This window comes from Taudactylus pleione, unplaced genomic scaffold, assembly GCF_031769625.1.
Source record: "Taudactylus pleione unplaced genomic scaffold, aTauple2 ptg000422l, whole genome shotgun sequence".
NCBI classification, from domain to species: Eukaryota; Metazoa; Chordata; class Amphibia; order Anura; family Myobatrachidae; genus Taudactylus; species Taudactylus pleione.
The window spans coordinates 1,481,761-1,598,540 of NW_028284824.1; the positions used below are offsets into that span (position 1 = coordinate 1,481,761).

General features: G+C 48.2%; 2 protein-coding genes across 3 annotated transcripts; both read right to left on the reverse strand.

Moving 5' to 3' along the window:
- Positions 1-11,088: 11,088 nt before the first annotated feature.
- GM2A (ganglioside GM2 activator) lies at positions 11,089-59,731 on the reverse strand. 2 transcript variants are annotated; one of them, XM_088447183.1, is made up of 5 exons: positions 59,327-59,731; positions 48,108-48,260; positions 30,621-30,803; positions 23,845-24,153; positions 23,399-23,548 (listed from the first exon to the last, which is right to left on the reverse strand). In XM_088447183.1, exons 1-5 carry the CDS (start codon positions 59,438-59,440, stop codon positions 23,414-23,416), a joined length of 894 nt encoding a protein of 297 aa, XP_088303309.1. In that variant the 5' UTR covers positions 59,441-59,731; the 3' UTR covers positions 23,399-23,413. The 2 variants fall into 2 exon arrangements, with proteins under 2 accessions (XP_088303310.1, XP_088303309.1); XM_088447184.1 differs by lacking the exons at positions 23,399-23,548; positions 23,845-24,153 and adding an exon at positions 11,089-11,719 and having other exon boundaries at positions 59,327-59,722.
- Positions 59,732-93,466: 33,735 nt separating this feature from the next.
- HNRNPA0 (heterogeneous nuclear ribonucleoprotein A0) lies at positions 93,467-95,458 on the reverse strand. Its single transcript, XM_088447166.1, has one exon. The coding sequence runs from the start codon at positions 95,211-95,213 to the stop codon at positions 94,311-94,313; it is 903 nt and encodes a 300-aa protein (XP_088303292.1). The 5' UTR covers positions 95,214-95,458; the 3' UTR covers positions 93,467-94,310.
- Positions 95,459-116,780: the final 21,322 nt, after the last annotated feature.

Here is a 116,780-nt window from a genome sequence, read left to right on the forward strand (position 1 = left end):
CCAGAGGATGTCTCTAAGGTCTCAACATCAAGGGAGGTCTCCAGAGCCTCAGCCCCATAGGGGATTTCTGAGTGTCCAGCCTCAGGATGGGGTTTTCTGCCAGTTCCTGGTCCTGTTCCATCCAGTTCCTGTTCCTGTTGGGCCAAAGCTGAGGATGTCCACGCTTCCAGTCCTGTCAACAAAGTCCACTTGGCTCACTCCGAAAAGCCTAGAAGGTGTCCTGAGGCCACCCATAAAGGGGGGGTACTGTCATGACCAGGGTTTCTCGGCATGGCAGTCGGCGGGTGATACCTTTGAGGACGCTATGGCGAGGGGCATCTGGCGGTTGCGCTGGTGCCTGGCGGGGAGCATTGGCTGTGTGTGGTTCTGTGTGGGCATACTGTCACTCTTGTCTGGTTAGGCCTGGTGGTGCTTCCGTTCCGTTCTGGCATGGGCGCTGCCTTCTTGCCTCCGGACATGTGACCTAGTTGCCCTATCCTGGTGTGTCACGTGCTCCTCTCTGACCAGTCACGGCTGAGCACTGGGGATTTAAGGGAGTTCAGAGCTCCCTTGCATTGCCAGTGCAACGTGTTTCTCAGCTGTGGCTGAGAGAGAGTACCTGTGCCTTACCTGTCTGCCTGGGAGCGCTACTAGCCTGTTACCTTGCCTACTCCAAACCTGCTGGACTCACCCTGCACCCTCCATTTACCTTTCACCTGCCTGAGTACCTGAACCTGCTGTTTCCCTGCACCTTGCCTCACACTCTAACTCCCAGCTGGACTTCATTATCTCTGCCTGCACTTCGTTACAGCTCACCAAACCTGCATACTGGACATTCCCTGCCTGTCACTATCTGGACATTCTCCCATTTGCTTCACCACAGTTATCAAGTGCACTTTAGTGCTAAACCTGGACTTTTTCTTTTGCCATTCCCATGTCTGCTAAATTACTTATTAAAAACTCCACCTTTTTATTTAAAACTGCTTCTGTGTCTGCTCCTGTCACCACCCCGGGTCCACAACAAACCCAGACCTTCACACAGACTATTGACATAATCCTACCAGAGACCTGGACACAGATTCAATACCCCGTATATGGCTACGCACATGTTCAGTTTTGCAGCAGATCTCAGACAGTAGGTGCAGAGAATGGGGTTGCTATGAGACCCAGGCCGCCTCTGAGTGTTGCTGCAGGGCATCTGCTGTCACTGCTCAGCTGTCTCTGCCTCCATCTCTCCTCACTAACTGATTTCTCAGTGAATCATAGTCTTCTTATATACCATGTTATATCATATATAAAAATAGTTTTAAAAAATATATATTTCTTTCATTAATATTGCTTACTATATACTAATCACACTTCATTTAATCCTGCATGTTAGCTAAGTAGACAGATGCAAATATTAGATTAGTTACCATCAAAATAGATAAACTGCTGAATTAATTGCACAGGGGGGGGGGCTTGGGATATTTTGCTATGGGGCCCCCGTAGGTTTTGCTACGTCCCTGATCCCAGTGATCATCATACAGTACATAGAGCATCTTAGTCACTTCCACAAGTATAGAGAGCAGCTTGGTTGCCACCATAAAGTACAGAGATAATTCTAGGGATTTCCACACATTAAATTGAGCATCTTAGTGACAATACAGCACAAACAGCATCCTAGTTACCACCATACATGAAATACTGTATCCCATCATCACCATACAGCACCCCAGTGACTGCCATAATGGACAGACAGCATTCCATTAAATGTCATACAGTACATTGAGCATCAAGGTGAATGCCATAATGTACATAGCACCCTAGACTTGTAGCTTTATCACTTATGGATGACAAGCTCATGGAACAGCCCTGAGGCCATAGCCTGTGTCCAACAGACTGTGTGGAGACCAGTAGGGGAGATCACCGTGCTGTCATAGTTGCCTACTTTTAATTTTTCCTCCCCAGGAGAAGCCCAGGGTGGAGAAGCAGATGGAGGGCAGAGCCTGACGATTTGCATCGTTAAGCCCCACCCCTTGCTGTAAATTGCCGCGAATACTGCATATCTCCGGATGACTAGGAAGTGGACAGGATTGCGGGAGAAGTGCCTACTCTACCAGGGGTGCGGGGGGTTACCCAAAAAATCGGGAGCCTCCCGCAACTTCCGGGAGAGTAGTCATGTATGATGTCTGTTGACTTGGACCCTTCTTGCCCAATTCCTGTTAAATGTTGGAGAAGACAAATTACATACATCTACCAGTGAAGTCTATGACCAATGCGCCCTGCTGTTTAGGTGTGTATAGTTATTCTAGTCTGCATCAGTAATTTAAGTAATTGTTTCCTATACTTTAGTAAAATTAGCCAGTATTTTGGTTTCATTATTACATAGAGGTATGTTTACTCATAACTTGCCAATAAAGTTACCATTCTCCAGACTAGAGTACGAGAATGTCAAATTATGTATCCCTGAGTTGGTTAATCACAATTGTATTTTAATTGCTGACAATATAAATAGTGTGTGTTTCTGTTAGTTTGATAAAGGGATCTTCGTATGTGCACAGTATGTTTGGATGATTATGTAAAATTTTACTCACCCCATTTATTAGAGGAGGAGTCAATGTTATGGAGGGGAGGTCTTGTTGGCTGGGACCCACTCTGTTAATGCCCAGAGGTGAATCCTCTAGCTGGTTGGTAACCGAGTAGACAGGACTTTCCTCTCTGAGGGAGTTTCCCAGCTGCTGGACTTGGACCAGTTGTTCTGCTCCTGTCAGCAAGGCCAGATTAACAATGAGGTGGATGGAGCTCCAGCTCCAGGTCTCCACATAAAAATAGGCCCATCATCATGGTAGCATGGTGATGACCAGCTGCATCAAATAGTCAGCCATAAATCTTAACTATTAAAATGGTATTTCTAGTTTTTCACAAAATTCTGCAATTTTTCTATTTTTATGTATTTAGGGAGAAAGTGGAGCTGAGAGTGCAGGGCACCCACACAGCACTGGTCACACCCACACAGCACTGGCCACACCCACACAGCACTGGTCACAGATTCTCCCCTTCTCAATATAGGCCATTGAACATTTTCAGCCCCACCCCCATGTAACCCTTAATGTGGCCCTGCCTGTCAGCCATGGTTAGGAAAAGCAAGATTGTTTCGGCAGCTTATTCTTCAAAGGGGGCTGGGTAAGTGGTGGAACTTCAGCCAGGGTGCCTGGAGGGAGCAGAGACATACAGGGGTCTATTTACTAAGCAGTGTTAGGAGACAGAGTGAAAAGTGATAAGAAAGTGATAAGGTGCCAGCCAATCAGCTCCCAACTGTCATCTCACAGGCTGTGTTTGAAAAATGACAGTTGGGAGCCGATTGGCTGGTACCTTATCACTTTTCACTCTGTCTCCTAACACTGCTTAGTAAATAGACCCCTTACACAGTAAGTGCAGACTGTGTTTTGCAGCCTATTTGAATGGCTGCATACAGGGGAGTTACACCAGCGGAGCAGCGTAAAAATATTATTTACAAAATAAAAACACAAAGCAGTACACTGAGAATTACTGGTGAAGCAATGGCCAATCCGCCCATGACCTCAGCAGTGTACAGGGGCCTACCCCAATTTAGTGACCCCCTTCAGTAGTGAGTGCTCATGGGGCTGCCCCCAGTGTAGTTTCCCTCTTTGCAGTGAGTGCCCAGGGTGCTAACCACAGTATAGGTACCCCCTCAGCAGTTAGTTTCCAGTGTGCTGGCCCCAGTGCAGATACCCCTTCAGCAGTGAGTGCCCAATGGGCTGGCCCCAGTGTAGGTACCTCCTTTAGCATTGAGTGTCCAGGGGGCTGGCTTCAGTGTAGGTACCCCCTGCAGAAGTGAGTGCCCATGGGGCTGCCCCCAGCTGAACTAACAGAAGAGTCACAACTTATGCACACGTGTTTGCAGACACTACAGGAGTTGGATTACCAAGAGTAGAGTGCACCCAGCTCCAGAGGTGCCTCAAAGTTTGACCAAGTCCTGTAAAGGGCAAAGAGAAGAACACATACACCACCAGCCTATACCCTACCATACTTCCAGTATGCCTCCTATATAGCCTGACGTACATCCAGGGGCCTGTAATGCAATGCTATAAAAGATGCTGCATCCCCCACAGACAACCAGGTGGGTAAACACCCCATAGCACCCCAGACAGCAGCCTACCAGGTGCATGCACACCCTGGAATGCCATATAGTCAATCACCCAGCGGCAGGAAATGCTTGATGATCAGTGAGATCGCTCTCCCCCATCCTATCAGGTGCAGGCAGAGGAGACTATTGCTGTGCTCAGCGACAGCAGCCTCCCTGTACCCACTGCAGTGGCAGCCCGGCACACAGCAGTATGTGCTGAGCACTGCTGCCACTGACAGGACTAAGGGAAGGGCGGTGGCAGTCCTGGGCCCCCCACAGGGTGCCTCCAGCAAGTCTGGGCCCGGGTAATCAATATCCGCTCCCCTACCTCTCGGCGCCCCTGCTGACCACCAGAGCTGTATTAAGAACAGAGCGGGGCAGTGGCAGAACTACAACTGTGAAAACGCTGGCCTCTGAAGTGATCGGAGGCTAAGGAAGCCTCCGATCACTTCAGAGGCCAGCGTTCCCAGTGATGCAGTGCGCGGGAGATGTCATGACATCACCTGCAATGTGAGGAGCCTGCGCGGCCACCCTGCTGGATCAAGTTAGATCCAGTCAGCATGGCAGCAGGAGCGACAGCCCGGACGATGTCCACGTGGAGTCCGGTAAGTACTGGGATCAGGTAAGTACTGGGGGGGGCTCCACTTTAAGGGGCACAAATACAGGGGCACTACTTTAAGGGGCACAACTACAAAGGGCACTGCATATGAGCTCAACTACAGGGGGCACCATATATGGGCACAACTACAGAAGTACTACTATAGACAGAGGGCCCATTGCATAAGGGGCACTACTACAGGGGGCATTGCATAAGGTTCACTGCTACAGGGGCATTGCATAAAGGGCACAGCTACAAGGGGCATTGCATAAGGGGCACTGCTACAGGGGGCCCTGCACAATGGGCACTGCTACAGGGGGCCCTGCACAATGGGCACTGCTACATGGGGCATTGTTTAAGGGGCACTACTACAGGGGGCATTGCATAATGGGCACTGCTACAGGGGGTAATGCATAAGGGGCACTGCTACAGGGGGTATTGCATAAGGTGCACTGCTACAAAGGGCCTTGCAAAGGGGCACTGCTAGAGGGGGCCCTGCATAATTGGCACTATTACAGGGGGCATTGCATAAGGGGCACTACTACATGGGGCATTGCATATGCAGCACTAGTACAGGGGGCATTGCATAAGGGGCACAACTACATGGGGACTACTACAGGGGGCACTAACTTCATACACACAGTTTACAGGTTATAAACTATGTTCCCAATAATCTGGTTCTACACGGACACAGAAACTGTGCAACCTGTCTTGAGCTGAAGTGACAGACTGGCAGGAGCGGAGAGGAGGGTTGGTGAAGTAGATCTGTCAGGGTGGGATGTAATCGGCATTACTGTGTGGCATAATGTGTAATGGGCATTACCGTGTGCACAATGTGCCATTAGGTGTATTACTTAGTTTGGCATAATGTGTTATAAAGGGCATTACTGTGTGGCATTATGTGTTATAAGGGGCATAATGTGTAAAGGGCATTACTGTGTGGCATAATGTGTTGTATGTGGCATTACTGTGTGGCATAATGTATTGTAAGGGGCATTACAGTGTGGCATAATGTGTTATAAGGGGCATTACTTAGTGTGTCATAATGTGTATGGGACATTACTGTATCATGAAACCACACACCTTAAATGTCGTTTTTGGGTGTGTTTGTTTTTTGGGTGGGGGGGTTGCCTGATACTATTTTGGCAGGGGGGATTCAAATTTATAGTTATGCCACTGGACGGGAGGGAACCGAGGTATATGTGAACAGAGGTTTCTGTGTGGCACAATGTGAACTGGGGGGCACTGTAGTGTGTTTAACACATTTGTGGTACTGGGAGTATTTTCACAGTATTTTCCCGGCGAGAAGACCTTATAAGTAGATATGCATGAATTAAGCTAGGACGCATTGCTTCCCAACATTCAATCTCTGCACATTTTAAATCCGGCCCCACCTGCAGCACAACATAGTTCTGCCAAGGTGGAAATTTCTCCTTTTCTATGTGCTCCCAACTCTGAATCAGGCACTTTGTGTGCTACAATATGCTTAACCCTGGCACGTTTTTAAGGTGTGTTTGACTAGGCTCTGAGTGCCTTCTCATTATCATTCTTCATTTCCTGCCAGTCCATTCTGTCCCCAGTTTTGAAGTGGGTGGGACAGAACAACATGTATCCAATCAGATTGTACATAGTGACAGGGTAGAGTTATAATGTGAGATTTAGACAAGAAGGAAGCCACACTCTGGGTTAAATAAGGGGACGAGCAGTAATGATGGTAGCCTGAGGTGTGCCTATAAGAAGTAATTATAAGGCACATGCCTGAGGCAGCAGGTTGTGAGCTACAACAAATGTTCTAGAATAAAAAAAAGAAAATATTCATTGCAGCCGCAAATGGACTCACAGGAGCCAGACAGTGACAGACAAATGGTAGTTGAAGAGGAGTACTTCAGTAGTGGAGATAAGGCAAGGTCATGAGGGGAGCTCTTGACTAGCAAACAATATAAGGGCATAAGTGGGCTCTGAGGTTCTGAGATTGTCATTTAAAGGGGTATGACTGAGGGGTCTCTGAGGCTGGCATTTAAAGGTGCATGACTGATGGGCACTGAAGCTGGCATTCAAAAGTGCATGACAGAAGGGGCACTGAGGCTGGAATTTAAAGAGGCATGAATGAGGAAGCTGTGAGGCTGGCACATAAAGGGGCGGTTTCGGTACGGGATGCCGGCGCTCAGGATCCCGGCGGTCAGAATCCAGACAAGATTAGGATCCCTCCCCCTCCCTCCCCATTGCCTAAACCTAACCTCCCACTTAGTGTCTAAACCTAACCTGCCCCTCCCCACACCATAAACCTATCCCTCCCCCTAACCTCGCTACTTACCTTCGGGATGACTGGCGGTCGGGATGCTGGCGCCAGGATTCTGACAGGCGTCGACATTCCTGTGCCAGTATTATAAGCGTCTGCATCCCGTGTCAGGATATTGACTGTATCCCAAAGGGATATATCTAAGGGGGCTCTGTGTGACATATTACAGGTTGGGGGTATTACTGTGTGCCATATTATCAATTGGGGGCATTAAGGTGTGACATTTCAATTGGGGGCATTAAGGTGTGACATTTCAATTGGGGGCATTAAGGTGTGACATTTCAATTAGGTGCATTAAGGTGTGGCATATTATCAATAAGGGTCACTACCGTGTGGCATATTATGCATCTCATCACAGTGAGCAAAATTTAAATCTAAAATCATTAAATATTTATTTCATTATATTTTGATTAGTTTTAGTGTTTCTTAGAAAATGTTTTACTCAGAAAAGAACAAAGAACCCTCACCTAATTGCTGAGAGATTGGTCAAAAGGACACAATTTTTTTTCTCACAAAGTTATTTTCCTAATACGGCACTGCAAGAAGCAATTTTGGACGCCCCGGATTTAGTGTAGTTGTGGAATTTTTATTTATCTAGTGCACACACAGCAATACACAGTCCTTTACATCTGACATTTAGCCCTTCACAACAGTCCCTGTCCCAGTGGAGATTGCAATACATATTCCCAACCACATGGGCCAGTACACATACATACACACTAGGGTTAATTATTTTCTCAGAAGTCAATTAACCTAGCAGTAGGTTTTTGGATTGTGGGAGCCGTTCATTGGTGGAGAGGACCATGCCTACAGGGACAAGAGGACCAGTCCAGGTAATGTAGGTAAGTATGTGTGAGTGTGTATGTATTAAAATGGACTGTCGGACACACGATGCATCGGGGCGAATGATCGTATGAACATCGTGTGTCAAAAGTAGAGATGAGCGGTTCAGATTCGGAGGAATCTGAATCGCACCGAACAGCTGGAATCCGAGTACACCCGAGCTCAAGCTCGGGTGTTCCCGCCTGACCAGATTTCACCTCAAGGCCCGGGACTCGGCGCCATTTCAAGCTTCACGCTGCGCAGAGCTGAGCTCTGCATGTTACTAAGTTAGGACTTCGGAGGGAGTCGGGACTGGTGGGGGCTAATCGAATGCACACACAGCACGCTGATGTATGCTGCACTTACTCTGTAGTATTAGCCTGGCCCTGTACCATCCAGAGGACTCATATATAAGCCCTCTGTGTATAGAAGCACTGTGACTAATTGGGCCTTAGCCCACTGTATACAAGCACCATGACTTCTCGGGCATAAGCCCTCTGTGTATACAAGCTCCGTGACTGCTTGGGCATTAGCCCTCTGTATACAAACAAGCACTGTGACTTCTTGGGCATACGCCCTCAGTGTATAAATTTAAATAAAGTAAAATAAAGTAAAAGCACTGTGACTTCTTGGGCATAAGCCCACTGTGTATAAAAGCACAGTGACTAATTGGGCCTTAGCCCACTGTATACAAGCACTGTGACTTCTTGGGCATAAGCCCTCTGTGTATAAAAGCACTGTGACTAATTGGGCCTTAGCCCACAGTATACAAGCACTGTGACTTCTTGGGCATAAGCCCTCTGTGTATAAAAGCATCATGACTAATTGGGCCTTAGCCCACTGTATACAAGCACTGTGACTTCTTGGGCATAAGCCCTCTGCGTATAAAAGCACTGCGACTAATTGGGCCTTAGCCCACTGTATACAAGCACTGTGACTTCTTGGGCACAAGCCCCAAAAAGCACCATGACTAATTGGGCCTTAGCCCACTGTATACAAGCAATGTGACTTCTTGGGCCGTAACCCTCTGTGTATACAAGCACCGTGACTCCTAGGGCCGTAGCCCTCTGTGTATACAAGCCTGTAACTCCTTGGATCTTAGCCCACTGTGTACACAAGCACTGTGACCCATAGTGCAGTAGCTCTGTGTGTATAAGCACCATGAATAATTGGGCAGTAGCCATCTGTGTATACAAGCACCGTAACTCCTTGGGCCTTAGCCCTCTGTGTATACACGCACCATGACTCCTTGGGCAGTAGCCCTCTGTGTATAAAAGCACCGAGACTTCTTGGGCCTTAGCCCTCTGTGTGTCCATAACACACAAGTACTGTGACTCAGCAGTGAGTGGCAGTGAGTGGCAATGTTTCATAGATGTGCTTTAAACTGCAGTGTCTGTTTGGCCAATAATGGTGAAAAAATATTGTGAGCTGTGAGGTGGTTTAAAATTGACTGCAAATGACTGGAAATTAATGTTATTGGGGTTACTAGTACTCTAGGAACAATAAAAAGCACAAATTATGTAATTTTAGCTTTTTTTGTCAATTTCTATGAAAAAAATTCCAAATCCAAATCCAACGGCAGGTTTGGCAAATCCAAATCCAAACGAATCATAACCAAATCCAAATCCAGCAAAAATGGTCCGGCGCACATGCCTAGTCAAAAGCACCAAATCGTGCGGCCGGGACTACCAGGGAGCTGCCGGGGAGTTCAAGGGAAATCGTAAAATGAATCTTATCTTATGCTGGTCGAACTAGTGTATGGACAGCAGAAGCCTAGTCACAATACTACTATACAGTTTTAATTTAGTTTAAGAACGGGATGATAAATTCAGGTTATCCTTCCATCTTGAATATGGATCACACTACTGAGTACGAGAAACAATACCCTCTCCAATGACCTAATAAGTTCATGGCAGTTCCTGATGAAGCACTGTCTTTTAAATGTTGTGACCCGGTGCTATGTGTATGTTGACAATGCTGAAGGTACCTCCAGTGGCGTAAGTTCATCCCAGGTGCCCGGAGGCAAGTTATCATTTAGTGCCCCCCTATCCCCCATATTTACAGCCCTAAGTGGGGTGAATATATTGTGGGTGATGGAGGAGGTGCCCCTTCAGTGCTGGCGCCCGGCGGCAGGCGCCTCCATTGTCTCCCATAGTTCTGCCCCTGGGTACCTCATTTTTTTCTCCAACAATAATTTACTGGATTTATTACACATAAATGGCAAGAGTTGTGTAAGAATGTTTTATTAAGCCATTTGTTCATTACTTAACATCATTAGTTATAAGTGAAGAATGAAGATGGGAACCGACATGAATAAATGTCCTCCCTTACAGGCAAGGCACACGTCAGGCTTCCCATTGAGATAAGCCGCAAATATTAGAGGGGGTCGTACGGTTTATAAAGTGGCGATAGCTGTGAAAACAACTTAAAACAAACAAACAAAAATTGATGAAGTGGAAACGATCCCCCAGTGCACATTCCAATAATGACCGTATTGCTTGGCCCCAGTCCTAGCAGAAACGTAATCCTAATGGTAATAATCTGCTTCATGTATTTTCTTAATATTCTGAAGTTATTTACAACTATTATTGCCAGCAAAGGGTTACATTCATAAAACATCACCCTATGGGTGGGATGTGCTAACCATAGCATTCCGCCACTTATCGGGTACATACCGGCGATAATATCGCTGCTATGTACCTATAAAATCGCAAAGGATAGCTCTCCCGGTAAGAGCTGTCCTTTGGGATAGAGGGACGTCCGGGGTTATGACCCAGAAGTCCCTCTGGCATCCTTCTGCGCATGTTCAGAATGACGCACGCACCGCAGGGGTAGCTGGGAGGGATCCATTTGGACTCCTCTCAGGGGCATCGTAAAAAGAAGCCCATAGGCAACTATTAGGTAAAGCCAACTAAAGATGGCGTTACCCACCGGGTCCAAACTCCGGAATATATCGCATACCGAGTTTGGAACATATGAGAAATGCAGTGAAACCCCCAAATACTGCATTTTCAGGGGTTTTACTGCATTTTTTACTTAGTACATCCCGCCATGCTCTATGGCTATTGACACACATGGTTACACATGAAATCGAGGGAGTGATTTATTTAAAAGTAACAAACATCACACTATGTACAGGATGTATGTCTGCCAGACACCTAGAGGTATATTTACTAAAGTGCAGGTTTTTAGAAGTGGAGTTGTTGCACATAGCAACCAATCAGATTTTAATTATTATCTTCTAGAAGGTGCTAGATAAATAATAAGTAGAATCTGTTTGGTTACTATGGGCATCACCTCCACTTCTAAAAACCTGCACTTTAGTAAATAATATACCCCTACAGCATACATGCCTACTCTCCCGGGAGTCGCAGGAGGCTCAAGATTTTTCGGATAACCCCCCTGCACCCCTGAAAGAGTAGGCATATCTCCCGCCCACTTCCAAGTGAAGTGGGCAGGATGGGGAGCTTTTAGGACCAATTTGCGTGTCTGTATGCAGGGGGCAGAGCTAAACATGAATGGTGTCATTTAGCCCCGCCCTCTCATCACGGGCTTTCCAGCAAAGGCCCCCTGAAGCCGAGATGACCGGGCTGCTCCCGGAAAAGATAAATCAAAAAAAATCGGCAAATATGCCCTACAGTATATGTCTGGAATTGGTGACAGGATATCAGATAGTTATTTCTGTAGTAAATGGTCCCCATTTTCTGTTATAAACTTCTTTTTACTTCCAAGACATATAAGATCCAGATAGAGAGAACGTGATTTTGGCACATCCAATCTCCTGACTTCCGTGGCTCAGGACAACAGTTACGCGGTAATCGCCTTTAGTAAACCAAGATGGTATAGACATGCTCGGAACTTCAAAGCTGGAAACAGGCAGATAGTAAGTTCCCTTAAAAAGAAAATACACAGAAAGAAAGCATTAGCTAATACGACAATTGCACAATTCCTGAGCATGTATTAAGGTCTCTTAACACAAAATGGTAAATAAAAGAATTGTGTAATGTAGCTTGTTATTATACAATGAGAGTACTCACTGTGGTCACAGCAAACACCTAGAAGATAAACAATGCATCTGTTGCCTAACTCTTGGGGGGGGGGGGGGGGATTTATTAAGAATCGCATTTGGCCGAGTTTGCAAAACACTCAAGTAAGAGTCAATAAACCATCGAGCCAACCTGCGAGTACTTTCCATAGGCAGATTTACATCCCACTGATTTACTAAGAATCGGGTTTCAAAACATGATAGAGCACGGAGCAGAGTAGAATTAATCAATAGACCCGCCTACGAACTGTGCTTTTGTGTGTGACTTTGTAAATGAAGGGTTAAAAATTAGAAATAAATTGGAGTGGGCCCCCCACCCCAAAATCATAATCGGCCCTGGACCTCTCAGCCCGTTCTGGTACTGGAAATTCAGGGGAAAACAGAGTGGGGTTCCCCCGTATTTCCAGTAACTAGCACCAGGCTCAACCAGCTGTGGGGTAAAGCCATAGCAGGGGGACACACATAAAGTAAACATGATTCTTTCTTAGTAAATCTGTGATCTTGGTCACAAAAAACAATTGCAAATCCCAGTGATGTCCATCGTGTTTATTTTCAGCCAAACTCAGTTCTTAGTAAATTTACCCCCTGGAGGTAGCAGAAGATGTGAGAGATTTGATGATAGAGATTATAAGTGCAGTCTAGGGCTCGGTTTCTGGGCCGCACACTGGCTATACCATTAGATAGGCAGTGTGCGGTACATAGCACCTGTGTCCCTGTGCTCTCCTACAATCCAGTAAGCAACGTGGGCACCTAGACAGATCAGTTTTGTATCGGGAAGGAAAGCGCTCTCAGACTCCGGGAGAAAAAGACATGGACTTAAAACTTTAACCCGTTTTACTGCTGAAAGTTTTCTCACCCTTGTGCTGAGGCTATTTGTAGACTTTAGCACTCGCCACATTCCAACATAAATATCGCTGATGTTTTTATGCACTACTCGCACAAATTGTACCTTGTTATTTTCAGAAGACTTTGTATTCTCATTCTGACATGTGAAATTTAATTTAACTCAAGTGGCCAAAAAAGTGATTTCTATTGTACCAAATGCAATCTTGTCATCTTATAAGCACCACAAAGAAATACTTGGTATACTATGGGGCATATTCAATTGGGCGTGAGGTTTAGCGAGGTAATTAACTTGCGCCCCTCGCGCCCAGTTTTGGAATACCGCGGGTATAAAAAATTTTTACAAAAAATTCTTCACTTACCTGGCCGGGGGTCTCCGCAGCTCCTGGTGGCCTCCCCTCTTACTGGAGAGGGGGCTGCTTGGAGTCCCGGGGGCTGCTGGGAGGCTCCAGGGGCTGGTGGAGGGGCAAGGGCTGCTGGAAGATGTAGTTCTCCCAGCAGCCCATTCCGGGGGGCCACACATACACACACACAATCACTCATACTCACTCATACACACTCACACACAGTGACATACTCACCTCTGCTGCTGGAGTCCGGGTTCCGACGCTGGATGAAGAAGACAGCACTTCGGAAGTTGAGTAATTACTGACTAATTAAGCTAATTGGAAACTTCCAATTGCTTAATTAGTCCTAAGGGGAGCTGCCGCCGGGGTCCCAGAGCATGTCCCACTGATTTTTCCTAAATTGTAACGATTTTAGGAAAAGAATCACACTTGCTCTGGAAGTGCGAGGAGAAAAACCTCCCGGCTCTCCAAAAAAAAACCAAAAAAACACGCACCTAATTGAATAGCAAAAATCCCGCACCTGCAAGAAAAACAGTGTGGGATTTTCGATATCCTCGCACACAATTGAATATGACCCTATGTTTCTTGTTTCACCAGTAATCTACCTTTCCAAAAGCAAGATTCTGGCCGTGATTCATAGGACGGATTTAGAACATGGAGAGCTGTTTTAAATCTGCGCATGGGTACGAGACGCACTACAAAACGTTCTGATGTTTACTGTCAGGGATTGCGTATCGGAATTGTATGGAGATCTATGCAATTTCGATAGGTGTACCTGGGTGGTGACTGGGGGAGAGTGGGGCGTGTTTTTGTCTGCAGGAGTGTTGGGGGCATGATTGATGGTGCGACTTTCAACTCACAGCAGCGGATTACACCCACAGCCTGTGGGCGTCTCAGCAGCAGATTAGAGCTGCAGCCGGTGGGCGTCTCTGTAGGAAGCCATCGGCTGCGGTATTAGCATAAATTCCCAGTAGCGGATGCAACATAAGTCACAGCCGCCGCTACTGCACCTCCATCCACCACTGAATTAGGCCCTATATGAGTAAGTTCTGACAAAAAATACTTTTGTTTTTGTTTCTTTTTATTTTTGCTATCTCAATTTAATAGCTTCCCATATGTAGGAAGACTATGGTAGCCCCACAAGGCCTACCATTTCAAAAGCTAGACAACCTTCTTCATTAACTGAGGGACTACTTTTTTATTTGACACAAGATGAGTTATGGGCTTTAGATACCCCCCCCCCCTTTCTTCTGTGCAAATTCGCAGGTATTTGGTTGAGACCCCCCTTTCACACTATAGCTTCTACCCGGGAAATTCCCGGGTAGCACCATTCAGATATAAGCAGGGTTTTTTAGTTTTTAATATTACCTGCCTCTCCTCTGCCCTTCCTAGCCAATTCCCTCTCCGGCTGGTGCTGATGATGTCATCATCATCATGCAGCAGGCAGCCGACCAATCAAAATGCAGCCATTATAAAAAATAATAAATTATTTATTTTATTACCGATCCGCCCTGGTGGTCCAGCGGGAGTGCGGGCGGCCCGCTGTGGCAGAGACCCGCCGGCAGTCTCCAGCTCCGGCGGGTGTCATCGGTGTCCGGCTGGGGTTCTCTGTGCCTGAGGACCCGGCCATTGTTCGCTGACTCGGATGTCAGCGCCACAGCCACAGGCGCGGGGGGTGGAGAGAATCAGCGATGAGCATCCTATAGGACACTCTGCACAGCCAACTCAATGTAATGAGCAGCAGCGCTGAGCATCCTATAGGACGCTCTGCTCTGCCAATGTACAAGCTGCTTGGTGCAGCCCGGGAGAGAAATTCCCGGGTAGCACCATTCGGACATAAGCAGGGTCATTTCCCGGGAAATTCCATGGTCGATTGAAGGGTCGGCCGAGTAGGTACCTTTCAGATATACGCGGCAACCCGGGAATTTGGCTGAGGCAGGCCAAATTCCCGGGATGTCTGAAAGGGGTATAAGGGGCACATGGGCCGTAACTAGGTATTTGAAGGCCCCATAGCAAAAGTTTGTAAGGGCCTCTATGCACCACCCAATGGTGAAAAATGGATATAACACAAGTAACTGTGACAAGGAAGATGGGCCCCCTCAGCTCTGGGGCCCAGAGCAGCTGCACCCCTTGCATCTATGGTAGTTACAGGGTGACTCCATGTGCTTGCAGGCCATTATGGGGGAGATCTATGGAAAATATGAGATATGTTAAAAACTTACCCTTGTTATCTCTATTTCTACGAAGTTCATAGGGTTCCACAGGATACCTTGGGGGTATAGGCGATGGCGGCAGACATCCGGGCACCACAGAGTTAAATTTTCAGCCTCCCAGGATGCACTGGGGTCCCTCTCCTATACCCCGTCCCCAAGCCTCAGGCCACTCAGTTTCGTAACAAGCCATAGGCTTGTTACGAGCAAAAAAGAGAGAGAAGACAGTCTCGAACACACAAGAATCACATTCTCACCAGAAGGAGACGGAGAAACCGGTGACCAGATCAAAGCCCATCTGCAGTACAGGTGCGACAGGGCGGGAGTCCTGTGGAACCCTATGGACTTCGTAGAAATAGAGATAACAAGGGTAAGTTCTTACCATATCTCATATTTTCTACTGCGGTCCATAGGGTATCCATAGGATACCTTGGGGATGTCCCAAAGCAGTATCCTTTAAGGGTGGGGACGCTCCTGTGCTGTAAGGAGAATCCGCCGCCCGAAGGAAGCATCCTGAGAGGCGAAGGTATCAAAAACATAATACCTTACAAAAATATGGACAGATGACCACGTGGCTGCCAATCACCGCTGAACCGCCACGTCGAACTGCCCACGAAGGACCCACAGACCTAGTGGAAGAGCTTTAATAGAGGATGGAACACGAAAACCTGTGAATCCATCCTGCCAAAGTTAGCGCAGTGGCAGGCCAACCCTTTTTATGGAAACCAGAAAGGACAAAACCGAGAGTGTGAGGGGTCATTCAGACCCGGTCGTTAGCGCCGATGCGCTCGGACCAGGTCGATGGCCCCTAACAGAGCATGCGCACGACGGCGCCGTCGTGCGCATGCGTGAGACCCGCTACGACCGACAGCGCCACAGCCAAATCCCAAGGAGCCACAGGTGGAACAAAGGGATGCTGAATATAATGTACATCCTGCACAAAGGTGCGGACATCAGGAAGAGTAGCAATCCTACGATGTAACCAACAGAGTAGAAACCTGCACCTTCAGGTAAGCAAGGCGAAGACTGGTATCTAAGCCCACCTGTAGGAAAGCCAACACTCTGGATATCCGGAATACCCGTGGAGCATAGCCTGTAGGGCGACACAACTGAAAGAAAGTATGCCATACCTGATGGTAAATTCTTGCAGATAAAATCTTCCGAGCTCTTAGCATGGACATAGGCCCTGTTAACTATAGAGCTGGAAAAACTCCTAGACCTTAAGAGGGCAGTCTCCACCGCCACACCGTCAAGGACAGACAACCCAGGTCTGGGTATCAGCCAGGATCCTGAGACAACAGGTCCGGTCGTAGAGGTAACAGCTTCGGAGTGTTAACTGAAACACTTCAAAGATCTGAGTAATAGTGCCGTCTGGTCCACGCACGAGCTATCAGCAGGAGCGCGCCTCCTTCTTGCTATTATTGGAGGAAGAAGGGATAACGGAGGGACGAGGTACACAACTTGGAAGGTCCACTGGACCAACATACGTCTACCATAAGAGTCTCATCTCTGAAAGGCTCCACCCGTTCACCAGGAGATTGAACACCTCCCGATGAAGAGGACATTTCCCCGAATGCACGTCCTGACGGCTGGGAAAGCCTGCTTTCCATCTGAGGATTCCTGAATGAACACTGCCGATGACGGCAGGGATATAGCCTTCCACCCAAGCCAGAATTCGGGACACCACTGTCAGTGTCGCCCGACTTCGGGAACCTCCTAGGTGGTGTACATAGGCCATCATGATGGCGTTGTCAGACTGTACCTGCACAGTATTTCCGTGGAGGTCCTGTCCTGTATGCTGGAGAACCTTGAATACTGCTCCGAGTTCTCAGATGTTTATGGGAACTACTGGAGTCCACCTGCCCAGGAACAAGTGTGGACCCGTCACTGCTTCCCAGCCATGGATACTGGAGTCCGTCATCAGAAGGACCCTGTCCGCAATCCCAAAGGGGGTGCCCCTTGTTTAGGTGAGCTTTCCGCAGCCACCAGGCCAGAGAGAGACAAACCTCCGGGGAAAGCACTATTGACTTTATCCTATGGGGCAACCCATCCCATCCGGAGAGGATCAATTTTTCTAGAGGTTCAGAGTAACAGTGGGTACTCTCCACCATGTCGAACAGCGACACCCTGGAACCAAGGAACCACATTGCCAAGTGAATAGACACTCGGCGACTCTGCAGGCAACTGCGTACCATGCACAGATCTTTTCCTCAATCACAAAGATCCTCAGATGTTGGGATATGGAGCATCCTCTGTGAAGAATCAGAGAGGACCATTTCCAGTGTATCAGTCAGCCCTAACGTAGCAACACCGATATTGTCCGTTGCAGATGGCACTGAAGTATCTCTGGAGACTCTGGTAACACCAGGAGGTTGCCCGGATTGGGTAACAAGCGGACCCCCTGCATCCGCAGGTGGGCTGCCATAACTGCCATGACCCTGGTAAAACTGGAAATGCATATCGACCACTGCAAACCTGAGGAAAAACACTGGTGGTCTAAGAAAATAGGGACATTCAGGTAGTCACCCTGAATATATCCGACACCACAAAATTCCCCGGCTCCATTGAATGATGGAATGCAGGGTCCCCCTCCTGAACCGAGGAACCCTTAAGAATTTGTTGAAGGATTCGAGGTTGAGGATGGCCAGGTAAGACCCATTGGGTTTCTGTACCAGAAAGAGGATGGAGTAATACCTCGTTCCCGTCTGGGGCAACGGAATAGGTACTATGGCCCTCATTCAGAGCCGCACGTTACCAACAGCACGCTCGTTGCGTTCCGATGTTGACTAACCGCGCATGCGTCGGTGTTACACTGCGCATGTGCGTACGGCAGATTGCAAGTTTTTTTTCTCTCGTTCCTAAAATAGCGTACAGGAAGTGACATGTCAAATGTGATTGACAGAACAGGGCGTTTTTGGGTGTTGACGGGGGTGGAGCTGGAAAAACGCAGGCGTGGCGAGGCGTTTTTGGGGTGTACATACATTAGCAGATGCGAACGTCAAATGTGTTCGGACCGTCTCATACGTCACTGGAACATCCTCTTTCCCTTCAAAATGCTCGCACAGTTTAGGGTCTGGATTACTCGACCACATTGGCGATGGCCTTCTCCTCCGTCCCGGGACTCCACGATGTTGTTGCGATTAATCGCGGGTGGTCACAAAAGCAATTAGTGTTGTATTGAAAACCGGCTTGGTATGTCTTTGGAAAGCAGTTTATTGGGATAGCACAAAACCGTACGCAGGTGGAAATCATACCTGCTAATGTCAGGATTACACAATCAATTGGCGTACATTTTTTTGGGTTTTTTTTGGCCTCAATTTGTTGTTTATGGCCTATTGTGACAATAATGTCATCATGTTTTAATTAGCTCCCCTTTTTTTTTTTACTGTGGAATTTGCATCGTTATGTGATTTTTTAAACGTTCCTTCAAGAGGCCTTTTTTTTTAAAAAATGAAATGGTTTTTTGTGTCAGTTTTTGCCTTTAGGGCCAGGATTAAATGTAACCCATTTGTACAATAATGTCACAATACAATGTCCGATTTTTATCATAAATTTATTGTTTAAACACAAACCAATTGGCATAATATTTTGTTTACTTTTTTTCTGGCAAAGATACTTTTTAACAAAAATAAATAATCAATAACTGCTAACATAAACGTACAAAATAAATTAAAAACATTTCACAAGAAAGGAGAGGGAAGTTTTGACCAGAAAGGAATATGAGCCAAGCACAGAAGGAGTGTGGGAAAAGTCGCCATTGCTGTCACCGTTTTTTCGCCCGTTTGGATGGGGGAGGGTGGGTGCCAGACCGGGTCCGGGATGCCATCGGGCTGGCCTGTCCAGAGGCAGATGTTGTGGCCTCTGGACTAGGCACAGGGTAGGCACATTTGGAGGATTGGCTGATGTTGTGCCAGAGTTGGAGGATCCTGATGTTCCGGCAGGAAGGGAGGTCGGCTCCACCATGTGCTGGCGAACGAGCTGCTCCAGGGCATCGGCGATGCGGATGTTGGCCCTGGTATTTTCCGCCAGGGCCTGACCAATGGTCACGTTGGCCGCAGCATTTTGCTCCAGGGCCTCAGCCACCCGTATCAGACTGGCGTCCATCCTCTGCAGAATCTCCGTATGGAAATCCGATTTTAAATTGAGTTCTGTGAGGAGGCCCACTGCCTGCGAGGGGGCACGCCCTGGACTGGCTTCTGCAGGGTCCTCAGCCGGATGTACTGGTTCCTCCCCTGCAGAGCCAGCAGAAATTCTGCGGCCAAGGCTTCCCTCTGGAGCAGACTCATCCGCCTGTGTCTCTGTTGGAAAAATGAGAAAAGAGTCACATTAGAATCTACATATTGGCACAATAGCATTTCAGAGTTGGTGACATCACAATACTTACCTGGGCCAACATGAGGAGCCGCAAAGTCTGGCATGTCCGTATCCATGTTGGACACGCCAAACACCTCCACAGGCTGCACACACCCCTGTGCCAGCTCTTCTAAATCCGTCAACTCCAATGACACAGGGGTGGGACCCCCACCTGTCCCCCTTGCATGCCTAGCCCTGTCCGCGAGTTTTTGCTTTAGGCGATATTTGAAGTCGCCCCATCTGTGGGGAAAAATGGAAGGCATTATCCTTTGGTTTAAAATGGGGTTTGTTTTTAGGGGGGGCAAGGGTTTACTTACCGCCGTTTGACATCCCGGGCTAGACGGACATAATCACCCACCCTATTGACAGCAACGTCTACCTCTTCCCACATTCTCCACTTCTGGCCTAGACTCATATTCCTGTCTGCCTGTGGCAGGATGTCCACACACTTCTGTATCAAAACCTCCATCTCCTTTCTTGTGAAATGTGGCTGCCTTTTTTTTTTGGCCGCTTTGGCCGAAATACTGGGCCCAGCAGCCTCTTCCATGTCATCCTCCTCACCTATTTGTGTAAATTTACAGAATTCACAAAATCACAACTTGCCTAATCTTATGTTTCAAATTAATCATTGATACAAAATGCATGAAAGACTTACCGCCTGACTCTTGGGCATTTTTTCCATGGTCTGTCGCCATGTCTGAGGTCCAAACAAGAAATACACCAGAATTAGAATGTGTTTTCGTGACGTATTTATACATGCGTCCTTATTTTGCGGCCGCCTCATTGATTGTGCGGCCCTATGATCCCTCCTTAATTTGTGCGGGAAACGAAACACTATTTATGGCTTGGTGTGTCTCAAGTCGAGGTGGCGTTTTTGGATTGTTGGAGGTTATCTTGGCTGGAGTTTATTGATTGCGTAGAAAGGAGTTGACGGTTGGAGATTCGTTTGTTGGTTAGATTTGCGTTTTTTTTTTCCGTTATCTTTGTTGGTTTATATTTTTGGGACCTCGTTTCTTGATTTGGTAAGTTTTGTGAAGTCTAACTTTTGTTCAATTGTTGTTTCATTGTGTTTCGTATTTTTTGAAATTTTTGGATCCATAATTTCTTCTATTTTAGATTTGGTTTATTTTCGACCCCAAAGACCTTTTGATTTTGAATCTTAGATATTTGCTCTTGGTAAGTCCATTTTTTATCTTGTATTTGCAAACTAATTAGCGCATTTTTAGTAGTTCCTCTTGTGACTTGTATTAGCGAACTAATTAGCGCATTTTTAGAAGTTCCTCTTGTGACTTGTATTAGCGAACTAATTAGCGCATTTTTAGTAGTTACTCTTGTGACTTGTATTAGCGAACTAATTAGCGCATTTTTAGTAGTTACTCTTGTGACTTGTATTAGCGAACTAATTAGCGCATTTTTAGTAGTTACTCTTGTGACTTGTATTAGCGAACTAATTAGCGCATTTTTAGTAGTTACTCTTGTGACTTGTATTAGCGAACTAATTAGCGCATTTTAAACAGCTTAATAATCATTCTAACTTTTTGGTGGTTTATCTTTCGCTTTTTGTGCCAACATTTCGACCCGTTTTGATGTACTGTGTTAAATGTCGCTTTGCTGTTTTGCTAAATGGGTGTTTGGCATATTTTAACTTTGGACTAGCACAAAATTTATAAACAAAAATGCACAGAGTGAAATGTGTCAAGTAATTTTGGTGTTTATTTTCAGTTTGGACGTATCATGACAATACCCCGGCATGTAAGCAACAATGGATGGTATCATCAAGCTAAGTTGTTTTAATATAGTTTTGGGGTGGGTCAAAAGCCTTACTTTGAAATCTTTGAATTTCAGGTTGATCTGGGGCGGATTGTTCTGGCCATGCTCCCGGAAGCCGACCAACCTCAATCTCATCCCAGGCGTAGGCATCGTAGGCATGCAAGGCCCCAGATATTTCGAACACGTGTCACCCTTTTTGGAATGCCCGATGATGAGGTTTTAAGACGCTACCGTCTACCTCCCAAAATCATCATAGACACACTCTCATTAATAGAAAGTGATCTTGAGCGGCAAATTGACATTCCAACAGCAATACCACCACTGACGCAATTTATGGCGGTGTTACATTTCTGTGCCTCAGGATCGTTTCAAACAACGGTGGGAATAGTGGCGGGCATCTCCCAATCCTCCTTTTCCAGGATCCTGAGGGCAGTGATGGAGGCACTTTTCAAGCACCTCCATCATTTTATTCAAATGCCTTTGGATATGGGTGCCCTTAGTGTGGCCAAGGCCAATTTTTACCAAATAGCTGGCTTCCCACACATCATAGGGGTTGTGGATGGTACTCACATACCACTTCAGCCTCCAGCACGGCTGGAGGCAATATTTAGAAACAGGAAACACTATCACTCCCTGAATGTAATGGTGGTATGTGATGCCTCCCTCTAGATCCTGTCCCTGAATGCTAAATTACCAGGAAGTGCACATGACTCCTTCGTCATCCGGCAATCAGGGATATGGCAGAAATTAACCAACCTACAAGCTGGTGATGCGTGGCTTCTGGGTAAGTGGAGACCTTTAGTACATAACAATGTTAAGCTTGATACACAGTGTTCCTGATGTTGTCTCTTATTTTTCACAGGAGACAGTGGATACCCTTGCATGTCCTGGCTGCTCACTCCTTATTTGGCTCCCACACCAGGCCCACAAAGTGAGTATAATTCCGCACTTACAGCCACCAGGCAAGTGGTGGAGCGCTGTATCGGCCTTTTAAAAGGCCGATTCAGATGCCTCCACCGCTCTGGTGGCGAGCTCATGTATTTGCCGGATATGGTGTCGAAAATTGTGGTCCTGTGTGGGATATTTTACAACATCGCCATAAGGAGTGGTGTCCCAATGCAGCCAGAGGATGCCTTACCTGAGGATGGCCCCCCCGAGGTTGGTCGGAGGTCAGTATGTGGGGGGGCCATACGCGATGATGTGGTGGCCAGATTTTTTAGGTAGGTTTGACCAAAACTACAGTGTTTATACCTAATGTGTTTGTGTTTGTTTGCGAACATCTAATTTATTTGTATTTTTTTCACCATCTTCTGTTTGTTCACATAATCTTTGGCACTCCAACGCTCACTACTTCCTGCTACCCTTACCAACCCTCGATCTGGTGATTTGGGGCATATATTCTGGAACCCATATCGCAACGCCATGTTTGTGGAATCATGTTGACATGGTCCTTCGTCAACCAGTTCTTGATTGTTTTTTTAATTTAAATATTTTATTTGTATGTGTTGTATTTGAGTTTATCACTGTGTTTTTTTTTGAGGGAGTGACCACTTTGATTTCTCATTTATGTTGTGAATAAATGTTTGGAGAGTGAAATGGTCTTCCTTTTTTTGGACGTTAACAGCAAGTGTAACCAGGTTAACACACCTTACATTTGACTAAGGGGTAATCCAGTACTGACACCAGTTGATGTAAACTGAAATATGTTTTCAGGTTCCCAACCCACACCAAAAGGAAGCCTGTCCAAACCTTTGGATTTGGAAGATTGGCCTAAGCAGCTTGCACACCAACTAGGAACCTGTAAAATGTAGAAATATCTAATTGACACTACACCCAAAAAGGGAAATGACATTGTTACTGTTCTGTGTTTCTTGTGGCTGTTTTACATACAAATACAAAACACAATCTAACTTTTAAAAAAGGGAAATCCTTGCAGGAACAGTCAACTTATGTCAGGGAAAACTATTTTTGTTTTGGAAAAAAAGAATGAGCCAGAACGTATATTCGAAATTAAAAATTTATTTAGAAAAAAAAAAAAAAAAACTACTGGCGAAGGATGCCAGACAGCCGGTCAAGGCCCACAAGAACGCCAATGACATGTTGGCGCATCTGGCCAACACATTCGTCCACCTCTTGCCGACGCCTCTGTTCCTCTGTGGGTGAGAAAAGTGTCTGGATTAATAAAACAATAGGGAATCCACATTAAAAAAACAAAAACACAACGAAATCACTCCTAAACCTAAAAAAAAAAAACCAAAACAAAAAGGGGGTGCTGCCAAAAATACAAGGCCTATGTACAAATTCCCACAGGTGTGATATGTGTATGTTGAAACCAGCAGGAAGAGGTAAAGGCAAACTGCTAAATCACCAAAAGTAAACCCAAAAATCACGATCACATGATTACATACAAACAGTTTGTGCTTAAAAAAAATGCGAAAGAAAAACATACCGGGAGCCAAAACGGGAGCTCCGGAAGTCCCTCCATGTTCTTCCTCGGAGGAGCCTTCATTCCCCAAAGAACGGGGAGGGGTAATGACGGACTCCGGGGAGGGGGTAATTGGAAGAGGGGTGGGTGGAGGAGAGGGGGAAGTGGGACGGAGGGGAAGGAGGCCCGACAGTTCCGGGAGAGGGTCTTGGAAGGCTGGGGAGGAGTGGGGTATAGGGGAAATATTTGGGGTGGAGTGTTGGCTGGGGGTTGGGGATAGTGGCCGGGAACGCCGTCTGGCCGGACGGTGACGGCGTAGTCTTGGCTGTCCACCTAAAATATGTCAAACAAATTGAGGTTAGTTTCTGGCCAAATCCGGGGCCCAAATAAAAAACAAAAAACCACCAACAAAAAACATGCAAATAGGAGTAGAATGAAAAAATCAGAAATAGAGGGAAAACATGCACACGCAGATATGAGGACAAATAATAAATAGGACAGACAGGAAAACATGCACACGCAGATATGAGGACAAATAATAAATAGGACAGACAGGAAAACATGCACACGCAGATATGAGGACAAATAATAAATAGGACAGACAGGAAAACATGCACACGCAGTTTGCCCCACAAACACAAACATGAAAACCACAATACATAACACTTACTTTCCAGTATCTGCATGCGAAAGCATGCCAGCAAGCGGGGCGTTCGCCGTTGCAGGTCTGACCACCTGCGCTCCAGCTGCCCGATGTTTTGCGGCGTGAACCGAAGGACCGCAGGCGGGACCGTGCCTCCGCATACGCGGAGCGCTTCTGCCGGTTGGTGATGGGTGGAGGCTGGCTGGTGATACGGCGATCCATCACCTCCGTAAGCACCAGCAGCTCGCGCCTGGTGAATGCGGAGGCTCTCATGATGGCAATGGTGTTTTTCATACAAAACATTTTTGATAAAGTGTGCAAAAAATTTCTGATTGGCTAATGTATTTTGGAAATTAACAGGAGCAATTTTATTGGTTAGTGTATGAGTCATGTGTTCAACAGGGCCAGAAATCTCTTGAGAGTTATGATAGGCTTGATGCAGTGACATGCGTTTGCAAATTTAAATAAAGAAATGAACCCCGGGAAATGTGCGGGGATCCACAGCAATAGAACAATTGTTTCATTGTGGTTCACATGTTTTTTGAACAATAAAAGCGAATGTTCCACCCGTACGTATTCTGCGGGTAAACACAAACACGGACAAGAGTAAAGTTTCTTGCATTGTGTTGAAAAAAAAAAAACAATTAAGCTAATTGATACATTGATTGGCATGATACGATTGATGGAGGTAGGCAGAATAAAGGAGCAGGTAATCGACATCTGACAAGGCCACTTCCGGTTTTTACTTGTGCGTGCGTTCCCTTCAAGCCATTTCGGGGATGTACGCTCGCTATTTCGCACGCTCGTTAGTTAGAGGAGGGGTCGCCTGAGTTTAGGGAGGAATTTTAGATGCGAACGAAAATACGAGCGAGCCATTGAATTTAAATAATTTTGTACGTACGCCTAACGTACGTGCGCCCGCTTGCAAGTGGGTCTGAATGAGGGCCTATAACTCCTGCCTGGAGCATAGAGTGTAACACCCTCAAAAATTACAGGGCCTTGTCTTGAATTGACAGAAGACCTGTAACGAAAAACCGTCTGGGAGGCGGTTACCGGGATGAGAGGACATACCTTCAAAAAAATACTTCTCTTACCCCAGTGGCCGTGTAGGTCAGACACCAGCACTGGGCGAACTGGAAAAGCCAGCCTCCAACTCTGGGGTCCCCGAGAGGAGGCCCGTCCCGCGGGGCTGAAGGCTTATAGTCCAACTTGGGAGTAGGACGTCTTGTACTCCAAGCCTGTTCTTATGGTTGAGCAGATTTCCTGGCTACTGACTGTCTTGGAAAGCTATATTTTAGACTTACCCTGGCCTCACAGGGCCGAAAAGACGAAGCCCCAGACCCAGATGGGACTGTAGCTGATGGCAGACACGCAGACGTAGCTGCTGCCTGCGGGGCCACAATTGTGTCCAGATGAGGGCCAAACAGGACCTATCCCGTAAAAGGCAAAGCATTCCAAATGGAATCTGCGTCCGCTTTCCAAGAGCGCAACCACAAGGAGCGGCGAGCCGCTACTGCTGCCTAGCCGCTACTGCTGCCGAGCCGCTACTGCTGCCGAGGAGATTCTGGAAAGGAGTAGACTATATGTAAGACTGTCTCATTATGAACGTGGCTAAGTCTCTGAGAATTTGCCACTATCCACCTGCTCTGCTGGAGAGTCAGTGTGCAGAGATCCAGTTACCTACCCAGCGTTCCATGGATCTGGCCCCCCAGCACACGGCCATAGCCGACCTGGAAGCCCCTCCAGCAAGGGAATAATTTGGATTTTAGATATATTTGCACCTCGCAATGTGTAACCTCCTTCAAGGAGGACCTGGAGGGCATGGGCAAAGTAGCACTCCTCACTAGGCGTGCAACATGAGAATCTACCCGTAAAGGTAACTCCCATTCGGAAAAATAATTATCCGCAAAGGGGTATGCAAAAGGTCAACCGTTTTTGAGGCTGGAACCGCTTACACGGATTTTCCACGCCTCCTCTAAATGATCCACCTGACCAGATAGAGGAATTACATTGACAACACCCTTATCCTTAAAGAAGGCATAATTGGATTTAGCCACGGGGGATATGTAATAACCAAAGCCGCACGGACTGCCCGTATAAGGCCAGGTATATAGACTTTAGACCCAGACTACGCCTCCTTTGCACTAAGGGGCTCATGTCTGAAAAAGTCAATAATGTCACCGTCATCAGACGTCATGTCCTTACCCGTCTGAGACCCAAAAGGCCGTTTAGAAGGCCGAAATGGTGACTCCCCCTGTAAAACGTCCATCAGGTGCTATACCATTTGGACAATACATTCACCCACACAGGCTCCTGCGAGACCTGGGGGGGCGAAAAACAGGATACACTGGGGTACCATCAACTGTCCAGGGACCCCTGCATGTGATGAGACCACCACTCGCTGCGATAACCCCAATGGGGAAACGCAGGGGGCGTTGCCCACAAGGGCTGTAAGCATCTTAGCCAGCCGAGGGCGGTCCCCTTTTTGTGCAGGCACAGTGACAGAAATGGGGTGTGATATATAATACAACATGCCCTCCATAAACCCTCAGCGTCTACATATCCCTAACTGCACATGATATCAGTACATTATAGCTGGAAGAGGATATCCTCGTTCACTTTCAGACACGAGGAGTGTGAACGGAGCGTATGTGACCTCCCACACAGAAAGACCACGTTTACTGTGAGGTAATAAACACCCTGCAACACCGCACCGCAAGGGCTGTAGCAGAAGAACAGGTATAGGAAAAAGGCTGACAGTCAGAAATGAAAGTACAGGCAAACAGCGCTAGCATTTAAGTCACATACAATGCACAGATAACATCCTGAATTACAAGCACTGCGATCAACTACACAGACCAGAGCCTAGTAGGAAACAGTGCTGCATACACTGACCTTAATTGAAGGAGAGGTATGCGGGGGACCCGGACCGCAATGGCACCTGTAATAGCTTCCAGCAGCGTTTGCCATCCCCAGCACATGTAGTGAGAAAATGGCCACCGAGGAGCAGAGAGGAGGCGGGCCCGGGGGAGGAGCGCTGACACAGCCCGCTCAGACCACTGTGGAATGGCACTATGCAGCGGGGGAGACGCCGGCTGTGAGACAGGGAAGGTGTTCTCCCCTGGCCTGCTATTAACCCCTGGGACGCCGCGCTGTACCGCACATGCTGCGGCCCACTGTCCCTGGTGGTCTAGTGCAAGGCGCAGGATCAGTACCTGGCCCCACGCGCAGCCGGTCCCCAGGGAGCCCCCTGCCTGGGGACCAAAAAGGACTGTGATACCGGCGGGTGCCCACCGCGAGGCCCCGCCGCTTACCTTGTCCCCCGTGCATCCGGCCACAGTCCCGGTAGCCGGGGTCACCGCTAGCTGTGACTCCAGCTAACAACCAGCATCCCCTAGATCGGTACCGGCGTTCTGGTACCGGCGGGGTGTAGGAGTGACAGCATGGACATCAATACTGACTGTCCTATGCTGGAGCACTCTAGTTGTGCAGCCACAGCTGCGAAGAAATCTTCAGGGGCCTTGTACGGTGCGACTGGTCCGGCCAGGCACCGACGAAAACTGAGTGGCCTGAGGCTCGGGGGCGGGGTATAGGAGAGGGACCCCAGTGCATCCTGGGAGGCTGAAACTTTAACTCTGTGGTACCTGGATGTCTGCCGCCATCGCCTATACCCCCAAGGTATCCTGTGGATGCCCTATGGACCCTGCAGTAGAAAATAATTTTCTTAGCGATATTGTCCGGTGATTACAGGTGATCACCAGACAATAGCTACTAGTGGGCCACATCATTTTCAAAGAGCGGACTCCCCAGGGATCCCCGGCCTGGGCTGACTAGCATCAGGGTTGATGCTTCGACTGGGGAATCCGGCATTAGCCCCCCTCTAGAAAAAGTCTGGTGCTGGTTTTGGATAATACAGGGGTACCCCACGCATTATTTACTCCTGTTTTTCCAGAACCAGGACCAACTCAGAGCCCAGTGCTGGTTGCGCTGAATAAGCCTACAAGCATCGTATGCGGATCCGAACGACATATTGTTCAGGCATAAACACGGAACGATATGCCACTGGATCATGTTCGAGATTGGCAGACCTTTCCTGTTGTAGGCAAGATCTGAAGATGCGATGTACGATCCACTCGCGATTTGGACATATTTTACACGATTTGTTGTTCCGATGCGTCGGAATCGGGCGAATTGTGCAAAATATTGTCTAGTGTGTACGCACCTTAAGGACAGTATTACCCGAATGATGGCTTTGCGGCGGGATTTCACTAAAGAAATCCCGGTGCTAAGCGCTCATTGGCTGAGAGAGGCGAGCCTACTGCCTTTCAGCAAATGAAACGGTACCACCATTCAATTCAAAGATGGCCGCCACGAGCCAATCACGGCTTGCTACATCGTTGCCCCGCCCCCTCCGCTGGCTTATATAAGCCAGCACGAGGCAGCGGCATGTAAGTCCATCGGCACGGAGGGAGCGTGGAAGAGCCCCCAAAGAAAGAAGGCACCTGGAAGTCCTGGGGCAGCGGCAGCCCCGTAAAAGAGCTTAAAGGCTGCCGCCCCCAGGTGCAGGTGCAGCTAAATAAATAACTTTTCAAAAATCGGTGTAGTGTGTTTATTTGAATATTTATTTTGCTGTGGAACTACAGGTACCAGCGGGTCTGTATTGCCCCGCATGCTGGTACTTGTGGTTCTCCAAGTACCAGCATGCGGGGGAGGCTTGCTGGGACCTGGCTATCAGCCTAGGCCTGGGGTGCCACTCAAACTCAAAAAAGCAATGAAATTCCGATCATTAAGGCTGACGCCTTAATAGACATGTTCCTTGCGCATACGGTATGGAGATGAGCACACAATTCTCTGAATTAGCAGCTCCACCATTTTGTGAGTATCAGCAATCTCATTCTGTGAGAGTGCTGAATCTGCAGTTAACCACAGGGTGTGCTTGCATACCATATCTGTATTGCGCAAGGAACACGTCCATTAAGGCGTCAGCCTTAATGATCGGAATTTCATTGCTTTTTTGAGTGGCACAAATTCAGTGGGTTTTGTGAAATGTCATATCATGTCTAAGAAGCCTTAATGGGACATGTGAAACCGTAAGGATTTTTGTCTATGGAATATATATATATATATATATATATATATATATTCCATAGACAAAAATCCTATATATATATATATATATATATATATATATATATATATATATTTATTTATTTTATTTTTTTAACACACACACACACACACATATATATATATATATACACACACACACACACACACACACATAATATTATATTATATAGATTTATAAACACACACGCATCGGGCTACCTGCATGACCCCTGTAGTTGTGCCCCTTCTGCAATGCCTCAGTAGTTGTGCCCCTTCTGCAATGCCCCCAGTAGTTGTGCCCCTTCTCCAATGCCCCAGTAGTTGTGCCCCTTTTGCAATGCCCCCAGTAGTTGTGCCTCTTTTTCAATGCCTACTGTAGTTTTGCCTCTTCTTCAAAGCCCCCTAAAGTAGTGCCCCCAGTACTAGCTCCCCCTCCCCGCCCACACCCCTGTGAAGAAACTTACCTGTCTTCGCTCCACGCTGTCAGGGCTCCCGAATCCCGCTGCTGCCGCTTCCTGCTGGATCTAACTGGATCCAGCAGGCTCCTCTCAACTGCATCACTGGGAACGCTAGCCCCTGAAGCAATCAGAGGATTCAGAGGCCAGCGTTCACAGTTGCTTTAAGTAAGTTGGTTGCAATCTACGGTGGGAGCTCTGGGAGCTACCAGTAGATCGCTATCAACCTTTTGGCAGGCCTGATCTGGGGGATGTGGCCGAGGGTCGGTGACAGTGTGTGGGGGCCCTGGGACGACCGCCCCTGTTGCCCTGCCTATAATCCGGCCCTTCCTAACCCCCCCCCCAGGTTACCTAAACCTAACCCTCCCCCTTGGCTAACAGCTAATGGCGCCCGCTATACTTACGATCGGGATGCCCGGCTGTCGGAATTCCGACATCTACATCTCCACTGATGTCGGGATTCCGGCAGCCCGATTGTAGGTATGATAACTACATCCCGTTGCAAGATGTCAGTCCGTCCATAATAGAAAGCAACCTTAAACCTATTAGATTCATCTGATGGAGCAACTCCTTTACATAAGAGTGGAACTTACTTCTTTAAAGGGACAGTGACAGGGTATTCCATAGCTATGCAGAGGTTCCGGACAGTCCTGTCCCGGCTGAATTAACTGATCTAGAATGTCACAAAAATTCTCATAGGTACAGCTTCCAATGTTATCCAAGCAGGGGATCTTCAGCCATTCGCCCATGAGCATTTTTTCTGCCGTAACTTTGATCTGGGAAAAACATGTAAAGAAAAAAAAAATTTTCACACAAAGAACATGAGCCAGCATTAAGATAACATTCACATAATTATCACTGGATATTTGTTGAAGCCGATGCCTGGCGCTGCCATAGGCAGAAAAAAAATAAACAAGGGCACCTTAAACGAAACGATCGGTTACAGTACGTGACAACAAAAAAAACTGATATGTGTTGAAATGTTTGCACACTTTAAGTCTTCACTTATTCCATCGAGTGTTTAAGCCCTGCCTATGATCAGGTTTACATTTCTGCAAGCTGAAATGCTCTTAAGTGGCTAAAGAGCAAACACGGAGGGGTTCAATTATGATGAAAACCATTTGAACCTAAGTGTGATAAAATGTTGTTAGGCACATATTATTGGAGCATTGAATATTGGAGTCATTTTTAGGTAAATTTGCATTAATTCTAATCTGCAAACTCTAGTCTGTTTAAAGGCATGGCTTTTTATTCATTTTTGTTTGTTTGCTGTGGAAATGTTATTGATAGTCTGTAGTAGTAGTAGTAGTGGGAGGGGGCACTGGGGGTGGGATGCAATCATTCAAGCACATGTCTGCACTACTGTTTAGGTGTAATTACATTTAAAGTATTATAAGAGTTATACAGAAGGAAAACAGTCAACCTGAAATCTCTACTACTGTGAAACTACCTGCACTTTGGCCTTCCTCTAATTTAAACACCTGCATCCTCCATATCCTGGACACTACTTACTAAACACCGTATGGCCCCTGCACTTCATCCTGGACACTCTCCCCAGCTGGACCTCGGTGACCTGCCTGTGAGTATCTGTCCACCCACCCTAGTGGTCAGCTCAGCGCACTTGTGCTATAGTGTGTTTTATTCCTGAGGAGGCCAATGTGTGTGTATTTTCTTTATGTGGGAGCCAATGTGTATGTTTTTTCATTGCCACATTGCCAGATAGTGTGCCTTGGCAATTTTTAAATCTTGTGTAGTGTGCCTCGAGTTCAAAATCACTGCTCTAACCCAATCCCCTAACTTAAGCCTAACTTTAACACCATAACGCCTAACTCTAATACCCTAACACTAACCCCTAACCCTAATGCTGAAACAACCCTAACCCTAATACTATAACCCCTAACTCTAGTACCCTAACACTAACCCCTAACTCTAATACCCTAACACTAACCCTAATACTATAACCCCTAACTCTAATACCCTAACACTAACCCCTAACACTAATGCCGAAACAACCCTAACCCTAATACTATAACCCCTAACTCTAATACGAACACTAATGCCAAAACAATCCTAACCCAAATAATCTAACCCTAAAGGGGCAGACTAGATGGGCCAAATGGCTTATCTGCCATCAAATATTATTTTTCTATTAATAATCAGTGCTGGTGCAGGGCGGCACTGAACTCTATGCCAGCCTGCCCTCTGAATATGTGATAACACAAAGTCACATTGGAGGGGGCATGGCTATTGGATGCACCAAAAGGAAGCTCTGGGCAGCTCTGCATCAGCGATAATAGGTTTAGGGTGCCTCTCCAGGAACCTTGCAAGCCAAATGCAGGGACCATAGTGCAGCAAAGGTGCGACCCCCAGGACCCTGCGCCCTGGGTGACAGCATCGCTTGCATACCCCTCTATACAGCCCTGGGAAAAGCACAATAACCTGTTGATCTGTCATAAAGAACAGGTAGAACAAGGACTTGAGAATGTGAAAATACCTGAGATAAGTGTGCATGCCAAAAGCAAACACTTAGCCAGGCCCATACATGACAGCCCTCTCAGAAAGTCCTGGAGACTCCTGAATTTCCCCACAGAAATGAGCCATCCGGGGCAGTGAACTGTGTCAGCAGCGGGGGACGACGGTGAGCTTCACACTGCCTGTAATATCGGCAGTGTGTAGCGGGGGCCAAAATGACGTGATTATGTGACCCCGCCCCACCTGCAAACACTCGTCGCCTGGCCGCCCCCGTTTGCTGGCCACGCCCCCCAGTTATGCCGATCTGGCTGCTCCCTCCCGGAAGGGGAAGCCAGATAGATGGCAAGTATGAGATTACTCTTTTCATTACATGACTAATATTTTATTGTAGCATAATGTACCTCTAAACCTATTTCATCTTTATGGGCCTGAGCGTTGTCCGCTATGCCAATGTTTTCACAGTTGAACAATTATTGACCATCTGTGCATGTGTCAAAGTACGTTACCATAGTCAGGGGGCGTTTGGGGTGGTAACAGGGAATGTCGGCTAAAAACAGGGGTGTGTCACATCCTGCATCTGCGAACCCGTACGCAAGAAATATGGCTACTCAGGACTGCTAACATCCAATGATCTGTGACAGATGCTGCCTCTTTGTACGCAGGTGCTTGGATTTCCAAAGACGCCATAGTGGCGTCTCAAACATCCCGGTGGCTGCGATAGTTGCATATTTTCACTGAGTGCGAGGTCGCAGCTGCAGTGGCAATAGTGTACTACTCTGAATCAGCCCCCCCCCCTTGATTTCACTTACTTTCGGTGATCGGTGCTCCGGTGATGTCCTCCGTGGCTACGGTCAGCTGGTCTCCCATCCTACACTGTGACCCGACCGGGCCAGAGTGCAGGATGGGAGACCAGCTGACCGGAGCCACGGAGGACATCACGGGAGCACCGATCACCGGCCCTGGACTCAGGTATGTTTTTTTTTTGTTTACTATTTATTTTTATTTTTTTGCAGTGATCAGCGTGTGATCTGTTTAGACCACACAGCTGATCACTGGGGCCGGCTCCGGGCTCTGCTCTGCCTGTTAGTAAAAATAATGTTAATAAATAGAGCCCACTCACTTGTTACTCCCCTTCAAATTCCCTCTGTATGCCTCACGCTCTCCAAAATTTACTTTACATGCCCATTAATAACCACCCAAACCCCTCCCTATGTATCTATTTCCCCTTGATTCAACGATGATGTGAATTTATATATTTAATATTAAATAACATTGTACAGTACTCACCCCCCCCACTGTCACTGGGTTCTGCATGGCTTCCTCACTGCTGCTGTCATGGCGTCTCTCCCATAGATCAAAGGAGCGGGGCTTAAGGTAAGTATTGTGTTTGTATTTTTAATTGTATTTTTTTTTAGAGGCACTACTATAGGGGGCACTACCACTGTGGTCACTACTAATTGGGGCATTACTAATTGGTGCATTACTACCAGGGGCACTACTATAGGGGGCATTACCACTGGGGGCATTACTACTGGGGGCACTACTATAGGGGGCATTACCACTGTGGGCACTACTAATTGGGGCATTACTAATGGGTGCATTACTACCAGGGGCACTACTATAGGGGGCATTACTATAGGGGGCATTACCACTGGGGGCACTACTAATTGGGGCATTACTAATGGGTGCATTACTACCAGGGGCACTACTATAGGGGGCATTACCACTGGGGGCATTACTACTGGGGGCACTACTATAGGGGGCACTACCACTGTGGGCACTACTAATTGTGGCATTACTAATGGGTGCATTACTACCAGGGGCACTACTATAGGGGGCATTACCACTGGGGGCATTACTACTGGGGGCACTACTATAGGGGGCATTACCACTGTGGGCACTACTAATTGGGGCATTACTAATGGGTGCATTACTACCAGGGGCACTACTATAGGGGGCATTACCACTGGGGGCATTACTACTGGGGGCATTACCGCTCGGGCCACTACTAATGGGGGCACAACTACTGGGGGAATTACTGTTGGGGCACAACAACAGGGGCATTACTACTGGGTTAATTACTAATGGGGGCACTACTAATGGGGGCATTACTACTGGGGGCACTACTAGTACTAATTGGAGCATTACTACTGGGGGCACTACTAATGGAGGCACTGCTACTGTGGGCACTGCATAAGGGGCACCACTACTGGGGGCACTACTACAGCAGGCATTGTCTAAGGGGCACCACTGCTGTGGGCATTGTATAAGGGGCACTACTGCTGTGGGCATTGTATAAGGGGCTCTACTACTGTGGGCATTGTATAAGGGTCACTACTACTGTAGGCATTATATAAAGGGCACTAATGTGGGCATTGTGTAAAAGAGGCACTACTGTGTGTCATAACATGAATAAGGGACTATTGTGTGGCGTAAATTGCACTGTTAGTAAGTACAAACAAAATTTAAACTGTTACACATTGTGCATAAGCAAGTTTTATGCCCAGATGCATTGTTTTTTATATTATTTATTGTTCTTTATATTAAAACACTTGAAGTACACAATAAAGTGTATGTTGCAGGCTTATTCTGGTTAGACTATTTTGTCATTGGTTCTGTAACCAATTATTTGGAAACCCCCCTTTCAAAATCCTGCGTATGCCACTGGAATTCCCCCCTAAATTTCAGTGTAAAAAATGTGCCCAGTATTTGTTTGCTACATGCAAAAGCAGTGAGTATTTTCCCTGCATGCAAGATAATAAATGCATTTGCACCCCTTGCATTGCAACATGGATGGTTCCAGTAGCAAATTGCTCCTTATCTGTTTTTTTAATTATTTTATTTGCTTTTATTTTTATGCACTATTGCACTGAGAGTAATTGTAATATAACTTTCTGTATTTAAGCAAGTTTGATCATCTTGCATCTGATGGGTGAGGCATTATGACCCCAACTTCATGGAGTTATTGTCGGCAACTATCGCATGATAGAACTAGTAGCTGCCTGAAGCCATTAAGACACCAAGGGCGAGATGTAATCGGGTCCGAGTTAGTAAAATGTGCGAGCATAGACCTATACTCGCACATTTTCAGAACTCACTCTATGTAACAGGGTATGAGAACGCGCAAACTCGCATGTTTCTCACACCCCCGCAACTCATCATGGCAAAACACGCGTCCAGATGTTTTGCCATTGAGCATACAAGTCGGGCAATGTAACAGAGTGTTTAACACACTATAACTGCTTGAAAACTTGGGAGAAAACAGACCTGCAGGTCTAGCCTGAGCAGGTCCGAGTTGCACAGAAAGATGAACAGATCCATAAGATCCATGCATGTTTCTGTGTGTTTAATAAAAGTAAACACTAAAAATAAAAAAAAATTACGTGCGTCCTTCCGCCCCCTTCCCCACATACATAACCAGCCCCTGGCTCTGTTGAGCCTGTCCTGGTTAATAAAATACAGGGGAATAAATGCATAGGGTTCCCCTGTATTTTATGAACCAGCATGGGCTCTGTTGAGTCTGTTCTGGTACTTAAAATACAGGAGAAAAAATGTGTAGCATTCCCGTTTAGCCATTCCTGGTTGTGGAAATACAGGGGACAAAATGAGAAGGGGTCCCAGCGGGCCCTTAATGCCCGCATGCTGGTACTTGTGGTTCTCCAAATACCAGCATGCTTGGGAGGCTTGCTAGTTATCCAGCAAAATACAGTAATATTGAATTTCTATTTTTTTACACATACCCATCACCCACCAGCCAGGAGTGCCAGGGATAGCCCCGGGCTTTCAGCCCAGGCCTGGGGTGCCCTGGAGAGGGGGAACCCCTTTATTGAAGGGGTCCCTACCACCCCAGGGATCTCCGGACTGGACTGACTAGCGGTTAAGTGTAATGCTTTGTGCTTTGGCCGGGGGACTTGGTGAAAGGGTTCTCCGGCTGTGACATTGCACCCCCTCTAGAAAGAGTCCGGTGCTGGCTATGGAAAATACAGGGGACCACTACTCATTTTGTCTTCTGTATTTCCACAACCAGGACCGGCTCAACAGAGCCTGGTGCTGGCTCATAAAACAACAGAGCCTGGAGCAGGTTATGCTTGTGGATGGTAAGGGGGTAACACACGTCATTTTTTTTTTTTACTGCCTTCAAGGATCTCACTGATCTGAGATGCATACATACCGACTTTTAATCTGCCCTTCTCAGGAGAAGCCTGGGGAGAGGCAGCAGTCGGGCAGTGATGGAGGCGGGACCTGACCATTTGCGTCATTAGGCCCGCCGCCTCATGGCGAAACTCCTGCGAATTGCGCATATTTTAATAGAAGGTGGGACCAAATGACGCGATACTAGAATAGCGTCATTAAGTCCCGCCCCCTAATGACAGACCGTGGATTTCAGGTAAGTTTCTCTCCATTCTGCCCACTTCACTAGAAAGTGGGCGGGATGCGGGAGAAGTGCCTACACTGCCAGGAGCAGTGGCGGAACTCCCGGAGACAATGGAGTCATCTGCCACTGGGCGCCAGCCCTGAAGGGGGCACCTGGCTCCATTGTCACCTGGCTGTTCTGGGCACTGCTGAGGAGCTCTTCACTCTTCCCACCCCTGCGCCAGCGGCAGCCGGTGGACGGAGCTCACTCCTGAGCTCTGGCTTCTGGGTCCAGCAGTGCACTATGGGAGCGACGTCAAGATGTCACTCCCATAGTTCCGAGGAGCAGGTGCTGGGGACGGACGGAAGCAGGCACTGGAGAGGGGTTTAATTTAAGTGTTGTGTGTGTGTGTGCGCACACGCTCGGGGGGGGCTTACTACTGGGGGCACTAGAGGGGGCATTACAGGGGCCTTACTACTGGGACATCCTATGGGGGCACTACAGCGGCCTTACTACTGGAGGTATCATATGGGGGCACAACAGGGGCCTTACTTCTGGGGGCACTATTGGGGGCACTACAACTGGGGGCACTACAGGGACCCTTACTACTGGGGGCACTTCAAGGGGCCTTACTACTGGGGCACTGCAGGGAGCATTACTACTGGGGGCACTGCAGGGAGCATTACTACTGGGGGCACTACAAGGGCATTACAACTGGGGGCACTACTTTTAGGGGCATTATTGCCAGGGACATTACTACTGGGGGTATTATTACTACTGGGGACACTGCATAGGGGGACCACTACTAGTGGCACTGTATAAGGTGCACTATACTGGGGGCACTGCATAGGAGGACCACTACTGAGGGCACTGTATATGGGGCACTGCATAGGGGGACCACTACTGGGGGCACTACATAGGCGGACCACTACTGGGGGAACTGCATTTGGGGACCACTACTGGAGGCACTGCATATGGGGACCACTACTGGGGGGCACTACATAGGCGGGCACTGCATAGGGGACCTCTACTGAGGGCACTGCATAGGGGGACCACACCTGGGGGCACTGCATAAAAGGAACTGCATAGGGGGATGGCGGCAGGTGGGGCTGGCACAGTTGCTGGGGGGGTGGTAAATTTTAATTTGGGGGGTGGGGGGGCACCAACATTTATCTTGCCTCCAGACACCTGGGATGAAGTTACGCCACTGGCCGGGAGTGCGGGGGGCCACCCGAAAAAACGGGAGCCTCCCGCGACTTTTGGGAGTGTAGGTATGAATGCAGTGATGGCTTCTGTAAAACTCAGACCTTTTAATATTAGTCGCATTAAAAGGTCTGAGTTTTCATAGGAAAAAACTCAACCAGACTAGCATAATGTAATAGCCTCGAACTCACAAGTTTGCAGGCTATTACATTTGGCGAGTTGTGAGACAAATCTTTAAATGTGCGATAAGGTCTAAGTTTGTCTCACACAAAAAAAACTCAGGCCCTATTATATCTCGCTCCAAATTTCAAAACTCTTTAGCAAAGTATTTCTGGAATGCAACAAAGTTTATACATTTAGGGCCGTACTCTATTAGAGGCGAAAAGCTGTAATCAGCGAAAAAGTTTTGCTTATTGCCGCTTTTCGCCTGTTCAGAACTTATCTCCAAATTCAATTCAAGGACGATTTCGCCTAAGCGGAAACTCAATGCAATGTAATAGGTGAAAAAGTTTCTCCAAAGAATAGCAGGTGAAAAGAATTGCAAAATCTTTATTTTGGGGTGCAAACATTGGGAAATTAACCAGAACCCTTGGGACAGTCCCCCAAAGGACAACCTGGCCAAAAATAAAAACCTAAGAACACCCCAAAAAAGTACTTTCATTTTTAGAGCGATAAAGTAAGGAGACGAGCATAAAAACTAGCGAAATAGACTTCTTGGGGGTCTGCAAGGATGGGTCAGGTGTTTTGGGGATTTCAGGTGCATGTAGCAGGTGCGGTTTGGACGTTTTTTAAAAGTTCACTTTAGAGACATAAAAATACGCTAGCACCCATTTTCAAGTACCCCAAATTTGACTGGAGTTCTTCTTTTCACCAAAAAATACCACTTTATGCCATTCTTCACCACTTATGCAAAGACGCTAATAAGAAGCAATTTAAACAACTTAAGTACCCCAAACAGTTTTATTAGGGCTATTAGTACATATCTACATTGATTCTCTATGTTACTGCATCTTTTTTTCGGTTACAGACCGATTTCCCCACTTCTGACAGTACTTTCCGCCTGTTCCGCATTCGCCGCTTTCCCTTTTTGCGTGTTTAGTAAGTACAAACAAAATTTAAACTGTTACACATTGTGCATAAGCAAGTTTTATGCCCAGATGCATTGTTTTTTATATTATTTATTGTTCTTTATATTAAAACACTTGAAGTACACAATAAAGTGTATGTTGCAGGCTTATTCTGGTTAGACTATTTTGTCATTGGTTCTGTAACCAATTATTTGGAAACCCCCCTTTCAAAATCCTGCGTATGCCACTGGAATTCCCCCCTAAATTTCAGTGTAAAAAATGTGCCCAGTATTTGTTTGCTACATGCAAAAGCAGTGAGTATTTTCCCTGCATGCAAGATAATAAATGCATTTGCATTTGTTTAGGAATTGAATAGGGCGAAAAAACGGAGTCACGCACAAAAAGTTTTCGCCTCTGAAACAGGCGAAGGAGGCGGAAAGCCGGACAGGCGAAACTTATCCGACTTTTCGCCTCTAATTGAATACGGCCCTTATTTGGGAACTTTTACAGGCTTCAAAAATGTTGTTAGCACAGAAATATGCTACAAGCTGTGCGCTGCTTTGCTTACATAGGACAGTTCTGCAGAGGGGAATTTTTACATTGGGTAGTTCAAAAGCCACAGCCGCAGAAAATGTATGCAGCTATATTTCTTGTTTATGGGAAAACTATTTTTAAGTATTGTAATTCAGCAGATAGAAGCCAGACAGCAACAGTCATAGTGGGAATATGTTATGTTTTAATTAGATCCCTGTATTTGTCTTTACCGGCAAAATAAAAAAAAAGGAAAAAATGTTCAGCGTAAAATATAAATTTGTATGGGATGTACCCTGCAGCATTCACTGATGCAAAAACCTGGCCTATGGGCCTAATTCAGACTTGTACGCAAACCCGATGGTATGTACTAAAATATTTCAGAGAGCACTTGTTTAATTACATGTCACTGACCCCCGATTGGGCTTTGTTTGGCATCCTCCCCAGCGAGCTTAGAATTTCAAAGGGTGGCAGATGACTACTATTAGCGGTCATGGCTGCTGCTCGTATATCTATTCTACAGGTGTGGATACATCCTGAGCCTCCCACCCTCTCTCTTCTTAAAACAAAATGATTTTATTTATTTCGTATGGCTTGGGTCTAGGTGGTGTGGGAGAAAGAAACTAAAACTGAAAGATTTTTTGAGATGTGGGAAAGTTTTATTGCAACTTTTTCCACAGACGTTCAAAGCTAAATTCAAAAACTCTCTATGCAATACTTCCTGGTATCTTCTACGAATGATTGAGGGTGACCCGCCAGTCCCAGTTCGGGTGTGACCGAAATAGTCATTTATTTGTTCAATTTATTTTCATTTTTATTCTGATGCAAACTTAGTGTTTGTGTGCTTTACCATTTAAATGGATCTATGTATTGTTGGATTTTCCCTTTATTTGATGGCACAAAAATATATTTGTTAATGCTTCTTGTACAGATATTTGGCCTTGCATAATTTATACGATGGGTCCGCTTGTTTGTGAATATATCTATGTATCTCTGTTTTATGTTCTGTACATTGCTTCAATACAAATATATAAAAAATAAAATAATAATAACATCAGTTCTAGCTATAATTATACACGAGAATGACTTCCTGTGTTTCTCAACACCATGCTCCCCAACCCCCAGGGCATGTATGTAACAGGAGTAAGACAGAACATGTTACATAAGCTGTGCAGAGGCTGACCGCCAGCGGGACAATAAGAAAAGAGTCAGTAAGACGATGAAACAAGGAGCAGGCTTGTCAACGCTGCAATTCTGATAACACAGCAGATTTTTCATGCCACTCAGTAAGTACATTATTAGTCAGGCAGGGATTGTAGCTTAGACAGGGGCTCGTGCTCTGTGCAGTTCTCTATTTTCCTCAGTATCATTGGAATGTTACGTTTATAGAGCACAGCAGTGACACTTGGTCGTGCTCTGTGTACAGGGGCGTATCTGATGCAGTGCACACAGGCAGGGCCGCAACTAGGGTAGTGTGACCAGTGCCATGGCCCAGGGCATCGCAGGGAAGAGGGCGCTGTTTGGACCTGTCAATGTTTTGTTTATTATCATTCTTACTTGTAGCTTCCTCTTGTTTTATCCCCAACAGCTCCTGGCTCCCCTATCTCTTCCCTGGCCCTTCCCCATGAGGCTGTGGCCCTTTTTTGGGGTGTTTCATCTTATGTCCCTAAAAAAATAGGGGGGGGGGGCGCCAAGGCTCTCTCTGGCACAGGGCACCAAAAAGTCTAGATACGGCTGAGTTACAGGGGGTCCACACTGCTCACCCTTCACCCATTGGTTATACATACCTTCCCGCCACCACTACATTCTGCCACCATTTTGTCAAGTGCAGTAAAGCAATCACCGGGAAAATGGCGTTGATGTCATTCTCCCACAGATTTGCTCACGCGTAGTAGACTATGGCACATGTGCCGGAGCAGGGGGGAGGGGGAGTGTATAGAAACTGCCCAAGGGCCACCTACTATGAAAAAACGCCTATGTCTGTTTAGTTTTCTCTATGATTTATTATTATTGTAATGTCATGTTCACAACCAGAGCAGTGACACTGGGTTGTGCTCTGCAGAGAGAGGTTGCATATTCAGGGGTCTATTCATGTAGAACATGAATGGCTACTAAAAGATATCGCTATATATCACATCACATCAATGCGATATATAGTGAAGTTTAGTAGCCATTCATGTTCACTTACCTGTCCAACGTCTTTGGGTGATGTCTGGCCCCTCTGCGATCCCTGTAGCACAGGGAGAAGACAGACCTGCTCCTCACTGCGCATGCCCGGCGTCTGAGAGCAGCTGGTCACGTCAGACCTGCTGCTATGGACGCTGGGAAAAGGGGCGGAGCCAGCGCCGGGTGCCAGACAGAGAGCAGGGAAGTATGCAGCTTCCCTGCCGTGTCCAGCTTGCGGTAACAGATAACGCCATCCTCATATGGTGAATCTGTACCGCAGGAGGGGACGGAAAGCTGGGCTTTCCATTCCTTCATTAATCGCACTCACCATACAGTAGTATGGTGATGCGATGCAGGCATGGAGCAGGGGTACCGCTGGAGTAGTAATACACTTCTCCACGGTAAACTGGCTCCATGAATAGCACAAAGCATTTCAGCTAAACAGGGCTCTTCTCTGCTTCATGAATAGACCCCTCAGGCAGTGCTGCAATCCTTTCCTGTTGCTGATATTCAACTGCCCTGTAGGTTTAACCAACACTAATCTGAAAATGGGGCACCTCAATACCTATCCTTCTGGGTGCAAATCAGGGGGAAGAGACCTTTGAACACACATTATTTTAAAGTTGCTTGCACACAGCAGAAGCAGCCATTTTGTGGACTCAAACAATAGCCTACCCTCCAACATGACCCCTCCCATCAGGTACAGAATGCTCTGCTCCTGGACTTCCACCCAATGTATGATCGCAGACACCTGTGTTGAGCTAGTTAATTGATGAGAAGAGTGTTTCACCACATGTGGCTGCAATCATCAATTAAGAAAGAAGTCCAGGAGCGGAGCATTTTGTACCTAATGGGAGGGGTCATGTTGGAGGGTCTGCAATAGGCTTATTATTATTATTACTACTACCAATCTTTATTTATATAGCTCCAACATTTGACACGATGCTTTAAGCTGGGCATACACTATACAATTTTCTGTCAGATATCTGTCCAATCTGGCTGGTTGGAATGAAAACCTGGTAATGTATGGGAGCAAATGACAATCGTTCATTTGCTCACAAACACTGGAATATAGCCAAAAATGGTTGTTCAGACAAATTGGTTAAAACACACATATGATCGACTGTCATTTGCTCCCATACATTACCAGGTTTTCTTTCCAACCAGCCAGATTTGACAGATATCTGACAGAAAATTGTATAGTAGATGCCCAGCTTTACAGATAAGGTTTAATCGTTAATATCATTCCCTACCCCAGTGGTGCATAAAGTGTAAACTAAGAAAAAAAACACAGATGTGGTGTCCTAATGATAATGCCACAACCAATGATCTTCCTATTGAGAAGCCCACTGACTGCGGCACTAATCCGCCTCGGTGCGTCTTTCGGCTCACCACCGCTGCACCGATAACCATCGGGACCTATAAGCATTGCGAACCGGACGCATGTGTACTACTTCCAACATCGGCCAACTGTGTGAATATCGGCATTGCATGCGATTAGTGTGCACCTCTGAATCAGGCCCAGTCACACTAGGATTAATTCTGCAAGAGACCAAAATAGACAGGACAGTGCTGATTTGTGTGGACTGTCCTGCCACCCTGACAGTGAGGACTTTTGTCCTGACTGACAGTAATGTTGGGAGATATGTCTCGCTCACCACCACTAGATGGTGCTGAACACACCTGTCACAGTAATGGGGGTGTTTTCAGAGGAGAGAGGTTGCGCTCTGCACACTCTTGGGACATGTGACATACTGCACCACGACTCATCAGTGCCCTCTTTTCATTGGCACGCCAACAATGTCTCGATTTCCAGACTGAGAATGTTGATGTTTTTGAACTGTGGGTGTAAACCGGAGGAAACCCATGCATACGAGGAGAAAACATATAAACTATACACAGCTTGTCATTTTATGAACTAATGACATCAATAAGACATTAGGCTTTGAGCCTCAGTTAAGCCATACTTCCCGAAAGAAAGAAGAAAGAAGGAATCAGGACAAAGGGGTATGGCTGTCTCATTTTGGGAACCATGACCGCATCTTAGAGGGCCTGCTTAACACTTCTGTAATGCAATGCTACCATCACCTCCGAAAAAAATACAGCTTTATTTCTGCACGCAGATCCAAGAAATATATTAAATATGTTAATGCCTCAAAGGATTTAGGGGTATATTAACTAAGTCTTGGATCGAGATATAGTGAATGGAGATAAAGTACCAGCCAATCAGCTCCTAACTGCCATGTCACAGGCCAACCAATCAGCTCCTAACTGCCATGTCACAGGTTGTGTTTGAAAAATGACAGTTAGGAACTGGTTGGCTAGTACTTTATCTCCGTCCACTTTATCTCCATCCAAGGCTTAGTAAATAGACCCTTTAATCAGTTCCCAGCGATTTGATAACCTGCATATTCAAACGTATTGGCTCAGCACACAAAATGACTGTCACAGCTGTGTGTAGACATTAGTCACCTTTAAAATACAATAACTTTATGAGCTATACAAACACAAGTGCACATCAATAGCCATACAAAACACTACTGCAAGCTCCCTTTAAAATAATTTAGCGATACATCTGCTGTTCAGGATGCAGTTAAGATGCCAGCGGTCGAAATCCCAGTGCCGGAATCCCGACCCGCAGCCAGAATACCAGCAGACGGAATCCTGACATCACTTGAGATGCCGACAGCCAGCATCCCGAACGTAAGTATAGTGGGGTGTGTTAGGTTTAGGCCCGCAGGGAGGAAGGTTATGTTTAGGCTGCTGTTAGGGTTAGGCTGCGGGCAGAAGGGTTTAGGTACCACAGGGGGGGGTTAGGTTTAGGCACCAAAAGGGGAGGGTTAGGTTTAGGCACTAAAGGAGGGGGTTAGGGTTAGGCTGCGGGGGAAGGGGGGGTTAGGGATAGGATACTTGCCAAGCCCGTCGGGATTCTGTGCATCGGGATGCTGCTGTCGGTCTTCTGAACGTCGGCATCCCAATTGACGGTCTCCCGTATGTATTCCCTGATGTTCATAGTGTAGTATGTAATGCAGCATATTGTAAACATACTTTGGGTTGGATACGGGATGCCGGCAATCTAAATCCCGACGGTCAGAATCCAGACGCCGGCATCCGGTCAGGGTTAGAATACCAAAACTTTTCAGTCAGTACTTTAACCCTCCCCCTCTCCCTACCCCTAACCCACCCCGGTGCCTGAACCTAACCTCCCCCCTAGTGCTTAAACATAACCTCCCCCTTCACGCACACTAACCCTCCCCTAGTGCTTAACCCTAACGTTAGCCCTCTCCCTAACCATGCCACTTACCGTCGACACCGGGATTCTGACAGATGTCGGGATTCCGGCGCCAGCATTCTGTCTGGTTTTTGATCGGATCCCCATATTTTGTGTGCTGATTACTGGTATTCAGCCATAATTAGTATATTTGAATAATTAGAATTGAATATATCAGTAAAGGTGATGTATCTAGCATGTATCCAAAATGAACAGCTAAAATCACATTAATCAACATAAAGCCATGTTACTTTGCGAAGGTCCTTGAACAAAAACCTGAACTGTTTTTAGGTAAACAAAGAAAACTATAAACTACTCAGCCGGTTTAGCCAGTATTCAGCATATTTTTAAATTAATATAGTTTTCTGAAGGTTAGTGATAAAATAAAACACCTCCCTTTGATATCTAAACACCAGTGGTCAAATTGCATATTAAACGAAGGGGTTTATTTACGAAAACTTCTGTTCGTGTTCATGCCCGATATCTAAAAGGGCAGTACTAATACTAGCAAGACACGGGATAAACACAAACAGAAGTGTCAGGTTCGTAAATAAACCCCTGAATCTCTAAATGAAAAGTTACAGAACCTGCCATGTACAAAGTTAAATGTTACTTTTTTGTTTGTTTTTTTGCACATTTTAATGAACAATTACAGGTTTTTTTTTCTGAAATTAAAGATGAACTAAAACAGAGAATGTAGCACGTGCAAATGTTTGGGCACCATTACAGTTAATCCCTTTTTTTTTTTCTAAGACTTTTAAGGGGAGATTGAATTAACGACAGCTACCCAGCAGGAAAACAATAGCAAAAATTAACAAGGTTTTCCTACCGTAATAGTATCTAACTCAACACAATTTTAGGGGTCTATGTACTTACCTGGGAGAGAGATAAAGTATCATCCAATCAGCTCCTAACTGATACTTTACGTTTAAAAATTTACAATTCTATCTCCAAGGCTTAGTACATAGACCCCAAAGTCACATGAAGCATGTAAAACAAAATCAGAAGAGAAAAATGCAAATACAAAATATTTTATTTTTTTAAATACACATTGTTACTTCACCCTTTAAAAGAGGACTTGGGAATAAACAAAAGAAAAAAGTACAATTCACTTTTTAATTAAAAAAATATATTTTTAAAAAGAAGTACATCTTTAAAGTCCTTCTAACTTCCTGAAGTGGTCCAAATGCAAAAAAACCCAAACAAACATACTAGATGTATGCAACGTGTTCCTAACAGAGCAGAATGTATGAACTCCTTTGACTTAGATGGGTTAATATACGGTCAGCCAATGAGATTGGTTTTCTCATGCATCAGCCAATTAAAAGCTATTTGCATTGATTGGCTGAGTGACCACTTCAGGACAATATAATTTATTTATTTATTCTCTAATATGGATTTATCATATAATTTCCATCCCTTCATTATTGAACTTGCACATTAACTCCCCAGATCTGCCTCTCCAAGTGCAAGGGCCACAAATACATTTTACATGTAACTCTAAATTCAGGTGCATTTTGGTTTGTGTGTGCAGTGTGAAAATCTAATATTTATGCCATGTAAATGTAACTTGTACTCTATATCAGGTCCTGATATAAAGAACCACACTCACAGGCAGGGGCGTTTTAAGAGAGGAGGGGGCCCGTGTGCACTCCTCGTGCAGGACCCCCTCCTCTCTCCCTGGTGGCTGGCAGCCAACTGACGCGGCTGGCCAGCCACCGGAGCATTAGTAGACTCCAGGCACTAGAGTGTGCCCGTAGTCTACTGCGAATGCGCAGAACACACTCTAGCGCCCGGAGTCCACTGCGCATGAGCAGAACACCGGAAAATGGCCGCGGTGGCCATTTTTCCGGTGTTCTGAGCAGCAGTGACAGCCGACGCAGGACCTCGGACAGGTAAGTTTAAAAAAAATATGGGTGCAGTGTGTGCGGTGCGGGGCCCCCCTGGACCCCATGGCCCGTGTGCTCCGCACACACTGCACCCATTATAGATACGTCACTGTTCACAGGAATAAAGCCAAATTTTATACCAAACCTGAAAAAAAAGATTTGGCCATCTGAGGTACAAAATGTCCACAACCATCTGCCAACAAAAGGGTTATTCTGATCAGGGGCGTCAGAACAATTTTATGTGGTGGAAGAATATAAAATAGTTCCAACGCCTCCCCCTCTGCATCTCACCCCCCTCTCTCCTGTTTCCCCCCTCTCCAACTTAGTATCATGGAGCAGCAGGAGGCAGGGGCTGGAGCCACAGCCGCAGACGGTCAGGGGCTGTGCATAGAAATAGGCTGCACAGCCCATTGCACCGCACAGTGGCGTCACAAGGGGGTGTGGACCACACCTGGGTATCACCCGCCGCGGGGTGACACCAAGGTGCAGACTCCCCCTCAGTCACAGTAGCCAGGTGCTGCACTGTAAAATTAAGTGCAGCACTCAGCTCCTGACACTGAGGGAGCTTTCTGGCACTGCATGCCCCCTCCTGCGAGGCCACGCCCCTTCCCGCAAGACCATGCCCCCTTTGGGCACCGCGCGGGTCCGCCGCGCAAAACAACGTCCCTCCCTGCACTGGGTGACTCCGTGGGGAGGGAAGCCACTGGCACCGCACAGAGGTATAATATGCGGTCTTTTAACTTAAAGACCACACATTTCACTTCTCCGAGCAGAGCAGAGGCTTTGCAGCCTATTGCTATAATGCCCAGCCCCTGATCATCCGTGGCCGCCGCTCACTGGCACTTCCCCCTACGTACCGACGCCCATGATTATGATTGATGAGAATAATTCACTAAGAGGTGACGTCACTGGCTCCTAGTGATTGACAGGCTGCGTGACAAACAGGCTACCTCAAGCGTGTGCACCATAAATGTAAGCTTGTTTATTGTAGTCATTTTTTTTTTTAAAGATTGAAATTAATGTTAAATTAAAAAGTTTTAGTAAATCCTGTGGAATTATGAAGTTCCTATTGTATACAATAATGCTGCAGAATCCACTGAGATGACCAGACAGTGTAACAGGCTTACCGTGACTGGGGAAACCAGCGGTACACTAGTATTCAGGATGGTAGACACAGTCATCTCTCCTGGGATGAGTAAAGGGTCTGGAAGGATGGTGAGAGTCTTTATTTTTCCAGGCAGAGATTCAGCATCACAGTTAGCCCAGGAGAAGCCATTAACCTGCAAGGAAATAAGCAGACAGAGGGCCTGATTCATTAACCTGTAAGGAAATAAGTAGACAGAGAGCCAAAGCGTTCGCTTGTAGCTGCCGATGGTTCGCCTTGTGTGCATGCGTATGCATCGCAGTGCGCGTGCGCGAGCTAGTAACTGCGATCGGCAGTCGTGCGCTTGTAGCACAAAGACTGAGCGCTACCTTGAGTGACGATAGTGCAGTCTGTGGGTGGTAACAGGAGAAGGTGCTTGTGAACGGGGGAGTGGTGGTGCGAATGCAGGAATCAAAACGGCGTTTAAAGGGCATGCATAATTAGCATGGAGGCGTCATTGTACACATCACCTGGTTGTATTTCAGTCAGCATTGATCGCAGTGCTTGCGGCAGGGAAGGGGCTACCTCAAGCACTGCATGCAGCTCCGATGGATCTCGATGTTGCCGATTAATCATACACTTCCTGGAGATGACGTGTGCTAAGAAAGGAAAGTGGGCGTCTTTATACACCTGAGTCCTTCTGCCACACAGTGCGATAGCGGAATTTGCATACCTGGCCCCTTTTGGCAGCGAGCGATCGCGGCTTAGCGTCCGGGTCTGAATTAGGCCCAGAGAATAGTGATATTGCACACTTTGTGCTTCAGCGTGAGACCAGTTGACACCATAATCTTCCCCCATCAGTATATCAGGAGTGTCAAAGGTGCTGCTGCAATCAGGACACATGGTATCAGAGAGGTGGCAGAAAGTAATGGAAGTTCCTGGGCAGTGACTGGGAGGTGGTTACTAGTGCACAAAAAAATAGTCTGTTCAATGGGTGTGTTATGGGAGTGTCGTGGACGTGTCAATGCAAGCAGCTGCGTTCACAGTCACACAGCCGCAGGCATTGGAGGCCATGGGCAGACGGAGACACTGCACCTACCATAAGGCTGGTGCAAATTTTGATGATGCGACCGATGATGGTGTATAAGGACAGTGGTGTATAAGGACAGAGGTGTATAATGATGATGATGGTGTATAAGGATGGTGGTGTACAAGGATGGTTGTGAATAAGGACAATGGTGTATAAGGATGATGATGGTGTACAAGGACGATGGTGTATAAGGACGATGGTGGTGTATAAGGAAGATGATGGTGTACAAGGATGATGGCAGTGTATAAGGAAGATGATGGTGTACAAGGATGATGGCGGTGTATAAGGATGATGGCAGTGTATAAGGATGATGGCGGTGTATAAGGATGATGATGGTGTATAAGGATGATGATGGTGTATAAGGATGATGATGGTGTTTAAGGACGTTGGTGTATAAGGATGATGATGGTGTATAAGGATGATGGTGTAGAAGGATGATGATGGTGTAGAAGGATGATGTGTAGAAGGATGATGATGGTGTAGAAGGATGTTGGTGTATAAGGAGGATGATGGTGTATAAGGATGATGGTGGTGTATAAGGACGGTGGTGTATAAGGATGATGGTGGTGTATAAGGATGATGGTGGTGTATAAGGACGGTGGTGTATAAGGAGGATGATGGTGTATAAGGACGGTGGTGTATAAGGATGATGATGGTGTACAAGGACGGTGGTGTATAAGGATGATGATGGTGTACAAGGATGATGGTGTATAAGGATGGTGGTGTATAAGGATGATGATGGTGTATAAGGATGATGGTGGTGTATAAGGATGATGATGGTGTATAAGGATGATGATGGTGTATAAGGATGATGATGGTGTACAAGGATGATGATGGTGTACAAGGATGATGGTGTATAAGGACGATGATGGTGTATAAGGATGATGATGGTGTACAAGGATGATGGTGTATAAGGATGATGATGGTGTATAAGGACGATGATGGTGTATAAGGACGGTGGTGTATAAGGATGATGGTGGTGTATAAGGACGGTGGTGGTGTATAAGGATGATGGTGTATAAGGACGATGGTGTATAAGGACGATGGTGTATAAGGACGATGGTGTATAAGGACGATGATGGTGTATAAGGATGATGATGGTGTATAAGGACGGTGGTGTATAAGGATGGTGGTGGTGTATAAGGATGATGATGGTGTATAAGGATGATGATGGTGTATAAGGATGATGATGGAGTATAAGGATGATGATGGTGTATAAGGACGGTGGTGTATGTGTATAAGCTAAAAGTGGGAGTCTCAGTCCTTCCACATATGGCCGCATGGATGTACACAAGGGAAGGAGTTTGTAGGCATTTTGCATTAACTCACAGATGGGCGACCACCAATAGAAGCTGCTGCGTGCGACTCAGAATCAGGCCCACACAATGTAAATTCCAGAGGCGTATTTATAATGGGTGCAGGGAGTGCGGTGCACATGGGCCCCTGGGTCCAGGTGGGGCCCGCACCACACACCCTACACCCATACTTTTTTTTTCATACACCTCTCCGATGTCCCACGGAGTAGTGCTGCTGAAAACGCCTGGAAAATGTCCGCAGCAGCCACTTTCCTGGCGTTTTGCGAATGCACAGTAGGAATTCACTGGGAAAATGGCTGCCGCGCCATTTTCTCGGTGATCTGTGCATGTGCAGTAGACTCCGGGCACACACTATTTATACGCCCCTGGTAAATTCCCATCTGGGCAATGCAGTTTTTGTTTGTGTCTGCATAGAAAAACAAGAAATATGGTAAGAACTTACCTTTGTTATCTCTGTTTCTAAGAAGTCCATAGGGTCCACAGGGTTGACCTTGGGGTATAGCTGGATCTGGATCCATGGGCACCACGCAGTTAAAGCTTTAGCTGCTCCCAGGATGCACTTGGGTCCGTCCTCCTCTATACCCCGCACCCGGCCACAGCACCTCAGTTGGTAAGCAGCCAAGGCCGGAGGAGGAGACTAAACAGAGAGAAGGAAGACTGGAACACACAAGAAACCATACTCACAGAAATGGGAGACGGAAAACCGGTGACCAGCCACACAGCCCATTTGAAGCCAGGTGAGTCAGGGCGGGCGCCCTGTGGACCCTATGGACTTCGTAGAAACAGAGATAACAAAGGTAAGTTCTTACCATATCTCTTGTTTTCTACTTCAGGGTCCATAGGGGGTCCACAGGGTTGACCTTGGGGATGTCCCAAAGCAGTACAACTAAGGGCGGGGACGCTCCTGTGCTGAAAGGAGTACCCGGCGCCCAAAGGATGCATCCTGAGAGGCAAAGGTGTCAAACGCATAGAACCTCAAAAACGTTTGAATTGAAGACCAAGTGGCCGCCTTACACAGCTGAACAGCAGAAGCGCCACGTCTAGCAGCCCAAGAGGGACCCACAGAACGAGTGGAATGAGCCTTAACAGAGGCTGGCACAGGTAAGCCCTCCTGTGCATAAGCCTCACAAATAACGGAACAAAGCCAACGGGCTAACGTTTGTTTGTTGGCAGGCCAACCCCTCTTGTGAAAACCAAAGAGGATAAACAAGGAATCAGACTTCCTAACCGAAGCCATCGGTCTACATAAATTCTAAGCGCCCGGACCACATCTAAGGAAGTCTCACCAGCTGAAAGATCAGGGGACTGAAAAGCTGGCACAACAAGTTCCTGATTAATATGGAACTTCGAGACCACTTTGGGCAAAAACTCAGGACGAGTGCGGAGCACCGCTCTGTCCTGGTGAAAAATCAGGAAAGGAGGGCGACAGGAAAGCGCCCCCAATTCAGACACCCTCCTGGCCGAAGCAATTGCCAGGAGAAAAAACGTCTTAAATGTCAGCCGCTTGAGCTCCACCGCCTCAAGAGGCTCAAACGGAGGACCCTGCAGGACCCGTAGCACCACCGCCAAGTCCCAAGGAGCCACAGGAGGCACAAAGGGAGGCTGGATCCTGAGAACACCTTGGAAAAAGGTGTGAACGTCTGGTAGTATTGCAATCCGCCGTTGAAACCACACGGACAAGGCGGACACATGAACCTTCAGAGATGCAAGGCGTAAGCCGAGATCCAATCCTGACTGAAGAAATTCCAAGATCCTAGAAACTCGGAACACCTGAGGATCATAATGTCTGGACTCACACCACTGAAAGTAAGTGTGCCACACTCTGTGATAAATCCGTGCTGAAGCAGGCTTGCGTGCCCTGAGCATGGTACCAATAACCGAACTGGAGAAGCCCCGAGACCTCAAGACGGCTGTCTCAAGAGCCACGCCGTCAAAGACAGCCGACCCAGATCCGGGTAAAGGCAGGGCCCCTGAGACAACAGGTCCCGACGCTGAGGAAGAAGGTACGGAGCGTCGATGGAGAGGCTCCTGAGATCGGAGTACCAAGGACGTCTGGGCCACGCCGGAGCTACCAGCACGAGCATGCCGCCGTCCTGCTTGAATTTCCGCAGAACCCGAGGAAGCAGGGATAACGGAGGAAACAGATACGCCAGGTGAAACGTCCATTTCACCGACAGCGCGTCCACCAGACTTGCACCTGCGTCTCTTGTCCTTGACCCGTAAACGGGCAACTTGTGATTGTGACGGGAGGTCATCAAGTCCAGCTCCGGCAGTCCCCACCTGTCCACGAGTAGCTGAAACACCTCTGGGTGAAGCGACCATTCCCCGGGATGCACGTCGTGATGGCTGAGGAAGTCCGCCTCCCAATTGAGGACTCCGGGGATGAAGACCGCCGAGATCGCTGGAATGTGACCCTCCGCCCAAGTCAGGATACGAGACACCTCCGACATCGCTGCCTGACTGCGAGTTCCACCTTGGTGGTTGATATACGCCACCGTGGTGGCGTTGTCGGACTGCACCTGTACCGCCCTTCCGTGAAGAGCGGGGCCGGACGACTGCAGGGCCCTGTATACTGCCCGCAGTTCCAGGATGTTGATGGGGAGAAGTGCTTTTTCCGCTGACCAACGACCCTGAAGCGACAAAGAGCCGGTCACTGCCCCCCAACCCCGCAGACTGGCATCCGTCGTGAGCAGGACCCAGTCCGGGATCCAAAATGGGCGCCCCTCGACCAGATGAGCTGTCTGAAGCCACCAAGCCAAAGATAGCCGAACGTCCGGAGACAACACCAGCACCTGAGAGCGGATCCGGTGAGGTAACCCGTTCCATTCTGATAGAATCAGCCCCTGCAGGGGCCGGGAATGGAACTGGGCAAATTCCACCATGTCGAATGTCGACACCATGGACCCCAGAACTCTCATAGCCGAGTGGACCGACAGGCGGCAACGGCTCAGGCAACTGCGTATCCGCAGCTGTAGGGAGGCGACCTTCTCCGGAGTCAGGAAGATCCTTTGCTGACGCGAATCCAGCAGGGCTCCCAAATGAACCATCCGCTGTGATGGAATCAGGGAGGACTTTTTCCAATTTATCAACCACCCGTGTGCTTGCAGGCAAGCGATCGTCAGGTGGAGATGTTGAAGCAGTACCTCCGGGGAGCTCGCCAGCAACAGGAGGTCGTCCAGGTACGGCAGCAGCCGCACATTCTGGTTCCGAAGATGTGCGGCCATGACCGCCATAATCTTCGTGAAAACCCTTGGTGCCGTGGAGAGACCAAAGGGTAGCGCCCGGAACTGATAGTGGTGTTGAAGGATAGCGAACCTCAGATACCGCTGGTGTGAAGATGCTATCGGAACATGGAGGTAGGCGTCCTGGATGTCCAGGGACACCATGTAATCCCCCGGTTCCATCGCCAGAATGATGGAACGTAACGTTTCCATCCTGAACTTGGGAACTCTGAGGAATTTGTTCAGAGACTTCAAGTTGAGGATAGGGCGATGAGAACCATTGGGTTTCTGCACCAGAAACAGAGACGAATAATACCCCGTCCCTCGTTGTGATAGAGGAACGGGAACAATGACCCCAGCTTTCAGCAAGGACTCTATAGCCTCCTGAACCTGTAACGCCTTGGTCTTGTCCTGAGAAGGACTTGTGCAGAAAAACTGGTGGGGTGGTCTGTGCCGAAAAGACAGGGCGTACCCCTGGGAGACCACTTCTCGAACCCAGGCATCCGTGGTGGTATTGTGCCAGCACTGGGCAAATAGAAGAAGTCGGCCTCCCACTCTGAGGTCCCCCAGAGGGAGGCCCGTCCCATCAGGCCGCAGGTTTATCTTCCTGCTTGGAAGAAGGGCGCCGAGCACTCCAGGCTTGCTTCTTGGGTTTAGAGGCCGTCTTACTCGCAGACTGTCTCGGGAAGGACTGACCTTTCGCCTTACCCTGAACCCGAAAGGAACGAAAAGCCGAACTCCGAACCTTAGCAGGCAGTGCCGCCGAAGGGAGGAAGGCCGACTTGGATTTAGCCAGGGTGTCCACTATTTTGTCCAAGTCCGGACCAAATAGTAATTCCCCATTGAAAGGTAAGGCCTCCAGACCTTTCTTTGAATCAGAGTCTGCTCTCCAGGACCGCAACCATAAGGATCGGCGGGCAGACACCGCTGCAGCCGATACCCGCGAGGTCAGCAGACTAGCATCTAAAGAAGCTTCTCCAATGCAAGAAGCAGTGTCCCTCATTTGTCCCAACAACGCCCGCTGGACATCCGGAGCGTCGTCTGGGAAGGTATCTTCCAATGCATTGGCCCACCCCTCAATGGCCTTGGCCACCCAGGAGATGGCCATGGACGGTCGGGCCACCGCCCCAGAGAGGGAGTAAATAGACTTTAAGCAAGTCTCAACTTTCCTGTCCGTGGGATCCTTCAGCGAGGATATCGACGGTAATGGTAAGGTGGCGCCCCGAGTTAAACGGGTGACATGGGAATCCACCGCCGGTGGAGTTTCCCATTTTTTACAATGTGCCTCAGGGAAGGGGTAATTAGAAGCCAACCGCTTCTGAGGAAGGAATCTCTTACTGGGCGCCTGCCAAGCTACCGCCATATGATCAGTCAACTGATCCGACAGGGGAAACACCGCAGAAGCCACCTTAGTTTTTTTGAAACTAGGAAACTTCGACTTAGGAACCGGTGCCTCATCCTCTATAAGAAGAATAGCTCGCACCGCCCTAACTAGTGCTCGCACATTAATGGACGACTTGGTATCCATTTCCTGGACCGAGGCGTCCGAGTCAGTGTCATCAGGGACCTCCCCATCATCTGAGGAACCCTCTGAGTCCGATACCTGAGCAGCCCGTGTCATGAGTGGGCGTTTTGAAATCCTAGAAGGCATGTCAGTCTGCAACATTGACTGAAAAGCCGAGGAAGCGGCCGCCAAATTTTGCACGGAGTTGGAGAGCACATCCACCCAGGGTGGAGGAGTCACCGTAGGGGCCTGAAAAGGTACCACAGGCTGCTGCGGCACAGGGGAAGCCTGTATATACATAGGTAACCCCGCATAGGGACCCACCGACTGAGATCCAGGAGGACTCCGTAATAACTGCGGGACACCCGGGGAATGGGGGATGGTCGGCTGGGGCAATGCCCTAGTAGGGAGAGCAGTCGGGACCGACAGACGGTCCGCAATAGACACCAGCACTTGAGAAAACATTGCCCACGGTGGTTCCTGCGCCAGAGAAGGTCTGGATGGGCCTTGGGCCACCTGGCATCGACTACACAGGCCATCCTGTGACAAATCCTCCCTATCTACTCCTGCAGAACAGCGTCCGCAGGAGGCCAACACCGGAGCCACTGAGCGCTCAACCTCCTCGTCTGACATGACAGAATATATTATATAGTCAAAAAATATATCTGGCAACAGGGCAGAAGAAAACGCACTCACCGGTGTGCTAAACAACAGCCCACAATACGGCACTGTGTAGCACACAACTGTATGTGACGGACCTCACAAATACGTGATCTATATAAGTGAGGTCAGTAGAAACGCCCCTCCCCCACACACGTGTAGGGCTTGTAGGAGAAGTAAAGGGATAGGTATAAGCTGACAGTAAGCGGAAAATAAGCACAGACAGGCAGCACTAGCAAAAGTCACATACCATGCAGAAGTAATACTCACTGCACCTTTCCACTACAATCAACCTGCCCAGATTCAGTGTCTGGGAGGGCTATAGTGCTGTGTACGCTGTCCTTAATCAGGGGAGAGGTACACAGGGGGACCGGTCCGCGTGCTCCCTGAAGATCTGCGCTGCCACTGTGAGAAAATGGCCGCTGGAGACCTCAGAGGAGGAGTGGCCGAGGAATCTGCAGCTCAGCGACGCCAGACTCCGTGCTGAAAGGCGCACTGAGCTGAGGGGAGGAGCCGCTAAACAGGGAAGGCTTCCTCCCCTGGCCAGCATATTAACCCCAGGGCTTGCCGGCATCCCGCTTGCCATATATCCCTGGTGGTCTAGTGGTCCCACGGGTTATTCCTCCTCAGAGGGGGAGCCCGCCGCCACCGCTAGCGGCCCCCAGGCTGTCCCCTAGGACCGGGGGCAAAGGACTGCATTTGCAGGCAAAACCCGCGAGCCGCCGCTAATCGGCGATTCGCGGCTTACCTTGTCCCCGGCGACTCCGGCAGCAGTCCAGGGAGGGACCCAGAGTCCGGCTAGTACGGACTCTGGCCTCCCGCCGCGATCCCCAGTGCAGTACTGGCGTCGTGGCGCCAGCGGGGAAGGAGAGCGGCAGCGTGGGCGTCTGCATAGACAGCCCGTCGCTGAACACTAGAGCCTCTGTTTTAAAATAAAAATCTAACAGGCTCTTTTTTTTTTTTTTTTAAATAAAAATAGAAAGCTTTTGGAGGCTGCGCAGGTGACCCGACTCCGGCCGGGCACCAACTCAAACTGAGGTGCTGTGGCCGGGTGCGGGGTATAGAGGAGGACGGACCCAAGTGCATCCTGGGAGCAGCTAAAGCTTTAACTGCGTGGTGCCCATGGATCCAGATCCAGCTATACCCCAAGGTCAACCCTGTGGACCCCCTATGGACCCTGAAGTAGAAATACTGTTGGCTTTGCAGCTTTTTAACACTGCAATTCAGACTTCACTCGGGATGCTTCCAATTCTAAGGGTGAGAGTTTAGAAAATGTGAGAGTTTAGCAGTAAGCTCTCACATTGGTCAAGTTTATTTTCAAAATAGGAAAACATCTGGATGAGAGTTGAAATCGTTAAGAGTTATTTTGAGTATAAAACATGCGAGTTTGCCTGTTCTCGGACTCTATTACATTTGCCAGGTTTAAAAAGTGTGATAGGTTACTGCTAAACTCTCACATTTTATAAACTCTCACACTACTACATTTGGCCCTAAATCTATCTACCCATTTACAATTCTTCTCCCTGCAGTGCCAAGGAGTAAATTGTACAGTTTTGCTGGAGCTTATTTTATCAAAGCAGAGTCGCCCGCAAGTGAAACTCCCATTTTTTATTACAGATGTGGAAAAAACAAAACAATTACAAATCACTGCCTACCACTAAATGATCATAGCCAGTAACACCCAATACTACTCTTCACCAACATCCAATTCCAAATGGCCAGCAAAACCAAGAGGAGATCTAGGGATTCCCTCCTTTGGCAGTCAGTGCCAGGGTCCTTAAATATGGATATTTGGGGTTTCCTTTTTTTTCCCATTTATACTACAATGGCTCAAGAACCGTATTTCCCATTTAAAAAACAACATATCAAGAACAAAGTTTTAATTTTATATCTAATAACGAGGGGACACCAGCTATTACATATAGTCTTGGGAAGTCTTTTATTCAATTAACATATATTATTTTTGCTCCTTTAATATAATGAGCAGAAGTCTTAAGCTAGGTACACATTATGGAATGTGCGCCCAGCACGACATTGCCAGAGACGGGACCCAGCATGCGGCATGCTGATGCCGGGTCCGACAGGGTGGAGCTACGTGGCATTGTTAGCGACATCCCCCTTCGGCCCTGCAGTAGGGCCGATGAGCGATCACGTTAGCGACCTGCCGAAGTGCACTTATCATGGGTACACACTGGACGATGTACCCGATATGTCGCTCCGATCCATGCAGCAGGGGCTGCGTGTGAGCATGCAGGATCCGTTCTGCACATGAGCAGAATGGGTCCTGCGGATGCGCAGTTTCCCAATAACCTTGAATCTGCGTTCAGCATTGCACGCTGAATTAGCCCCTTAGTCCCTACCATAGGGGTGGAGGAAAGAAGAGCATGGCCCAGGGCCGCAGCAGGCATGTGACATCATGATATTACAATGAGGGGGCGGGGGCGCCATTACCAACGAAAAGCTGTACTCCCTAAGCGTACTAAGGATGATCCAGCCAGGTGACTTTCTAGTCTGAAATGTGCCATTTTAGGCACCATGCATGCCAAATACTAGTGACAAGGGGCAGCAACGGTGCTGCTCCCTAAAGGTGCCCATACACGGTGCGATATAGCAGCCGATCCAACGGATTGGTACCATATCGCTGCTATAATGTACCGTGTATGGGCATGATATCAGACAGAGCGCACTCCCGTGGGGTCATACATCACACCTCCAGATCTTACTGCAGATTAATTTGATCTGGTGATATGATGTACGATCCCATGCAGCGCTATGCGGGTGTGGGAGTGGGGGTGCTGGCATATCGGTCAGTCGGCCACCCGATCGCACCGTGTGTGGGGACCGCCCGATATGTCGGCCGTCGGATCCCCTGTCGCGTCGCAAGGTGCATATTGCACAGTGTATGGGCGGCTTAAGCCCTGGCCAACTTCACCATACGCCCACCCTTGTATGATGCCACAGCTGGGATTGCACATCAAATTGACTGAGAAAAAAATGCTGGGGAGTTGTTAGGATTGTACAACTTGTAGAGGTGTGATCATCCTGATATTGTCACATTTCTGCTACCAATTTGTGCTGTGCTTTTTTACACATTAAAAGGGTGCGTCTTTTATACACTATTTGCCTATAATAGATCTATTTAACACTCTGAAATATTGGGAAAGCCAGAAAAAACGCACAGGGTGACAAGAGGTAAAAATTACCCAGGAAACATTGTTCATATGTGAACATTTCAGTTTTGGCATTTAGTGGCTCTTCCTGATTATATACAGTATAAATATACATACACACACACACACACAAACAAACACACATCTAAACATTTTAGATTTTATTCTACTACAACAATCGTGGAATCTATAGCGCAGCATCTAATCAGTACAATACTTATGCTAATACACTATGCTCTTGTGACTACAGGTTAAAGTATCATCGTGCAGTGGTAACACAACATAAAGTTTTAGTACTTACCGCTGTGATGCTCCATGGTATTCGGTTTACCAGGAATCCTGTGGTTGTCACCAATTTAAATTGCCCTAAGGCGACACAGGCAAAGAAAAAATACAAATGTATCTTTCCCATCATGGATAGATGCTTCAGTTATTCACAGAATCAGCAGAGAGGGTGCAGCTTAATCTATCAGCAATCTTGATGCTTCCTGATCTATTTGTAGAAGAAAAAATAACAAACATATATATATATACATCCAGGAAACAGTGCAGGCTTATTATATGCAAACTACTGGCAGGAAGACATAGCACTGTGTAAAGGGGAAATAAAAAACTGCTGCAATCACTTTCAGTTAATAAATGTTTCCCTTCCCTAGCAGTCACATGACATTCCTCCTGCTCAATAGGCTGTGTGTTGTAATGTAGTGTATTGTATGACCAGTAGCATTATGGGAATGACTCATTACACATAACAGACAACAGACAATCTGCTGCTCTCTGCTGTTCGAAGCTGGCATAACATGTTTATAAAATAAGCACAACACAAAGCAAAGATTTAAAGAAAATAACAATATAGTGAGAGGGTCTAGTAAATAATAAATATAATCAAAGACAGGAGAAAGGAGAGATTTAGTCAATGAGCTTATGGTTTAACTATTTATTAATAATCACATTTGCAATGCGATATGGGCTTGACATTACCGCCCATAATCGCATTGCAAAATGCGATCATATCCAGTGGCAAACGCAGGATTTCTAGAGGGGGTTTCCAAATGCTTGATTTTAGAGCAAGTGAGGCCAGTTCATGAAGAGGACATAACTAGCACTTAAGCACCTTTAACATGTATCATACAAAGTATATTGTGTTGCATAACTCTAGCATATACAGGACCAGCAATCACAGTAAGCCATTAGATGCAGATCCTGCCTGAGCTGAATGTTTTTATGTCAGATGTGAGCACCATTCCAGAGCAGTGGAGCAAGTCCGGGAGTCTCGGGGAGCAGCAGAAGAACCTAGCACTGCCCTGGACATATATGTACATATTGGTCTCCTTATCCACTGGATAGTGTATTATTATATGGTATTAATAATTAACCCTATTGATGGATTATAGCAGTCCACCCCTAACAGTGCATGTTTTCCAGATCTCCTAGTTGGTGCACAGATGTATTTATTACTGGCTAACACATGTTAAGAGATCCACAGGTGGTGCTAATTATTTCATTTGTGATACTGAGAAGAACATACAGCACTAGTAAAATTATATTATATTACTATTTCTATTGTTGTTATGGTGTGGGCTGGGGAGGGGGTTTTCTAGGCAACCGGACCCCCCCCCTGCATTTGCCTATGATATCACCGAAATGTATAATCCGGCACATGCAGGGACAGGGGCTCTGAAAGGAGAGCTGCCATGGCTGCAGTGCATGCGCAGTCACGCTGACTGCACATGCACGGCCACCTCCGCCGGCTAATTATGCACGGTGTAGCCCATAGGCTACAGTGGCTAATGCCAGGGGCATAACCAGAGGTATGGGGCCCCCATAGGTCTACCTGTACAGTGCCCCTGTAGTTGAACTCATTATGCAATACCCCCGGTAGTTGTGCCCCTTATGCAGTGCCCAATATACAATGCCCCCTGTAGTTGTGCCCATTATGCAATGCCCCCTGTATTAGAGCCCCTTATGCAATGCCCCTGTATTAAAGCCCCTTATGCAGTGCCCTCAGTAGTGCCCATTATGCAGTGCCCCAGTAGTGCCCATTAAGCAGTGCCCCCAGTAATGCCCCCAGTAATGCCCCTAATGCAGTGCCCCCAGAAATCCCCCTAGTAATGCCCCTTATTCTGTGACTTCAGTAATGCCCCTAGTAGTGCCCCTTATGCTGTGGCCCCCCTCCCCTCCCCTGTGCAGTACTTACCTCTCTCCAAACTGGCCGCTGGGCAACGCTCCAGTCCACACCGTCAGCTCTCCCGTATTGACGCTGCCGCTGACTGGATCTAGCAGGGGCAGGTTCCTCTCATCGCGGGTGATGTCACCCGCGCACTGCATCACTGGGAATGCTGGCCTCTGAAGTGATCATAGGTGTCATTAGTCTCTGATCGCTTCAGAGATCAGCATTCCCAGTTGTACCAGCAAGTCTTGGCCAGCCGTGCTACATAAGGTGCAGGGGGATGGTTGCTGGGCTGCCGGGCCCACTAAGCCGCTGGGCCCCATAGCAAGTGCACCCCCTGCACCCTCTATAGTTACACCACTGGCTAATGCCATCTTCAGATGGCGTTAGCTGCGGGGACCAATATACGGAATGCAACATAGAAGTATGATTGGGAAAATAATATCTTAGAGAAGATTGATATGACTTTGACACATGCAACGTTAGGTGATTGATAAAGGAAAAAAGATGAAAGCAGACACATGAATGGTGGAGGTAAGTATATCACTGCTCTAGCGTCAGGATTTTTGGATCAAATCTATTAAAACATCATGGGGGAAATGAAAAAGCCTACAAGATGCAAGCATCAGCGCTATTCCAGCAAGTCTACCTGATGTTTTAAAACGGCAATCATTTAAATGGGCAGCACTAACCTGGAATTGCACTGATGCCTGCATCGCGCTTCCCCAATAATTGATCCAAAAATCGTGATACATAGGGCATGGAAAACAAATGATTTTTTAAAACCCCGGAGATCTATGACCATCCCTAAGGTGTAGTCTATTTTTATAGAGTAGTTTGCAGTAAGGCAAGTATTATCCGTGTGAATGACTGTCAGACAAGGACAAAAGCTTTGATAAAGTAGCACAGTTTGCTTCAATACACTCACTGTCACTGGGGAATGCGGTCAAAACTCCAAAAACGACATTTTTCTGAGTTTGGTTTGTCTGTGAGACTTATCAAACCTTCTAGAGAGAGAAGTTGTCCATAGAAACAATCATATTCTAACAATTACTACATTCTATAAAATGTTAGCTAGAAGCTGAGTAGATGCTATCAGTAACTACTCCTCTTGTCCTCTTTAGTACGTTTAATAAATCTCCAATTTGCTCATAATTTGCTAGTCCCACATCACTTCAGGTGGTTTCAGTAATAGCCCTTTCACACATAAACCCCGGCTCAGACCCGGGACACTGAGCACGGGTGGAAGCCGGGGTTTCACTGCATACCCCCTTTGACACATGGCGGTTTGACCCAGGTTATTCTTCTAGTGACCTGGGTCTTCCATCAGGCAGATGGTGTCATCTACAAGTGTCATTGTGTTCACCAATTCGCACCTTATAGGTATGACCATGCCGTTCACACTACAAGTGACTTGGGTCAGACCCGGGAATAACCCTGGTACCGAGCAGGGTCGGGGACCCAGGACTCCGACACCGGTTGTTTCTGTTCACACGTAGCCAAGTGCTGGGTCGATATGCGTGCACCGACAAAAACCCAAGTATTTTGGCTATGTGTGAAAGATGTGTAAGAGACTCTAGAGCTATTGCACAGCTCCCCACAGAGCAAGAGAATGAATGGGATAGGAATGATCCATGGCCAAGCGAAGCACAGCAGCGTAAAGTGCTCCTTCCCTGCCATTTTATCGACGTTTGTCCTCTGTATAGTCCGTGATCTGCACCTGTTCATATGTTACCATCTTTACCCACAAATCCATGTGCATGTGATTGGGATCACATAATCATAGGGTTGGGTACAGGATGCCGGCGCTCAGGATCTCGGCGGTAAGAATCCAGATGCCGGCATCTCAACTGGGTCACAATCCTGACAGAAGGAGGTAAGTATACTACCCTTCCCCTACCCCTCCCTACCCGCAGGGTAACCCCCCCACCAGCAGCCTAACCATAACCCGCCCATAACCTAACTGTAATCCTCACCCTAGTGCCTAACCCTTGCCGGTATGTAGTTTGGAAGCCGACGGTCTAAATCCCGACCGCCGGCTTCCAGACGTTCTAATCCCGGCGTGGTACTAATGACAGGCGTCTAAATCAGACACCTGTCATTAACCAGATGCCGGAAGACCGACGCCCGGCATCCCGATCGAAGCCGGGCGCGGGCAGCCACGGGGGGGAGGGGTTAGGTTTAGGGCTCCCGTGGGGGACTTAGGGTTAGGCACCCCCCCAGGAGGTTAGGGTTAAGCTAGGGAAAGGGGGGGTTAGGGTTAGGCACCCTTGGGGGGAAGGTTAGGGTTAGGCACTCGGGGAAGGGGGGTTAGGTTTAGGCACTTAGAGGGGGGATTAGGGTTAGGCACTTGGGGAGGAGGTTAGGGTTAGGCACCCCTAAGGGAGGGTTGGGGGGGGGGAATTAGGTTAGTGATACTTACCTTAGGGACGATCAAGTTTTTCAACCATGCGTCCGGCGATAAAACCTACTACACCCCCCTAACCCTCCCCCTAACCCCAATATGTCGTGAGGCTGGAGACAGGATTCTGACTGGTGTCGGGATAATAACTACATCCATAAACATATGCCCTGTGCACTTTTGGAAATGAACACTTCTACTTAATTAAATGTGAGATGCTGCACACAAATAAATAGTTTATATAAAGCTAGTGAATGCACATCCATTAATTAATGTTAGTAAGAACCTTAATAAATGAACCCCAATGTCTGATGCAGTTGTAGCTAAAGAACTCATTCTAGTTTATAAATCTTTCCTAGTCAGTTGCAGGAATGAATAAAATAAGTATCGGCACATTTATGTAGAGCATGGAGGCCACTATACAGCTTTTATCAGCCTGTAAATTTAGGTATCTGCACCATTTTCACAGAAAAAAAGCACTGCATAGCATATGTGTATCATACTTACCTACTCTCCCGGAATGACTGGGAGGCTCCCGAAATCCGGGTGGTGTTCCCGGTCACCCAGTAGAGTGGGAAAGTCTCCGGGCTGTCCGCCAGCCGCGCACATCCCACCGCACCTCCCCGCCGGTATCCAATTTCCTCCCACGGCCTCCCACTTATACAATACAAATGGGCGGTTCGGTGGGAGCGTTATCGTGGCACCGCCCCCAGCTGCACAATGCTGTTACTATCTGCATTGTGTAGGGGTGGGGCTTTGTTGACGCAATTGCGCAATCACGCCCCCCTGCTCAGCCCCCCAAACTCTCGGAGGTGATAGCACACCCTGAGTTTAACACTAATGTGATAGCTATGTCCATGTTATAATTCTGAGCAATAGCGTAAGGACTTGCAGTAAAGTGGGGTCCCTTGATGGGGGCTGCAAGCTTAAATGCATTGATCAAGTCATGACCCAAAACCCCACTGTTTATTATTGTTCTTAGTTATTATGGTGAGAGCAGAACCCCTGTCATATATATATATATATATATATATATATATATATATATATATATATATATATGTAAGAACAGTTCATCTCTGCACTCACATCCTCATCAAGTGAAAATAGTATATGGGGGGGTGCTCCTCCTCAGGTCAAAAGGCCAGTTCAATAATATATACATATACCACACACAAAAAAGAACGTGGAATGAGGGCACTCACCAAAAAAATGGTGCTTAGTTAGTCTGTGACTTCAGTAGACCCAGGATGTATTGGTGATTTTTGGATTGCTGCACCTTGAGAATGGCCCTTGTCTGGACCGAAACGTCGGTATTTTGTAGCACCTATGAACTACTAATTTGATGCTCTGATTAAAAATAAGCTGATCTTCTATTTTTTGGTGAGTGCCCTCATTCCACGTTCTTTTTTGTGTGTGGTATTTGTATATATATATATATATATATATATATATATAGCAATAGATAAATGGTGGCACTCCACGACTTGATAAGTGATCAAAAATATTTAATCCAACGTTGCTCTTCCTCTGGCATGTGCCCTAAACGTCGGATTAAATCTTTTTGATCACTTATCAAGTCGTGGAGTGCCGCCATTTGTCTATTGCTATACGGGGCCTGCTGGTCCATGGAAGGCACCCACGCCAGAATTATCTTACTCTAAGTGAGTGCCGGGACTCTATTGTTCTATTGACAAAGGAGCTCAGTGCTCCGAAACTTTGTTTTTTTTATTATGTGACACCATTTAATATATTTACTCCACAACCAGTCTCTGAGTGCCGCAGCCTTCTTGTTTCATTATACATATATATATATATATATATATATATATATATATATATGTATTGTGATAGGATCACTGGTAAAGTGGTCTGTGGCAGGTACATTTGTCCCAGATTCCTGTCTTATATGTTTTAAATCCCCAGGAGAAAGTCTGCAGTGTAGCAGGCTTGAGTCTCGGCTTTTTGAAAAGCCGGTTTGGGACCAGGGGGTTGTGGGTGAGAGGAGAGGGAGGGCTCCACCCACGGCCACTCCAGGTTTTGGTTCTCGCAGCCTGGTAACAGGCTTGTTAGGGTTCCCACCTGAGAGTGGCCAATATAAGCCTTGTGTGTTTAGGGCTGAGTGTCTCACCTGGGAGAGCAGGCAGGGAGTTTGCTCAGAGACACTTGAAAACCTATTTGTAAGTGCTGTGCTGTGCCTTTGTTGCTGGCGAGGGCATTAGGCCCTGCCAGGTTCTTGTAGTGAGGGAAGTCACTTGTGAAGTTAGTGCCCCGACAGGGCTAGGATTTATGTTTGTTTTCTTTATGTTATTTCTGACATTGTACAATAAAGACTGGCGCCGACCAGCTTGTACCCGAATCCAGTCTGGTGTACTGTTTCCCAGCTGCTGTGTGTGAAAGGAAGGAGTCCTCTACCCAGGAGAGGGACCCCCTAACCTGACTGCATCACAATATGGTGGAGAATGCGGGCACCCACACACACTGAAGTTGCAGCGAGAGGAAAACTTTCCGTTGAAAAATTAAAGGGACAGACACCCAATTGGTGAGTGTGGAAGTAACACTGTGTCCTTGGAGTCCCATAGAGGAGGCATCAGCCAATGCTCAGAGAGGTAAGGTTCAGCTTCCAACCTACACCCCAGGACACAATGGAGGACAGCAGCTCAGCAGGAGACAAACAGAGTTCAGCAGGAATCCACCAGGGTGCAACTGTTGGCCTTGGAGACAGCCCAGAGGCAACAACAGGTCGCCGTCGAGGAAACCTGCTGGGCCTTAGCGGAAAACAGCCGGGCCTTAGCGGAAAACAGCCAGGCCATAAAAGAGGTGGTACAGCACCTGGTCGCCCAGCCCAGAGATGTTACTACTGGTCCTCCCACCACCACTCACTCCATACGAGCCAGTCACTTCCTCCAAAAGATGACTTCGGGCGATGATGTGGAGGCCTACCTCAACGCATTTGAAAGAATGGCCAAAAGGGAGAGTTTGCCCAAGGAGCAGTGGGCAAGTCTGGTGGCACCTTTTCTGTCGGGGGAGCCACAAAAGGCCTATTTCGACTTATGCCTGGCTGATGCCAAGGACTATAAAAAACTAAAACAGGAGATCCTAACTCACTTGGGAGTCACCACCTTTGTTCGTGCCCAACGGGTCCACCGCTGGGAGCTCCATATGGACAAGCCTCCACGTTCACAGATGCATGACCTCGTCCATCTGTCCTCAAAATGGCTACAGCCCGAGACGCTGACGGAACCACAGATCGTGGAAAGGGTCATGATGGACCGGTACCTGCGATCATTGCCTGTGACTCTGCGCAAGTGGGTGAGCCATGCAGACCCTAAGTCCGCGGACCAGTTGGTCGAGCTGGTGGAGAGGTACGTGGCGGCTGAGGAGCTGATGAGTATGCCCCACCGAGCCCCGATGGCGCACCGGCGAACTCCCACAGACACTGGTAAGACTGTTCCAGGGGAGAAGGGTGCTGGGCGGTGGAATGTACCTAAGACTGAGGGTGTAGAACCTGGAGACAGGCCTGCCAGGCCAGGAAGGTTCTTGCCCCGTAAACGACTAGACATTAATATGATTCAGTGTTTCCGATGTGGTGGCTTCGGCCATATTGCCGCTAATTGTTCACTTACAACTGAACCTATGCAATGTGATACTGCTCATGTCTACCGCAGGGGGTCTTTCTTTGCACAGACAGCCTGTACGGCTGACCGGCAGGCTGAGACTGATAAGCACATGTGTGTACTCACTGTAGATGGCAACCGAGTAGAGGCACTGTTAGACTCTGGTAGCTTGGTGACTCTTATGAAAGCTGAGCTGGTGAACCCCTTGAGGCGTAAGGGGAAAACTGTTGGTGTGACCTGCATACATGGGGATACTCGATATTATGTTACTGCCGAGGTGAACATCGAAACACCATGTGGTTCTGCTATAGTTTCTGTGGGTTTGGTGCATGGTCTGATGTACGATGCAATATTGGGGAGAGACTTTGCTCACTTCTGGAAGTTGTGGGAAAGCCGTTTTGTTCCAGAAGTGAACAACCCCGACCCATTTGAGAAGGTTGTCGATGTAGTGGAAGAGGGAGTTTCTTCTGAGGCAGAGTTATTCCCTTTTTCTACTATGATTGGCGAACTAGAGAATGCGGAGCGTGACGGTGGCCCGCCAACTGATGTACCTCCCATTGAGGTGGGAAGTGTTGTTGGGCCAGGTGATCGTCTGCCTGATTTAGAGGTCAGAAGAGAGGTCTTTGCCGTGGAGCAGTTGAATGACCCTACTTTGGTAAAAGCCAGGGAGAATGTAAAAGTAGTTGATGGTAAACCCGTAGACCCTGATAGTCCTTTGTCCTATCCCCACATGGCAATGTGGCAGGATTTGTTATATCAGGTGACTAAGAAGGGGGAAGATGTTGTGGAACAACTAATAGTTCCCAAAGCCTACAGAAGAACAGTGTTGGATCTGGCCCATGGTCATATAACGGCAGGCCATCTAGGGGTAGAGAAAACCACTGAGCGAATAATGCAGAGGTTTTTCTGGCCCGGGCTTCATAAAGAGGTATCTGACTTTTGCGCATCCTGCCCTGAGTGTCAGTATCATGCTCCCAGGCCACATTTTAAGGGTCCACTAGTTCCATTGCCTATTATAGAGGTGCCGTTTGAAAGAATAGCGATGGATTTGGTTGGACCCTTAATGAAGTCTGCCAGGGGACACCAGTATATTCTGGTCATAATGGATTACGCTACCAGGTACCCGGAAGCGATCCCGTTGCGCAATACGTCAACCAAGACCATTGCCAGAGAGCTAGTTCATGTCTTTAGCAGACTGGGTATACCTAAGGAGATACTAACTGACCAGGATAAACCGTTTATGTCGAAAGTCATGAAAGAGTTATGCCGCCTGTTCAAAATCGAACAGTTAAGAACTTCGGTTTATCACCCCCAAACCGATGGGCTGGTCGAGAGGTTTAACAAGACGTTAAAACACATGCTTAGGAAAGTGGTCGACAAGGATGGTAGGGATTGGGATTACTTATTGCCGTATTTATTGTTGGCCATAAGAGAAGTTCCCCAGTCCTCCACCGGGTTTTCACCCTTCGAATTGTTGTATGGGAGACACCCAAGGGGTTTACTAGACATTGCCAAAGAGACAAGGGAGGGGCAGTCCCCTTACAAAACGGTGATTGAGTATGTTTCTCAAATGCAGGAGAGAATTGCTGCAGTAGTGCTGATAGTGAGAGAGCACCTGGAACAGGCTCAACAGGCACAGCAGAGGGTATACAACCGCAAATGCTCGGTTACGCAGCTTTGCTCCTGGGGACAGAGTGTTAGTATTGGTTCCCACTGTGGAAAATAAACTTTTGGCTAAATGGCAAGGGCCCTTTGAAATCTTAGAAAGAGTGGGGCAGGTCAATTACAAAGTTTACCAGCCGGGGAAAAGAAAGCCGGAACAGATATACCATATAAATCTGTTAAAGCCCTGGAAAGATAGAACGGTACTGTCGGCCGTCCGAGCCCCTCCAGTAAATCCAGGGCCTTTAGTTCCCGAAGTGACAGTGGCAAAAACCCTGTCGGCAATTCAACAACAAGAGGTCAAGGAGTTTCTGATCAGAAATAGGGTGCTGTTCTCTGACGTACCTGGGAAAACCTCGGTCATTAAACATAACATCATCACTGACCCAGGGGTTAAAGTTAATCTAAAGCCCTATAGGTTACCAGAAGCACAAAGAGAATCGGTGTTGAAAGAAATTAAAAATATGCTAGAGTTAGGGGTTATTGAAGAATCACATAGTGAATGGTCAAGTCCCATTGTGTTGATTCCAAAGCCCGACGGGAGTGTGCGTTTCTGCAATAACTTCCGAAAGTTGAACAGTGTTTCAAAATTCGATGCCTACCCGATGCCAAGAGTGGATGAACTGATTGAGAGACTAGGGACGGCAAGGTATTTAACCACTCTTGACCTAACCAAAGGGTATTGGCAAGTACCGTTAACCGAGAGCGCCAAACAAAAGACAGCTTTTTCAGCGCCAGAGGGCTTGTTTCAGTACAAGATGTTGCCCTTCGGGCTACATGGGGCACCTGCTACCTTCCAAAGAATGATGGACAGGATTCTAAGGCCCCATAGACGGTATGCGGCTGCTTATCTGGATGACGTAGTCATTCATAGTCCTGATTGGCAGTCTCACTTACCCAGGGTACAAGCAGTGTTGGACTCCATCTATAAGGCAGGTTTGACAGCCAACCCAAAAAAGTGTTGTCTAGGCATGGAGGAAGTAAAATATCTGGGATACACCATTGGCAGAGGCCTGATAAAGCCTCAGCTCAATAAAGTTGATGCCATACAAAACTGGCCACGGCCTCTGAATAAGAAGCAGGTGAGAGCCTTCTTGGGAATTACGGGGTACTACAGGAGGTTTATACCCAACTTTGCCACCATGGCAGTCCCACTGACTGACCTGACCAAAGGCAAACAAAAAGTCATGGTGGAATGGAGTCCTGAGGCAGAAAAAGCTTTTCAGGAGTTGAAAGTAGCGTTGTGTTCCCAACCAGTCCTGATGACTCCTAATTTTGACAGGGAGTTCATAGTACAAACCGATGCATCAGAAGTAGGTATAGGAGCGGTCCTGTCCCAGAACAAGGAGGGTGAGGAACACCCTATTTTCTATCTAAGCAGAAAGTTGAGTGTACATGAGAGAAACTATGCCACAGTGGAGAAGGAGGCGTTGGCCATAAAGTGGGCATTAGAGGCTCTCAGGTACTACTTGGTTGGAAGAAAGTTCAAATTGATCACTGATCATGCCCCTTTGAAGTGGATGTCCGAAAATAAGGACAGTAATGCGAGAATTATGAGATGGTTCTTGGCGTTACAAACTTTTACATTTTCAGTGGAACACAGGCCAGGAAGCCAGCTGGCCAATGCAGACGTGTTGTCACGCGTTCATTGTTTGGAGGCTTCAGTTGTTCCGCCCCCCACAGGTCGAAACAAAGGGGGGGGGATATGTGATAGGATCACTGGTAAAGTGGTCTGTGGCAGGTACATTTGTCCCAGATTCCTGTCTTATGTGTTTTAAATCCCCAGGAGAAAGTCTGCAGTGTAGCAGGCTTGAGTCTCGGCTTTTTGAAAAGCCGGTTTGGGACCTGGGGGTTGTGGGTGAGAGGAGAGGGAGGGCTCCACCCACGGCCACTCCAGGTTTTGGTTCTCGCAGCCTGGTAACAGGCTTGTTAGGGTTCCCACCTGAGAGTGGCCAATATAAGCCTTGTGTGTTTAGGGCTGAGTGTCTCACCTGGGAGAGCAGGCAGGGAGTTTGCTCAGAGACACTTGAAAACCTATTTGTAAGTGCTGTGCTGTGCCTTTGTTGCTGGCAAGGGCATTAGGCCCTGCCAGGTTCTTGTAGTGAGGGAAGTCACTTGTGAAGTTAGTGCCCCGACAGGGCTAGGATTTATGTTTGTTTTCTTTATGTTATTTCTGACATTGTACAATAAAGACTGGCGCCGACCAGCTTGTACCCGAATCCAGTCTGGCGTACTGTTTCCCAGCTGCTGTGTGTGAAAGGAAGGAGTCCTCTACCCAGGAGAGGGACCCCCTAACCTGACTGCGTCACAGTATATATATATATACACACATAAATATCATATACATACAGATGTCTCCTCATATACTGTGGCTTCAGTGGCACCACATAGCTCCTCTTGGTGGACCAGGTCTTGGGTAACTAATTCACATAAAACAACTGTAAGCATCAAAACTACTTTGCTAGATTGCACTGATCAATTTGATGTGCAACATCTAAAGCTGCTATGAGGCAGAGTTAAATGGGGGGTTGTAAAGGAACCGCAAGAGGGGGTCAAGACGGAGCCATGACGGGTGGGAAGTAGGAGGAAAGCAGAGGGTGGCAGGCCAGCAAGAGAGGGTGTGTAACTGCACGGGATTGATACTGAGGTAACCTGGTTCTGTTATACTGAAGGTCAGCAGAGCACAGCCACAAAGAGAAGAGGAACTGTGATGCAGACAGAGGGCTTGATTCAGACCCGGTCGTTCTGACAGAGCGCTCGCTCTGAATCAGAGCCGCGTTTTTTTCTTTTAGAACGGCCTCCTGGCCCGCTCGCATAGCTGTGGGTGACCACCCACAGCTACAGCGAGCGGCCATGATGATGGTCGCGATGGTCAAGACCATTGCGACCATCGGGCTTGCGACGAGACCCTTGTGGTAGGGTCTCGTGGCCGCAAGCCCCAGAGAGGTTTCAGCTCTAACAGCCGAAATCTCTCCACTGACATCACTCGTGATGTCAGTGGAGCCGGCTCCGTCGTGCGCATGCACTGTGGGCCACCATCGACCCGGTTGCGAGCGCTCAGCGCTTGCGACCGGGTCTGAATCAGGCCCAGAAGCCCATAAAGGTAAGTTTGGGCTGGAGTGGCATAGGAGGTGGGACTGGAGCTGAAGTGAAATGGAGGGAACTGGACTCCAGGGGAGATGTACTAAGCTCTGGAGAGTGACAAACTACCAGCCAATCAGCTCCTAACTGCCATGTTACAGTCTGTGTTTGAAAAATAACAGTTAGGAGCTGATTGGTTGGTAGTTTATCACTCTCCACTTTATCACTCTCCAAGGCTTAGTACATATGCCTGACACAAGGGGGGGTTGGAGTGAAGGGGGAGAGGGACTGGAGTGACACATGGGGGGCTGAGACTGCTCTATAGCCACAATGGGGATAAAACTGCTGTAGAGCCACAGGAGGAATGAGGCTGCTTTTGATACATGGGAGTAATGAGGCTGCTGGAGAGAGATAGGGGGTACGAGGCATCTGGGGAGACACAGGGGGAATGAGAAGACTGATAAACACATGTGAGGATGAGGCTACAGGAGAGACACATGGGGGATAAGGCTGGAAAGACACAGGGGGCATGAGGCTGGAGTCAGACAGGGAGCTAGGGGCTGGAGTTGAATAGCAATGGGAGCAGGAGGTGACATGGGGCATGAGGCTGGAGTGACATGGGGTTGGAGGCTGGAGGTGACATGGAGCAGGAGGCTGGGGTGACACGGGGCACAAGTCTGAAATGACTCAGGGGGCATGTGGCTGGAAAGACACAAGGCTGCAGGTAACAGAGGACATGAGGCTGTAATGACACAGGGTAGGAAGCTGGAGGGGACACAGGAGGTGATGCAGGGGGCATATGGCTGGAAAGACTCAGGGGGCAGGAGGTGACACAGGGGGCACAAGGCTGACAAGACACAGGGCAGGAGGTGACACGGGGCATGAGGTTGGAGAGACACAGAGTGCACAAGGCTGGAGGGGACACAGGAGGCTGGAGGGGTCACAGGGAGTATGAGGCTGGTTGAACCTATATTGTATGATAACATTGGTTATATTCCTACACAAACAGGTATCTTCCAGACCATTTTATTTCCTACAAGAATAGTGAATACCAACTGAAGACACAGTCTGCCAAGGGAGCAGAGCCATAACTAGATTGTTTGGTGCCCTGGATCAGAAAGAGTATTTTTGAAATAGGAACATAAGACACACACACCTGAAAAAGGGGTGTGGCCTCATAGGCTGCCATCAGAAATTGTGGGGAAGAATGTTCCATGTGTAAGGTGACTGACTGCCATGTGAGAGGTGATAGGTTTGAGTCTCGGGTATGGCAGTATTTTGAAATGCATGTGTTAAATAAAAGAGGATGTAACTGAAGGTGCTTGGGTAGGTGGCCAGTAGGAGGGGGAGATGGCCAGGGAGGAGATGGGGGTGGCCAGGAGATGCCGGGGATAAAAGAAAAGGAAACTACAAGTGAGCACATGTCACACCACCGTAGTTATGGCCCTGGAAGGGGGGGGTCATTTTTTTCAGAGGTACTCCGCTGCAGAGAAACCACCTTATAGGTAAGGTGTATTATTATTTAGTACTCACAAAAAAAATTGTATATATTTTTTTTAAGGGGGGCAGCAAAGGACTTTTCACCTAGGGCTCTACTCAGTTTAGAACTGGCCCTGGTTTATATGTACCCTCCCTTTTCTTCTTTGTACCTTATGGGAGATCAGTTCTCCTATTTGGGCCTCAGGTTTCTCTGAGACTGTAGATGTCCCTTGGATTATTTTTCTAGAGCTGCTTTAGCACAAATTTGGAAATCTCCTACCCCTCCTTCTTTGCTTAAGGTCACATGTCAAATACAATTTAACTTTGAAATGGAAACTTTTGAAGTTCCAAATTCTGCACCAGCATCTTCCCCTCTTATGAAATGGTGGTCATGGCTTTTGTATGTCACAGAAGGAGAGGGAGCTGTTGTACTCAAACAACTTTGTGACTCTGCTGTTTCTGATGATAATTTAAACACTTGCCTAGCATGGTCGCATCTTTTGCCACCACGCCAGACTGTGCATTCCCTAACATGGGTGCAAACAATGCAACCAGTCACAAATGCCCACTTCTGATCGGGCAGCATGGCAGGACCCCCACCTGGAGGCTACAGAGAGGAGAAATGTAAATACAGCAGCCCTCAGCTCCCCCAGTGTATAACAGCAATATGGCAGCTGCAGGGCCGGATTAAGGTCTGTGGGGGCCCCTGGGCAACAAACATGTGGGGGCCCCTATTAAATGTGACGAACTGGTGGTATGCACAATGGGGACCCCAGTAGTGTCAGTGCCCACAGTGGTAGTGCCCCATATGCAGAGCCCAAAGTAGTGGTGCACTTTATGCAGTACTCCCAGGAATGGTGCCCCTTATGCAGTGCCTCCTATGCAATACTCCCTTTAGTAGTGCCCCCAGTAGTTATGCCCCCTGTGGTAGTGTCCCCAATAGTAATGCCCCCAGTAGTAATTCCCCTGTAGTTGTTCCCCCAATAGTAATGCCCCCCAGTATTCATTCCCCCAGTAGTCATGCCCCCTGTGTGCCCAATAGTAATGCCCTAGTAGTAATGCCCCCTGTATAAATGTCCCCAGTAGCAATACCCCTGTAATTGTACTCCCAGTAGTCATGCCCCCTGTGGTAGTGGTTCCAGTAGTAATGCCCCCTGTAGTAGTAACCTCTGTATAAATGCCCCCAGTAGTAATGCCCCTGTAGTAGTGCCCCAATAGCAATGCCCCGCCTTCAAGTAGTAGAGCCCCCAAGAGTAGAGCCCCCAATAGTAATGCCCTGAGTAATGCCCCCAATAGTAATGCCCCCAAGTAATGCCCCACTGAATAATGCCCCCAGTAGTAATGCCGCCCCCCCGAGTAATGCGTAGAAGAGCAGCTTGCACAAAATAAAAATAATACTTACCTTAAACCCCTCCCGCGTCTGCTGCCGTCCACATCAAGTCCGCCCGGCTGCTCCTCTGCACTATGGGAGAGACGTCATGAGCTCCAGTCTCTGGCTCTGGCTGGCACTGCGGGGAGGGAGCCGGGCACCCGCTGGTTACAATCTCAGCAGGCGCCTGGCAAATGGTGACTCCCTGCGGAGCTGGGGTTAGGTTGGCCGGAGGAGGCGGAACTGGTTCCGTCTCCACCTACAGTTCCTGAACCTATTTTTATACAGTGCTATTTTCAGCAGGAACAAGCAGGAACTAAGGGCTCGATTCAGACGCGTTCGCTAGATGCGTATGCAATTCCGGCAAGGCAGGCGATCGCACAGCAAGGCATTAGTACGCTCACTATGTCTTGGCGTGCGATCGCTCTGTGTATGCAGACGTCCACCAGCCTGTCTTAATACTCCCACTTGCGCATGTCATCTCCAGGAAGTGTAGGCAACCATCGGTAACATCGAGTACCATCGGATGCATTCGCAGCACTTGTGGTTGACCATATCTTAACGCAAGCACTGCGAGCGGTTCAGTGTAAAATTCAGTCAAGTGACATGTACTATGACGCAGCCTCTTAATTATGTATGCCTCCAAAACGGCGTTAAGACACTCAGGCACGCCTGCGTTCGCATCGCCACTCCCCATTTCTAGCGGCCATCCCCTGTTACCACCCACAAACGTCTTCTCCTATCACTCATCAGTGACGAGCGGTGAGGTAAATAGCTGGGGGGGCACAGACTAGTACCAGAGCCAGATTTACAGATACATACAGTATATGAACCCAAGGGCTCATGTGGGCATTATACAAAGGTGCAGCAGTATATAGTGCTGGAAATTTGCTGCGTTTTGATCATGGATGCGCGGAAAAGATAAGCAGTGCCTCACCTGCCATACACTTATTACTCCAGAGTTCTGACTATAAAAATGATTAGAATAACACAAAGAAGATATTTATAATATTTTCTTTCAATTGTTCTCATAATTTTTATAGTCAAAACTCTATCTGAAGTATGACAGGAAAGGCTCTGCCTCACCTGCCCGCACATCACTGATATAGATATAATATATATATATATATATATTATATATATATATATATATAGTTCCACACACACGACCTCATTCAGAGGCGGTCGTTAGTTGCAAGCGGTCGCACTGAATCAGGCGCCTCCTTGTCGATCGCTAAGCTGTGGGTTAACACCCACAGCTCTAGCGACCGACATGGGTGATGGTCGCGATGGTCAAGACCATCGCGATCATCGGGGCTTACGACAAGACCCTAAGGTTGGGTCTGGGCACTCGTATGCCCCAGGGAGCTTCCTGCTCTGATCGAGCAGGAAGCTCCCCACTGACATCAGCAATGATGTCAGTGGGGCCGCCCCCAAACGGCAAGCTTTCCGGCAAGCATGCCCCCTGCCCGCCTCCCAAACAGGGCGAGCTGTTACTCACCATCGACAGCTCGCCCCGTCTGCTGCGAGACCTCTAGCGAGACCTCTAGCGATGGAGCGTCCGTCGCTAGCCGGGTCTCGCGCATGCGCACAACGGAGCTAGCTCCATCGTCCGCATGCCCAGTTAGGCAACATCGAGTTGGTTGCGAGCGCTCAGCGCTTGCGACCCACTCTGAATGACCCCCTCAGTTCCTGAACCTATTTTTCCAGAAAAAAAATAAATATGTACATATATATATATATATAAATATATATATATATATATATATATATATATACACACACACACATACCATATATACTTACACACAGACCTGCCTCTCGCTCCGTCACCCCAGCTAACTTTTTTTTTAACTATAAATTATTTTTTATAAAAAACTTCCCCAAAATTGTTTTTTTATTAATCACATTATGGAATTATTAGTGGTCGCGTCAGATGTGACCAGTCAGAAACGCCCTCCCGGACCCTCCCATGGCTCCTACCCTAGTGGCTGCTGGGCGCAGTGACCGACCAGTCTGTGTATGTAACAAAAGGAGGTGCCATAATTATATATATATATATAGAGAGAGAGAGAGAGAGATATGGTGAGAACTTACCCTTGTTATCTCTTTTTCTACGAGGTCCATAGGGTCCACACCTTGGGGTATAGGTGATACAGAGTCATCCGGGCACCTTACGCAGTAAATTCTTCTCCCAGGATGCAACGGGCCTCGCTCTATACCCGGCCCCCGGGCCGGAGGCTCCTCAGTTACGTAGCAAGCCAAAGGCCGGAGGAGGATAAAAGAGAGAGAAGAAAGTCTGGAACACACTAAAATCACATTCTCACACAGAAGGAGACGGAAAACCGGTGACCAGAGCGAAGCCCAACTGAAGCACAGGTGTGTGAAGGCAAGTGCCTATGGACCTCGTAGAAAAAGAGATAACAAGGGTAAGTTCTTACCATATCTCTACTTTTCTACTTTAGGATCCATAGAAGGTCCACAGGGTGACCTTGGGGATTCCCAAAGCAGTATCCTCAGGGGTGGGGACGCTCCTGTGCAGAAAGGAGAATCCGCCGCCTGAAGGAAGCATCCTGAGTGGCAAAGGTCTCAAAAGAGTAATACCTCTAAAAGGTCTAAATAGAAGACTACGTGGCCGCCTTACAAAGCTGTACAGCTGAGGCACCATGACGAGCTGCCAGAGAAGGGACCACAGACTGAGTAGAATGAGCAGTAACAGAGGGCGGGACTGGAAGGCCCTCATGAATGTAAGCCTCAGAGATAGTCATTCGATGCCATCTAGCCAAAGTTTGTTTATTGGCTGGCCATCCTCTCTTGTTGAAACCATAAAGAATAAACAAGGAGTCCCATTTCCTGAGAGAATTGGTACAATCCACATAAATCCTGAGGGCACGTACCACATCCAATGAGGCCTCCCCTGCCAAGAGGTCTGGGGAATTAAAGGCCGGCACAATAATTTCTTCATTACTGTGGAAACTAGAGGCAACAATAGAAAGGAACCCAGGGCGAGTTCGAAACACTGCCCTGTCCCTGTGAAAAGCTAGAAATGGGGAATGACAAGAGAAAGCCCCTAAATCATAAACTCTTCTGGCGGAAGCAATGGCCAGAAGAAAAAGTCTTGACAATAAGCCATTTGAGATCCACTGAGCCCAGTGGTTCAAAAGGAGGGCTCTGGAGAGCCTTAAGGACAACAGCCAAATCCCAAGGCGCTACAGGAGGGACAAAGGGAGGCTGGATACGAAGGACCCCCAGCAGAAAAGTGCGGATGTCAGGAGGAGGAGCAATCCTTCGCTGGAACCACACTGAAAGGGCCAAAATATGGACCTTCAGTGTAGCAAGGCGGAGACCTAGGTCCAAATCCACTTGCAGGAAAGCCAACACTCTGGCTATCCTAAACACCTGGGGGTCACAACTTCTAGGATGACACCATTCAAAGTAGGTATGCCACACGCTGTGGTAAATCCTAGCAGAGGCAGGTTTTCTTGCTCTGAGAAAAAAAAAAGATGTGGAATACCAGCGCTCTAACATACCACTACACCAGGTAATGATAGGAAAATGGACGGTTTCTTTAAAATAATACAAATGTTTATTACAACAATATAACAATTTTCATCTAAAAAGAGGACATATCTTCTCAATAAAAAACCAATGGATTGAAAAATAGATCGTATAGGACTACCATACAAAAAACTGTCCTGTCCACCAGAAAAGCCTTGGCGTCCCTTGTCCGGGACTCGTACAGTGGCAGTTTGTGATTTTGTCAAGAGGCCATGATGTTCACGTCTGGAAGGCCCCACTTGTCCACTAGGAGCTGAAACACTTCTTGGTGAAGAGACCATTCTCCGGGATGCACAACGTGATGGCTGAGGAAGTCCGCTTTCCAATTTAGCACTCCTGGAATGAATTCCGCCAATATGGCTGGTAGATGGCCTTCCACCCATGTGAAGATGCGTGACACCTCTGTCATAGCTGCCTGACTTCGAGTTCCCTAAGACGGTTTAGGTAAGCCACCGTCGTGGCGTTGTCTGACTGCACCTGCACAGGTTTTCCGTGAAGCAGCAGCCTGGCTTGCAGCAGGGCCCTGAAAACTGCCCGCAGTTCCAATATATTGATTGGTAGCGCAGATTCCTCTGCGGTCCACCTTCCCTGAAAGGAGTGTGCACCTGTCACTGTGTCCCAACCCTGAAAACTGGCATCCGATGTCAGAAGGACCCAGCCCGAGATCCAAAAGGGACGCCCCCTGGTGAGGTGGATCGTCTGTAGCCACCAGGTTAGAGACTGGAACACCTCCGGAGAGAGCACCATCATTTGAGTCCATATATGATGGGGAAATCCGTCCCACTTGGAGAGGATCGATTTCTTCGACTGTGAAGGCATCTGTGTACCCGCGTCTGCAAAGTGGAGATCGTTTCTGCTGTCAGAAAAATCCTTTGCTGTTGCGAATCCAACAGAGCTCCCAGATGGAGCATCCTTTGAGACGGAATCAGTGGGGACTTCTTCCAATTGACCAACCACCCGTGTACCTGGAGCACAAATATTGTTAGCTGCAGGTGGTGGTGAAGAACCTCTGGGGACCCTGCTAACAGTAAGAGGTCGTCCAGGTATGGTAACAGGCGGATCCCCTGCAGCCGCAGATGGGCTGCCATTACTACCGTGACCTTTTTAAACACCGGAGGTGCAGTTGCAAGGCAAACGGTAGAGCCTGGAACTGGAAATGTTGTTGTGACACAGCAAATCTGAGAAAACGTTGGTGAGTTAAAGTAATCGGAATATGCATGTACGCATCCTGGATATCCAGAGACACCATAAAATCCCCAGGTTCCATAGCCAGTATAACTGAGCGCAGGGTTTCCATCCTGAACTTGGGTACCCTTAGGAATTTGTTCAGGGACCTGAGATTAAGAATATGACAGTAAGAACCGTTTGGTTTCTGAACTAGAAAAAGGCTGTAATAATACCCCGTTCCCCTTTGGGACATCGGGACCGATACAATGACTCCTGCCTGCAGCATGGATTGTACCACCTGTTGAATAGCTAAAGCCTTGTCCGCGTTTTTCGGCAGTCCTGTGCAAAAGAATTGAAGTGGAGGCCTTCTGCGGAAGGAGAGGGCATACCCCAGAGAGACCACTTCCCTCACCCAGGAATCTGTGGTACTGTGACACCAGTACTGGGTGAACTGAAGAAGTCGACCTCCCACCCTGGGGTCCCCCAGGAGAAGGTCCGTCCCGTCAAGCAGAGGGCTTGTCATCAGGCTCGGCAGCCGGAAGTCAGGTACTCCAGGGCTGCTTCTTAGGCCTGGCAGATATTTTGGTGGTGGATGGCCTGGGAAAGGACTGAGGGGGTCATTCAGACCCGGTCGTTAGCGCCGATGCGCTCGGACCGGGTCGAAGGCCCCCACAGAGCATGCGCACGACGGCGCCGTCGTGCGCATGCGTGAGACCCGCTACGACCGACAGCGCCGGTCGTAGCGGGTCTCGATCCAAAGGGGGCGAGCTGTCAATGTTGATTGATAGCTCGCCCCGTTTGGAAGGCGGGCCTGGGGGTGGTAGCCCAAACGGAGGCGTTCCCATGGGAATGCCTACCGTTTGGGGGCGGCCCCACTGACAGTGGACAGCTTCCGGCTCAGACAGAGCCAGAAGCTCTCCGGGGCTTACGACAAGGGAGACCCTACCCTAGGGTCTCGTCGTAAGCCCCGATGGTCGCAATGGTCACTGACCATCGCGACCATCACCGGAGCGGTCGTTAAAGCTGTGGGTGTTAACCCACAGCCTAACGACCGCAACAGAGGCGGGCGGTCAGGATGCAAGTGGCCGTCCAGTTTCTGAGCGACCGCTTGCATCCTCCGACCGCCTCTGAATGAGGCCCTGAGTTCCAGCCTTACCTAGGGCCCGATAGGTCCGAAAGGACGGAGTCCGAGCCCCCGAAGAGGCTGGAGCAGAAGGCAGACAAGCCAACTTAGCTGCTGCTAAAGTATTCACAATTTTGTAAAAATCAGGGCCAAACAAGACTTTACCATCATAAGGCAAACACTCCAACCCCTTCTTGGATTCTGCGTCGGCGCTCCAAGAACGGAGCCACAGAGACCGGCAATGGCCACCGAAGAAATCCTGGCATTTAGTAAGCCCATACCCAATGCTGCCTCATTTATATAGGTAGCAGAATCTCTGAGGTTTCCCACAAGATTCAGCTGCTCTCTGGTAACATTCCGGGCTAAGGACATTTCAGGCTATTAGCCCAGCATTCCATGGCCCGAGCCACCCAGCAAATGGCCATAGCTGGTGTGCATGCAGCCCCCGAAAGGGAATAAACAGATTTAAGGCAAACCTCTACCTTCCTATCTGTAGAATCCTTCAGGGACGACATGGAAGGCATAGGAAGTGTTGCGCTTTTTACCAAGCATGTGACAAGGGAATCCACTGCTGGTGGAGTCTCCCACTTGGAAAAATAATTCTCAGCAAAAGGGCAAGCAGAGACTAGACGCTTCTGTGGTTGATAACGCTTTCCAGGCGTTTTCCAAGCTACCTCCAAGTGATTCACCAGGTGGTCAGACAATGGGGATGTAGCCTCAGTCACCTTTTCTTCCATGAAATATGCATTCTAACTATTATCTTCTAGAAGGTGCCAGTTACATGTTAAGTAGAATCTGATTGGTTGCTATGTGCAACATCACTTTTAAAACTCACTTCTAAAAACTCTCACTTTAGTAAATTTACCCCCTAGCGTCTAGTAGGACAAAAGTGCTACATACACTGACCACTATCCAGAGGAGAGGTATGTAGGGGGACCCGTACTCAGCACCGCCAGACGAGATCTGAGACACACAGCCAGTAGAATGACCGTCGAAGAACTAAAGGAGGGTGGAGCCAGAAGAAGGAAGCTGTCACAGCCGCACCAGTCCGCAGTGGAAAGGTGCGCTGTTAGACCGGCTGTTAGACAGGGAAGGTTGCCTCCCCTGGCCAGCGTTTAACCCCTGGGACGCTGGAGTGTTCCAGAACTCCAGTCCCAAGTGGCTTAGTGTGGACACAGGACTCAGTGCCTGGCCGCACTTGCTGTCATCCCCAGGGTGTCCCCCAGCCCTGTAGGAAAAAGACTGCGACTCGGCACGCACCACCGCAGTGCGTGTCGCTTAACTGCGTTTCCCGTACCGTCCGGCCGCAGTCTAGGGATCCTCCGGGGCCTCTGCTAGCCTAGACCCCAGAGGCCCGCATCACCTATACCCCAAGGTCACACACTGTGGACCTTCTGTGGATCCTGAAGTAGAAAGAGATATATATATATATAACCTGCGGCTGAAGTGATTTTCCTATATCCGGAGAACAATCAATTTTTGATAAATTGATATTACTATTGATGGTTCCATGAAACCTTTTGATTATGGTTAAATAGTTTCAAGTTCATGTACAGTATGCAATAAAAATGGGCAAGGTCTCATTTTAAATCTCTTTTAATGGGCTTTCATATGCTATATAACGCAGTAGTATATTTCAATAAAAAAATGTTTTAACATTTTCTCAAAAATCCAATTTTTTAAATTTTTTTAAAAAACTCTCCAAAATTGTTCATACTGTTGTAAATAAATCCCCAAAGTTTTATTTTGGGATCATGATGGGATCATCGGCTACAAGAGGTTTCACTTTGGACTGCTAAAATAATGAAAATGAGAACTATCTAGGCCTGTTCATTACTTTTAATTTATCTTCTGAAACTATCCCTTAAATGTATATTATGTACAGGGACACAGTATGTTAATACTATAAAATTTAAACTTTTGTGATAATTTTATGTCTTTCACATATTGTAAGAAAGCTTACTACAGATCATTACACATTGGTGCGGCTGCTCTGGATGGATGGTGCTACTTGATGGTTTGGAACTGGCTATAGGCTTCATTTAATTTTAGTATTTTCATTTCAGAAAGGGTGTACATTCCACCTATTGGAGCGAACGGACTCACCTTACACAGAACATCTACGATAGGAACCCAAAAGCATTTGGCTTCCTTGGGTATGAAAAAGATGGTGATGGACCAGCTGGGTGGAGGCATGTCACTAAAGGTGCCCATCCACTTCTGCAAACGACTGCACGATTACGACACTGTAATCGTGCAGTCGTTTGTCAGTCTGTGATGAGCCTGCACTGAACAAGCATTCGTTCAGTGCAGGCTCATCAATCATCTGTAAACATGCTGAACCTGACAATATCGTCAGGTTGACCAGCATGTTTTGCACGATGATAGATGTCTAAACGACCAGTGGGCACGCGCATTGCTGGTCATTTTAGACACTTTTGCAAAAGATTATCGTTCAACTTAATCGTCTAATGGATGGGCACCTTTACACTTCATCAATGTTTTCATTTTTCTCCAAAATAAATGTGTGCCATTTGTCATAGACAGAAGTTACATATCATTTATGGTCTCTGTGGGACTATGGCAACAGCGCTGGTCATTTAATCAGAGAACAAGGTACAGCGCAGCTGCTTGCCAGGTCAGTCATCAATGCTGTTTTGACTGGCCCCGCGGGAAGGAGGGTTATTGGGGACCAGCAGTTACTGGGCCAATGAACTACTTGGAAAGAATTCCCATGAGACTCTATGAGTGGTGAGAGAAGCATGTGCTGAGCTCCAATTGCAAGAGCCCAACACATGCTCCTTTGACCCGTGGAGATTAGCAGCAGCCGCATGGGCTATGTCTTCTCTTCTCTGCCTGGTCGGGTGACTGAGGCTTCTTCTTGTGAGTACAGTGTTGCGCCCAGTCTGCTGTCTCTCTCCCTCCCAGCAGCCCTTCTCCAAGTTGCTGTTCCTCCCTGCTCCCAGCACACATTCTCCCAGTCTGATACTCCACTGTAATTAAACAATCCTCTTTTTCAAATGTGACACAAATGGTCCAGAGACAGGTTAGGTTTGGGTGGGCTTAACTTATTTACCAAGGGGCTTTTCTTCACTGATTAAAGCCCACCCAAACCTAATCTGTCCCTGGATCACTTGTAGTGGTCCAGGGAAATGTAAAAGGCAGGCCTATTCAACACAATTGAAGTGTATTTCCACATGGAGTCTCTTTCCACTTAAGTTTGTGCACCTGCGCAGAAGTGGGAGCAGGTGTTGGCTGTAGAATCTCGTCCCCTAACACACCTGAAGAGGAACGTGCATTCCTCTAATGAGGTGAATTGGAAAAAATATTGTTTTGTTGATTTTCTCAGATGTATAGTACCTCGATAAACACAATTTTCATGAATCGCTCAAAAACTAAAGCTCTTATAGCAAGTGATCTCATCATGATCCCAAAATAAAACTGGGGATTTATTCACAACAGTATGAACAATTTTTAAGTTTTTTTTTTAAATTTAACATTTGCTGAGTTATACATCATATGAAAGCCTCTAAAATGGTTTAAAACGAAACCTTGCCCAACTCTCTAACTCAATTAGGTGAGCTGCAAGTGCAATAAAAAACAAACAAACCTGTAAATAGCAAATTATTTGTTAAAAATGTTCAGCTTTAAGGGCATATAATTTAAAAACCATTGTATTTATCAGCCTAAGATTTGGGGGTTTTGTTAACACCAATTGGCAAAATGTATTATACCAAATTTAATTGAAATTAGAGAATGTAAGGTAGGATTTTTGGGGGAAATTGTGATTTGATGCAAAATGACCCTGACATGGGACTAAGTATTAAAAATATGGGTGCAGGGTGTGCGGTGTCAGCCCCGCTGGACCCAGGGGCCAGTGTCCCCCACACTCATAGATACGACCCTGGTTAGGAGCAAATTGGTTTGGTTACTTTATCTCCATCCACTTTCTCTCTCCCCAGGGCGAGATAATATGAGATATGGTAAGAACTTACCCTTGTTATCTTTATTTCTACGAAGTCCATAGGGTTCCACAGGATACCTTGGGGGTATAGGTGTGACGTCAGTCGCAGGGCACCAAAGAGTTAAGCTTTCAGCTTCCCAGGATGCACTAGGTCCCCCTCCTATAAGCCGCCCCCGAGCCAAGGCACCTCAGTTAGTTACCAAGCCATAGGCCGGAGGAGGAGAAGGAAGAGAGAGAACAAAGATCTGGACACATACAAGAATCACATTCTCACCAGAGGGAGACGGAAAACCGGTGACCAGAGCAAAGCCCATCTGCAGCACAGGTGCGACAGGGCGGGAGTCCTGTGGAACCCTATGGACTTCGTAGAAATAGAGATAACAAGGGTAAGTTCTTACCATATCTCATATTTTCTACTTCAGGGTCCATAGGGTATCCACAGGATACCTTGGGGATGTCCCAAAGCAGTATCCTTTAAGGGTGGGGACGCTCCTGTGCAGAAAGGAGAATCCGCCGCCCGAAGGAAGCATCCTGAGAGGCGAAGGTGTCAAACCTGTAATACCTCACGAAGGTATGGACAGAGGACCACGTAGCAGCCTTGCAGATCTGGACTGCAGAGGCACCACGTCGAGCTGCCCACGAAGGACCCACAGACCTAGTGGAATGAGCCTTCAGAGAAGGAGGAACCGGTAGGCCTTCATGAAGATAAGCTTCAGAAATAGCCATACGGATCCAGGCTGCCAAAGTTTGCTTTGAAGCTGGCCAACCCTTTTTACGGAAGCCATAGAGGACAAACAAAGCGTCCGACTTCCTAAACGAAGAAGTGCGGTCAACATAAGTTAAGACCCGCACAACATCCAAAGAGGCCTCACCCACGGAAAGACCCGGTGAGTTAAAGGCCGGAACAACGATTTCCTCGTTAACATGAAACTGGGAAACAACTTTGGGAAGAAACTCGGGCCGAGTGCGGAGTACTGCCCTGTTCCCATGAAAAACCAAGAAAGGGGGTCTACAAGAAAGAGCCCCTAACTCAGAAACATGTCTGGCCGAAGCAATAGCCAGAAGGAAAACAGTCTTACCTGTTAGCCATTTAAGATCCACTGATCCCAGTGGTTCAAACGGCGGTCCTTGGAGAGTCCTCAGGACCACAGCCAAATCCCAAGGCGCCACAGGTGGAACAAAGGGCGGCTGAATGCGGACAACACCTTGCATAAAGGTGCGCACATCCGGGATTGTAGCAATCCTACAGCGAAACCAGACAGACAGGGCCGAAACCTGTACCTTCAAAGAAGCAAGGCGAAGCCCATGATCTAGTCCCGCTTGCAGGAAGGCGAGAATCCGAGACAGACGAAACTCCTGCGGTGCATAACCTCTCGGTCGACACCACTGGAAGAACGTATGCCACACGCGATGGTATATCCTCGCGGAAGACGGTTTCCGAGCTCGCAACATGGTACGCACCACAGAGCTGGAAAATCCCCTGGACCTCAGCATGGCCGTCTCAACAGCCACGCCGTCAAACACAGCCGAGTCAGGTCCGGGTGACGACAAGGACCCTGAGACAGGAGGTCCGGTCGTAGCGGCAACCGCAGAGGACTGTCCACGGACAGACCCTGAAGGTCTGAGAACCAGTGCCGTCTGGGCCACGCGGGAGCTATCAACAGGAGCGTCCCTCCTTCCTGTTTGAATTTCCGGATTACCCGTGGAAGAAGGGAGACCGGAGGGAACAGATATGCGAACCGGAACGTCCACCGGACGGACAGAGCATCCACCAGAGATGCCCCTTCGTCTCTTGTGCGAGACCCGTACACCGGCAACTTGTTGTTGTGCCGGGACGCCATGAGGTCGATCTCTGGAAGACCCCATCTGTCCACCAGTAGTTGAAAAACGTCCGGGTGCAGGGACCATTCCCTGGGATGAACGTCCTGGCGACTTAGAAAGTCCGCCTCCCAATTGAGCACTCCCGGGATGAAGACCGCTGATATGGCCGGAAGATTGCGCTCCGCCCAAACCAGGATCCGAGACACCTCTACGAGAGCCGCCCGGCTTCGGGTTCCTCCTTGCCTGTTTATGTAGGCCACGGTGGTAGCGTTGTCCGACTGGACCTGTACCGGGTGACCCTGGAGAAACCGATGTGCCTGCTGGAGAGCATTGAAGACCGCACGGAGTTCCAAGATATTAATTGGAAGCTCCGCTTCTGTCGACGTCCACCTGCCCTGGAACAAATGTGGACCCGAAACTGCTCCCCAGCCCCGAAGACTGGCGTCCGTTGTCAACAGGACCCAATTTGGAACCCAGAACGGACGTCCCTCGCTGAGGTGGGTCGTCTGTAACCACCAAGCAAGGGACAGGCGAACCTCCGGGGTGAACACAATCGTCTGAGACTTCAGAGACTGGAGCAGCCCATTCCACTTTGACAGGATCAGGTGCTGCAGAGGTCTGGAGTGAACTGGGCATATTCCACCATGTCGAACACCGACAGCATGGAGCCCAGTAACCTCATCGCCGAGTGTAGAGACACCCGGCGGCTGTGCAGACAACTGCGCACCCTTGACTGTAAAGCAGAGATCTTTTCCTCCGTCACGAAGATCTTTTGCTGTCCCGAGTCCAATAAGGCTCCAAGATGCAGAATCCTCCGAGACGGGATTAGAGTGGACTTCTGCCAGTTGATTAGCCAGCCGTGCCGTTGCAGCAGGGCAATGGTCAGGTCCAAGTGGCGTAACAGGAGCTCTGGAGATCCCGCCACCAATAACAGGTCGTCCAAGTACGGCAACATGCGGACTCCCTGCAGCCGCAGAGAAGCCGCCATGACCGCCATGACCTTGGTGAAAACACGTGGTGCTGTTGCCAGGCCAAAAGGTAACGCCCGAAACTGGAAGTGGTCGCTGCGGATTGCAAACCTGAGGAACTGTTGATGGCGCAAAAGAATAGGGACATGCAGGTAAGCGTCCTGTATGTCCAATGACACCATGTAGTCCCCAGGTTCCAGTGCCAGAATGATGGACCATAGGGTCTCCATCCGAAACTTCTGTACCCGCAAAGACTTGTTGAGTGCTTTGAGGTTGAGAATCGGACGATACGACCCATTGGGTTTCTGTACCAAAAAAAGATTTTAATAGAAACCCTGGCCCCTCTGGGAGAATGGAACAGGCACTATAACTCCAGCCTGGAGCATAGTGTGCAATACCTTCCGCAGCTCCGTAGCCTTGTTCCGGTCTGATGGTAGACCCGTGGTGAAGAATCGAGCCGGGGGTCTGTGCCGGAAGGAGAGGGCGTACCCGTGGGAGACCACCTCCAGAACCCAAGTGTCTGTCGTAGTGACCGACCAACACTGGGCGAACTGCAGCAGGCGGCCTCCCACCCTGGGATCCCCCAAAGGGAGGCCCGGACCGTCAGGCCGCAGGCTTGTCATCTGGCTTGGGGGCCGGACGTCTGGTACTCCATGCCTGCTTCCGGGGCTTGACCGATTTCCTAGGGCCAGCCTGACGAGGAAACGACTGTGGTTTGGGCCTGCCCTGGGCCCTAGATGACCGAAAGGACGATGGTCCAGAACCAGAAGGAGCAGCGGCCGACGGGAGACAAGCCGATTTGGCTGCCGCCAGCGTGGCCACAATCTTATCCAGATCCGGACCGAAGAGAACTTCTCCGGTAAACGGCAACGCTTCCAGACCCTTCTTGGAATCTGCGTCCGCCTTCCAGGATCGCAGCCACAAGGTGCGACGAGCAGCTACCGCTGCTGAAGAAATTCTAGACACCAGAGTACTAATGTCTAGAGCCGCCTCGTTGATGTAGGTGGCCGAATCACGGAGATTGCCAATCAACTCCGCCTGTTCGGCCGGACAGTCGGAATCAAAAGAAGCCTCTAATGAATCCGCCCAGCGCTCCATCGCTCTGGCAACCAAGCAAATGGCCATAGCCGGCCATGCTGCACCCCCTGCAAGGGAATAAGCGGACTTCAGGCAGATTTCCACCTTGCGGTCCGTAGCATCCTTAAGGGAGGACATGGATGGCATCGGCAATGTGGCACTACGGACAAGACGGGTCACGTGAGAATCCACCTGTGGAGGGGATTCCCACTTAGCAAAATAATTATCCGCGAACGGATAAGCCACCGCCAGGCGTCGCTGCGGCTGGTATCTTTTGCCAGGCTGTTTCCACGCCTCCTCTAAATGGTCCACCAACTGACCCGAAAGAGGAAAGACTGTGGCATCGCCCTTCACGTCTTTGAAAAAGGCATACTTAGACTTAGCCGCTGGGGGAACTTCGTCCTCAATCACCAAGGCTGTGCGGACTGCCCGAATAAGTCCAGGAATATATACTTTGGACTTAGCATCAGCGTCCTTAGTATGGAGAGGTTCCTGATCGTAAGGATCCAGAATCTCCCCATCATCAGACGTCCCTTCGTCATCCTCATAAGGAGCGGACAGAGACGCCACCGGCCGTTTATGAGGCCGCATCACAGACTCCCCTTGCAACACATCCGACAAGTGCTGTACAGAACTCGTCAGGGAGTTAACCCACGCTGGCTCCTGAGAAACCGGGAGCGGGGAAATAGGGAGACTGTGAGGTACCACCAATTGTCGTGGGAAACCCTGCATGGGTGACAACACCACAGACTGCTGGGACAAACCCATCGGAGTAAACGCGGGCTGCGGAGCTAACTGGCCCACTAAAGCTGTTAGCGCCTGAGCGAAACAAGCCCAGGGCGGCTCCTGTACCGCTGCTGTAACCGTAAGAGGCCGCGCCATGGACAAACACTGCCGGCAAAGGCCCTCCGCGCTACCCTCCCCCTCCGCTAACGGTACTTTACACGTGGTACACTGTAGCCGGAGGGGAAAATCACTTTCAGACATGATGGCACCACGTATGTGACCCCTCTCACCAATTATATATTAAATAGGCGAGAGACCACCCTGCAGCACCGCACCGCAAGGGCTTAGCAGAAAGAACAGGGACAGTAATAAAGCTGACAGTCTTGAGAAGAAAAGTTACAGGCAGCAGCGCTAGCACAGTCACATACAATGCAAAGAAAATCAATTTCTGCACTAACAGCGCTGATCACTCAACTACACAGACACAGGGCCTGGTAGGACACAGCGCTGCATACACAGACCTGACCACAGCGGAGGAGAGGTATGCGGGGGGACCCAGACCACGATGCTTCCAATGCAGGCTTCCAGCAGGGTTCACCATGCTTCTGAAAAGATGACCGCCGAGGAGCAGAGAGAAGGCTGGCCTAGGGGAGGAGCGCTGACACAGGGCCAGTCAGCACAGTGCAGAGAGGGCTGTGTGCAGCGGGGGAGGCGCCGGCTGTGAGAAGGCGCGCTCCCCTGGCATGCATTTAAACCCTGGGACGCCGCAGCGCTACCGCTCTGCTGCGGTCCGCTGTCCCAGGGGGTAGTGGAAGCGCAGGTTGGCCGCCTGGCTCCACGCTGCAGCCAGTCCTCAGGGAGCCCCCTGCCTGGGGACTTAGGACCATGTGATCGGCGGGGACCCACCGCGGGACCCCGCTGCTTACCTGTCCCCCTTAAATCCGGCCATGGTCCGGAACATCTGGGGTCACCGCTAGCTGTGACCCCAGATGCCCACCAGCATCCCCGGATCAGTACCTGCGTTCTGGTACCGGCGGGGTGTAGGGAAGACAGCATGGACGTCAGGACTGACTGTCCATGCTGTTCATCCAGATGTGCAGCCACAGCTGCATGAAGAAAAAGCTTCAGGGGCTCTTCTAGCCCCCACTCTAACAGGTGCACCCGACTCCGGCCGGGCACCAAACTAAACTGAGGTGCCTTGGCTTGGGGGCGGGGTATAGGAGGGGGACCTAGTGGATCCTGGGAGGCTGAAAGCTTAACTCTTTGGTGCCCTGCGGACCCTGAAGTAGAAAATGCCATTTTCGGGTGTTTGACCACATTTCTCATAGGTGCCAGCTTGGATGCGGTGGTTAACATCATAGAAGCCAATGGGCTACTCTTTGCAGAGTGCTGTGAGAGGGATCCAATGCTGTTAAAGGGATCCAAAGTGCGGAATGACACCAGAGGGGCTTCTGGTTAATAGACCAGGAAGTCACTCGCTCGCAAGGGACAGCTCTTACCGAGAGCGCTGTCCTTTGGGTTTTTGTTCAGAAATACCCGCATAATTAACAACAGCATACAAGAGAAGAGTGGCAGGATGCATCGCATCCCCGGCCCCAGGCTTAATACATAGACCCCTACAATCTGTTGTCTTCTCTCACACAGTACAGATGTACAACTCGTTGCACAGGTGGGAGGACATAGACAAGACACAGACGGTACAGAGCGAGAAAGACCAATGGGAGAAGAACGATGGGGGGATAGATATGAAAGAGACAGGTGGAAGGTAGACATTTGAGAGGGAGCGGCACAAGAGCAACAGATTAGCGAGAGAGGGGACAGTGCTGAGGGGGACATGCGACAGATAAGCAACAGACTGGAGGGGGGGGGGGCACAGAGATGAGACCAAATAGGTGGGGGCATCAGCTATGAGAAAGCAAGAGACAGACAGATGTGAGGAGCTATAAAAGACAGGGGCAGGACAGATGAGACACATTTGGGGAAACACCATATTTGACAACTGTATCGAGTCTGTCTATTAAATTTTACATATTGACATCAATAACCCAATAGTTGTTTACCAAGTGGACTCCCCTCTTGGACAGTACCAGTACTCAAATAGTACATTTTCAATCCCATCATCATTTTGGCCTTTGTGAAATCAAACTATATCAAATATATTTGCTGCCACCTCATTATTATGAATTTTAAGCAGGGTGCTTGCTCTAAACTGTTACTATTAAATAAATATATAGGGGTCAATCCTATTAGGTGCAAATTGACTTTTTCACTTCGAATTTGCATAGCGAATTCATTTTGCAATCCAATTAGCAACTCGCACTGAATCAGTCAGATTAAATTAGCAATTTTCCACTCACACTTCCCTGAGGATGAGAGATGGAAAGGAAAATCTTTAAGGTTAAACTGTTGGGATACAGTGCTGAACCCCTTGGACCTCCCCAATGACTAATTAGGCATTTGGAAGTTTCCAATTAGCTTAATTAGTCCAATAATTACATAATTTGGGGGTAAAAATAAAAACCTCCTCTAATTACCCCAAAATCATTAGTTTAGGTACCCTAAATTTAATTAAAAAATTTTTTAGTTGAAAAATAATAAAAATTCTAAAAACAATCATTTTTCAAGGTGCCCTCAAAGAACCCCAAAATCACCCTTTTTCCTACTTTTTTTTTGCAATTTTTCATTTAATTTGTTTCAGTTTAAACAAAGTTTGTTTTCTATAATTTTCTTGCAGTTGAAAGAAAAAAAAAAAAAAAAACACACACACCACAAATCAGCCATTTGACACCATTTAAAACCCTACAGTACCTTCCTAATGCACACAAACAGCCTTCTATCCGGTCCATTTTGGGGGGTCCAGGATGGTCTCTTAACATTTTCATGCATTTCTCACAAATCTCATTTGGCAGTCAATGAACACCCCTCCGCTGCAAGTAGCGCGAAAGCCATTTTCAATTGGATTGGAGAATTCTCAGAAACGCGCTTCACTGCAAAGTGTGCAAGTTTCAAGAAACAAACTCGCTACTCGCAATTCGCACCTAATAGGATTGACCTAATTTTGTTTTAAACCAACTGGTGCTGCTACAGACATTAATTTAATTGCCAGTCTGATATGTTCATACCATTAACAAATATTGTGACCTAATGTATGTTCATTTCTATATACTTATGTCTATGCTTTGCTGTTTGCAATATTAATAAAAGTTATAACTAAATTGACTTTCAACCAATTCTTACCATGGCTAAAAAATTCTCACACATCTTATTAAGTGAATATAAAAAGATTGGCTCTTTTATATAACTTTTGATCAGTTCTATTTGAGGCTTTGAAATAGTCTCACTGCCATCAGCAATTAACCCAATAGTGACAGTACCAGTCTTTGTTAGACATATGTGGGAACAGTAGAGTGAAAGAGAAAGACATGGGGGTTGAGGAGGGACAGAGGGAGTGGGGCTGGATACGGGATCTCAGCGGTCGGAATACCGACAGCGGCATCCCGGCAGTCAGGATCCAGATGCATGCAGGTAAGAAACCTAACCCTCCCTGCCGACTGCCTAACCAACACTTACCATCGGGATGTCAACAGTCGGGATTCTGGAGTCAGAATTCTGAGCGCCAGCATCTCGACCTCCAGGATCCTATCTTCATCCCTGGGAGTGATGGAGGACAGGAGGAGGGGAACAGATGGATGAGACACAGGGGGAGGGGGGACAGATGGATGAGGCAGACAGGAAGGGCCACAGAGATGACAGGTTGAGGGGAAACAGTTATAAGATACAAATGGGAGTGGGGACAGATGAGACATGCAAGAGAAAAGGTAGGCATGATAAATAGCAAGTCCACAAGTAGTGCATCCCAAATACTACTTTTAAAAACACAGACACAGATGCACCTCTTTTGGACCACAATTCACAAACCTTGTGTGTGGGGCCACATCCGAAACAAAGCACATTTTGTTCTATTACCTGCCCACCCCTCTTTAAAGAGCAGATGGCAGGCCTAGGTTAAGCTATAAGGACTGTTGTATTGGTCCCTAGGCTACCTGAAAATTATGAGAAGCATAAAAAGGAAAAACAGGCTTAAAGATTGAATGCTCCATGTCCTATAAGGTTAGATTGCTATGTATTCTATTGAACGGTTTAAAAGACCACTCTGAAAAACAAATGACCTTGGTTTATAAGAATGAGGAGGGGGCAGTCAATTATCCCATGGAATGGGACAGAAAAGAGTCAATAAAGCTTCCACTCAATCTCAGGGTAGATGTAAAAACAAACCTCACTGGTTCTTTATTCGTGAATGTAACCGACAGCTCTAACATACAGTAACTTTAATTTTCAAATTGAGTGGTCATTGAACTTGATGACAGCACAGATTTTTCTATTTAAAAAAATTATAAAATGAAAATACTAAGTCACAAATTTGAAATTGTAGGTTTAGCACATTCTAAGCAAAATTATTACAATAATGGAATATCACATCTGTAGCCAAATTGAATTTTTGTTTAATAGCAATGAAAAAAAAAATAAACCTACAAAAATTACATAAAGTGTTTTATAACTAGATCATCATGTAATAGACACCTGAAATTAGAGGGGGCGATGGGAGAGGGGATTCTATGCAAAGTACATCTGGAGGAGGACAAAGAAAGTAAATCTAAACAAAAAAAAACACACAGAAATCACCATCTGGAACTATCGGGGTCACTCCGCAGACTACTATAGGCAACTTTTGTGAAACAAACATGCAGCCCCCTTTTTTTTATTTTTAGACAACAGGTAAAACGATGAGGAAAAAAAAAGTTAAAAATAAAATAGTTCTGGTTTATGAAACTCGCCCAACAAATCACTGGCCCGTGAACTGGTTCCCCCAGGTCTCCTCCCGGCCTGGATGTGCAGAAAAAAAGTCAGATTAGCGTAAGAACAAAAAAAATAGAAGGAAATGGGGAGAAAGCGGGAGAGTTACAGGGGCTGGGAAGCCGGCCATGGCTCAGTCCAATCTCACTAGAACCAGCCGTGAGTCCATGCGGCCGCGGGCCTCCATTACAGAGGAGACGTGATGTATCAGTGTGCTGGGGGGGCAGGAGGGGGGGGGTTGTCAGTGTCTAGAAGGCGCCCCCGCTGTAAGAGCCGCCCCCGCCATAGCCGCCACCACCACCGCCGTAGCCGCCCCGGTAGGGCCCCGCGTTGTTGCTGCTGCGGCCCCAGCTGCTGTTGCCGGCGCCCTTCATGGGCCCGTAGGAGGACTGATGCTGGCTGTAGTTGCCGAAGCTATTGTAGCCGTTCCCGTAGGAGCCCTGGTCACTGTAGCTGCCATACGAGCTGTAGCCGGTGCCGCCATAGCCTTCGTAGCCTCCGAAGCTTTCTCTGCTGCCGCCGCCGCCCCCGGAGTAGCCGTTCAGGGAACCGCCGCGATCACCACCGCTGCCCCTGCCGCGCCCTCCGCGGAACGGCCTGGAGGAGCCGCCCTGGATGTCCTCTTTGGGGACGGCCTTCTTCACCTCTACCCGGTGGCCGTGGATGGGGTGGTACTTGACCACGGCCGCCTTGTCTGCGGAGTCGTGGCTGGTGAAGTAGACGAAGCCGAAGCCGCGCTTCTTGCCGGAGGTTTTGTCGGCGATGATCTCCGCCTTCTCCACGGGCCCGAACTGCGAGAAGTGCTCCAGCAGGTCGCCCTCCTCGATGTCCCCCTTCAGGCCGCCGATGAACAGCTTCTTCACCTTGGCGTGGGCGCCGGGCATGGCCGAGTCCTCCCGGGAGACGGCGCGCTTCAGCTCCACGTTGCTGCCGTCCACCACGTGCGGCGAGGCGGCCATGGCGGCGTCTGCCTCCTCCGCGCGGCTGTACGTCACGAAGCCGAAGCAGCGGGAGCGCTTGGTCTGCGGGTTGATCACCACCACGCAGTCGGTCAACTGGCCGAAGCCCTCGAAGTGGCCCCGCAGCGCGGCCTCGGTGGTCTGCACGTTCAGCCCCCCGATGAAGAGCTTGCAGAGCTGAGCGGTGTCCATGGTCGGGGCCCCGGGCGGTGCTGCTGTCGTCCTCGCTCCTTTGCTGGCGGCGGTAGCTGTTGCTGCTGAGTGACTGAGCGGGCGGCCTGGCTGCTGCTGCTGGGGGCTAGTTATATTATTATCGGCAGCAGCGCGGGAAGGGAGGCGAGGGGCTGTTTGGATTCTCTATGACGTCACGGGCCTAGACTACTCCCGGCGGCTTCCGGTCACGCGACCTCAAACAGCGACGGCGGAGAGGAGGGGGGTGGGGCGCTGCCGCACATACGGGTGACCTCCCCCCACGGCTCCTCCCACCCTTTATCCCAGCATTGTATACACCAGGGTTAGGCAACCTGTGTGTAGTCAGCTGCTGTTGAACTACACCTCCCAGCATGCCCTGCCATAGTTTTAGCATGTCCTTACAGCGAAGCTGTGCCAGGGGATGCTGGGATATGTAGTTTTACAGCAGCTGGAGACAGTGCCGCACTTTGCCTAACCCTGATATTTATATGTAGGCTGCTGCGGTACTAGTGACTCCCTCACCTCCTTTTCTGAGAGTTTTGAGAATGTTTAAAAATGTTTTTACACGATAATAGGGGGGAGATGTATCAAACCTAACGAGGACAGGTGAAGTTGGCCAGAGTAACCAATCAGAGTCTAACTATCATAGAATGTGCTAGAACTAGATAAATGATATCTAGGATGTGATTGGTTGCTTTGGATACCACTTGTCCTCTTTAGATGGTTTGCTTAATCACTCCCTTAACTGTAGTATAACCTACACATGCTGCTATTATGCATAATGCACACTTTGTTTTTCTCTGTATTCTGGCTTAAGATGGAGGCCATATCAAAGCTTTTAAAGAGTGGAGGAGCTGCCTATCGTGACTAAACACCTGTCATTTTATAGAATGTACTAGAAATGCTAGCTAGCAGCTGATTGGTTGCTATGGGCAACTTCTCCGCTTTTAGTGGCTTTGATACATCTCAGTGTTTGTCTGATTTTATCTATTCTTATGGTCTGATTCATACCTCCCAACATCTGAAGCTGGAAAAGGGGGACACCTGCACGAGCTGAAATTGCGCTCCCAAAATTGGGGGCATGGCCTATCAAGGGACGTGGCCTCATGGGAAATGCTGTGCCTGTGAGACACGCCCCTGTTTTCGTCATGCTGGGGGCTTGCCCCCCAACTTCCACCCGCCCGCGGGACACTGCGGTCCGCAAGTGGGACAGCGGGACAGTGCCTCTAAAACGGGACTGTCCTGCTGGAATCGGGACAGATGGGAGGTATGCAATCCGTAATGAATTAGGCCCTTAGGGCCTGATTCAGAGCCGGTTGCTATTTGCGCTCGCTCGTCCAGAAAATAGGGGTGGCTTGCGGTCGTTTTTTGGGAAACTACGCCTCCTGGCCGCTCGCATCCTATGCCATGTCCGCTATTTATTAGATTAATCGAGTACATCGAACAGGGTATGAACTGCTCGCTATTCTTGTGGTTGGTTTTTGCTACCACAATTTTGCGAGCAGTTCTGGCTAAAAAAAAACCCAGTGACGTGGTCAATGACGCTGCTGTTTTAAATATGCACACCCATAAAACGCCCGTTTTGACCTTTAAGCACGCCTGCCTTCGGATCTCCACTTCCCGTTTTCAAGCACGTTCCCCTGTTACCACCCACATACGCCTCATCCTGTCACTCAAATTAGCAGGCATTCACTATTTTGCGAGCACATGAATTTCGGCCGCCCTGACTGGTTCGCGCATGCGTATAACGATCCGTACACATGCGCAGTTTGGAAAACATCGCTCGGAGCGAACGAGCTGCCGCTTACGAGTGGCTCTGAATCAGGCCCTTAGTGTGCAGTGCTAAATCAGGCCCTTAAAGTGGGGAAGGGGTATGTCCTAGCTTTTTTCTACGCTAATGCAATTGCAGCTGTGATTTCGCACAGAATGCAGCTGTGAGAATATGGCAATGCTTTCCAAAGCACAGCTGAGATAAAGACGCCCACTGCTGCTTTCTCACATATGTACAACGTCGCTCACCTGCGTATATATCGGTAACATCAATGCACATGGATCAGCCATCTTTCCTTTGTGGCAGATCTGACTTACCGCAGCCATGGCAGCTCTCCTGACACGCAGAGCTGTGTAGCAGATCGCAAGGGCTATCTTATGAACGCCTATGTAACTGCATACAAATGATCAGACACGCCTGCATTTTTATGACCACTCCCCATTACCACCCCCAAACACTGATAGCCTGTCAATCACTTTGCAATGGATTCCTCTGTGTGTCCATAACTGCAGTGCTAACGCTGCACATGCACAGTGAGACTTATACGCATGCGCTATGGCAAACAATCACTCAATTTGCGTGCGTATTAGCCATTGCGTCCATCTCTGAATCAGGCCCTATATGCAAAAGCCGTGATTATTCTCCCTTAAGGTAAAAATAAACGCATTTGTGCCCCTTGGGTCTGAGTCACATGCAGACCTTACTTGCCTACTTTTGAAAAAGCATTTCAGGGACATTATGAGAGCAACATCTATAAGCGCTGTGTTTAAGTGGACTGCTTACATCTGAGAGGCGTGTCATAAAATTGACTTTCTGCCCCAAAGCTGTTAGTAAGATCTAAGGCTGGGTACACACGTAAAGATTTTCTGTCCAACCATCCAACTAGTTGATTGGTTGGAATGAAAATCTGGTAACGTATGGGAGTAACTGATGATCAGCAATTTGCTCCTAAATGCCAGAAAACAGATGAAAATGGTCGTTAGACAAGTTTGTTAAATGTTTTATCTAAACAATTTGTTCAATTTTTGTCCGTTTTCTGGCGTTTGGGAGCAAATTGCTGATTGTCATTTGCTTTCATACCTTACCAGATTTTCATTCCAACCAATCAACTAGTTGGATGGTTGGACAGAAAATCTTTACGTGTGTATGCAACTTCATTGTTGATGAAAATACACTGATACTCTTCGGGGCCAATTCAATTGTTATATAGCCCCCTATCTTCCGTCTAAAGTTACGGGAGTTCATGGTGCGATATTCAATCAGGTTTGGGCGCTCATGCATATCACACGTGTCGCGCCCAAACAGACAGGGTTTAGCCGCGTAAAGCGGCTAAACCCGTTATAAAGTCCTGCTTTGGGCGGCCAAACCCCCGTTTGGGCGCCCAAAGTGCGGACTTACCACACATTTCAGCTTGCAGTCCCGAGCTGAAATGTGTGCTCACGTGGCTGTACGCGCCCGTACAGAGCTACAATTGAATTGCTCTGTCGGGCGCCTGACACTTTCAGCCATGGGTGTAAACAATTGAATCTCCCCCTCCAAGACTTAAGGCGGATAGGTGATATGCTCCATCAGCGATATCGTCAGTATTTCCCCTTGAACTCTCGGGCAAATGACATTGGGCATACACACTGAACGATATCGTTAACAATATCGTTCAGTGACGTTACCCTGCCACATGCCTGAACTTACAGAATCTGTCCTGCAAGTTCAGGCGATGAAAGACATGGCTAACGGTGCGGTACCGTGCATCGTTAACGATCTTGTGCATACACACTGGACGATCTGAACGATAACCATATTGTTATTGTCCATATCGTTCACTTTAACCATCTAGTGCAGGGGTCTTCAAACTTGGCCCTCCAGCTGCTGTGGAACTACAGATCCCAGCATGCACTGCCACCTTTTTGATATAACAGCATGCTAAAACTATGTGCAGTGCATGCTGGGATGTGTAGTTCCACAGCATCTGGAAGGCCAAGTTTGAAGACCCTTGGTCTAGTGTGTATGAGCCTTTACTCATGCATTGTGTTTTACAGGATCATTGTGCCTTATAACCAATGCAGGGAAATGACACTGATTATACAATTTGAATGTATATATCTCTGATTTCTTTTTCCCCCCAAATATATAACAGCTACATAATGGGGGTATGGTGCAATTAGGGAGATTGCTAGACTCTTCAGGGAGTCAGGGAGATTGCTACTATTTCAGGGAGTCTCCCTGACAGTCAGGGAGAGTTGGCAAGTAAGACGTAGTCACGGCTGCATCTTTTAGTGCAGTCGTGTTTGCTTCTTATGCTAATGCCGCAGACGATTTTTCTAGAAACTGGACCACTGTCCACCTGCATTGTATTGAGTCGGTGTATTTTCGCCTTGTAGTATCTTTAGATGCACCTTTGAAACTTGCACCAGTCCTATGGCAGGTGCAGTTTCTCCATTGTGAGAAGCTGTGCGTCTTTTGAACGCGTCCGCTTTCAGTGATGTGTCCACGCCAGCTTAGCCACCACCTATTACCTGCCTGGGAATGGGTAGGAAGTCCCGGCGGCTGAATAGCCGGTTCATATCCCGATGCCGGCAGCCCGAAAGGAGAAGATCCCGACAGGGCAGGTAAGTACTCTATCCCTACCCCTCTCCCACTCCTAACCCTAGCCCTCCCTTAGTGGTGCCTAACCCTAGCCCTCCCTTAGTGGTGCCCAACCCTAACCTCCCCCCGGGGGTGCCTAACCCTAACCCTCCCCCTTAGGGGTGCCTAACCCTAACCTTCCACCCAAAAACCTAACCCCGCTACGCTCCCTAAAGCTACCCCCCCGCGGCTAGCGCTGAGGGCGCCCAGACTGTCGTTTGGTCCGGCATCATTCAGCGTTCCAGCGTCGGGAGTAAGATAGGTGTCAGTATTTCGACACCTATCTTGAATCCCTTGCCGGGATTCGGGTGTCGGTATTGAGACCACTACATCCCCCTGCCTGATATGCCCACCTAAATACACAGACCATGCATCTGATTCTGTACTGAATCTCTGAGCGGTAACAATCAGGACGCGTGCACTGTGCATGCGCAGACTTACATTGGCCAATTGCGTGCAGAACCGACACTGCATCCACCTCTGAATCAAGTAGTAACAAATTGCTCCTTCTTTGCTCCATTTTTTTTTTGCTTTGCTTTTAAATCTGAAGCGGGCCCCAAATATATTTGTTAGGGTGTGGTGAATGTGGAACCTTAATATTAACAGATAGTATTGAGCTATGATTAACAGAGTGATGGGGATTTATATGTTATTATGTCAGGGTTCCCCTTTCATGAATATTCTAATCCAGATTGATATTATAATTGTTAATTTTATTTTACAGTATAGCTAAGGTGTTTTATTGTTTCCATTTGCTGTAAGATGGGAACAAAAAGGACTTCATTAGCATCAAGAAATCATGGAAGGAGTTACCTATGGAGGTTTTCATCAAGGAAACCAAACCCTTCATTACCATGATGACCTGCCTTTTGTTCTATAAGGAGGTACCTACACAGACCTACAGGCATCTACTCAGCATGGTGTATTGGATGATGAGTAAGAGCAACACTTCAAATAGACCCTATTGAATCTATACTCCATACCATTGTTTTAAAATATCAAAGACACACCCTAGGTAGAAACCAAAACTATGGGAATTCTGAGGTTTTAAAAGAGATTATTGAGGTGTCCTAGGGCTGGGCAACTTCTGAAAATATTGGTGTTGGAGTCCAGTCTGCTGCCAGTTCTGTTTGTGATACTTTTGTCCCCTTGATTCTGGAACTGTTCTCTAAATGGGAAGAAGTTAGACAGGGTTGTGCTTGTGTTTGCCCACATATTTTATGATTGGCAGCCACCAATACTGGTTTTACCTTTCACATAGACCATAAATAATTTGACTTGCTCCTGGACCACCAACCCATGGCACCCCTGCAAGTGCCCTGGCACCCAGTTTGTGAACCCTTGCCTTAGTGAATTTCTGACTCATCAGGTGGCGGTTTAACCACTTAACTGGCATGGTCGTATGTAATGCTACCGGAGCCAGAAGTGCTTCCTCTGGCAAGGTCGCATTAAGCCGTGTGTCTCTTCCACATCCTTATCACTCTGGGAGCTACTGGGACCACTACTGTGAGGACTACTACTGGGGGCACTATATAAGGAGCACTACTGGGGGCACTACATAGTGGGGACCACTACTGGAGCACTGCATAGAGGGAGACTGCTACTGGGGGCATTATATAAGGGGCACTGCATAGGGGGACTACTACTGGGGGCACTATATAAAGGGCACTACTGCGGGCACTGCATAGGGGGACCACTACTGGGAGGACTACTACTAGGAGCACTATATAAGGGACGCTACATAGGGGAGACCACTACTGGGGGTACTACTACTGGAGGCACTGCATAGGGGGGACCACTACTGGGTGGACTATATAAGGGGCACTGCATAGGGGGGACTGGGGGCACTGCATAGGGAGTACTACTACTGGTGGCACTGCATTGGAGGGACCACTACTGGGGGCACTGCATAGGGGGGGCTACTACTGGGGCACTGTATAAGGGGTACTGCATAGGGGGGACCACTACTGGGGGCAGTGTATAAGTGGTACTACTGGGAGCACTACATAAGGGGGACCACTACTAGGTGCACTGTATAAGGGGCACTAATGGGAGCACTGCATAGGGAGGACCACTACTGGGGGCACTGTATAAGGGGGACCACTACAGGGGGCACTAGAAGCACTGCATAGGGTGGACCACTACTGGGAGCACTGCATAGGGGTACCACTACTAGCAGCACTGTATGAGGGGCATTACTGGGGGCACGGTATAAGTGTTACTTCTTCGGGCATTGTATAAGTACTACTACTGGGACCACTGCATAGGGGGGCCACTACTGGGGGGACTATATAAGGGGTACCACATAGGGGGGACTGGGGGCACTGCATAGGGAGGACTACTACTGGGGGCACTGCATAGGAGGGAACACTAATGGGGGCACTGCATAGGGGTGACTAGGACTACTTCTGGGGCACTGTATAAGGGGTACTGCATAGGAGGGACCACTACTGGGGGCACTGTATAAGGGGCACTACTGGGAGCACTGCATAGGGGTATCACTACTAGAAGCACTGTATGAGGGGCATTACTGGGGGCACTGTATAAGTGGTACTACTGGGGGCACTGTATAAGTAGCACTACTGGGGCACTGTATAAGGGTGCACTACTGGGGGCACTGTATAAGGGGCACTACTGGGAGCACTATTGCGGCACTACTACAGGGGGCACTGCTACTGGGGACATTGCACAAAGGGCACTACTACAGTGGCCATTGCAAGAGGGGCACTACTACTTGGGGCATTAAGGAGCATATGGAATGGAATGTTCCCATAGTGACGAGAAACAGTGGTGTGTCATGTTGCCATGCCCCCATTTTCAGTGACCATGCCCCTTGTGGCACGTGACCATGCCCACTTTTTCGATGCATGCCTTAGGCGGGCGCACCTAACGCCCTGGGCTCCAAATACCCTAGTTACGCCACTGGCAGATTACAGTGCAATCGCGGAATTTGCATACCCAGCCCCTTTTGGCTGCGAGAGCGCAGCTTACCGTCCTCGTCTGAATCGCCCCTATAGTACAAAAATATTTCAATATATAGTACTTAGGTCTGAATTTCACAGACGACAGTTTCCACCTAATATTTACTTGGTTGATAACCTAACTCTGGGCCTGATTCAGACCCGCTCGCAAGCGGGTCGATGTTTGGCCCCTGCGCATGCGTGAGCCCCAGCGAGCGACTGAAGTTCAGTCGCTCCGGGGCTCGCTACAAGACGGGGCAGCCTTTTGTTCTATAAGGAGGTACCTACACAGACCTACAGGCATCTACTCAGCATGGTGTATTGGATGATGAGTAAGAGCAACACTTCAAATAGACCCTATTGAATCTATACTCCATACCATTGTTTTAAAATATCAAAGACACACCCTAGGTAGAAACCAAAACTATGGGAATTCTGAGGTGTTAAAAGAGATTATTGAGGTGTCCTAGGGCTGGGCAACTTCTGAAAATATTGGTGTTGGAGTCCAGTCTGCTGCCAGTTCTGTTTGTGATACTTTTGTCCCCTTGATTCTGGAACTGTTCTCTAAATGGGAAGAAGTTAGACAGGGTTGTGCTTGTGTTTGCCCACATATTTTATGATTGGCAGCCACCAATACTGGTTTTACCTTTCACATAGACCATAAATAATTTGATTTGCTCCTGGACCACCAACCCAAGGCACCCCTGCAAGTGCCCTGGCACCCAGTTTGTGAACCCTTGCCTTAGTGAATTTCTGACTCATCAGGTGGCTGTTTAACCACTTAACTGGCATGGTCGTATGTAATGCTACCGGAGCCAGAAGTGCTTCCTCTGGCAAGGTCGCTTTAAGCCGTGTGTCTCTTCCACATCCTTATCACTCTGGGAGCTACTGGGACCACTATTGTGGGGACTACTACAGGGGGCACTATATAAGGAGCACTACTGGGGGCACTACATAGTGGGGACCACTACTGGAGCACTGCATAGAGGGAGACTGCTACTGGGGGCATTATATAAGGGGCACTGCATAGGGGGACTACTACTGGGGGCACTATATAAAGGGCACTACTGCGGGCACTGCATAGGGGGACCACTACTGGGAGGACTACTACTAGGAGCACTATATAAGGGACGCTACATAGGGGAGACCACTACTGGGGGTACTACTACTGGAGGCACTGCATAGGGGGGACCACTACTGGGGGGACTATATAAGGGGCACTGCATAGGGAGAACTACTACTGGTGGCACTGCATTGGAGGGACCACTACTGGGGGCACTGCATAGGGGGGGCTACTACTGGGGCACTGTATAAGGGGTACTGCATAGGGGGACCACTACTGGGGGCAGTGTATAAGGGGCACTACTGGGGGCCCTGCATAGGGGGAACCACTACTGGGAGCACTGCATAAGGGGGACCACTACTAGGTGCACTGTATAAGGGGCACTAATGGGAGCACTGCATAGGGAGGACCACTACTGGGGGCACTGTATAAGGGGGACCACTACAGGGGGCACTAGAAGCACTGCATAGGGTGGACCACTACTGGGAGCACTGCATAGGGGTACCACTACTAGCAGCACTGTATGAGGGGCATTACTCGGGGCACGGTATAAGTGTTACTTCTTCGGGCATTGTATAAGTACTACTACTGGGACCACTGCATAGGGGGGCCACTACTGGGGGGACTATATAAGGGGCACCACATAGGGGGGACTGGGGGCACTGCATAGGGAGGACTACTCCTGGGGGCACTGCATAGGAGGGACCACTAATGGGGGTACTGCATAGGGGTGACTAGGACTACTTCTGGGGCACTGTATAAGGGGTACTGCATAGGAGGGACCACTACTGGGGGCACTGTACAAGGGGCACTACTGGGAGCACTGCATGGGGGGAGCACTACTAGGAGCACTGTATAATGGGCACTACTGGGAGCACTGCATAAGGGGGACCACTACTGGGGGCACTGTATAAGGGGCACTGCATAGGGAGGACCACTACTGGGGGTACTGCATAGGGGTATCACTACTAGAAGCACTGTATGAGGGGCATTACTGGGGGCACTGTATAAGTGGTACTACTGGGGGCACTGTATAAGTAGCACTACTGGGGCACTGTATAAGGGTGCACTACTGGGGCACTGTAGAAGGGGCACTACTGGGGGCACTATTGCGGCACTACTACAGGGGGCACTGCTACTGGGGACATTGCACAAAGGGCACTACTACAGTGGCCATTGCAAGAGGGGCACTACTACTTGGGGCATTAAGGAGCATATGGAATGGAATGTTCCCAGAGTGACGAGAAACAGTGGTGTGTCATGTTGCCATGCCCCCATTTTCAGTGACCATGCCCCTTGTGGCACGTGACCATGCCCACTTTTTCGATGCACGCCTTAGGCGGGTGCACCTAACGCCCTGGGCTCCAAATACCCTAGTTACGCCACTGGCAGATTACAGTGCAATCGCGGAATTTGCATACCCGGCCCCTTTTGGCTGCGAGAGCGCAGCTTACCGTCCTGGTCTGAATCGCCCCTATAGTACAAAAATATTTCAATATATAGTACTTAGGTCTGAATTTCACAGACGACAGTTTCCACCTAATATTTACTTGGTTGATAACCTAACTCTGGGCCTGATTCAGACCCGCTCGCAAGCGGGTCGATGTTTGGCCCCTGCGCATGCGTGAGCCCCAGCGAGCGACTGAAGTTTAGTCGCTCCGGGGCTCGCTACAAGACGGGGCAGCTGTCGATGTTGATTGACAGCTCATCCCGTTTTGTAGGCGGGGAGGGGGGGTGGCTGCATAAACGCAGGCATTCCGCAGGAAGTCCACTTGGGGTTGCGGGAGCCGAGACCCTACCACAGGGTCTCGTCGCAAGCCCGATGGTCGCGATAATCATGACCATTGCCAGGCCGCTCGCACAAGCTGTGGGTGATCACCCACAGCTTTAAGAGTGGCCTGGAGGCGGAAAAAGAAAAAAACGCCCTGATTGAGAGCAAGCACTCGCCAGCAGCGAGCGGCTCTGGATCAGACCATCGCGACCATCTGGCTTGCGACGGAGACCCTGCGGTAGGGTCTCGCTGCCGCAAGCCCTGGAGTGATTTTGGCTCTATCACAGCCAAAATCACTCCCACTGACATCACTAGTGATGTCAGTGGGGCCGGCTTCAGATGGTAGGCGTTCCCATGGGAACGCCTCCGTCTGGCAGGCACGCCCGCGGCACGCCCACCAAAGGGGGCGTGCTGTCAATCAACATCGACAGCACGCCCCCTTTGGTGCGAGACCCCGAGCGACGTATTCCTCGTCGCTCGCCGGGTCTCGCGCATGCGCACGACGGAGCTCCCTCCGTCGTGCGCATGCGCAGTGGGGGAACATCGACCCGCTTGCGAACGTCCTGCTCTCGCGAGCGGGTCTGAATGACCCCCTAAGTGTGTTCATGAATACTAAAATAACGTTAATTAAGGAAAATGTCCTTAAAAACGTTATTTTAGTGTTGATGAATAGGCCCCATAGTCTCATAAGGACCAATATGGCTACTAAACACTTTCCATTCATCACCTCTGTAAATGTGAATCAGATTGTAAATACATTTGACCATATATGCCTACCCTCCTGGTTTTCGCGAGAGGTTCACGATTTTTCAGGTAACCCGCCGCACCCCCGGAAGGGTAGGCACTTCTCCTGCATTCTGCCCACTTCCTAATGAAGTGGGCAGAATGGGGAGAATTTCCGCGGCGATCATGGGTTCCCGTGTAGGGGGCGCATCATTTAGGCATGTCCCCTATTAAAATTAGCGCCAATCGCGATAATTTATCGTGAAGGGGACGGGGCTTAATGACCCGACCCATAAAGAGACAACAAAGGTAGGCAAGTATGCATTTGACCCACTTAACTGATGACAAAAAAAAGATCTGGAATTATTTGGAGGGGTTAATTTACAGTAATTGTATTGAAACCTTTATGTCTATGTATGGGCAAAGCTCACCATCTTTTTGGCTACAAAAATAAAAAAGCTCCAAGTAGTGATTTTAATAGTCTAATGAAGCCTTTATTGAAGTTTTCAGCAATACATTCCTCTACTGACTTTAATTCAGTAGTAAATAAGTTGAATAATCTACCTCTAGGCAACTTGGCTCACAGTATTAGACTAATAGCACAATCATAGTGACAAGGTGGTAACAAACGGGCAGCATGTTTACAGAAAATCTATGAAAAACCTTGATAATATTCCGAGGGGATGTAGTCACAATCCCGGCACATGAGATGCTGGCGCTTAGAATACCGACGCCGGAAACCCGGCGCTGGCATCCCGAAGGTAAGTAGTGGTGGGACAGGGAGGGTTAGGCACTGGGGGTTAGGATTAGGCACAAGACAGGGAGGTTAGGTTCAGGGTGCGGGGATGGAGGGTTATGGGAAGGGCTAGGATACCTACCGACAGGTGTTGGTATCCTAACTCTGTCAGGATGCCAGGGGTTGGGATTTTGAACGCCGGGATCCCGAGCGCCAGCATCCCGTACCCTACCCATTCTGGGATGCCTTTTTCAGGTAAAGTCACTTGAAAAAAGTAGGAAGAAAAGGGTGCTGATATATAGAATTCCTGTGATATATAGAATTAGAATATCCAGCAAATTCTGTCTTTTAAATGAAAAGAATTGTGGGTCTTTTTCCTGCACTCCATTAGTGATAGGAGATTAGAGAATAACTTTCCCTTACAGCAATGGGTAAGGGCCATTTCACACACAATGGATTTGTCCGTCAGGCAAAAAAACTTACTTTTTTCCGTTGTTTAATTTCATTGGAAGTTACAAATACATTAGGGCTTTCACACTGCACGAACACGAAACAGTCACCGTGTTACAGCCGTGATAATCACTGACTGGGACGGCTGGCGTCCACATTCTTCAGTTTTAAAGATTGAAATGAGATAGAAAACACACTGCATTAACATTGCACACAGCACAAAACCAATGCTTGTGAAAGTGACTGATCCACGGAAAAAAAACTGACATTTTTTTCCGCACGGACAAAAGCGTTGTGTGTATAATAGCCCTTATATACTGTTGTTGGATGGAAAGTAAGCTGTGACATCCTGCAATTTACCAATCGCAGTAACCTATGTGTCAAACTCCTTTTTTGTTGTAATTGATATGAATTTGGAGATGTTTTTGTACTGTTGTTTCTTGTCATTTTGTATGCTTGGCATTTTGTACAATTGTAGAATCCTACTTTGGTCTCCGTCATCCGGGTGTTTTGTTTCTGATCATTTTCTGTGGATGGTAATGCACTGAATACTAGCTACTCTGGTCTTCTGATTTTCTGTATATGATCCGAGGCTGTCTGGGAAGAATGATGCTTAGGGTTTAGGACAGTATTTTTTTTTATTATTTTGTCAAATGTTTTGGATTGGTTGTTGAACTGTGTGATGAGTCAGGCAGGGGCGTCTTAAGAGAGGAGGGGGCCCGTGTGCACTCCCCGTGCGGGGCTCCGTCCTCTCTCCCCGGAGGCCGGCAGCCGACTGACGCGGCTGGCCAGCCACCAGAGCCTTAGTAGACTCCGGGCACTAGAGTGTGCCCAGAGACTACTGCGCATCCGCAGAACGCCGGATAAAAATGGCCACGGCGGCCATTTTCCGGTGTTCTGAGCAGCGCAGACACCCGACGTGGGACCACGGATAGGTAAGTCTAAAATAATATGGGTGCAGTGTGTGCGGTGCGGGGCCCCCCTGGACCTGGGGGGCCCGTGTGCCCCGCACACACTGCACCCATTATAGATACGCCACTGGAGTCAGGTACTGGTAAGGTATCGAAGCAACCCATACATACATTCCTGCTGTGGTTAAAGCAAATATATAAAGCTTTCATTGGATGAGGACTCTCTTGTGTGGATAAAAGAGCATTTATACAACACTGCTTAATTTACGCATGATGTTGGTGCACGTCACACTACACATATTGGGCCTGATTCAGAGCTGTACACTATTAACACAGCAGCTGTGTCTTTGGATGCAACTGCTGTGTGAAAATATGCTAATTGTACAGTAGGTATATTGTGAATTAGACGTCTCCTGGCAGATACTGTGATCCGCTGTTGTGTCTGAGGAAGCAGACACTGGCCTCGGCATGCCCAGAAAATGGGGCCGACGTCCCAATTTTCTGGAACGTAGCCCATCTCCGCACCATCTCTGGCCCCAAAATACCACAGACTGTCAATCAGTCTGTGGCTTCTCAGACACTGCTACCAGAAACGCATCGCAGCACATGCGCAATGTGGCTCTGACGCAGGCCCAGTCCACCCACCATCGGGTTTGCATATAACTCTGATTCACACCCATTGTCCTTAAGCTGCTTAAGCAGGAAAAGAATAATGTTTGTCAATCAAAAACATTTCATTCCATCAACGTACATGGGGCTTATTCTGAGACCAAAGCAAAAAAAGCAAGTCACTTTTCACCATGTTGCAATTCAAGTGGTGCAAAAATTTATTTTATTTTTTTATTAGCATGCAGGGTAAATACTGGCTGCTTTTGCATGTATCCAGCCATTGCTGGACAGTTTTAGCTTTACACCGCAATTTAGATTTGAGTTTCTATACATTTCAAATCTGCCCGCCTGCTGTGCAACACAATTGCCAAGGTGTAGTTACTTGCTTTGCTCCTAACTCAGAATCAGCCCGGGAAGTAGTTGGCATCCCAACAGTCAGAATCCCAGCATGCACTATACCGGCTGCGGGATCCTGACGGATCAAAATGCTGACAACTTCAAAAGTAAGTATTAGGGATAGGGTTAGGCTGTGGGAAGGGAGGGTTAGGCTGCGGGATGGGATGGTTAGGGTTAAGCTGCGGGAGGGGAGGGTTAGAACTAGGGTGCCAAAAGAGGAGGGTTAGGTTTAAGGTGCGGGAAGGGGTGCGGTTTGTGTTAGGCTGTGGGAGGGGTGGGTTAGAGTTCAGGTTAGCCTTAGAATACTTACTGAAAATCGCTGGCATTTTCACCATCGGGATTCCGCTGCCGGCATTCCAACCATCTGGATTCTGACGTACCCAAACCATCAGCCCCTATATGTAATGGGTCTCTCATCCATAACCTTCTTTTGCTACATTTCCAAACATGATGGCTCCAAACATTGAGGCAAACAGTGAATAATTTAAAAAATACCTGAGAGCAAGGTGAACAAGAATGGATATTAGGTAATTGTATAATTAAATAATCCTACAAATTAATTGTTCATATTGTATGTATAATTTGTTTTCAATAATTATAACCTTTATGTAGGGGCGGATTGGTAACTTAGGTCCTGATTCAGACCCGCTCACTAGATGTGTTCGCACGCTAGATGCGTATGCAAATTCTGCAAGGCAAGCGATCGCACGGCAAGGCATTAGCACGCCCACTATGTCTTAGAGTGCGATCACATTGTGTATGCAGACGCCCACCAGCCTGACTTAAGACGCCCACTTGTGCACGTCATCTCCAGGAAGTGTATGCAACCATCGGTAACATCGAGTACCATCGGAAGCAATCGCAGCACTTGTGGTTGACCATACCCTGCCGCAAGCACTGCGAGTGCTTCAGTGTGAAATACTACCAAGTAACGTGTACAATGACGCTTGTCAACATTGTCTGGCCCTTTCAGCTCCACACACCACCATCAGTCAGCCTGGCAACGACCCTTCAGCGCTGCCAGCTGACTAGCTTAGTAAATATCCGCCTTCACGCTATAGCAAAAAGAAAAAAAAAGTAATCTGGCCAGCAAGCGGCCTCATAGGCCGGTCAACCCACCGAGAATCTTCCCCAGGGCCGTAGAAAGCCAACCCAGGGGAAGGGGGTATGGCCCAATTGTGGGACGTGTGACCACGCCCCCTTAGGGTGGAAAAAACCTTCCGCACTGGGGAGGGGTCCCTCAGCCCAGTGCAAATCCGGGGGGGAAGGCACAATCAGTGTGATCGCTCCCCCTACATGCAGAGGAGAGGAGACTGCTGCTCAGCAGTCTCCCTGGTCTCCCACTGCAGCCCAGCACAGAGCAGCGTGCGCTGGGCTGCTGACCGTTAAGAAGGGCGGCGTCGGACCCGTGCCCCTGCCGAGCCCCTCCAACAAGGTCCCCCCCTCTAGGCGCCCCTGATCTTCCCGGTGAATTCTATAGCCAATCCGCCCCTGCCTATATGTAGTAACTACTGTAGATGTTGTCCCCAGCGCTGCTTATGTTTTTTCCTGTCTCTTTCCTCCTGTTTCTCTCTTTCCCCCTAACTCTCCCCTCAGCCCCCCACACCATTTGATCTCCCTCTTTCTCCCCCTCTTACTCCATTTATGTCTTCCTCCTTATTTCTCTTATAAGCACTTTATTTTATTATATAGCCTAGATTACCTTTAGCATATGCACTTTTTCTCCTCTTTCTGTTTGTGGCATGTGCAGTGTAATCTTAGAAGCAAGACCCTTTTACCTGTTTGCTATTACTCAATTTTGTTTTATTACTGTCCTATTACTGTTTTGTTCCCAATTGTAAGCACAACAGAATATACTGTTGCTATAATAGTAATTGTTAATAAATAATAAATATATACATTTGTGCCTTTTTACTTTCTCCTACTGTTATACATTTTTGGTTGTGAGTAATGTTGTGATGTTATTAGTTACTTTTTTGTTATCATGTGATGAGTAAGTATGGGAAATAACAGAAGTGTTTGGAGACTGTATGTGTGTTAAACCACAACATCACTGACACAGGTTGTGTCAGGGCTGTAACTAGGGGTGTGCGACCAGCACTGCCGCACAGAGGGCCTGATTCAGAGCCGCTCGTAAGCGGACGATCGTTCGCTCCGAGCGATGTTCGCACATCTGTGCATGCGTATGGGTCGCAATGCGCATGCGCCAACCAGTCAGTGCGGTTGGAAAACGTGTGTTCGCAAAATAGCGAATGCCTGCTAATTTGAGTGACAGGATGAGGCGTTTGTGGGTGGTAACAGGGGAAGGTGCTTGAAAACGGGGAGTGGAGATCCGAACGCAGGCGTGCCAAAAGGTCAAAATGGGCGTTTTAAGGGTGTGCATAATTAACAAAGCAGCGTCATCGGCCACGTCACTTGGTTGTTTCTTAGCCTGAACTGTTCGCATGATTGCGGTAGGAAAATCCAACCACAAGCACTGCGAGCAGTTCAGACGCATTTCGATGTACTCGATTAATCTAATAAATAGCGGAGATGACGTAGGATGCGAGCGGCCAGGGGGAGTCTTTACAAAATAGCGAGCGCATGTTTCGTTCGCTCGCTCAGACATAGAGGCATCAACAGACCGCAAAGAGCGAGCGCTCAATTTAAATAGCCGGCCCCTTTTTCTGAACGAGCGAGCGCAAATAGCGTGCGGCTCTGAATCAGGCCCAGAGCACAAGGTTCTGTGGGCGGCACCATTGCTGCCCTTCTCCCCTTGCTTCTGGCTAGCAGCAGCAAGTATTACTGCGGCAATGCCATCAGTAGCATCCTTTGGAAGCTACACGCACGCAAAAGGAATAAAGAAGCACAGATGGAGCTTGATTGCAGAAAAATAACACATTAATACTATAAAAATATAATATTACACATGTATTACATTCAAAAAATAATAAAACTCCTGGGAGTGGAGTATAAAACAATTCAGCAATCAACATGCACTTAATAAATGTGATTCATAAGATGTGAACTGACTTAATAATTAATTAAATTCCAGCATATGAATTACTAAAATCTCAATTGATAAAGATAAAGGGCCTGATTCAGAGCCGCTCGTAAGCGGCCGCTCGTTCGTTCCGAGCGATGTTAGCCCAACTGCGCATGCGTACGGATCGTTATACGCATGCGCTAACCAGTCTGTGCGGCCGAAATTCATGTGCTCGCAAAATAGCGAATGCCTGCTTTTTTGAGTGACAGAAAGAGGCGTATGTGGGTGGTAACAGGGGAAGGTGCTTGAAAATGGGGAGTGGAAATCAGAACGCAGGCGTGCTTAAAGGTCAAAACGGGCGTTTTATGGGTGTGCATATTTAAAACAGCAGCGTCATTGACCACGTCACTGGGTTATTTTATAGTCAGAACTGCTCGCAAAATTGTGGTAGCAAACACCAACCCCAAGAATAGCGAGCAGTTCATACCCTTGTCGATGTACTCGATTAATCTAATAAATAGCGGACATGACGTAGGATGCGAGCGGCCAGGGGGCGTATTTTTCCAAAAAACGAACGCAAGTTTTGTTCGCTCGTTCTGACATAGAGGCGTGAACAGACCGCAAACAGCGAACGGTTCATTTGAATAGCCACCCCTAGTTTTAGAACGAACGACCGCAAATAGTGAGTGGCTCTGAATGAGGGCCAAAGTCCCGATCTGCACAATTATATTAATGTGTCACAGTAGCTGTCAGCTTGTTACAGAAGGGCTGATTCATTACAGATCACAACTGCGATCGCAGCTCCACAATTGTACGCTGACCAACTGCGAAAATATGCTAATGTTTGCAATCGCAATGCCGTTGCAGCCTAACATAAGGAGGCCCACTTCACCTTACTCACATTCGTAGTACTTAGCACATCTGCAAAACCATCGGTACCAACAAGTAACATTGGAGCCTCATGCACAATTGCAACAGGTCTGACCTTACTCAGAATTTGCTAACCTTATCGCACGCAGTGAGAGCTCAAGCTGCATATGCCATCGCAATGGCTAATTTATGCACGCCCCTGAAACGAGTTGCAGTCAGGAAGCTGGCGGTCGAAATGCCGAAAAAAGATGAATCCTTCCGGCATTGCAGATCCGAGTGCTGCGTCCAAATCACAGCACATGCGCAGCCCTCCCAACATCGTAGTTGTGCACAAACCATGGGGTTTGCATACAACTATGAATCAGGCCCTCTTTGTCCATTTAATTAACTTCAACCTCTGCAACATTGAGGCAACTGCATTAAATTTGTTTTAATCCATTTCCACAACATTTTCAACTAGAAATTGTATTACTCTCTTGGTAATATTTGGCGTGTTTTTTTACCAAATTGTGCACTTCTGGTGCATTGCAAGGAGTTGCAGGCCATATTGCTAAAATTATAGTCTGAGAGGTAGTAGAGAGCCAAACCAGAAAATACAGAATTAAGGTATGAACATACCTGTTGATAATTATTTTTCTTCGAGGTCCATAGGGTCCACAGGAATTACCTTGGGATGTATAATTGGACGATGTCCATTGCACCAAACAGCAAAACTTTGGAGCTCCCAGCATGCACTGGTCCTCTTTCCTATATCCCCCGCCCCCAGCTACAGGCATTCAGTTCGTGAATAAGCCTCGCGGCAAGGAGACAGATAATGGAGAAGGAAGAAACATTTCACCAGAAACACTCTACATACGAAGAGGGAATCTCATGATATATAGGGTCAAATGTAATAGGGTGAGAGTTTAGAAAACATGAGAGTTTAGCAGTAAACTCTCACATTGGTCTAGTTTTCTCTTCAAAATGGGAAAATATCTGGATGAGATTTTAAATTGTGAGTTTTTTGAGTCTGAAAAAGATGCGAGTTTGCTCTTTTGCTTTGTTCTCGGACTCTGAGAAAACTCCCACATTTTCTAAACGCTCACCCTATTGCATTTGGCCCATAGTCTTAAGAATAGGGTCCCTCTGAGGCCAGGTGCATCAGGGAGGGTGCCCTGTGGACCCTATGAACCTCGAAGAAAAAGAATTATCAACAGGTATGTTCATACCATAATTCTGTATTTCTTCTTTGGGTTCCATAGGGTCCACAGGAATTACCTTGGGACTTCCTAAACCAGTCCTTAGGGGTGGGGATGCTCCTGAGAATCCGCCGCCCAAAGGAAGCATCCTGGGAGGTGTACGTATAAAAAGCATAGAACTTTATAAAAAAAAACGTACTCAAAGAAGACCATGACGGTCCTACAGACCGAGTAGAATGGGCTGTCACCCTATTAGGTACAGGCAAACCCGCCTGCATATAGACCTGTGAGATGGTCATACGAAGCCAGCGAGACGTCTGCTTGTTGGCTGGCCAGCCTCTCTTGTGGAATCCATATAACACAAACAATGAGTCTGTTCTCCTGACGGCCTTGGTTCGGTCCACATAGATCTTGAGAGCTCGGACCACATCAAGTAAAGCTTCGCCTGTAGACAGGCCTGAAGTCTGGAAGGCCGGACCACAATTTCCTCATTAATATGGAAATGGCAAACTACATTTGGGAGATAACCCACCTTGGTCCGGAGGACAGCTCTATTCGGATGAAACACCAAGTACGGGGAGCGACATGACAAAGCTGCCAGATCAGACACCTGACGAGATGGCCAGGAGAAAGTGTTTTCGCCGTCAGCCATCTCAACTCCACTTTAGCCAAAGGTTCAAAGGGATGTGTCTGAAACGCCCTGAGAACCAGAGACAAATCCCACGGTGCTACCTGTGGGAGGAAAGGAGGCTGCAGTCGCAGTACCCCCTGCATGATTGTTCTTACATCTGGCAGAGAAGCAATTTTGCACTGGAACCACACCATCAAAGCTGACACCTGAACTCTCAAGGTGGCCAGCGAAGACCCAAGTCCAATCCAGCCTGGAGAACCCCCAGCACTCTAGCCACCTGAAATATTTTAGGGTCGTATTTCCTGTTATGACACCACAGGAAAAATTACCGCCAGACCCTGTGATATATGCGCGCAGAGGCCGGCTTCCGTACCCTGAGCATTGTCTGTATCACCCACGAAGAAAACCCCCTGGCTTTTAACACGGAAGACTCAAGAGTCAAGCCGTCAAAGGCAGTCGGGGTAAATCCTGGTAACGACGTGGACCCTGGATTAGCAGGTCTTGTCGCATAGGCAGTGGAAATGGACTGTCTACTGATAGACGCTTCAGGTCCGCAAACCAATGCCTCCTGGGCCCTGCAGGAGCTATTAGCACCACCCTGCCGCCTTTCTGTTTGAACTTCCTGACCACCTTTGCGAGAAGGGAGATCAGAGGAAACAGGTATGCCAGTTTGAAGTCCCATTTTACTGACAAAGCGACCATGGAGGCTGCTGAGGAGTCTCTTGTCATGGACCCGTACCTGGGGACCTTGTAATTGTGAGGTGACGCCATCAGGTCTACTTCTGGTAGCCCCCATTTGTCCACAAGAGTTTGAAACACTTCCGGGTGAAGAGTCCATTCTCCGGTGTGTATATCCTGGCGACTTAGGAAGTCTGCTTCCCAATTGAGCACTTCTGGGATGAACACAGCTGTTATCTCTGGAAGATGGCTCTCTGCCCACCGCAGAATCCCTGCCACCTCTCTCATCGCCGCTGGGCTTCGTGTGCCTCCCTGATGGTTTATATAGGCCACTATTGTCGTATTGTTGGACTGAATTTGGATGTGGCTGCCCCAAAGAAGGTCCTGCGCTTGAAGAAGTGCCTTGTGCACTGCCCGGAACTCTAACACATTATTGGCAGACAACTTTCCAGGCCTGTCCACCTTCCCTCGAAAGGGTGCTGACCTATGACTGCTCCCCACCCTCTGAGGCGTGAGTCTGTGGTGAGGAGTACCCACTCCAGTACCCACTGTTCTTCCAGTTAATCACCCACCCGTGCTCCTGTAGGCAAGCTACTATCATCCATAGATGACACAGTAATGTCTCCTGCGACTGAGCAAGTATGAGAAGGTCGACAAGGTATGGCAGGATTCTGATTCCCTGATGCCTGAGACAGGCCGTCATGACCGCCATTACTTTCGTAAACACCCTTGGAGCTGTGGCCCTGGAACTGAAAATTACGTTGGCTTTCTGCAAACCTGAGAAATCTCTGGTGGGGTTTTGTGATTGGGACATGCAGGTATGCATCCTGAATATCAAGTGAAACCATGAAGTCCCCTGGTTCCATTGCCAACATGCTTGACCGTAAAGTCTCCATGTGAAATTTTGGTGTCCTGACAAACTTGTTGACAGTTTGCAGATTTAGAACAGGTCTGTATGACCCATTGGGCTTTTGGATTAAAAATAAGGTTGAGTAGTAACCCATTTCCTGTTCCTTCACAGGGACTGGGGCGACCACCTCTGCTTTCAGAAGGGCCTCCACCAAATCCTGGTAGGCCCGATGTCAGGTTTGACGTACTGGAATCCCCTAGTGAGGGGTTGTGATGGTAGTTTGGAAGAATTCGGGGAACTGGCCTGGACATCAGGACTCCTCATCCACAGGTCTTGGATGTTGACGAGACCTGGTCAAAGGTGCGGAGTCTAACCTGCAGGGA

Coding starts and splice junctions, on each gene's coding strand:
- GM2A (XM_088447183.1), bottom strand. CDS start 59,440: ATGATGGGAAAGATACATTTGTATTTTTTCTTTGCCTGTGTCGCCTTA. Junction 48,261..59,326: donor TACCATGGAGCATCACAGCG/GTAAGTACTAAA, acceptor ATTTCCTTGCAG/GTTAATGGCTTCTCCTGGGC. Junction 30,804..48,107: donor CGCTGGTTTCCCCAGTCACG/GTAAGCCTGTTA, acceptor TGTTTTTCCCAG/ATCAAAGTTACGGCAGAAAA.
- HNRNPA0 (XM_088447166.1), bottom strand. CDS start 95,213: ATGGACACCGCTCAGCTCTGCAAGCTCTTCATCGGGGGGCTGAACGTG.